The sequence below is a fragment of the Onychostruthus taczanowskii genome, unplaced genomic scaffold, assembly GCF_017590055.1.
Source record: "Onychostruthus taczanowskii isolate IOZ18803 unplaced genomic scaffold, ASM1759005v1 scaffold17, whole genome shotgun sequence".
Classification (NCBI taxonomy): domain Eukaryota; kingdom Metazoa; phylum Chordata; class Aves; order Passeriformes; family Passeridae; genus Onychostruthus; species Onychostruthus taczanowskii.
In genome coordinates, this window is record NW_024498906.1 from 796766 (window position 1) to 940944 (window position 144179).

Here is a 144179-nt window from a genome sequence, read left to right on the forward strand (position 1 = left end):
TTTTGGTGGAACTGAAGAGCTCTTTGCAGCATAAAGACCCAAATATTTTGGGACCTGATAATTCTGATTTTCTTGAGAAGAGATGCCCCTGCATTTCCAAGGAGGTGAGGTTCTCAATTGAGCAGCCTTTTATTTTTAAAAAGGAAGGAGGTGTTTTTATTAGAGTTTCCTGTTTTGGACTCTTAGAGGGTATGAAGTGGTCAGAGGAGGGAGACTTATCATTTAGATCAGGGTTGTCTCTTTGTATTTTCGTATACATACATAATACTCATATATAAATTATTTTCATGTATGCATATATATTATATATTTTGAATTTTGCAATTTTCTCCTGTTCTAGTTAAGGCTGCTACTTAAAGGAAATCTAAATAAGGTTTCCTGTCAAGAATGGTTTAGATTTAGCTGGCCCTGCCTGGGGCTGAGGGATGGGCTAGGACACTTCTCAAGGTCCATTTCAGGACCCTTTCCGTGATTCTAGGCAGTTACTCAACAAAACCGATTCATTGTAGGTTGTGCTGGTGATGCTGAAAGGGTTTTGCTGTAGCATTTAATGTGGTTATTTGTTTGAAAAGGAAATAATAGGTAATTGTAGCATAGTTACTGCTGCTGTACTGGACAAATGTTTCTTTAAATAGGAAAACAACTGATGTTACATTTTTAGACCAGCATCATGATATGGTGTGATTAATTTTTCCAGGAGCTTTGTGTTTTTTATATCTGCTTAAGTGTATTAACATTTTAAAAGGTCAAAGGTAAGCTTTAAAATGGATGCCAAATTAAGATGGATGGGAGGAAAATGACATTTACTTCTTATTACTGCACATTGTTTGAATTTGACCAAAGGCAAAAACAAAACAAAGAACAACCCTCCCCCCCATACACACGCACGCATGCATGCGTGCTTGCATGGACAGACAGCCATGCTCCCACCACCTGCCTTCCCTCCACCTGGTCTGGCAAAATCTTATTCATCAAGGCTGGTTAATCACAATAATCATCATTATTATCCTAAAAAAAATCAGTAGTTCAGTGTATTCACTTCCAGACAGCCTTTGTATTCTTTTGCAAAGTATATAATTTAACTAGTGTGAGTGGACTCTGTAAATAAAAGTAGCTAAAATGTAAATATTAGGAAAACATGGCTAATGAGAACCCTAACCACGTTATCATTTCCTGCCCTTGCTATGTTTGAGATGATGATTTCATCAGGGAAGGGACTGGACCCTCATCCCTATTCATGCAGTTCCTTGCACATTGTGTCCCTATGAAAGCAGAGGATAAAATACGGTGGGAATGATGCCTTTGCTTCCAGTGGGAATGGTGGCCAGTCCTGGCCAAAAGCAAGGCTTCAGCAGAGCTGCTCTGCGACCACACCAGCGTTCAACAGCTTTGGGTTTGAACAAAGCGCCGTAACTCCAGGGAAGGGCTGGATCTGGTTTATGTCCGTCACTTCCACTCTTGCCCTTGCAGGATGGTGGGTGGCTGTGCTGGTGATGTGCCCTGTGCCTCAGGAATCTCAGCCACTCTCTCGTGAGAGGGACCCAGCCTGTTTTTGTGGACGCTATTGAACAAGACAGATTCGCTCCTCTCACTTCATGACATCTGCCAATATAAGGAGGGTTTAAAATAAGGGTGAAAACCACTAAAATTTCTCCAAATCCTTCTTCCTACTGGTGGCTAGTGGCTCATCAGGGAGGCTTCAGACTGTGTCCTGTGTCAGCCTCTAGACACTCAGCCCCATGCTGTATCCCAGAGCACACCCCAGCCTCGTGTGGGCCACGAGGGCTGTGTCACTCTGGGAAGAGTCACCCACCCAGTGCCAGCTGTGCCTGAGCCCTTGGAGCCAAGAAAAGGCAGTGCTGCTGTTCCCATGCCCACCTCCACCTGCCTCCCTTGGGCTCCCTGGGCAGGGCAGCTGCCCAGAGCAGAGCGTGGGGAAGAGGAGGGCTGGCAGCAGCTTCCTCAAGGGAGAAGGATGCAGCACTCAGCCCTGCCCCTGCACAACAGCATGAGGTGTGTCCAAGGCTGGGATAAGGGGTAGGCAAATCTCCTCCCTCCCCAAGAAGCAGCAAGCTCTCCTAAGCATCCCTTCCTGGGTGCTGAAGATGTTTGTTTGACAAAAAAAAAAAAAAAAAAAAAAAGGAAGGAAAAATGACAATTGCTTTGTTCCAGTGTGAAAATGTATTTCTCATTTCAAACTGAATGGATTCTGAGTTGCATCTGAGTAGAACAGTTTCATTTTTTTCATTTTACCAAAATAGTTTTTAAATCACTCAACCCAAATATTTCTTTTTAATTTTTTACCCCAGCCTTGCCACTACAGAAAACAATTCCTTTATTTGCATAGCTCTAATTGTGGTGTTTGAACAAACACAGCAAACTCTGACCCTTTGCAGAGCCTCATCACAGCCCCACAGCCAGCTTAGTCTGTATTTTGTCAGCAGAGAGGGAGATGTGGCTTTGTGTAGACTGAAAATAAATTATGGACTTTCTGGTATTTTTTTTCCCCTCCAAACTGATACACTATCAGTTTGGAGAAAGAATGAATAATTTTGCCTGTTCTCTTGCTAGTGGGCTGAGAGATATCTCCCTGTTGTGAACCTGGTACAGTTTAAAAAGCATTTGAATTTTCAGTGCTTTGTTCACGTGTTACACTTAAGTTGCAACCTCTGTTGTGTTACTAGAATAACGCGTAGGGTTGCTGTTCTGTTAGTAATTCCCATATTAACATAAAGAGAGACAAATATCTACATCTGTTTGGAGATTTTTTCTGTGAAGGTGTTGGGTACCTGAAGACAGGGTTAAGGAAGATTTTATCTGACTACAGTTCCGTCAAATAGGAACAAACAATTTTTTGGACATTTTTTAATGACATTTATTTATAGCAGGTAGCGCACAGGCGGCTGCTATTTCTCAGCGTGCTGGAAGAATGTTCTCCAGATGGTGCTTGCTGTTTATGCTTTTATTCACTTCGCTTGAACACAGCAGCACTCTACACAAAACACGGAAAATTGGAAAATAAAAACAATTACGTTTTTACAAAGTGCCATGTGATTTGCTGAAATGTCTGAGCTGGCTGATGAGCCGTGCGTGGGGGCAGAGGGGGATCACGCCTGTCGCAGAAACCCCGCGCCCGAGCCCCACGTGGGTCACAGGCAGCGCCCTTCTCTCCAAAAGGTGGCTTGAGCAGAGCAGCTAATCCTACCCTGTGTGTCTGTGCCTCTTCTGCCTCCCTTTTCCTGCACGGGGATTTGGGTGAATGTAGGAAAGGATGTTATTTTAGCGGCGATATTTTTGTTGGGTTTTCTGTGACTGTGCAGCCCCAAGGTGGGAGAGAGGCGAGACAAAGCATTTCATAAACCTCGCCTGTGCCATCGTGTTCCTTCGGCTCCTAATCTCACTGAAAAGTATTAAGGCCTTTGGCTGGTCCACCTGAAAGCAGCAGCTAAAGCCAAGACGGATGCCCAAAGGGAGCAGCGTGCTCCATGATTTCTGTTGGTTGCGGTGGTGAAGACAGATAGGTATCCACATGGTTGGCACGCTCTTGCAGGCTTTTGTTGTGCAGCTTCTGCAGGACTACTCGCACAAAACATTCTCAGAGTGGAAGCTTTAAATAAAAGACTCTGGAATCTAAATTTTTTTTCATTAAAAACCCTTGGGAACATGGCTCAATTATTAAAATTTATGAAAAAAAAACCCAAACAAACTAGCCAAATAAAAAAGAACCCCAGGCAATCATAAAAATAGATATTCACAAGCAGGGAAAAGATATTTTTGTTATTTTTTTATAAATATATCTTAATGTATAGGTAAAAGAAATAAGTATTTCTCACTTCTACTGTAAAAGAACAAGAAAATGACAGACACACGGCACTTCAGGGCAGGTTTTCAAATACCAGAAAACATATACCAATTTTAAACTTTGGAACAGGACATGATTATTATTTCTTTGAGCCTTCAGATTTCTTTGAAATCTAGTTTGAAGCCAGCAATACCTTTAGTGAAATTAAATTTCAAGAAATTAATGTGTGAACAGCTCAACTGGTTTTGGGGTTTTCTCTGGTAAATGGGCGGTGCTGCACGGCGCTTCAATTCCTCTCCCTTGCCCGTTACCCAAGAGACAGCCCTTTCCCAAGCAGAATTCTTGCTACATCAGCTCCATGCTGTTTATCTTCTGTTGCTCCCTTGGCAGTTATTATTTCTTAATGTGTTAATTGTAGTTCCTGGACCCTTGTGTGTGAGGGTGTGTAATGCTCATGGTAATGATGCCGACACATTCTCTAGTTCCTGGAATCGCAGAGCGAGAAATATGGTTTGGGCATAGAGCATCCAGTAAGAGAAGTCAATTAGAGGAATTCAAATAGCATGACAAGAATAAAGTGGGTAATAGGGAAGAGTAGGTGTTGGGTTGGAGTGGGGGTTTTTTAGGCTTATTCAGTTATTATTCCTTCTATGGCTCCGGCTTCGTGTGATATATATATTTTTTAATTAAAATGTGAATTATGTCACTTGCTTTCCACCTTTTAACAGTATTTCACAGTAAATTTCGTTCCTAATAGCAAGTAGTCAGGGCTAAGGAATGACTTTGCTGAGTGATGGGGATTGTTAATTATTAAAAAGAAACCTGTGGATTTGAAACAAATTAGACCTCATTAAACCTAGGTCTGTTTCCACACAGACCAGCAGACGTGAAGAAGCCCATCTAGGAGCATGAAAAATCCCACTTTTCAGCTGACACATCCCTAGTAGCAATGCTCCTGGGCTGGCCTAGGGTGCATGTGCTTGTTTGATTTGTGTCCGAGATCCCTGGTCTCTGACCTCAGTTCAAAACCCGTGACTCTCGGATCTCTCCCATTTCCCTTCCACTTCTCCCATCACCCAAGCCACCCCAGCCCACCTTCACACAGGACTCCCACCTCACTCTGGAAGTGGCTGCTGGCCATCAGCAGCTGAGCCCACCTGGCTGGGGAAGCCAGTGCCCAGAAAATGTTGGAGTGCACCATATTGGCTGCTCTAGGTTTAGTGAAAGGAGAAACACAGAAAAACTCATTTTTTCTTCCTTGATTTTGGAGAGGAGGAGGATTTTTGGCTTGTACCATAGAGTTCTCTCCATGGCTAGGCTGGCAAACTCTGTAGGATACATTTATTTGTTCCCCTTTACAGAGGAAAGGGTTTATTTTTTGTTTGTCTGGATTAATTTTGTTATCCACACTCATCCGTGACTCTTAAGTTGTTTGTACTTAGAGTTTTTCCATGGGACTTCAGCAAAAATCCAAAGGGCTGAAGTGATTGATGGAGAGTACCCTCAAACATATGTGACCGTGCCATGTTTTGAGCTGCTTTTTTGAAACTTGTTGAAGGCGATGGGTGGGGTGCATCTGCAGGAGAATCCTAATAAGGAGAGTGAAAGGTGGCCTTAAGTGATCATTTTAATTGCATGTTCACAGGCATGCCATGTATGGGCTTTGCTGTCTGGCTGAGACATCCCCCAAGTCTTCTCTGGCATTACAGGCAGTGACACACTCATATCAGGAGAAGAAACGCCCATTCTGCTGGCTAGAAATCAGCAATAACATTTTGACATCTGTGCAACAGTTTAAAATGAATTATTCAGCACATAGATCGTGCTATTTGAGCAGCCAGCACATCTCTGCCCATTTACTACTGTCAGTCCACGGTGGAGATATCATTGATGCCAGTGGGATCTGAGCACATGGGCTGGGGGTAGGTTTTGGCCCATAGCCTGAAACAGCATTTGACAGCACCCCTGCAGAACATGATAGGAATAATCTGCTTTGCCACCAGCAAAAGACCGAAAGACAATGCCGGTCTGTTTCTTCTCTTAGAGTATTTTGAACACATGCAGATCTTAAGATCTTAAGAATTAAAGAAAAGATCTTAAGAATTAAAGCAATAATTAATTGTTTGCTGTTTGTGTTTTGCTTTAAAGAGTGAGACTGGCATGCAATTTTGATTAAATCAATGTATTGCATATGACTGTCCAGAAGCCTTGAGCATCTCTTGCCTACTGGGAGTAGAGCCCGAGCACAAACTGGCAGCAGGTCCAGGCCAGTCTCCAGCTTCTGCCAGTTTGGGGGGTTAAAGTGAAGCAGTATCTAATCCCTGTCAGCAAAGAAAATTCATAAGGTTCATGATGTCAGCAGCATCTGATTTGAAAAAACTAGCTGAAGTGCTGTCAGAACAGACTTTGGGGACCTGCAGATGGGGAACTGGGAGGAAACAGATAACTAAACACCAGCACAGCCCTTCCCTGCTCAAGGCAGGCAGTGAGGAGAGAAAGTGGACATTTATCTTGTGCTGAGCTTTCTAATTCAGCAAGGTCATCTGAATTATAGCGGTGAGATTCTAACATCTGTTATTTCACAGGATGTCTGTTCCCTGTAGCTGCATTTTTAAAAATAAAATGCAGAACACAGTATGGAAATGTTCTTTGCTGTGGGTTACTGTCCTTTTGTTGTCCTTCTTTAAGGACTATGTTGTAGCTGTTTACTGATGCTTATCTCACAGGTGAAAATTCAGGAGCACTCAGATAGCATTGCAGCGTGCAGCAAAATCATCTGCCTGTCATTGTCCATGTTTTTCAGGTAGCTAGCTAACAGTGCCTCAATTTCTACCTGCTATTCCATTTATGTGTAAGAAGTAATACCCTACTGTGGAAGGAGCTCTGTGCTGTACATGAAAAGGCAAGGCATTATCCAGGTAACTGTAAAACAAATGGCTGGTATAATGAAAGTTAAGCAAATCCTTATGTCCCCTGAAGTCAGTAGAATTTAAGCACATAGTTAAGTCTTGCTTGCAGTAAGGGTATATTCTCTGATAGGAGCACAGTAGTTGTAAGGTTTTTCAGTCTCTGTGTGTATAGCTTTATTTTCAGAATCCCCATGAGCTTTGCAATTAGCTGAAAGAAGTGAACCTGTGCTGCGTACCTTGCAGCAGTGCTGGCTGCTCAGGTGTGGTGCTGCAGCAGGAGGTGGGACCTGGCTCCCTCAGTCCTTGGCAGAGCGGTGCTGCTGCAGCTGGGTGCAAGCTGGGGTGGGCAGCCCCATGTGGGTTCATTTTTGTAGGGACTAAAGTCTGTTCTGGCTTTTGTAGGGCTGCCATCCCCAAAGTGTCCGAACCTTCTTGCTGTCTTTGATCTGTTCACCATTGCTGTGCGCCCCTGGGGCAGGAGGATGTTGTCCCCCTTGGGCAGGGAGTCGAAGAGGCACAGAGAGATGTCAAACCTGATGTTAATGGTTATTTTTGTGTCGGCATCTGTGAACACATCTCTGGGGGAGGGTTCCAAAGCTCCTGTCTGCGTAGTTTGAACCCCGTGTGCTGTTACAAACTTGGTCCAGTGGCACCATGTGGGAAGCTAATGAATGGGGCCATGGACCTTCATCTCCCCTGTATCAGAGCAGAATTCAAGGATGTGCCTTGCTGGTGTAGATGTGGGATAGTGAGAGAAGAGGGGAATGTGCAGTCCAGAAAAACAAGGAGTAGGGTAAATAGCTCAAGTAATGTATGTATGAGAGTGAAGAGGGCTACCTGGGTTTATTGCCACTTGATTGGAAGGATGTGTGTAGCCTGTGTGCATCCATTAATTAGTGATGCAGTTGCTCCATGCTGGTACCAATAAAACCTTAATAGTACATGATACCAGCCCGTGATTGCTTCCTTTTTTCCACATCCCCTTGTGAGGATGTGTGTATATCAGTGCAGCTGTGCACTGCATACGGTGTGGATGTGCTGTGGCTGCCTGCACAAGCAAAGGACAGTAAAATAATTCAGTGGGTTATTACCTCCCATGTGATTTCTCCAAGTGTTTTTATAAAAGGATCTTTGATATGCAGCACTCTCTAATGTGCACAAAATAACCAGCGTTGTTTTCTTTCCTTTTCCTGAGACATATTAATTCTTAAAATGGCTCCTGAGCAGGCTTTCCTAGGTACATGTAGCAACTGCAGCCTGATGGTTTAGAAACAACAACAAGGAAAAAGGCTGTCCCTAGTTTCCTTTATATGCACATTGTGCAGCTTTTCAAGCAGTGCATCAAACATTGCTGGCTGGAAATTTCCAGGCCAATTTCCTCCTGCCTGGTGCATGCTCATAAAGCAAGATTGTCTGTACGGTCTGTAGCTGCAGTACTGCAGAAAGTCAATAAAGAGCTGACCACCTCACCTCTATCAAAAGCAGTTGAGAAGCCCTGCCTCGTCTGCCTTATTAAAACTGCACTTGACTCACGCAGAGAAACCTAGTTGGAAACCTTGAAGAGGAGGGATAAAAGAGGAGTCTGAAATTGCAGTGAGTATTCTACAGCTAGGTCTTGCAGGAAGGTTAAAGAGTGCATATTGTGAAATAAACCAAAAATGCAGCTTCATTAAAAAAGGGAAATGCCTGAATTTAATGTAATGAACTTCTGACTTTTCCCACCTGCAGTACAGCACAGAGATATGATTAGTTATTGCAGCAATGAGCAGATGTAACTAGCTCCCTCATGGATTTATATTTTGAATTTAAATATGTATATGCCTACTATGCATGTGTGTTTGTGCTTATATATGCATTTGTGCAGGAAAAAGCATGATGTAGAAATAGATGCAAGAGGCAGAATTTGTAATGCAACATGTCTTTGAGTGTGTATTTGAAAGGATGTTTGGGGTTTTTCTCCTTTTCTTTATATAACAATAATTGATTAAACGTTTGCCAAGCTTTCACTAGTATCTACTGGGAATCATCACCCTCACCTTCCCCAGGCATGCCAGCTTTTTTTCACCTTAAAATGAAAAAAGAGAGAACTTTAACAGAAAGATCATTACTTTAGCTTAATATTGTAAGATTTCAGAGATTGAATTTTCTGATAGTAATGAAATGAACCCTGAGTTGTGCCATGAATTTGATTGCAGTTAATTTGATTTTTGAGATGCTCAACAAAGCTTGCCCATTAGCTTTAACCTCACATTCTTTGGATTTGTACAAACTGGTATTTTATGTAGGTATGGGTAGAGATAACATGGAAATCTTTCTCTGGTGGTTTGGTTATTTGTAACAATTACTGTATCTGAGTACTTACTAACTATGGGGTTATTGGAAATAGTATCCATTGAGTTGCTGACCAGTATTCCCACTATGTTTATTGCTTTCATGGTGCAGGGATAGTTTTCCTTTCACAAGGAAAAATACAGCTGAACATCTCAGCCAGGAGGCACACGCAGACTCCATCCTGCAGTTTTTTCCAGCTCTCACTCTTAATGAGCCTAGTCGCATGAGTAGCAGTGACTCTTGTCAGAAAGGAAATTTTTTGGCTGAAACTCACCATTTCTGTATATGTGATTTGCCTCCTCAGACTTCAGAGTGGATGTGTGCTTCTTGCTTGTGTTTGCCAAGAGGCAACAACTGTGGGCTGGGATATTCCCCAAGGTGGTCCCAAAGTCTGGCCTGTTCTCCTTGCATGATTTATTCTCAGTCAGCAGTCGATAAGATGGTGGAAGATGGCCTTTTATATATATGTGTATAAATAATACCAGACGCAGATAAGAAACTATTTGGTGATGTCAGAAAACGAAAGACATAAGGCTGCAGATAACTGGCATAGTATTATGGAGTTGATCGTGTGTGGGAAAAACAGGAGGGGAATTCTGCTGCTGGGAGAAGATTGGTCACTATAGAGAAAAAAATACAGAGACTGCAGCTTCCAGAACAGGGGAGAAACAAGATGGGGAGGAAAGAGATAAATGGCAGGGGCACGCAAGTTGGGAGTGTTGCCAAAAGTTCTCCAGGCAGTGGGCAAAGGGTTGAGCTGCCACGGAGATAACTGCCATGAGCTGCTCCTGGGAGGTCCTGTGAGCAGGGGGATGCAAAGTCTCAACAGAAGTCAGGGGATATATGACTTAGTGATGTGTGGAAGGGAAACTGCCCATAGATGGAAAAAGGGTTGGACACATGATTGGAAAGAAGGCTTTTTGTCTGGATCTGTGCCACCAAAGTACACGGCAAAGACTTGTGGAGCTCAGAACCAGGAACCAGGCTGTCTCCTTCCAGCTCCATCATCCTGAGCAAACCTGCTGGAGGTTCATTTCCTGGCCCCAGCACAGAGGGGCCTGGCACAGCCCTGCTCCTCACTTGGGTGCTTCTGTGTCCCGTGGAGGGCTCCTAGAGGTCATGCTGGCTGCTACAGGAGCAAGACCACGGCATGTGCCCGTCCCCTCCTGTCCACCTGAAATAATCTGGCCTTGGTGGAGTGGAGCAGTCACAGCAGGGCTGATCTGAGAGGCCCCCTGAGAGTTTGGCAGGGTGAGGGCCCAGGTAGCAGGGTGTGCCTTTGCAGGGAGCTGCCATCCTTCTGCAGCATGCTGGCATGCCCACACCTCTGCAGCATCTTCTTGGATCCTGCCAAGTCACAGTCCAGCAGTCTTCCTTGCTGACTACATAGCAAGGAGAGGTTTTTTTATTCATAGGTTGCTATTTTATTGAATTTGGGTTGTTTCTTAATTCTCTTCCCTCCATTCTACTTTTGGTAGCCCCATCTGAAGACAATGTGTGCAGTTATTTTGGTCAGAATTAGGCAGGCCCATTCAGCAGCAGAGGGAAGGAGAAAAAACATTAAACAGAAAGCACTGATGACTTCACCAGAGAGTCCCATAATACCAAATTCAGCACAGAAAACTGAGGCAGTGGGCAGAAACCTCCTTCTCTTCAGGGGGTGTTGAAACACGGTGCCCTGGAAATGCTCAGGCAAGAGAGACCATTGAAGCACCCTCTTGGCATGGAGCTGCCCGTTGATGCCAGCTGTTGTGCCTCACAGTTGACAGTGGTGTATCTTCCATGGGAATCTATATCCACAGGCTCCTTGCTACCGCCTGCACCTGATGCAGTGCAGGCGTGGGTCTGCACGTTCCCCAGGGGACAGCCTTTCCCCATGGCTGAGGCTGGGAGCAGCGTGAATCCTCACCAAAAAGGATGATCCAGCTTCCACACTGCCACAAAGTTAGACTGATTCAGAGGCAGCATGTCCGATGTCTCTCAGCCAATGCTAGCCAGAAAGGAAACAATTTTACACATCAGCAATTTTTTATGATTAATAATATTATCCTGCCTTAATTGAAAAATGGGCTGGTGCCCTCAAGAAGAAATTAAGCTGCAGGAATTAGTATCTAACCTCTTTATGATGAATGTGTATTTTTACACACTGCATATTACTGGCAGTGCTTTTAGAAAGAATCTTGCCGTGTATTGTAATAAAAAATTGTCCTGCATTGTTTGTAGTTGCGTGGCACCATTCTGTCTGGCTGACTTGGCTTTAAGAGCCTGAACGCTTGGGAAGAAGCAGTGTGAGGATGCTGAAATCCTTTTAAAGGGAATTTATGTACAAACAGGAGGATGATGTGTAGGCTCCGAGCTCTGCTATCAGTTGTTATTGCTGAGAGATATTCACAGGGAGTCGATGCCAGATGGAGCATTAGCCATTGCTGGCCTCAGTGCCTTCGTGGGAAGTCGGCCATAAAGTCAGTGAGGGCTCCTGTTTGTGGGATTTTTAAACACCAGTGAATCATTTTACGTAGTAAAGCAGTTGTCATTGGGTGAGTTTGTGTAAAGGTCTTTGTGAACTGCTTTCTACCAAAACAAAGCTTCAGAAGGAGAGAGAGGCGATGCTGAAGGACAGGGAGATTTGTTATGCCAAGAAGAGAGCTAGCAGTTCAGCTCTGCTGAGGTTTGCCAGGCACCCAGCAGGAGCAGGGAGCTGTCGCCTGTGTCTGCCAGTCTGCCTGCAGCCACGGGTGGTCCCGGGGACAGGGTGAGTCATGACTTCAAGGCATCATGCTCCTTCCATGTGTCCTGGGACTTTGTCTGGTGTGGAGCAGCCCAAAGAATCCAGGATTAAAGAAGATGAGATGGTCTAGGTCTCTCAGTTGGACAGCTGGGGACAGCTCAAAGTCAATAAAACTGCTTCCAACTATACTGCTGCCCTGGCACCATCCACGTCTCCTGCAGGTTTCTTGGAGGAGCATCCCTTCAGCAGGAGACTCACATATAATGTGATGTGTTTCAAATGCCTTGTTTGTTCGTCCACAAACGTAAAACACTTAAATCAGCTCTCATCAACTTTGCTTACCCAAACCTTTGAATGTTGTGTGTCAGATCTCCCTGGAAACACACAGCAAAACACAGATGTCTGTGGTGGAATCACTGGTGCTTTCCAGTGTCCCTGGACAGAGGGGTGTAAGGAGCCTCCTCCTCTTCTCCATCCTGGAATACAGGGAGGATCCTCATGGAGAAATATGTACTTGGGTGGTGCCATCTTTCCTGGAGGGAAACCTGCCCACAGTTTGGGGCTGTGTAGGGAGGAGGAGGGTCTGGGCAAGGAGGCAGGAGTATCTGTGGATAGAAGGGGTCACACTGGCTTTGCCGGCATGTGTGGGAGCACAGTGGGAGCAGCCTGGGCAAGGTTGTCCCTCCCTGCTCCTTCTCAGCCACAGCCCAGGACTGTACCTGCCATGGGGACCCCAGGATCCTCCCAGCCCTGCTGAGGGGCAGTGGTGGGTGGGCTGGGGCTGGCAGTGTTTCCCTGGAGCCACGCTGCTTCCCTGATCTGCTGTCACTGCCTGCGTAGGCTGGTCCTGGGACATCCTCACACCCACTCTCTGGCATCTCTACATTTGTAGCCAAGATCTTCTTACTTACCTCTTCCTTTGTATTTCAGCCAGGTCCCTATTAAAGCAGACAGTGAGGAAGTCTGCATTGAAATGCTTCCTTCCACCCGTCTGTCCTCCCCTCCTCCCAGCCCCATCCTCCTTGTCCCTGGAGGAAACACTCGTCTTTGCCAAGATCCTGCCTCGCAAAAGTAAACAATATGAAATTACAATAAAATGTTTTGATTTGCTGGGCCTGACATTCAGAAGCTGCACGAGAGAGACTTACAAAAAAGGATTTTCTATAGATAGCCAGTGTGAGAAAAAAATAAATCTCTCATATTGGGCATTGTTTAGATCCAAGCATCAGGGCAACGTGAATGGGAAACAGAGGATTTTGTTGCCAAACCTGAAGGTTCTTGGGAGGTTTATGCTGCAGCATCTGTCAGCAGCTTTCTGCCTGGCATCTGCGGGTGACTGGCCTATTGCACAGTAATGTCAATATTTGGGACTCTTGTCTCTGTGTGTGTATATGTGCTGTTGTTGCTTGATGCTTCAAGACTGGGTAGTGTACTGAAAGCCCTCAGAAGGAAATAGATGAGCTGAAACTTGTTTCCTCTGGGGCTCTTCCACACAACTCAGAAGAAGGCAAACAGACATGGAGGTGTAATCCCTGGGAGATGAGCTTCCTTGGGCACTTGTCAGTTTAGCAGGCTGGGTAATCTGCGCTGTCATCAAGATCTGCGGATTAGCTGCAGTGAAGCTAGTTGGCTTTGACATTTCATTAGGGAAGTTTTCCATAGTTTTTCATCCTCAGTCTTGGGGCTGTAAATTATGGCTGATGTAGCTTTGTTATGCTTACACCTTCTAACATTTATGCAAGTTGATGCTGGGGCTGCAAACATCTTATCTGACGAGGATTTTTTAAATCATTGCTTGTTTATGAAAGACTAACTGGGTCAAAGGCTAATTTTGGGAAGGATTTGCTTTCCCCAGTGCTAACCAATAAATTTTCATCTGGATATCATAAGTTACCCAACCTTTATCTCCTGAAATGGGGATAAAACCAAACATCATTTATCCTATAATCTGCAAATATTTTGAAAAGTGAACTGGAATATCAATAAAAGGGCTTATCATCAAGGTCTTGTGAGAACGCTTATGGACTTTTGTTTAGAAATCAAAATGTTAAATTTAGAGACAAGAACTGTGTAGATGAGGAGGGAATATGTACAAGTGACAGCATTGTAAATTGTCTCAAGGGTTCAAGGGACCGGGGAAGGACACTGTGTCCTGAAGTCACTCCTTCTCAGAGATGTCTCTGCTGATAAGTGCCAGTAGTTGTTCCTTGTGACAGTGATGGAGGGGGACAAGGCAAAGGATCACCCTGTGGACTCCTGCAATGGTGAGCAGAAATGGGGATGTGGCCTGATTTATTTATGAGGGCTGGACGTGCCCTCACTCTTCTGTTGCTGCGGAGGACAGATCCGTGTCCTTGGAGCTTCATTTGCTGTCCCCGTGTTCCTCTCCCTCTGGAGTCTCTTTTCAGATGCCCCCTCTGAAGGGTTGCTGCCCTGAGGGCAGTGCGAGCCTTGGCCAGAGGGCTCTGAGCCGTGGGCTGTGTGAGCCATGGCAGGGTGAGCTGTGTGAGCCATGGGCAGTGAGAGCTGTGTGAGCGATGGGCAGTGTGAGCTGTGTGAGCGATGGGCAGTGTGAGCCATGGCAGTGTGAGCTGTGTGAGCCATGGCAGTGTGAGCTGTGTGAGCCATGGCAGTGTGAGCTGTGTGAGCCATGGGCAGTGTGAGCTGTGTGAGCCATGGCAGTGTGAGCTGTGTGAGCCATGGTCTGTGTGAGCCATGGCAGTGTGAGCTGTGTGAGCCAAGGTCAGTGTGAGCCATGGGCGGTGTGAGCCAAGGTCAGTGTGAGCTGGCTGTGGAGAATGTGCTGCAGAGGCTCCGCTCTGGGGACAGCCAGGAGAGATGTGTGGCACAAGGCATTCAAGGCAGGGATCAGCGAGGGCACTAGGCTCCATTGTGTAGAGGGACTTCCTTGTCCCTCTCTGGCCACACTGCTTCCTCACTTTTGCCTCTCTCTCCTTCACTGGTGCTGTCTCACATCCTTTGCTTCTTTGTCAGTCTCGTGTCCCACAGAAACTGTCAACAATGGCATGTGGGCTCTGGTGCCTGAAATCCGCCTTAACGCACTGCTTTGTACTTCTGCTGCAAAACCATGAGTGAAACGCGAAGTTTAGTTAAAAATTATTTACCATGCTCTATTCCAGCTGAAAAATACAGAGTTAACCTAAGCGTTGGACTGTGTATCTTAGGGCTTCAGTGATTTATCCATCAATTATGTCATTGTAAACTGAAGGTGAAGTTACACCTTCCAAAGTCTGGGATAACAAATTATTCAGCTGAACTTCTGCTGGGTACATCTGTTTTAATTACTTTCAGTGGGAGAAAAGGGTACAACCAGTAAAAACATCCTGGACTGAGCACCTTGCAGCTGCATAGGTTGATTTGGGATAAATCAGCAGTTCCTGTAGCATGTACTCCTGTGATCCAGAAAATGGAGAAGTGTAAAAAATATAAGTTTGTGTGTGTGTATGTGCCCATGTGGACATATAGACACATGCTGTTCCTGTAAAAGGTAAATATCAGTTCTGATTATCTTAATATTGATGTAGCAATTTAGAAATAGCTTTCCAAGAGAAGGCATCTGCAGTGTTACATTTACCAACATAATGAAATCAGACAAGTTTTCAGTCCATGAATCACAGTACAGTATTTGCCATTACAATTTCTATGCTTGTATTGAGCCAGCAACACTATCCAAAGAACTTTATTAAATCAAAATGATTAAATTGAAAATCTGTATTGACTCTTCTTTGGGTCTTTCATGTTCTTTTGTGCTTTGACTTGGAAATATATTTTGTTTGATTTTCAGGCTTTATTCCCTGTTACTTTATTTCTCAGGTTGAAGGCTGTCTGTAAAATCTTACAATGTTGTGTCATAAATCTCAGGATGCTCTTTGTGGTGTTTACTGGCTGCAGCATAACACACATTTTCTAATAGTCTTCATTATTGTGGCTATTTGAGAATTTGAAGCATAAAGTGGGTCCAAACAGACCACAGGAATCTGTGGCTTCAAGGCAAGAAATTTCTTGATGGCTTAATAAGAGACAACATAAATTTAAAGTTGATTTTTGGTCATCACAAGAACTGCTATTGCTTAGGAATAGCTTCAGTGTAACATTCTTTCGTTCTAGAAGGCAAACTGCAAGGGGATTTGTGTATGGGATTGACTGCAGGCAGAAAGTAAAATATTTTTTAAAAGCCTAAACATTGTTTTCAATATATTTTCATTCCACACAAATGCAGCTCCTGCAATTTTAGCGAAGAAAACTTTTGCAGCTCACACTGTGGAGATGCCCTGGGACTCCACTGCTTGCCAGTCACTTCGTGTGAGCATTCGATCCACATCAAACCTTCACAGTTGGATTGTGGAGAGCCCTTGGAGGCCTGTAAAAGAGCATGGTCTGCCCAAGTACACCTGTTTACATGGTCTGGCTTTCTGTGGTGTGATCAAGACAAGCCTATTTTCCAGCTTTCAGAATTATGAAAATAGATCACTTCCTCCATTGTTTTCAGAAGGATTTTTCATCCATCTTTGTCAACTGTTTTAGAAATGCAGTAGACATCCCTCAAGGAGTCTAATTTCTGCAAGATAAAGGCACTGCCCAGCAACTTTTTATTTTTCCCTGCTTTCTGTATCTTCCCTGCAAATTCAGTTTTCCACCACCTCTACTTCTAGTGTTCTCTGCAGCTTCATTCATCTTTTCCCTTGGGTCAGCAACTCAAGGTTTTCTTCTTCCATTCACCTCTTCATCTTCCCTACATATTTTTGTCTGGGGGGCAGGAGAGGGGTTGTTCATTTGGGTTTTCTATTTGGTTGGGTTTTTAATACCCAGAATTCTGTCTTGTACCCTGCACCATCTCCACTTTTCACAGCAGCATCATGTGCATCCTCAGAATTGCATTCCCCAAACTCTCTGCTGATGCCACATTTCCGTGTGCTACCACTTCCTTCCATTGCAGCTAGTCCTAGGAATAAATCATGAAGGCCACTGTGTCAGCATAGTGGCCTTTCCTGGGAGGATGAGTGAAGTTTGAGATGAGTGGTGGTGTTCTGCTAGAAGGCGTTTGGTGACTGCTATCAAGTGGTCCTTTGATCTGGAGACAACTCAGAGGTCCCCACAGTTCTGTGGTACAGATGTCAGAACTCTGCATCCTTCCTTCTCTTTTTGCTCCTTGCTTCAGGTTTTTGGGGCATGCTCTGGTCTCCACAGGATTGGTGTCTGACATGCTTTCAAAGGTATATGCATCTCTGGGGTTGATCCAGTACAGCTCTCTGAAGCTGCTGCACCAAAATTCCACTGAGCTGAATGTAGGGCTTCACAGGACCTGATGTTAGAGCCAAATGTATTGTTCCATAAGGACCAGCAGCTGACTTCCAAGACACTTGTGGACAAAGTGGTTATGCCTACTTGTACAAACCCAGACAACTTTTAATTACTTCTTATAGCCCTGTTTTTAAGGAAAGGGGTTCCAGTGATCTGAGATCATCTGGAGAATGGTGTGGCAACCTGATCTGTTAAATATAAGAAACACATTCAGATGCTAGTGCTCATTCATCAGCACAGTGATTGTCTCTGGGTTAATAATAGCTCCCTTTTTTCTTCATTTATCCCCCAAATTTACCCTCTAATGGAAATCATGCCTTCACATGTTTAAAACAGATTTTCTTCACTGTGCGTATGGAGGAAGGTAAAGGAAGTGATAAATCTCTAAAAAACAATATGATAAAATAAATCCTCTCTTACTAGGGGGCTAGATATTAAGCTTTTTACTCCTTTGGAATCTTGATCGGTAGCTGGCCCTACTGACTGTGAGATGGCTTCTGCTGCAGCAGGACTTGAAGTGCCAGAAACAACCCTCTTGCAGTCACATGGGAACCCCAAAAACTGAAGCTGTAGATCACCATATCCAGTAAATAACAGGTGTGTTGTCTTGTCAACAAGGAATAGATTGAAGGAACTGAAAAAAAAACCAAACAAAAAGCAACACCCGGAAACCTGGTAAAAATTGGCCCTGTTTGAAAAAAACTAAATAAAAACTTTGGGGTTTTGAGAATTTATGTCTTTCCTTTTTTTGCCTTCAATAATCTGAAGAAAATCCATCACCCTTCCTACCAGCTTCTGACACAAGAAATATTTTATACTTAGTTATTTCCCTCTGTTAGCATCCTATCAATAACAGGATCAAACTGCTGACTACATGCTCGTTCCTTTCCTCGCTGTGTTGCTGCTGTTAGGATATGGGCAATAATTAACTGAGGATCAGAGTGATGCAGCTGCTGTGACATGATGTTTCTGTCACACCAGTACCCTACTGATGGATGGGCGCTTGTTCAGCTTTCTCTTGTGGAGACCATGGGGCAGGTTAAGCTGTTGCTGAACTTCTCATCCCACTCTGGTGCAGTGTCAGGCATCCTCTGGCTGCGGTTCAGCAGCAGCAGTGATGGCTATCTCCCAGCCTGCCCTCCTCCCTTGACCAGAAGAAATAGAAAAGAGGGGGAAGGCTTTTGTTCCTGCAGGATGAACCACTCCAGCAGCAGCCACAGGATGCGGGGTGGATGCTTTCTGCTTGCAGTCCTCCTTGTTCTGTGTCAGATGGGTTTCAGCTAAAATAAACCAGTATTCCATGAACCTTTGAAGTGCTCTTGTCTTCTGAGTCACTTCCATGTCACTGACGGGCGGTGTGATGCTGAGGGATGTTGCCTTGCATCGCACAGATGTGCTCAGCCATTCAGGCCGTTCAGCCTCCCGCTTCATTTCCTACGTGAGCGGCAGCTTTGCCTTTCCTGACCAACATCTTCCTTAGGGTATTTTCCAACACAGTGGAAAGCTAGGACCATTGGAAGTGCTTGGTGCCACTTCTGGCCTCTGAACGTCCCTCCCTGCTTTCTCTCTTTGCAGATTATTTGTCTTAGTAGAAGGATCTGGGAGCAATGCCTTCAAGACAGGTTGTCTTCTCTCCCGTCTTCTGTGACAGCCAGTGCAGACAGAAGTGTGGCCTCTCGGGGCGAGCTGGCACACACACCAGCAGTGCTCCAAGTGAGCCAGACAGACCGCCACAAATCAGGAATCACTTTGTTATTCTTGAATTTACATCATACAATTAAAGAAAATCCTAATGTTGTAATGCTGTGGGTTTTCTTTTCTCTACTTGAAATTGCCGGTTACATGAAATAATTTGTGATGAGTCCAGAAACCTCCAAAAGCCTAAGCACCTTTTGAATGAAATTGCCTATGGGTCTATTTTCTTCTTGAATCAGTGCAAAGACTTTAATTTGATAATGCTGAGATCTTTACCCTCCAAACAATATAATTCTTTCAGTTTTAATTAAAGATTTTTTTTCCTTTGCACTAGACTAATTCTAAACTGGCTTCACTAAATCTTCTTATGCTGTAAGTAGCAGTGACCCAGATAAACACATTTAAAAATGCAACTACTGAAACTACAGTATGTTGCCTTTGTAATTTGAAGCAAGAGAAAGATTAAAATAGTTCTATAGTTACAAGGGTAACAAGTAGCATTATATCTTTAATAGCAGATTCATAGACCAGTTTAAATTTTTCATATTACTTCTACAAATCTGTGTGAAATAAGAGTTGCTTATTTTGGAGTCAGAAACTTAAAAGTCACAAGGAGGCCTATGAAAAAAATTGTTTTTTCCATTTGTGGATGACCTTTTGCATGATGACAAGGCCTTTTGAAAAAAGAGGAGATAACTGTTTAAGAATGTATCATAATGCAGCCACACTGTCAGGACCATATAGGCAACCAGGATAAGGTTGCATTTCTGTTTTCCTCAGTGCCTGAGTCTGCAGCTTCAGTGGCTTTTTGATGTAAAGCTCTAGCTCCAGCCAAACCCACCCCGTGCCCACCAGCCGTGTAAAGCCAATGTCTGGAGAAGACAGCTGTACTTCACTGGCTGTATCAAGGATGTTGCCAAAGGGCTTTGTTTAATGTTATATGGGTAAGCCCTTTTTAGAGTCCTAAAAATTGGTTGATGAAATAAGGGGATGCTGCTCCTTGTTCCAGATGCACATTCTGTGTATCAGTCTGTGGCAAATGCTGTCCAGGATGCTCTGGTACCAACTTCACACTGCTGTAGGAGTGTGCTCCAGATATCTTGTTCAGATCTGATTGATTGTAAACACTGCTTCTCCAGGAGCAAATGTGACCAGAACTTCTCCTGGAAACTACTGCCCAAGCCATGAGCAGCACGGAAGAAGCTGATGGAACTCAGGAGTGTTCAGACTCAGCTCTGTGTGGTGGCAAGCACCCGTGCCTGTGGCTGCTGGACAGGGAGAGCCAGGCGCCAGCGGGGCAGCCTGTGGGGTGTCCTCACACCCCTTAACTTGGTAAAATGCAGACCTTTCCACCACTTTTGGTTTTGTGGGTTTTTTTAGACATTGGCGTTGGTTGTGTTTACACAAAGAAGAAATATACACTATCAGGAAAAATTGGATTATAAATAACCTTTAATTAGCATTGAAGACACACAGAGACCTAATCCCTCAGTGTCTGTTTAGACAGCTAAACCCAAACACGTGCTGGAGGCTGGGTCCTGGAGAAACCCTCACTCAGAGCAGGGGCTGAATTGTCCTTAATCACTGTAAGGACTGGGCAGGGTTTACTGGGTGTCAATTTTACTGGATATTTTGGGATCTTCAAAGACCCACATCTCTCCTTTAATTTATTTTTGGTAGCAGTGTGCTCTCCTGCTTACTCTGGTTAGCATTGAGCTGTAAAATTGCTATTGTCAGATAAAAAGTCAATGTATTTTATTGATTCTTCATGCTTTTGCAGCATTCTGGGCGAGCCTTTCCACTGGACATGGAGGATGCCTGGGGGGTGGCAAGATGAGTGTGCACAGGGATGCATTCACCATGTCTGCCTTCCATGTGAAGCGAAGGGTGCTGGCACTGACCTCAGCAGTGAGGTCCATCCAAGGGCTGCCATCCCTCGAGATCACTGGAGTTAGCCTGCACAACGTGTGTTCTGGGAAAGATGGCCCTTCCAGTTGCATCAGCCATGGAAATGCAAGTTGGTTGTTGCAGCCTGACTGTCCTCCCCATGGAGAGAACTGTGGATGCAGAGTTCAGGGTAGCTCTGGTGCCTTCCTGTTGTGGAGCACATCTTGGCAGAGTTTATGGTCGCTGTACGTGTCCTGGTGGCCGCCCTCCCCTGCGCAGCCATGGCCAGCAGCTGTCTGCTTGGCTTCTCGAGCTATGGACCATGATGACACATTTTCAAGGAGGATTCAGTTGAGGTCATAACGGGTTTGTGCTCACCAGGGGACAGCTGTCTCCTCTGGTTTGTGCTGCTGATGTTTACGCAGCTCGACCGACGGTTTGGCGCGTGAGCATGTCCACTGACAGGCAGTAAAAACGGTGGTTTTTCTTGGTGCCGCCTTGGCTCTCGGGGCTTCTCTTTCAACCCCTCTACTGGTGCAGCTTGTTCCTGCTGTGCATCTCATATTGCAGACGCCTCTGGTTTCCTCAGCCACCATCCTGGGCAAAGACAGGCCAGCAGCAGCCCCTGGGAGCGCAGTGGCCTGGCACACACTGCTTCAGTAGCTCACAGACCCCCCATCCCTGCATGTGGGGTGCCCAGCTGGAGCCATAGAGTGTGTTGGGGTGGTGTGGGGCAGACCCACATTTTCCGTGCAGAGGAGCTGAAAGGTGCAGCAGCCCTTCTGGTCAGCAATGGCCTCACCCCTTGAGCATGGGGCAAGTGCAGAGACCAGATGCTGACTGTCCCACTGAAAGGGATGAGGGAGAGCTTTTGAAGGTGGTATGTGCCCAGCCCCTTTGCCAAAAGCAGGCTCTTCAATGAACATAGTTGTTTTCTTTAACACCCCATGAAGAAAATAGAGAATATTTTGTACTTATTGGTGCTCTTGTTGTTTCTATCTGCAAGGGTGTCATATTCATAGCCAAGCTTGCTACCAACATAAGCATTTGCCTGAGGCAAGAGAAGCATGTGCCATTTCTCACAACTTACACAGGCTATAGGCAGTTTTTATTCCCTGAAGTTACTATATATTTAAGCTGCTGAATCCTTGTTTGCTAATCTCCCAGGCTCTGTTGTGCTTCTGTCAGGTACTTGGAGCTGCAGTAGCTCAAGCCCTCAGTGTCCATCCCTGTTCCCTTGGCCATACCCAGTGCACCCACAGAGACAGGGGAGGGGGTCACCTGGGGACAGGGAGGGCCCGACAGGCACAGGTGGCACCCCAAGGCTGTCCCCATTTTCAAGGGTATATTTGGTGGTGGCCCAATCCTAGTGGGAATAGACGTTGGCATTGGCTCCACCTCATTGTATACCCAGGCTGAGGAAGAAGGACCTGTGACATTGATCCAGTGTGGGGTGGGGTCAGTGGGAAAAGCTGGTGCCTTGGGGAAGAGAGGACCCAAAATGGTTAAGCCATTACAGCACAAGAAAACTCTTAGCTCCAGCTACATGAAAAATGTATCAGGAAAATGTATCACTGCCTGAAACAGAATATACACAAAACATGAGAGACAAAAGTGCCCTCAGACCCTTTGCTCAGAGCTGCTTCTCAAAAGGGCTTCTGTGGGGCTGACCTTCCCCCCAGCCTGCTCCTACACTGGGGCTGTATTTGCATTAGTGCAGGAGACAAGGGGAAGCAGTCTCAGGCCCTGTCCTCCTGTTATTACAAGGATAAGGTAGGACATGGTACAGCCATGGAGGTTTTTATTTGTGTGTTATTTGTTTGACTTTCCTAAAGGGAGAGCCTGTGAGTAGCATGTTCTTCCCTAATAGAGCATCACCTTACATTTTCATGGCAGACAGTCTGCTCTGTCTGCTGAGATGGCTTGACGAATCAAGGAGATTGACAGCAAAAGAAAAATTACTTCAGAACTGCACTAGCCTTCTGGCAGGTCTGTTTGGGGTTTTTTCACTGTTAGCTTTATTCTTCTTTATTTTTTGTTTCATTTTCTTTGTTGTTGGTGCTAAAGGAATGAAGCTACGCAGTCAACTTTCTTCCTCCACCATCTAAAATCCATGTATACGAAAATTCAGTTCTTAGAAGAACTGACTGTGTGAGGAATTATTGCCAGGCTGCAGCCCTGTGTGCCCTTACCTGCTGGAGTGCAGGACCTCTTACATCCAGAGCTTCATTGCCATAGAGTAACATCACCTCACCAGGAGAGCTGAGGCACAGTCATACTGTGGACTGCTGTGCTAGGCTGCTTCCTGAGGCTGAGCTGAACAGCCAAATATGAAATCTCCCAGTCAGATTTATTAGAGTGGTCTAGTGACGTTCCCCAGAGGACTCAGGATCTATGGTGATGGATGACGCCGATCCATTAATGTGGTAGTCTCATCTGGGAAAGATGTAATTGTCGTTATGCATCCTGCAGTTTCCCTAAGTTTTTCTGAACATGTAATAGCACACATTGCAGTGGAAATTACTGGTGAAAAATGCTGCAGTAAATATGTCAGGGGCTCTATATCCTACGGCAGTGTGCTTCTCTTCTGGAACCATGCAGCTGTCATTAAGGTGGGGGAGATGATAATAACAAAATTTGGTATAGTGCACTCATCATGATGTATGTTCTCTCCAAAGGTTTGATGGAAAAGTATGGGCAGGACTGACCTTGTTTCCTCTTGAAATAAGAATCTGCAAAATATGTTCATGTTGACTTGTTCACAGAATCAGGAAAATGCTATTTATTGCAATAGCAGTGCTGTTTTACAGCATTGGTTGCCCTGCCTGCATTTCCTGAAGTACAGCCCTTTTTCTCTGAGTATTCTGAGTCTGGACCCCTGATGACAAAGAGCATTATTACTTTTCTTTTGTGGTCTTGGCATAGTTTGGAATAGTCTCACCTCCATGCATTGAGAGCAGTGTGTAGGTTTGAGCTCCAATACCAAAACAGCTAGAGAAAACCATGTTGAACTGCTACAAGATCTTTGTTCATAGAGCATCAAATTAGTAAAATTCAGACAACATTAGGCTGGCTAGAAGTGCTCTGGCAGCAGAGAAACATGATGAAGAGAGAGGAGAAGGCACACTGGAGGAATGCACCCCCAAGGAGTGGCCAGCAGCTATTCTGAAAGGGAAGGCAGCCTGTGCCACCTTAGTGAGATGTGCATGGATGTGTGTCCACTCATCCTCTTGAGTGATTGCAGTGGTAACTGGAATCCAAGCTGAGGTCTGTGCTTTGTGCTAATCATGTGCCAAAATGACTGCTGCCCATGAGACCTCAGTCAAGTGGATGAGGGAAAAAGGCATGACAGAAGTGCTTGCTTGTATGTGTGTGTATGTGGGACATTTGTAGGCACTACAGGTAATGCAATTTATTGCAATCTGTAATTGCAGAGAGACCTCAAGAAATTAAGAGAGATTGGCAATCACCAACCATATGAAGTTTAACAAGAGCAGGTGCCAGATTCTGCAGCTGGAACAGGGCAACCCTGGCTCTGTGCATAGACTGGGGAACAAGAGGCTGGAGAGCAGTGCCATGGAAAGGGCCCTGGGGATCCTGGTTGATGCCAAGTTGAACATGAGCCAGCAGTGCCCTGGCAGCTAAGAGGGTCAGCTGTGTCTTGGGGGGCATCAAGCACAGCATGGCCAGCTGGGTAAGGGAGGGCATTATTGGGGTGTGTTCAAGAAGCATCTGGACAATGCTCTCAGGCACATGGTGTGGCTCTTAGGGTGTTCTGTGCAGGGCTGGGAGCTGGACCCAATGATCCTAATGGGCCCTCTTGAGCTCAGTATATTTTATGATTCTGTGATAACCTGGACTGGTTGATTGAACAGTGTCACTGAGATGCAACGTGACATATTTTCAGTATTTTCTATTATTTGCATACTACTTGTGGTCAGATCTGTCTGTCAGAGGCATATTTCCCAGTTCAGTCTAGAGGCTTCTAGGAGGACGAAACTGGTCATTGTTGAGAGGTTTTGAGGTTTTCTTGTTACATCCATCAGCTGCATCTCATGCTGGTGTTATTTCAAATTCAGTCAGAATTCATCTGACATCTCGTGCATCATAGCATGATGGAGAGAAGAGGTCAATTCTCTTCCCCTCAAAGTCAAACCAGGAAACACCTGGTACAAATGCTGTGAGGAAACCATGTGTAAAATTATGTGAGATTCAAAGAAAAAATGCGGCATTTTTTAATCACATCACAGGAGTCTTATATTTTTCTGTCTCTTATAAACAAAATTCTTGCAGTGGTTAAAAGTTTTGCAAGGATGAAAATAAGGGGCTTTTTTTTCTTGAAAGTTTTTTTCATCCATACATTACAAGATAGGGTGGTGCATGAGTGCTTGAAATCTGCTGTGTGCATACTTTCTGCTGAGGATTAGTGCCATTGTGTAGCTGATGAAATGTTAAGCTTGGCTTATAAAAGTGATGGGGAGGCAGAGAAGGAGAGTCAGTCTAATAAATCTGAAACTATGAGCGTAAACTTGATTTTGAAGTGGCAAGCTGATAGAGAATTTGGTTACTCATGCTAGTGGGGAAGGACAAAGCATTAAATAACCATATTTTGCACAGAGGGATGGAAGATTCCTCTATCCTTTGGCTCCCCAGGCAGCAGTCTAATACTCCTGGACCTTTTATCTGCCTGTGCTCCCAAGTGAGACCCTGTCCCACAAGAGAAGATAAGCTGATAAGTCTGTTGTTTATTGCCAGCTTGTCATCTCTACATCTTCTCATTTGGGACTACATCTGTGTCATAAGAGCCACCAGAGCTATGGGCAGCAGAAAGTGTTTATCTCTTTCAGCCCATGGTGGCAAGCTGGGTGGCACACACGTGTGTGGGTAATCACCTGCGTGTCCTTGCCTGTGTTCTTAGGCAAGAGCGTTCGTATGTCACCAGAAAGGATCTGTGAGCTGGAAGGTTCCGTTTTTCACTTGGTTTTGCTTTTCTTCTCATTATTTATTTTTTTAAGCCAGGCTATATAAGGACGATGAGAGGCTGTGTGAAAATGTGGCTTTCAGTTGATTTAAGATGGGTTACAGAAGTGTTGGAATTTGCTATTCTAACCCATGGCTCTATAATAAAGCTGAGGTTAACCCTATTCCGGCCGTATCTGCACCAAGAAAAAGTGGTTTTTAGCTGGAGCTGGCGTGCTGTAAGGAGTGGATGGGAAAGGGTTTGCAGTGAGTCTAAAGGGCTGGGTCTCTCAGGGCAGGTGTGGTGCTAGTGGCACCTCAGATAATTTCCTGGGTTTGAGCTGGTGAAGCTTGTTTACTCCTCGAGGGGTTAGTCTGGTGAGCTTCACTTTTGTGGCTAGCTGAGAGACAGACAAAGGGGTCAAAACCATGTCTGTATAACAGAGAAAAGTCAGATACTCTGCCTGCAAAAGTTGCATAGCAATTTAAGAACTTAATTCCAACTTTACCTCACTAACCTGTTGGCTGAGACCTGCTAACACATCCATGGTGGGGTCCCTATCCTTCTTACCAGGAGCAAGACAGTCACATCAGCAAGAAGAGATGAGCAGTGGATGGCAGCCTTTGCCACACTGTTGCTCATCCGATGCTGGAGAAGATCAAGTGAATGTGGTAAAAATATCTGTGCCTGGGGTTAGTGGAGAGAGTCAGGACAAAATAGGGAGCTGAGTGTCTCAGAGCAGTGAACAAACCTCCACTGAGGAACCAATGAGGCTTTGAAGCTGATATCAAACTTGGAAATCCTTTGTAAGAGCTGAGATGCTTTATGGGCTGTTTAATAAAGCACTTGACTGGGAAAGGAACAAATATTTTATTAGGCTGACACTGAGTGCTTTTAGTTTCAGGTTTTGGGGGAAGCAGGGCTGGCAATTATGTTTAATTGGTATCCTTTTCCTCTTGTTATCATTGGTGTATTGATTGCTGGGAAAACAAAATGCGTGGGTTTTAAAATTTACTGTAAAGTAAGGGCTCTCTTGTTTGTTTTGTTTAGCTCTGTGTACTCAAACCAGCTCATTTTTCTTTGCTTTGCTGGCGAATATAATGTTTTGATTGAAAATGATACTAGATAATCAGTTAAATGGGATATTTAATGACAAGAAAAATTCTTCAAAATATTTTTTTTCCCATAGGAAAATCATGCACTTCACTTCTTTAGCCTAAAAATGCTAGCATGGATCTGCATTCTTCCTATGATCCTACTACAAAAGTAAATACATGGGTGCACAGCATGTGTGAAAACCATGGAGGTTAAGGTATAGTAAATCTCAGGAACTCTGATGCAAGACAGATCCCTCGAGTAAGTTCAGTTTTTCCCTCATATAGTTTTAATTTAGACATTCTTAGACTTGCAGTCCACTGTCAGTTTTCCTTCCCTGTGGGAAGCTGACCTACTGTATGAGAAGAAAGCCTGGTAGATGAGAGCAGAGGGTTGATATTGAGGAAGGCCTTTGTCACCATGTCCCATAAGATCCTCACAGCTGATGCGGGGGCTGGATGAGCAGGCAGTGGATTGGAAACTGGTGGAACAGGCCCAGCAGCGCAAAGCCCAGTTGGGTTGGGGGACTGGGGCTGTACTCCAGAGGTCAGGGCTGGGTCCCTCCCTGCTCAGCCTCCTCATTAATGATCTGGATGATGGGCACAGTGTACCTGCAGAAGTTTGCAGATTACACAAAACTGGCAGGAGTGGCTGATACGTCAGAGGTTTGTCTGCCATCCAGAGGGACATCAACAGGTGGGAGAATTGGGCTCACAGGAGCCTCGTGAAGTTTGCCAAAGAGAAGTGCAAAGCTCTGCACCTGGGGAAAAGCATCAGTACATGCCAGGGGCCACACACCTGTAAAAAAGCTCAGCAAGAAAGGACCTGGATGTCCTGGTAGACACCAAGTTTACCACGAGCCACAAAAATGATGGGCTAGAGCATCTCTGCTGGAGGAAGTTTGGTTTTTGGGAAGGTGCTGGTGAGCCCCCCAGGGCTGTGCAGGCAGCACCTTCCCATGGTAGGTGCTCAGAGCTGCGCACTGACGCATCTGTCCCAGCACAGCGCTGAAGCTGCTGATGTCCCCATCCCAAGGGACTGCCTCATGCTTTGAAGGAGACATTTGCACACAGCCAGCTGTGTAGGGGGAAAGCTGATTTAAACAGTACTTCTACAGTCACAAAAACAGTAACTTGTCTTGCCAGTTTGAACAGACATTGGGAGCACAAAAGCTGCACGGAGTCAGAAGCCCCAGCTGGATTGAAGGGACATCACTTAACATGTGACTCAGCAGTAATTATGGCTGGCAAATTTATGTTTGTCCTCCACATGTCAGATTTCATACATCAGATTTCCCTGTACTGTCTCCACCTCAGACTGTGTGTTCCACTCACTGGAATCTAAGCTAGTTGATGCTGTGCACAATACCAAGGATAAAAAATAAACTACAACTGTAAAGGTTTTATTTTCAGAAACTGGTGAAAGGTTCCTCCAAGCATGATGTTTAGAGACCCCAGGAACAGGCCTATGCTGCAGATATGAGAAATACTGAGGATTTGGGAATAGCAAGATCAATCTGAAATAATTTCAAGGTAGCCCTGTTTTTATAGTGCTGGCTTACATGTAATAGTGTATATGGGGTAAGCAGTGGTTCTTTTGGAAGCAGAGCCCATCAGTTAAGTGTTACAACCAGTCAGTGAAATAGTTTGTGAATGGAGTGAAAAAAAAAAAAGGGAAAAGGCATCCAGGAGTACAGCAGCAAGTGCCATCTCCCTTATGCTTAGGGTATGTCACAGTTTCCACTGCAAATGTAGGGGGTTTTGTGAGGCTTTCAAATTGGGTATAAAAATTCAGTACAGGTTGAAATTTGTGAGGAAAATGTTCTGTTCCTTTCACAGTGTTTATTGTCTGTCTTGTATATATTGCCCTTGGGAGTGAAGGCACTGGTTTCAGGCCCATGATAGGATGTTTTTTTCAATTGCTCTGATTTGTTTTTAAACGAGGAAAAAGTGAGCTCTTCTCCCCGGAATGGATTGCTAACTACAAATTGTTGACAACAGCAATATAGTTAGCAAATCTATGACTCTAACGTGCTCTTTGCAGGCGATTAGCCTGTGCAATAGGCAGACAGCCATGGTATTTTTTCAACTGAACTATTTAAAAGACCAGAGTACCATCAGCTAGTCAGGCTGCTGCATTTGAAAATGATCATGCTGTGTGCTGAAGCAGTGTATACATATTGTCCATGTCCCATCTATAACGTGCCATTTTGCACTGCTGCAATGATTTCGTTTCTCTCTTGTTTCCCCAGGGCTTAACAGCTTGGATGGGAACCTTGACACAAATAGCTTTGCTTCTTGAAAGGCTCCACAAATGCAGCAGTGCAAAGTAAACCTGTTGCATGCTTTGCATTGGAGTGTTATTTCTCTAGTATCTTTTGAAGTTGTCTGATGAGGTGCTTATTTTAACCGCTCCTTGGCAGCATTCAGCTTATCCTCCACGGTGTAACTTCCACAGAGTAAGAAGTACCATGAGTACCATGAGGCAGTGCATACGTGCATGGTGAGCAGGAGATGTGCAGAGGGATGGGCAGCAAAGGCTGTGGGTGTAACTTCCATTCTGGCAGTGCTACCCTGGTGTAGTCCTCCCTTCTCTGTCAGGCTGGTGTCAGAGTGAATCCTGCCCATCTTTCCAATGCCTTTCTCTCCTTGCCCTCAATTGATTTTGAATGGTACCTCCTAAATCCTACCAGGGAGTTAGTTGCTGGGTGCTTGAGTCAAGGGACTGAGGCAGAAGGGAGCAGAGCTAAACTGGGATGTTCCCTTGATGCCCCTTAGAGGAGACGGGGAAGTGCATGCCCACTGACTCCCTTTTTGTGATGACCAAGCAGTGGTCACTGAGCCCCTTTTTCAGAGGCAGTGGGACCGTGTCAGGGGTCCAGCTGTGAGCTGGCAAGAGGATGAAGGCCAGCTCGCCTTAAGAAATATCTTGTGGGTCTCCTCTGCTCTGCCTGCCCCATACCTTGGAGGCATTCACCATCAGCCCACCTGAAAGCAGAAGGGGAACAGGACCCACTGGCCCTCATGGTGCCTCTGCACCCAACTGATATGTGTGGTGTATCAAAAACAACATCACAAATGGTGCAGCACAGAGGGGAAGACAAGCTCCCTACTAGCTGTGACTTGATCACTCCTTTGCCCTTTGATGCTGGAGGATTACACTACTAAAATACACAGGGTAGCCAGGATTCTCAGTCCCAGGTGCCTGGATGAATAGGTGAATCAGAGGGAAATGTGAGAGGCAAACACTGCTGAAATCATTTATGGGTTCCACATGTGGGAGAGCCCACCTGTGTGTTATTTGTGTAGTAATAGTTCCATGTATTTGGTATATGGAAGCTCACTTTATTCAAATACGTTTATTCTATTCCAGCAACAAAACACCAGTAATAATATGGTAAAGCCTTTGTGTATGGCTAAAACTATAGAGACCAAAATTTGTAGCATGGAAGATGATTTGTAGTTGGTTGGATCAGTGACATCAAGCAGCGAGTTTTGGGAAAACACTGAAGTCCATATCCAGCCATAATTTTGTCCCCAAGCAGCTCCATTAAGTCAAGATTTTTAATTTTCTGTTTGTTACTGTGTTTATACTCAAGGGAAGGCCTATTTTTCCAGGAGATACTGAGCCAGGCATCCCACAAAGGGAGCATCTAATCCTTTCCCATGGTGTGCACAGTATAATTTGAGTTCTGTGTGGACATGAGGTACAAGCCATGGTACAGATGAGCAGGCAGAGCGCAGGGAGAGCTGTGCTGCAGCCCACAGGAAGGCACACGGCAGCCCTGAGAAAAGTCTTGCACAGCCATCAGCAGGAGATAAAAAAAAATAAGCTGGAGTTATCACTACCCTTCCAAAGCATTTGTGTATAGCTAAGATATCATTTCCTGTACAGTCACACACATCATTGCACAGTGCCATGAACTTGGCTCTTATCAGCACCCTGATGGGAAAGCTCGGGTTATTTACAGTAGGGCTTGTTCCAGTGTTCCAAGCTTCTTTTCAGTTAAACAGCAAATTAAATATAAAATAGATAAGTAGGGAAAGTGAAATTGATTGTCCAGGACTGAGGTGTGATAGGCAGAGGAAATTTAAGGCACTTCCTCTAGATTACATTACCTTCTTTTATGTATAGATACATGAAACTAATTTTAAAAACTAACTGAATGATTTACGTGTAGTGAAGCAACAATTTAAAAAACCCAAAAACCCCCCAAACCCCAGCACATGCTTCAGGTTGATTTTTTATTACAGAAATGTAATATAGCTATCACTGTTGGTACCAATACTGAAAATTTTACTTTTGTTTCAGTCACTTCCATGAGAATTTAGGGGTTTGTATGGTGTACGCTATGTGCATAGTATATAAAAAAGGAGTTGGACAACATCAGTCTGTCTCTTGATCTCAAATCTTCAAAGTTTCCTCATTTGAGGCTTGGGGACTTGGATCCTTTTCTCTCTGCCTGGTTACTGACCTTGATAAAAGATTTTTAGTCTAACACGTGTTTAGCAGCCCTGGGATTCCCTCCCAAATGAAACTAAAAATAGCTTTACAGGGAGCAGGATCAAGTTGTGCTGGACTGCACTGTACCTGGCAGCCAGCTACTGCTGAATTGCAGGCTGTGGGCAGGATCAGGAAATATTTTTAAGTATGTATATATATTTTTATATATGTTAATTTTTTTCTGTAGTGATGACATGCTCAAGAAGCAGGTGTACTGAAAGTACAGAAAGGTACACTTCTACATAGGAAAAGTAAGGGGGGGGAACCCACCCCAAACCCATAAATCTGGGTCAAGGGCTGCACCTCACCTCTCTTGTGTCCTTCCCCTCACAGAGTGGAGCCCTCCCAGAGGTAGTGGCCTGGCTTCCAACAATGTATGTTTACAGATCCCAGGCACATACAGGATTCCGTGTGGAAAACAATATTTGACTGTGTTTTGAAAAAAAACAGCCAAGCTTACAGGCTTTTCTCCATGGTTTCTGAGGGTGATAGATGAGCTCTTCTTCCCCTCATCTCGGTATTTCCTCTGCCTCCAGCCCTGTCGCCTTTTAAAGCAGCAATGGGGGAATTTTATTATGTTTTATACTTTCATCTTCAGCGGTGATCTGTCTCTTTCTCCATGGGTCCCTACAGCATGCTAATCCCTCACGTCTCTTACACAGCATAATTTTCATCTTAATTTTTCTGTTTCTCAGTGTTTAATGGGTTTGCCAGGGGAACAGGGGGTCATTTCCTGTCCCCACCAGATCATTAATTCTCTATGAAAGCACTGCATCCCACACTTCTCAAACAAACAGAAACATTGGGAAGAGGCAATGTCATGTGCAGAACACTCAGCTGTGCAGCAGCAGCTGGAGGAGCAAAGATGCTGGTGTGCACTGCAGACACCAAAATGGTCATTCTAAAGACAGGGAGGGAGAGATTATGTAAGAGCAGTAGAAAATGGCTTTTTAATTCTGTAACAGAAATGAAGATGTCTAGTTTTTTCAGCTTAATCTGCTGAGCTGTCTCCTCATAGTCTTTATTTTTATAAACAATTACTTTTCTTTTTTTCTTTTTTTTTTTCAAAACAATACTGGCCCAATGGTTTTCTTACTGATATTTGTCACTTTCTGAATAAGAAATTTGATTTTTGCTCCTGTTTTCAGCGCTTGGCTGTCTCTGCCTTCCTGTAATCTGTCTCAGCCAAAGCTGGAAAAATGGAAACAAACAAACAAACAAACCCCCCCCCAGCCCTATATTTGTGAATCTTTTCTGCAGAACATTTCATGAGATGGGAAAAAATCCATAATTATTCTCCTTAAGCCAGCAGCAGGAGGGGGAAATAAATGACTCGTGTGTTTACTTTTAAAAATCCTTTTTAAGCACTCAGATGTGCCTGATCAATTATTAGCATTTCCCCCAACCAGCTTCAGCTATCATTTCCTGGCATTTCTGTAGGTAGTCCTGTGCTCACTGTAGTATCTCACTGCCAAATCCAAGGACTCATAGGTGTCAGGAGAGATTTAGTAGATTTCCCACTTCCTTGCCTTGGACATTTTTTATCCTCTGTTTGTGGGTTTTTGTTTTTTTCCCCTTTTCCTTGACCTCTGCAGGTTTGTTGGCCTTACAAAACATCTGTGCCAGCAAATGATTTCTGTAAGCACCAGAACCAAGGAGTTCTTTACGTGCTTTTAGGCACATCCCCAAGTTGGGACCCTTCACCCAGACAGTTTCAATTCCAGATGCTGCTGCCCTCCCTGTCATCTCCTGGCATCCCAGTACCAGTGTGCCTGCAGAACGTGGGCAAGTGCCTTGCTCCCATGGGCCTGGGTACTGGGCAGTGGTGTTGGCACATCTTTGCTCATAGGGAGCAGTATTCAGCTGTGTGCTGGTGAAAAATGTACATTTGGGGTGTGCTGGTGCTTCCCCATGGTAACAGAGTTGAAACTGGACAAGTTTCCATGGTGATTATTACTACAGCAGGATTCTCTTCACACTTCGGGAGAGGCATGGGCAGCACCAGGCAAAGAAGCCTGGCAGCAGCTCACGGGGCAGAAATGTTTTTCCTTCTAAATAAATGGATGCATAGTGCCATTAATTTGCTGCTTCCCCCCCACCCCCTCAAAGGGAGGGAAGTGTTGATATTTAGGGGAAACAGGCTGCATATTTCACCACAATCATGAACAGAAACCATCCCTGCCCTTTTTTAATTGCTATTTCCTTGGTTGATATAAAGAGTTGGGCTGTCAAACTGGATTTTAAGTTGTTTTCATTTTTTTTCCTTCCAAGTCTTTAATGAATCAGGTGCCTGGTTCACATTACTGTCTCTGTCTAGCACTGTGGCAGGGTGAATGTGGGAGTTTTGGTTGGTTTTGCTTTGCCATTGCATGGCCGTGCTCCTTTCTGATCCTGCACACAGCAGTTGTGGGAGGAAAATGGAACAAGTATTGAAGGGGAATGAAGTACACTTCATGAGTGGCTGAATATTTCTTGGCTGCAATATTTTTAGAAATGTTTGTTTTGGGGGTTCTGTTGAGTTAAAACAACATGCTGTCACTCAGCTCTGATGTGCATTGTCATTATGTGAAGCTGTGTTTACAAATGTGGAAAGGGCATCCTGAGTCCTTGTTTCAGGCTGTGTACTGAGAGGGTTTTTTGGCTGCAGGCAGTCCTTAAGGCCATGTTTATGGCTAAATATAAGTTCCCCAAAATGTTTTGCACAACACTCAGGGCTGTATGTATATCCTGCATCTCTGTATATACCGTACGCTGTATTATGGAGCTGTTAGCTTGAAGTGTGGAAACGTTTAACAGCCTTTCTTTGGTGACGGGTTCTTTAAAGGCAGTTGCAAATATTATTTTAGGGAAGAGATTTATGTGGTGCCTAAAATATGCTTCTGGCTTGCAGGCTAAATTATGTCGGTGCTGATGCTCCTGGCAGCGTGGAGCCGCCGCGGGTCCCACTGACAGCGATGTAGAGGTGGTGCTGGCAGAGCCCAAGAAGCCCTGCGACATGGAGGAGCTGTACAAGGATGCCCCCAACCTGCCTATGGATGTCACCAACTCACCCTCGGCGATGGCCAACAACAAGCTGGAAAATGGGGTGGCTCAGCTGATCACAGCAGAGGCTTGGAACATCAACTCGGCCGACCTGATGAAGAAAGCCCTTTCCCCGCTGGTGACAGTCCCTGCACCCTCCATCCTGACGCCACCGGCCGAGTCGCAGAGCGGGGTGGCCCTGAAGGTGGCGGCCACCGTGCTGCAGCCCATCTGCCTGGGGGACAGCCCCGTGGTCCTGCCCATCCACCTGCAGGTCGCCGGCAGCGCAGCCCCACAGATGCCAGCCACCAATGCTGCCACCCCCTACGTGATGACAACCCAGGGCCCCGTCCCGCTGCCCGTCCTCCTGGAGCAGCATGTCTTCCAGCACCTGAACTCGCCCCTGGTGCTGCCCCCGGGGGCTGCCTGCCCCGCCAGCCCCCTGCACGCCGGCCTCTTCCCCGGCACCGCCACCCCCGTTGGGCAGCCCCAGCTCCTGGACCCCAAGCCCTCCGGCCAGGCGCAGGAGCCCGTCCTGCCCCCGGTCTTTCAGACGCCGGGATTCGCCGCCGTCCTTCAGGACCTGTTTCCCTCACAGGGCGCCCTGGGCTCAGCCCCCTGTCAGCCGCCCCCGGACTACGCCACCCTCCCACCGCAGGCCTTCAGCTCGCCCCTGTCCCCGCTGGTGCCCCCTGCTACGCTGCTGGTGCCCTACCCCGTCATCGTGCCCCTTCCCGTGCCCATCCCTATCCCCATCCCTGTCCCCATCCCTGTGCCCCACGGCGCCGAGGCCAAGGCGGCCCCTGACCCACCCAAGCCGCCGCTCTTCACCCCCCACTCCTGCAAGGGCACCCAGACACCCCTGGAGAAGGAGGAGACGAAGCCCTTCGAGCTCCTTCACCCACGGGAATTTCCCCAGCTGAGCCGTCACACTGTCATCAAGATGGGCGGTGAGAACGAGGCGTTGGACCTCTCCATGAAAGGGCCGCCCGCGCTTCGCGCCAGCGAGGCGGTGCCGCCTCCGCCGCCGCCGCCCGAGGACGGGGCGCTGGACCTGTCCCTCGCCTCCTGTCGCAAGCCGGGGGTGCCGCACGGGGAGGCGGCCGCTTCTGGCCCTGCCACCACCGCCGAGGTCGGTGCCCACCCCGCACCGGACAAGCTCCCCGGGCCAGCCGCCCCCTTCGGCCCCTGCAAGCCCCCGGAGGCGGCGGGCAAGGCGGAGGGCAGGGGCGCGGGCGGCGGCGCGGCCGAGCTGCTGCGGCAGCCGCAGAAGTGGCTGGTGGAACAGGCGGGCAGGGCGGGCTGCGAGCCCAAGGCCGGCAACAACATCGAGATCGTCAGCACCTCGCAGACAGCCAAAGTCATCGTCTCCGTCAAGGACGCCGTGCCCACCATCTTCTGCGGCAAGATCAAGGGCTTGTCGGGGGTCTCCACCAAAAACTTTTCCTTCAAAAGGGACCTGCCCCAGGACTCGGTGCTGCAGTGCTACGATGTGAAGAGCCCGCCCGAGCCCCGGGACAGCGCCGAGGCCCTCAGGAAACCCGTCAAAAACAGGAGCGTAAAGCTAAAGAAAATGAACTCGCCGGAGATACATATTCTTCCAATCAAGAAGCAACGGCTGGCTGCCTTTTTTCCAAGAAAGTAAATTATGGGTTTTTAGAATTTTAAGATTATTATGAGAAGAAGAAGAAGAAATAATTAAAAAAAAAAAAAGATGCACTCGGTTTTAAACTCATTTAAAACTTTAAACTATCTTTGTAAGTTATTTTTGGGGGAAGAGGGAGAGGATTGGATGTAGAGGTCCTATAAGCTGGGTTGGTTTGGTTTTTTCTTTTGTTTTTGTTTTTTGGGTTTTTTTTTTTTTGTTACCAAATTTTGACTTTTCATGGGAAACTGAATAAAAAGCAACCTATTTTTCAAGCAGATTGCACATTTTGCAGCTTTAATGGAGTAATGGATGAGTCAGAGGGGTAAGAGCTATTTTCACTGCCATAAAGTGCTTTGATGATGTAACTCTTCATAACAGTTGGAATGGAAATTTCAAAATAAATGTTTGTACGTGCTAATTGGTTGCAGCATTCTTTTCTCATTTCCGAATCGCTTTCAGTCTACAGAGGAGGTCGTGCAAAATATCTGTAAGTTGTAAAGCGCTGCAACTGACTTGTGATGAGCATAAAATGTTTAAAAGAATAGCAGGCTAAGAAAAATTATCTTGTCCCGCAGCAGTGTCGAGGAGCATGTCACAGCAGCTGCTAACAGTGCACCCAGTGAGCTACCAGAGGAGTGAGAGTGAGCGCTACAGCCTAATGCACCCCTAAGACAGGTTCACTGTGAGACACCCGTAGCAAACCATCTTCAGTAATGCTATCAGTCATTTAAAATAGAAAAGCCTAAAAGTCAAGGGAATTCAGTTGCCAGGGGGCAGGAGGGGAAAAAAAGAATCGCATAATTTTTCCCAGCCTGACTACAGCTATACGGAAAAGTTGTTGTTAGTTTTCTGCGTTTCTTTGATGGCTGAAATCAATGCACATAAAAGAGCAGAGATGTGTAACTTTTATCACTCAGCAGTGTACAAAGCCACTCACATCAATGGAGAAATGTGAATTTACAATTAAAATAAAGTTCTGCTAGGTTACAGTTTTGCACTTGTCTGTGGAAATGAGCTGGAGGTGAATTACTGTCTGTTGGCTTCGAAGTTCACACAGCTCACTGGTGAATACAGATCCTGACAGAAGGACAAATGCGAGAGCAGGAGGACAGATTTTGGAGGGCGCTGCGTTTTTTGTGGCTATACCTGTAGAAAACTTTTGTTGCAATTTCATATGACACGTTCCTGGCAGGGCACCAGGACTACCTAAGTAAAAAAAGCCATTATAAAGCCATCAGCTGGATGCCGTCACACGCTAACTGTGCCTGCCTTTGCCTAGCTGCCACCAGCCTATTTCTAAAACTCCCCTTGGACAGCTTTGAGAAGGTTTTTGCAGTTGTTCATACAATGAGAAGTTGTTCAAAGGAGCAGTTTCAGTGTCTCAAGTCTACTCACACCCATAGGCACCAGTGTCATGCCAAAATCTGCTGCAAGTTTTGATAGCAGCAGACACCAGTTCATTATTTGGAAAATGAATCTGCACTATGAGGTTAGGAAAGGCATTATGTTTCTCTTTTCCTTGGCTGAAGGATCACTGCCTTCTTGCTTAATGCAAAAATGGAAGACTTTCACATGGGCATAGCATCAGTTCTGTCAAACACTTGCTTCTTAAGTATTTTAAAGCCTTTATTTTTCCCTGGGGTGGCAGAACTGACAATGTTCAGAAGAGTGTAAAGTGTTGATGGATTCATTAATGTTTAGTCATCTGACTGTATTTTTTTTAAATATCTTTTTTTCTAATTGAAAATACTCAGCTACTTCGTTTTTCTCCTTCCAAGAAACTGCTAATGAAATATGCCATCTGTTTATTGCAGTGCAGAGGCTGAGGATTTCAACATCCCTTGGGATGGCCATCCCAGTTGTCACTGTCCGCTTCTATTTCAGCTTGCCCATTCTGGAGTGTCAAAAAACCTTCTGGTAATGTGAATTTTCCCCAGGGCTATACCACAGTAAAATAAGGCGGTCACTGAATTGGCTACTGTCATTTTTATTTTGCAGTTGACAGAAGCAAGTTCAAAAGAAGTTTAATTTCTTTTTTTTAAAGAAGTGTTTCACACTGGTGGTGGCATCTGCTGCACCAACTGCCCCAATCCTTGCTGTCCTTGTTTGAGTCATTCCCTGCAGCATCCTCAGCAGGCAGAGATGGCATCCATCCACTGCTGCCCCTCCTGCTGGCCACAGGATAGCTGGGATGGGCAGAGCTTGTTGGTTCCACTGGCTGCAGGTGCTCAGCTTTTCCCTCCTCTCCTTCAGAGGCATTTACAGGGAGCATCAATGCTGAGGGTACCTCCCAGCCCACTCTGCACACAGAGAGGTCTGGTTTAACTGAATTTAGACCACAGGCTCCAGAAACCCTGACAACAAATTAGGCTAAATCAGCTTTATGACATTATAAACCCATACAAGCACTGTCAAAACACCCAATGCCTGAGGACAACAAATTGAGTTTAAAGCCAGCTGGTGCTGGGTGTAACAGTAGACCAGACCAGCAGCCATGTGGCTAAATCTTGCCGCTTGGAGGAGTAACTGCAACCTCCTCCTTCTGAAGCAGGGTGGAGGAAAACCAGGGCAGGCTCCAATTATCCCAGCATCCCTCTGCCACTTCAGGACAGCCTGCCTGACTTTACAGGGCCAGGATGGGCAGGCTCCCTGGCACTGCCAGTTGCCACCAACATCCCCAGAGCCTGTGACACAGGCTGGAGCCACTCCCCTAGAAATGGGTAAGCAGAGCAGAGCAGAGCCAGCTCACTGCCTGGCTTTTTCCATTGCTTAAACTGCAGGAGCAGGGGGAATATTCTCAACAGCCCAGGAAGGCTTAGGACAGCTAGCACTCCCTTACCCTGCTGCCATTTCATGCAACCCCAAGCTTCAAGGCTGTGCCATGGGAAGAGGAGCCACACACTGGCACCTCTCCTGCTGCTGAGCTCGTTGGGCAAATGATGCTAAGTAGGGACCACTTTCCTCCCACCACCCTCGTGTGTGAAGCACAAGTCCTACATCCCATCAGCACAGGGGAGAAGCAGCCGTAGGACAAAGTACTTAATTACACCAAGATTGAGCACTTTCACCTCCTCCTCCTCGCCTCTAGCAGCAATTACAGATTTTGTGTATTGGCCCATTAATTTTCTACAGGGCTACATTTTAACTGCTTCTGAAACTTCTGTATGAAGAGAAGGATGTGGAGCTGCACTCATGATATATGGAGCTTCCATTTCTGGTGGCTGTTAATGGAGACATTAATACCTCTAGTGAAGTTGAAGGGAAAGTCATTAAGCTGTAATGGTAGGAGGAAGACAATGTTACAATGATGAGCATATGGAAGATGTAAAGGAGGGAGAGAGAAGCCCTGCCCTCAGGGGCATGCCTTGTTAGCTCCAGTCTCCATGTGACTTGGACTTTGGGTGTGGGGTCTTAGGGAGTGAGTGAGAGGGTAGAAGGTTGTGGGGTCATGTTACCTTTCCCTCTGCTCTCTTCCCTTTGTCAGGCAGGGGCTTTACAGGAATCCAGAAACTAAATCCAAGGCAGGCAGAAGGGCTGCACATCTCAGATGAAGGCCATGGGACAGAGCAGCCTCGGGGGCAGGAGTGCTCAGATGTACCAACTTTCCTACACAGGGAAAGCCTTTCTCCAGTGCTGCCCAAAGCACGGCTGCAGGACCAGGGGTGGACACCTAAGGCTTCCACACATGGAGTTAGCTGTTAGCAAAATAAATTAATCCAAAAGAAGAATGAGCAGCCTCTCAGACAGAAAACTTACCTGGACTGGGCAGCTTCTAGGTTGGGAGGACACCAAACAGGTAAGGCACAGACAGCCATAAGTGCAAGGAAAAGGTGGAGAACAGGGGCAGGAAAGCAGGCAATGGAAGCTGAGACAACATCCAAGCCTGTACTGTACCTTTATTGAAGTTATCAAGCAGTCAGACAGAGAATGAAATGGAGAAGCAAAAGCCTTTGGCTGTGAGCTGCTGACAGAGAGAAAAGAAGGGCATCAGCTTCAAAGACACAGCTCAGGCCACTGGGTGAGAGCAGGGAGAAAGGCAGGCACCGAGCCCAGAGAGGGCGATGCTTTCTTGGGCTGAAGGCAGCCAAAAAGTGAGGGCTGGGGGAGACCATATATCAAACAACACATGCAGAGCACACCAAGCAGTGCAACCTCCTGCTCCTCCTGCCCTGACAGCAGGGGACAAGGGGCAGAAACCATCCCAGCGGAAATGCAAAGGGAAGCAGAAGAGCAAAGGTAGCTGGTTTTGCCTTTCCCATGCCTGAGGGAACATATGTGACCTATATTCTCCTACCACCCACATTCCTATCTGCTATAAAATTGATATGCCACGATGTCTCACGATCAGTGCTCACTTTTTTAACCACTTCTACCCATTTTCTGCTCAGGCCTCCCAGAGCTCTGGGATGATTACATTACCTTGCACATCCCTGCAGAGGTTTGACCCATAGGGGCTCAAGAATCAGCTTCACACACATGCACATGAAAGGTTTCAGGGGAAACCGTTTGGCAGAGAAATGGCCACTGAGCATGGAAGGGAATGAATCAGAGAAGTCTGTGCCCCTTCACTTGCACAGAGGCAACTTGGGACTGTGATCCGACAACAGTAAGTGACTTGTTAACAGTTCTCATGAAGAATATTAAAACAATGAAAGCAGCAAAAAACAACATTGCATAATATCCTGGTGCCAGATGTTTTAGTTTGTTTTTGTGTTCAAGTTTATAAAAACATGTTGAAGGGCTCAGTCAAGGACCTTGTTTTCCTCTGGGGTCTGTTCCTGCCTTCCCAAAGGCAGACAGCCTGACACAGTGACATTAATAATGTTAATTTGTACACTTTCCTTTTTTCAGTCACCTTTCACTTTTTTTCCCAATGCTTCCTCCTCCTCCTATTTAAAGTTGCATTTCTCTTAGACTGCACTACATACCCCTAATGCTGAAGTTTTCAATTCAGAGTACTCTGGGGCAGTCTGACACACACAAGCAAATCCCCTAATTTTAGTGTGGAAAACCTATTTTCCACAGTTGTTAAAATCATGGTATTGCAATCCTGTTAGGAAAATCTGTTTTGTTGTTGAACCATCTGAAACATTTCTTCATGTTTGAGTAGAAATATTACTAATCGCTAAAATATTTAGTACTGCTTTGTGCCCATTTACCCCAAGCTCTCTTAGAATAATACTATAATATCCCAGTACTGAAATTGTTAGGATTCTTCCAAACTAAGATATGAAAATTAAAAGAGCAAACAGCAGAGTACAATCTAATCAAATATCTGGAAGGAAGGACTATTTCTACTTTTTTTCCAAGTGGAGCATCATTTTTTCACTGTTTGGAAGTGTGTTTCCAGTGAAACGCTGGTTACAGACACACTGCATCCCTGCATCACCCTGTGTCCCCCCCGCTTGCTCCTGGGATTACTAATGTTCCTTAGGCTACAGCTGTTTCAAAACGGTCACATTTTTTGCATTGTTTCAATATCATCCTTCCCACCACATCCTCATCAACAGTTCCCATCTTTCTTCGCTTAGGAACGAAGTTAGGCAATTATTTGTCCCAGACTGGCATCTCACAGAGCAAGGGCAGGCCACTGGACACAAAACAAGGAGGTGCTTCTTTGTGGAGTTTATGTACCCAAAGAAAACCCCTAGAAGTACCACCAGTAAGCATGGGAAAGCTATTGATTTTTGAGGTGTCTGATACACAAGTAATTTCTCACTTGTGGAGGAAAAAAACCCCAAACCCAACCTTACCTGCATTCAAAGTTATAAAGGTAACAATCAGATTTTTTTTTTTAAACAAATGTTTCAAAATAAGTATTTTGAAAGCTTGGCTCACAGAGCACAATCCAGTGTAAGACAGCATGTACCTACCCTTCAGAGACCCTCCACAGCTCAGCCATGATGGCACAAAGCCACCACACTCAATCTTACAGCCCAATGATGCATATGCCACACTCACCTAGAACCACCTGCATTTGTGTACACAGGGGTCAGAGTGGGGTTAAAAGACACCAACAGAATATTTCAGTGCTCGCTGTCTGCTTTTTGTCACAGCATTCTGTGCAACAACAAAGATCTAAGAAAGCACAAATATTCTCTATGGATAGAAGTTTGGCTAGGTATTTTGAACAACTGGACTTTAAAGCCAGACCTCTTGTGTGGTAGAACATGGCACCTGGCCAACATTGCTTGGTCACTGTAATGTGCACCTGAACATTTGCTTCTCAATGCCAACTAGGTCTTCCAATGAAGGACTCAAGTAAGAGGGTTGTTCCAGCTTACTTGCAATGAAGAGCACTTTAGGTGGGGAATTAGGTCATGTGCTGAAGTTGAAATGAGTATTGAGTCTCCCATGATAGAAACTGGCTAATAAAACCAGTAGAGTCAAGAAGTCTCTGTAAAGCAGACGTTGGTATTTTGTCAGATCACTCATACCCTCAAACTCCCATGGACTAAATTCAGGAAGAGTCTGGACAACTATGATACCAAGAAATGAAGTTACATTAAGTGAAACCCAAGCCTATGTTTCCCAGGTTTTGGCTCCTCAACTGGTCTGGCTTTAAAAGAAGTCATACGAAGAGCGAGTTGTTAGCAGCATCTAAGAAACAGTTTAAGGAGAGAGAGTGCATGTCCCAAAAACTGGGTTGGGAATTACAAGGATTTATCCCTTGTTTTCAGATAAAAGTATGTCAAGATAAGATTTCACATCCCTGATATGGTTCAAAATGTTTATTCTTAACTTTCCCATTAAAAATCCCAGCTTAACATGAACGGTCAAAGACACGAGTCATCTGTGAATCTGAAACAGTTTATCTTGACATATCCACCTGGTTTTCTCCTTCCTAATTTTCCATTACTTCATTCTTCATGTATTTTCCTTCCCATGTTTAGTGCAAGCAAACCCTATCAGTCATCCCAGCCTTGCATTTCTGTTTTCTTTCAAAACATTTAAACTTTCCCCAACCTGTTCATTTCCTGTAGCCAAACACCACCCAGACAATTACAATTAATATATTACAGTGAATACAAAGATGTATGAAAGTAATATGCTTCCTTTTGCTGAGCTGTCTTCTTGAAAACAAATGAACAGCTGATAGCAGTCAGGTTAAAAAAAAAAAAAAAAAAAAAAAAAAAAAAAAAAAAAAAAAAAAAAAGCCCCCAAACTAAAACCAACCAACCAACAAAACCTGCCCCCTGTCCCATTACCCACTCAACCTAATAAGAAATTATGTTCCAATATAACAATTATTAGCAATTATATTCCACCTCACCCCTAAAGTACAAGCATAAACCAAGGGTAGACTAAAACTGAGCATTTATTTATTAATTTCTCCCACCCCACAATTTTGCTCATATAAGCACAGGGACTTAAATAGAAAAACACTTTGTAGACCACACCTTGAATAACATTGTGCAGGTGAGAGGCATCTGTTCATAACAGAGTATCATGTACATCCCCAGGCAAGGGCTGAAATCAGTAGCAATCACTGCTTTATCAGAGATAAAGCAAGAAAAAGCTGCAGACTCCTTCCCTTACTTTTCATAACATGCAGGATTAAAAAGCACATGGGAAGAGCCTTCCTTCAAAAGGGTTTTCAATAAGAGGAAACGTGTTCTGCAGCACTAATTTGGAGAGATGGAAGTTGTGGAAGAGTTCAGACCTGTTTGAAAACCTCACTCTTGGAAATCTAGACAGCATTAGCCCAGTTGCTTAGGGAAACAGTGCCTCCATAACTATTAAAAAAAACTAAATATGAGAAAGGGAAAATATTCAGTAAAATCATGACCTCTTGCATTTGAACACCAGAGTTTCTAAGGTGTACAACCATTCATTACGTTTTTTTCCCACTGCCAATTCCCTCAGAATCTGCGTGGAAGGGTAGATGAGTCTGTCTTTCCAGATCTGGATCTCAGAGCTGGGACAGGCAACACTGGGTAATGGCAATTGTCATGGTAGTTTTGTGGCATATTCATCCAGCTGTCACAACTAGAAAGGAAGCATTGGCAGAGAGGGTTTCTGCCAGCTTCAAGCTGTACATCTGTTCACGCTTGTCTGTTCAGACAACACGGGATGCAATCTCCCCTTCCCCTTGTGCTGGCATCTGTTTGCTTGTGCTGTTTGTCCTCAAAGGCCTTAGATTTCAGAAGCTGGAAATTGAATCTCTGTGGATGAAAATGCCTTCGTGTATTTTATAAAGAAAAGAAGTAGAGGTGTGCAGCCTTCGCTATTAGCACTAAACAATTCCCCTGCAGTTAATGAAAGCTGAAATAAAACTAGCAGTGGTCCATAAAGCTATGAGGAGAAGCAGCTTGTGGTACTCCTCAGCATGTACAGCAGGACTGGGATATTCTAGAGCTGATAGAAGCTAATTCTGATTCAAATGGGACAAATTACAGCTAATCAAAATTATCTGCTAGGACAGGGATGGATGATTATGTAAGTGAGGAATTTAAAAGCCCGCTGGATCACTGTAATGGCATATTTTAAGTACTCATAGGACTCTCATCATCTACCACAGCCACAATAATGAGGATTTATTTAGAACAAACCATCAGAGAACAAAGTAGCAAAATACTTCACCATTAAATAACCCCTCAACTCTATCTCTGCAGTTTTCACACTAAAAAAACTAAAAATATATATAAAATGTTATGTATACAGTTGCAGACTCAGAGTTTACAACAGACTCTTCAGATTTTAACAAGTCTCAAAATGGCTCTGCATGACCTTTGAAATAACAGGAACACTGACAGTTGGGGAACACAATCCCAGGATTATGGGCTAGTTAGTAAGTTTTACAGAGTGAAAGATTATAATCAAGGCTTGAAAAAAAAACCAGCAATCACTTCACCACTAAAATGGACATGAAATCAGCTTTTGCCTCCCTGCATTACTCTTAGGCAGCTCCAAATGAGCACTTTTTACTCACTCCCACGGTTTTACATGTAATAAAGGTAGAGAGGAGGAATATATGACCTTTGAAATGGATCTCAAGGAGGTCTCTCTTTTTTTTCTTTTTTCCTCTTCAAGCCAAGCCAGTGTAACTCTACACAGCCTCAACTCGGCAGAAAGAGCGACAAAAAGATGAAGAAGCTCATTGCTTAGAAGAGGTTCACACCTCTTCATTCATTTTACTCTATTATGTAACTAGCTGGCCAATCAAAGAAAAAATACTGCTATCATTCCCTTTTAAAATGTGTTTCTCTCCATGATCCTGCATTAAAATAGACAACATTCTATAGCTAACAAAAGAAGACTGGGGAAAACTTGGGCCCGCTGCTGAATGAGGTGGGGGACCTCATTACATAGAACATGAAAAAGGCTGAATTACTGAATACCAGCTTTGCCTCAGTGTACCCATATTTCAATTCTCTGAATTTCAGCTTAATTTAAATTAAAGACAAGCACAAAGAAACTTTTATCTGATCAGGTTAAAAGTTCAAGATTTTAGTCGTCCCCACCCAGGGCTCATTTTTCCCCTACAAAAATACTTGAGATACTCAAATTTAGAATTTTTGTATCATGTTCAGGGCTTACATAATCACATCCAAAGACTCACATAAAACTGTCAGAGTTACAGAGAAGGTTAACACCACTTTTTGCAAATTCTATCCCTGACTGCAGAGGAAGAAGAGTTTCTACCAATATAATGAGTAATAAGATTAACATCATTGTGCCTGTGTCTACCACCTGAAATAAAAAATGGTGTGTCTTTATCCAAAGCAACAAAAAAAGGGAAAATGCTCCATCCTTCAAGCCAACATTGACAACATGATATTGTTGTCTTTCACTGTCATTCCTACCTATGTGTGGAAAAGTTCTACAGTATCTATACTGCCACACCCTACCCTACAGACTTCTTCAATTCCACTGCTGCATAGGTGTTCTGCAAAAATAATTTTTAGAGCTGCTAGTCCTCCCAGGCAGCAGTATTTTAACTTCCAAGAGTCCCACGATGCACTGAGGAGTTATGGCACTGTCTTCCAAGATGACCAAAAGTTACAGAACCAGATAAACAGATGAATCCATGTTGATAGAAAAGCAACTTGGAGAAACAAAGAGACTAAATCATATTGTCTTGTATATCAAATAAACACCAAAAAGATACTAAGTATGTTCTGAGAGAGATCAGACGCAAAATGCCTCTGGACTACTGGCACTGCCAACTTCCAATGCTCATCAGCTGCCAGTGACAGTTGTGAGGTTACCATTAACCCAATCCAAGCTCCTTCTCAGGCACTGGCTGATTGCTGGTAACAGATTGCTGGAACAAGAGACTTCTGTATCACAGAAATAAGAAAGCTTGAAGTCTGCGAAGTTCAAACTTACTGCCATTAACTGCTTGCATACTTCATATCTTTATCTGAACACAGCACAAACAGTTTTTATCAGCCTCTTTTCCTCTTTGGTTATATGAGAGTTCTATAAGCTCTAAGTTGCAAAATGAGATATACAAAACAAAATAGTTAAATAACTAGATAAGTTCTTACTTTGAAAGCACAGAACAACCCAAATTCAAACATTAATTGCTTCAGATGAACAAGGTTGTAATGATCTTACCCTTTTCATTAAAACCTCCTTATATCAGATGTTTCCACAAACTGTCAAAAACTGCCAAATGCCAGATCAGACAGCCACCCTTGCCTATGCAGAGAGCACTCACATCCACACAGCATCAAACAGAACAGACAGCTACAACAATGAACAAACTATTTTATTTTTCTTGCTAGGTAAGAACATCCCACTGAAAATAAAGAATAAAAAATATATTCTGTTGTAAGACTCTGAATGCTTGAAACTCACGCAACAGCACACGAAGAAATTCTGGTACAACAACATCACAGTTATCTTTGTGCACATGGGTACACAGAAAGCCTTGAACAAATATTTATACCCATAATAGTGCCATGTACAAAAGACCAAACATAAAATTCAAACACCTTTGTTTTTCTTATGCCAAGGGCAATGTAAAAAATAAAAACTGCTTTCAGTTAATTACTTCCATTTAAATTGTATGGGATCTTTTTATGCTGAAGAACCCAAATTCAGCATAATAAAGCACAGAAGAAGTAGTATACAATTATATATATGTATAAACAATATACTAAACACATGGGGCATGATGTTTTCATTACTATATAATTTCTGGTGTAACCATATGAAAGTGAAGCCAGTATTTTTCTAACACCAAGAGAAAATTCTCTGTTTCTTCGATCAATGCTCTGACATTTTCTCACTATAAAGAGCATGCCTGTATTGTATCATCTAAGCATACATGCACCACAAAAGATATGCAAAACAAATTGATACAGATAAACTTTAGTGTCAAATGTCTAATGATGTAATAACAAAAACAATTCTCAGGGCCCAAATGACTTTCTGAATTGAAATTGCATTGCCGTCACTTAAAATAACAAAATACTTGGACTTGTGAGTCACAAAATTCACTGTTCTCTAGCAGTACCTCTGCTGAAATTTGATGAGTATCAGTCTATGGGTAAAGAAAGCCATTTTCAAAAAAGGAATTTGTAAAAAATACATTTATACTATATGCTTTCATATAAAAAGGCATTAAGAAATATAATAAATCCTACCATTTTAGGACTACACCTTCCCTAACAAACAGTTTTATCACTTGACTATTACATACAGTACATTCAGTTTCCTAAACAGAAAGTATATTTTCTTGTCCCTGATGTATTTTACAACTGGCAGTGACAACAAACTGTTTTATTATCACCACTCATTCTTGCAGCTTATACAAACAGCACCAATTTTACCCAAAAAAAGGTTTATCAGTTACATAGTAGCACTTCCTCACAGGAAATATAAACCCAAAACATTGGAACCAAATGTGTCTTTCCAAATATATAACAGAATATATGGCTCAGAGTTAAGGGATGAGTAACCAGGAGTATTGCATAGTACAGGGATCTTGCCTGTATGAATAAAAACACCTTTTGATTGTTTGTCACCTTCTGACTCCAAGAACAAATTAAACAGGTGCTAATGAAAGTAATACACAACCAAATTTAATGGTAAAAAAAACAACAAGAAATTGTACAGTTCTCTCTGGCACAGTGCAAAGTACACATTAAAAAACTGAAAATATATGTACAGTGTGTATGTATATTTTTATATAGTATGTATTTCCCTGACACATACACGTGTACATATAAAAAGCATGAACACATCCATGCCAAACTTAGCAAAAAGATGGAATGTTTAATATGTGGGTGCATTGTTCCAGTGAAATCAGTCTGTCTCAGAAATGGCTGTTTATACAGCCAATATGACCTTCCATGAAACAGAAATATTTACTGCCTGCCTAAACTGACAATATATGATACATTTGTCCTCATAACTTCCCAAAGGACTGATAATCACACTTTATAAAAGCTTATATTTGTATTAAGCCCTCTCTTCCGTTACCCTTCCTCTCTTCTGAAAGACCAGAATATTCACTAGAGAGAGGAAATCTTCTATTTTAAGATTTTCTTGCAATATAAAAGTTTACAGCTGCTCCTGTAAAAATTAGTAACACCTGATGCTGGTTTAATTTCTTATTTCCCTTTGGGATTCAGCTGTTTTGGTTCTGGATATGAACACGTTGGCTGAAGCCTGTAACACAGAACACAGGTTCCAGGATTTGAAGAGCATTGTTACCAGACCTGCCCACACCCAGTATGATCAATTGTCCTTCCCTGCCAACTTGCTGTGAAAGAGTTTGCAAAAATACTAGAATGTAATACACATCCCTCCCCCCCCTTATCCTGAATGTCTCTTTTACAATTCAAGGCCACTTTCAAAAAATAAAGGTTTCTATCAGCAGAAGCGTTTCGAATCCAGGCGATGGCTGTGAACCTGAGAGCTTGGTGTGATCCCAACTCGTGTTTGTGGTATCCTCACTGGCTAGAACTTTCCTTGTTTAAGTCGTTCAATGTGGTAGCACAACTTTAGGGCAGGCCCCAGCTTCAGTCCCATATATTTCATTATCATATCACTCCTCAGTAAAAGTAGTGCCTTCCCATCAATTTCCTGCAGAAGGAAGAGAATAAAGACAACAGACAACTACTTTAATAAGCTGCATGGTAAAATGGAAAAGTACACTACAGTTGTTTATACTGTAGTAAAAATATATCTACTATATATAAAACAGTAACTGTAAGTTTGAATTTACAGACCACTGAAATTTAATTTGTTTTAGTATTTTTAAATGTGTGATTAAGTATTTGAGATGTTAAAGAAAGAAAATTGTAGTAAATAAAAGAAACTGACCAAAGAGCCCTCAGAATTCGGGTTTCCAACCAGGAAAAAAAGTGAATGGGTCAAGGGAAAAAATAAAAAGAAGTTGCAAAGGAAGGTCTGTGCAGTTAGAGATTAAATGATCCAAGCACTGAGGCCTTGCACTGAACCTTGAAAACAGCTGTGGGAGGATTTTGGCATGCATGTGCAAATGGTCATATGGAGGAAAGGGCTAGAGACCATCTAAATATGGGAAATGAGACAGATCTACTTCCATGTTGAACCAAGGAGACTGTCAGGATCAAGACCAAGGACAACCTAGTCAGATTTCAACTGTCTGACTGAGAAGCTGCTGAAATATGACAGTCCTAAGCTCTTAGTATCATTACATACCACAGACAGGCAATTAGTTCCATAAAGCACCATAAAGAGAAACACTCTCTCTTACCTTTTTAAACAGAAACCTGACAAAACAAGTGACACTTACTGTTGTTATACAACTAAGAATAAAATATAAGACGAGAATCTGTACTGGAAGTTATTTTGATTTTTCCTTCCAATCCAGCTTACTCAGAGATTAAACTGTTAGGAGGAGCTGGAGTAGAACATGGGTGAAATACTACTAAAGAGAAAGCCAATCCCTTTTTGGAGGGTCATATATGCAATAAAATAAGAAAGCAGCTCTTTACTGAGCAACCTACCATAGAAAGGTACAGCAAGAAGAAATAGGGGAGATCAAACCTACCACAAACTGATACAGCTCCTGTCTCTAAAGATAACATCTAGTCAGACCTATAAAACTCTAGACATTGTTTTCTCAAACAGATTAATTAAATATTTCAGTTCTCTGAATTTTAGTATCAATGACCAAGTGCCTAGCTAATGATGGGTGACATCATCTCTGCTCTAGAAGATTAAATCTCCAAAACAGGGGGACCGAATGCTCCACACTGTACCTGAGAATGCCATTGTCTCTAAAGCACCAGGGAGGACAGGGGTATCGTGGATGTTGGCCATTAGAACTTGTGCACTTCCAGGCTGGCATTATTCCACATACAATGGAAAGAGGTGGCTATTTATGTTAGTCTAGCAAGACTGAAAGACAGAAAAAATATACTGCAGGAGGGGTGTCAGGTAGAAAAGTAACTTTCTACCTCTCTCTAATGTATCAGGAGAGTCTGCTCCATCTCCGGCTGTGAACAGACTGATAGACATGAAAGTTGTATTTTAAGAGATTAATATGATACAATCTACTAGAACAGAATGGACAAGCATCATACATGTCTCCTGAAGAGTTCTGCATGTGGAGCCAGTGCCCGTGGATCAGCTTCTTTCACAAAACGCACTACTTCCTCTATTGACCAAGTGGAAGGATCCTTATTCAATATTCTTGAAGGTTCCCTTTTTAGTGAATTCAAATCCGGTCCAGTTGTGGAACTTGCAGCTTTTAATACAAAAATATTGTGAAAGGAAGAAGTGTCACTAGTTTGTACAGGGATAACACATTTCATTTCACATAAGACACTTTAATATTACCTTATGGCATTTATTATGCATTGTTTGCAATATATTAAAATGAAAATATGCTTTATTTTCCTTCTAATAATACTGAAATGTTCCTTTTGTCATTAAATGACTTCTATAACTGCAAGTATTACAGCAGCACAAATTAGCACTGTGACACACCTAGAGGGATTAGTTTTACTTTTACTTGGCTCCCAGGTCCCAAGATGCTATTATCTGGGAATGAGGCAAAGGCAAGTGAAGCTGTGCAGACAGTGGGAGAGACAGTAGGAAACCCTATCCCTGTATTTCAGCACCATGGCAATATTTGATAAGATGCTCAGGAAGTGAGCTGCATATAGCTATCTGTGTCTGCTCTGGCTTGCTGCAGGGTCCATCACAGCAGCAAGAAGAAGCTGCAGCAGCAAAGACCTTCCCTGGCTTGCACTACACTATTAACACTAACAGGCTTAAGTTCTGTATTTCCAGTTACACTAGCAAGCCTGACACGCTTGGCAACAGCACATTTCACTCCGTAAGCAAAATCTCCAATGGCAAAGACCTTCTTTATTCATAACTTTGCATGTTAATTGAAGCAGTTACATATTCTGGAAGGTTTTGTGTAACAGCATACCTTCAATCCGCCTCTGTATGCGATTCCTACTGACTTCATAGTAGCCGCTGCTCCCAGCCGAGCTCAGGGACAGCCTGCGCAGGACTGGGGCTGAATTTGAGGTAGCAGTTGCTGGCTGATGGGAATTTCTGTAATATGCAGCATTTCCCGAAGCGCGGTACTCCGTGGAATTGCGACAGGCCGGCTTTGACGGATTTACAGAATTAAGTGCAGAATCCATAGAATCCTCAGAAAATCGGTGTTCTTTGGAAATGCTGTTTTCCTCTACAGGCAATGTTTCTGCTACACAAACAAAAGGCAAGCAACAATATGTTCAAAGTGATGGACATTACACCTTTGTTACTTAAGGCCTTGCTATGTTCTCTTGAAGGTACTGACATATTGTAATCCTTTTAACAAATCTCTTGTGAGACAATCACTGAGACTGAATGTTTGTCCCTTTTCCTCAACTCATCACTGGGCTCTTATTGTATTTTCAAACATTATTTTTGTAGCAAAAGATTTAATATGTCAAGTTTGAGACATTCTTCCATTAATCATTTCAATTGTACTTACTGAAAGCTATGAGCAAGGAAATGATAGAGGAATTTTTTTTTTTTGTGAAACTGTCTGCTGTAAATATTGATACATCAAATAATTTTAGTCAAGAATTTTACTGCTTTTTAAACACATCATTAAAAAGCCAACCATTATGTAGCATTTATTCTTCAAGACATTTTTAATACAAAAAAACCACTCATGTTAACTAACAATTGTTTAGTAAGTTCTAAACAACAGAGTTACCAACTTCATAAAGAAAACAAGTGGACAATTACAATCTATGAACCCCAACAGGTTCAGACAGAAGAGCCATTATTACAAAGGGAAGAGGTTACAGACAAAGCCACAGAAGGCTGAGTGCCTAGTATGGCACACTAATATAACAATGTTTTGACCACCCTGCTTTATCTACACACAGTTCTTTTTTCAAGGTCTCTAACTGCAGACTCTGGAAAGCTAAAAATACAGGTAAATTACTGGGCCTACAAGCAAGTTAAAAAAAAAAAAAAGTGAAGTCTCAGGAGAGGAGTAAAACAATATTCTAGTTCTTAAGTCTTTTTAGCAAATTTATATTCTACAAAAGAAAAACAACATGCACTCAGAAGACTTGTGAACTTTTAAAGTCTGTCAATACTGATTCAAAGCCACGTGAGTGGAGTTCAGCATGTCCCTTTCACTGGGCCATGAGACAGGTTTGCTTGATTACTGAAAATTCCACTACCATTCAGCCCAATTCAAGTCTGTTTGAGAGAAGCATGCCATGAGGAAAAAAAAGCCAAATCAACAGGAACACTAATCTATTCTCTAGCAAACACAGACATTCCCCTCCGTTTGCATCAGACCAGTATCTAGCACAAGGAAGAAGTTGGAAGCTTGATGCACAAATCTGTATGAAACAAATGCTGCTTTGGCAGTAGAGTTAAGAGCTGGAAAAATATAGCTAACAAGTTCACAGAAGTGTAAGCCCCACACTACCATCTTGAAAATAACACTACTGAAGTTATAAAACATATGCTATTGAGGCAGCATATTCTTTGGAATAAGAACTGGTATGTTCTGCAAACCAAGTTCCTGAAACAAGCTTTTTACTACCCTTCTTATATGAAAACTTGCAAGAATTTATTGGGCAAATGCCCAATTAAAACCAAAGGAAGAGTATTTTCCTAAAAAACCTAGTGACCTTCTCAAACCTGCTTTCAACTTGCTTGAGGTTCTCTTCTGAACCTCTTGCTTGAGGTTCTTCTCTCAGGATCTCTTTCTTAATCCTGTTTAAAGTGTAGTACAGTGAAGAACTGTTAACGTGTATTTTGACCTTGAAACAGCATAACCCTGAAAGGGAGTTAAAGGCTCTCAGAGAGCCAGCTCCCTACTGAGTGAATTCAGTAAGGCAAGACCACAGAATCACAGAATGGAACCACAGAATCCTTTCAGCTGGAAAAAGCCACGATGACCATTGTTAACCCAGTACCACTGTGTTCACCACTGAGCCACATCTACATGTATTTTGAATACTCCAGGGATGGTGACTCAACCCTGGGCAGCCTGTTCCAATGCATGACAAGACTTTAGCAAAGAAACTTTTCCCAATACCCAATTTGAACTTCTTCATGTGCAACTTGTGGCCATTTCCTCTTGTCCTAACACTTGGGAGAAGATATGAATTCCCACCTCCCAATAACCTTTCACATAACTGTAGAGCACAGCAAGGTGAAAGGAGGTGAGCACTTCCACCAGCTCCCTCAGTACTCCTGGGCAGATTCTGTATGGTCCTAGAGACTTGTGCACATTGACTATATGGTCCTAGAGACTTGTGCACATTGTGCACAGGTGGTGACCATTTTCCCTTGGATTGTTGGGGATTCAATCTGCTTCCCGTCCCTACCATCCAGTTCAGGATGCTGGGTACATGGAGAACAACTGATCTTAGTACTGAAGACAGAGGAAAAGGAGGCATAAAGTACTTCAAACAGCCTTCCTAAAACTTCATCACTTTGTTTCCCCCCACATGCAATAAAGGCTTGAGATTCTCCTTAGCCCTCCCCTGACTGCTGAGAAAAATGAAACAAAAATTTTCTTGTCTTTTATGGCAGTAGCTAGATTAAGTTCTATTTGGCCTTTGACCTTTACAAATTTTGCCCCAAATAACCTAATAGCATTCTTGTAGTCCTTCTGATTTTCCTGCCCCTTCTTCCAAAGTCCTTTTTTTCCCTGAGTTCCAGCCAAACTTTTCTGTTCACCCAGGACAGTCTTCTTCCAGGCAGGCTTGTCTTTCAGCATGTGAGGACAGCCTGCTCCTGCATCTTTATGTCCAGCCTTCCTGGACTCCTTATCTTTTACTAAATTTGATGGTCATGGAATAAAGAAGCTTTTATGGATACAACTCCTTCTCTTTCATACAAATAACTTTCAAAATAACCGCTGCAAAACTTTCTAGTTTGTCAGACCTGAGTCACAAAAACAAAGAAGCTACTGAGGTATTTGAAGAAAAGAAAGAGGAAAATAAAAGTCTTTCTATTTCTCAGAAGTACTTACAGCAACTTACCGAGATTAAAAACAGAAGGTATCATTCCACAGAATTTCAGAGAGACTTTAAGAGATTAAGACAATGATGCACACTATAAAATTAAAAAGTAGCCAACCAAGGGAAAATCAGAGCTGTGGAGAATGAAACCACATCTCAGTCCAAGGCTGAAAGGCAGAGGTGATACCTTAAATTGTTACAGCAAAGCTGTATGAAGGAGCATAAGGTTTAACTGACTGAACCTGTACATTCAGATTTCAGAAGTCTTAAAAGGTAGGATGGAACAATGGAGACAACACTCCCCAGCAGACAGTTTCAACTGGAGTATTATAGCATATATCAGCCATGTAACATAATAAGAAAAAACATTTTTAAAAGTTTTATGGTAAACTAGCAGGAACCTGGTAGTATGTTGTTTTTGTTTGTTTGTTTTTTAATAATTGGTTTACATTATCTTTGTCAGGATTTCTGTGGGAAAAATGTTAAAAAATTACTGCATTGCAAAAGAACTTAATTGTATTCATTCCAATTATATCCCAGGTTTCTCTCTGATGTTAAATATCCTGAAGGAAATAGTAGGTTTGGGAAAGATCGACTCTGCTTTTTTTTCTCCAAGATATCAGCATTTGAATTCATCTTTCTGTAAATTCTAAACTCATATACACAAGATGGAAAAGCTGGCATATTTCCCCTCATTTTTTTTAGGTAAGACTTTCTGTTCAGTAGCTACAGTATCCAATCCACTTTCCAATCCATCCATCCAGCTTCTCCACAAACAAAATGCAGCAAAATTGGCATCTAGGAAATGGAGCATTGCAATCCATGGAGCGACACAGTTCCCCTACCTTGGCATTTTGAGCAGCTGTGAATAACAGAGGTATGGAAGGAGATGGGAGGCTCCACTGCAGAATGCCTGACCACTGGGTAGATTAATGAAAGGCCAGTAAGAGGCCTTAAGTTTCAAATGTAGGGATGAGAGCTGACTGTTTAGGCACTGAAGCCTTAGCAGGAACTGGATGTTTTGTTTTCTTGAGGCTCTTCTGGGAATTAGAAGCCAGTTGTTCTGTCTCATACATAACAAAATGATGTAATTGGACACAGTAGTAGGAACACTCTGTTTTCAGGGGAAGGGAGTCTGAGTTATTCCCCACTCCCTCCTTCTTCATCTTTCATAACTTTAAGAAGAAACTGTTACTGAGCAAGAAAGGCAGCAAAACCTGCAAAGCATATCCCTGAGCAGATCAGAAGGAAAACGAGCCGTTTGAAAGACTTTCCCACAATTACTCCATTTTTTCTTCAAATGATATTTCAAAACAACTATTTTAAGACAACTGTGACTGTGTCTCAGTGGAACCAGAACTTTTTGGGGGCAGATCTTTCTTGTTAACCAACCCATGACTGACCGCTACAAAATTGCCTCCAGATTTTCAGCAGAGGACATTGTCCTAATGGGAAACACACAATGCTAGAGAACACTTTGCCTGTTAAAATACACAGAGTACAAATTCAAACCTCTGAAACTATGGAAAAACACTTACTTTAATTACTTTTTATTCAAGTAACTGCATTTTACAATGAACTAGTGATCTTAAAAAGTACTTTAAAGGGTACCCTAACTCCATCTGTAGAAGATCCACTAGCAAACAAGGAATAAAAAGCAGTATGTGCACTCATGTTTACTTGAGTAAGATTTCTTACAACATACTGCAGATCTACTTAAACATTTGTTTTGCTCCAAATGAAACAACTTCATTTGAGTGTTAAGTGCTCCACACTTATTATGTTAGTACCAGAAATGTAACTGAGATATCTAATGTATCTCTAGAATTAAACCAGAACTTCTTTTGTGAAGACACAGAAGTCAATAATCAATGCAGAACTGTATACAATAACAGCTACTGGAAATATAAAGATGTGAATTTGTTATATATACACAAAATAATAAGACATATAATTTTAAGTAAGTTATTGTTTGGAACATTTTAATTTTACATCCTTTTCTGCTTTAACTGTAGTCTTTTGGCTTTTTAATATGCACAGAAGAGATATCCTGCCTCCACTCATGGTAATAGATACAAAATCATTTCAAGGTCCCAAACAAAAAGAAAGAAAAAAAGGAGGAAAAAAATACTAATCCCCACTATACTTCAAAAAAGCCCTTGGAAATGATGTGCACCATATCTTGCTGCAAGAGAAAGTATGTATCAGATGGGATAAGTCAGTATCATCAACTTACCATGTCTTAACAAGTTAAATAGCAAATACTCAACCATTCTGCTGTGTCTCTCTCACTGACATTTAAACCTAGATGCTTTACTTCACATCTGAGGCAGACTAAGACTAGACATGTGCTCAGTTACTGCAGCTGAGCTGCAGCACAGGAAGAAGTGTTATTTTATCTGTGAACTACACCAGCCTAAGAGTGAGCTGTCACTCAGGGGGCAAACTGCCCCCTGGCCATGGCTGCTTTCCACTCAGCCCTTCCCTGTGCTCATCCAAGTCCACAGAGAGTCACTCCAGAGAAGTAAAACAAGACTCTTCACCAGAATTTTTTCTGTGATTTTGTTCAGTGCTTCAGCTCACTACCCAGCCAGGGAAAGGGAGGAGGGAGTGGGCTAGGACACAGTGCAGGGATAAGGAGGCAATAAAAGCAGGAGCAGCACAACTTCCACTGGCAGCTAGCTAGCCATAAACTCAGCTGAATTGTTTTACAAGAGTGCACCCTTACTCACTTAATGAACCCAGCCTGGAGTAAAGAGTTGCCTCCAATTATCTCCTAACCCATTTCAAGGCAATTGGTTTTCTGCTCAGCAGCCCTACATGGAGCAGGAGGCTTCATCTGTCACCTGAGTGCCTGAGCCCCTTCACAGAAAAGGCTGTGGGTTTAGGTAAAGCACTGCTGGAACTTGCAGTAGATCTTCCTTAAGTGCAAAATCTGTGCCAGTGATCATTAATGAACATACTTCCACCCTGACCTGTCAAAGGCTAGAGACAAACCAGATACATATGTTGTACTCAGTCCTTTTTGACTGGAAATACTGAAACCATAAATAATCCTCATATATAATTCTGACATAATGTAATTACCTTCAGATGGATGAGCATCGTTTCTGGGAAGCTTAGGGGAAAGAGGAGCAGTGTATGGTGGAGAGTCCTGAGGGTATCGTTTAGCACTCCTGTTTTCAGGTATTTCTTCTTTGGCTGTGAAGAGGAAAAGTCACTACCTGTTACTCTAGCATAAAGCTGCTCATGGATTAAGTCCAGAGACAGAAGCAAAGACAGACATCAGCCATTCACCAGGTTAGAGTTCCATTTCTTGCGTCACACAGACTCAGTCACTTCAATACAAAATTTCAAAGCTGAATAACCTCGACCCTGTCTACCTTCCTGAACAGTTAAACAAAGAACTTTCATACAATAGATAGAATTATAAACATAATTTCTGCATTGGAAAGAGGAAAAACATTTTCTACAGCAGCACCCAGGATACAGACTCAGCTATCAAAGAGCTCTGAGTAAGTTTCACTGCCAATACAAAACTTGTGAAATTGTCTTGATAACAAAGGTATCTCAGCTGTGACTCCTGGCTTTATCTGGGACTTTTAATACCAGGTCCTACAAAAACCTGTTGGGAGATCTTGGGCAAGTAATTGCATCTCCCCTTCACTCTACATTCCTGGTGCAGTAAATATACTGGACTCACACAAAATTTCACAAGCAGCCAATTTCACAAGTTTTTCTACTAGATCATTGGACTGTACATAGTAGAATGTAAAAATTTTTGAGCCACCCCTAAGTAAGGTAAAAAGAGAATAAAAACCTTCATACTTGTGTTGAACTCCCTTTCAGGGGAAGTGCCTTCTCACAGGGAGCAAGCATCTTTTGGTAAATTTAGTTTATGAGCCGAACATAAATTTAACAAATGAAACGTGAAGTTTAAAGCTTGTCTTTTTAGCAGTATCACTGTGATTAAGTACATATGTTTTCTGACTTGCCTACAAGGAGAAGTTTGCTGAAGAAAATTATTTCTGCACATGTGGTATGACCTATCCATTACTGTCAAAGCACTTCCACACTGGAACCAATTCACTAAGAACTGAAGTGTATTAATTTCAAGCAATTCTTGTCACAGAAAGACTAAAAAGTTGCATCTCCTAAAGCCCCCACATTTCTCAGAAATATCAGCATTTGAAAGTAACAAGTGAGTAACAGTACCTGGCTTACTCCTATCGTACTCCATAGGACTGTGTGCACATCCCATGTAAGGGCTGAAAGGCTGGCTACTGAAGAGATTATCACATTGCAGACTGTGGCAGAGTTTCTCCAAGAAGCGCAGCACAAATGATGCACTGTTTACAGAAGGAAGATTGATGGCATGCTTTTCCCCATCAAAGGAAGCTGTGAATAAGAAGATTATGTCAAACACCCCCCAAGCATCAGGAAGTATAGTAAAACACCATCATTAACTTAAAGAAGAAGACATCCAGATTTGATTTAAACCATGCAAGACATGAGAGGAGTAAACAATCATGCTGATAGTTCAAAAAATTTATATCCAAAGGACTGATTTCACCTTCCATGGGATCCATGTCAATTTAAATTTGCTCTATGGGAACTTATTTTAATAAAATAATTTTGGATTCACACCAGTATAACAAAATTTACAACTCCCTCGCCACTGAAACTTTATGTGGAATTTCCATCCCTTACAAAGCAGCAAACTCTCCACCACCTATTTATAGGAGATAGCACAAGAAAAACCCTTTACAATACTTGCTAAAAAAATACCCCACAATCCTCCAAAAAATCAACAAAAAGCCCAAACAGTTATTTTAAAAAAACCAAACAACCAAAAGCCAAAAAAAACCCTAAAGAAATTAAACAAAAAATTTAGTATTTGTTTTTCTCAGTTTCTAACTGAATGGAGAATACTTGTGGTAAGGTGCTGGCATCCATTACCATTGAAATTCTGACTTAGAAATTGTTTTGTCATTTGCTATTTTATCCCTAGAGAAATCTATCCTGCTGTCAACACTACAGTGGTCAAGCACCCATTTATTTCAACAGGAGTTAGGTGGCAGAGATACCACAGCAGCCACAAATGGATCTGCTGTCTTTTAAACTGAGTGATTACAAAAAGCCTGGATATATGCCTATGTCTTTTCCTTGTTGATCTCTTTCCTTGCCCTCAAACAGTGTGGCAGCTGAGGATATTTTTCTTTTTGTGAAAATTAGAAAGGTTTGGAAAAGAATCAATACTACAGATACATGGATAAATAATTACATCAGCTGAAACTTTTAGTTACTTGTGATTAGGAAGGCTTTAGAACAAAGCAGGAACAAACTTGCAACTTAAGCTTAGGGCTGAAAAGAAGCGGCATAAACACCAGGTTTATGCATCAATTTGTCTTTTTTGTTTTCAGCCTGTCATGCAGCTTTCTGTTGTTAACATAAGTTTCCAAATGATAAGCAGAGCTTTAAAGGATCACATTTTGTTGGTAGCAGATGCTTAAAAAAAAAAAAAAAAAAAGGCCAGAAATTACAAGAAAGCCTTTACTCACAGATCTGAATTCAGGAATATTTCCATATTGTGTTACAAAAGAGACAGATAATATACACAAAACCAAAGAAAATGCCTAAGTCTAGCATATTTTAGGCTTCCTTATGAAATCTGAAGTGTCAATTACTTACACTGCTGATGTAAGGAAGCTTCTGATTAATGTGAATTATCCAGCCAGCATCAACAACAATGAGCTGCCTCTTCCATCTGCTTTCATGACAGACCGACCAGTGCAAGTGCTTGAAGTCTAAGAGTCAGTACTACAACACTGAAGTGTTCCCATGGCCTATTAAGTTTATTCCAGGCTCCAATGTCCAAATGAAATGCTAATGATTAACAGTCCCACATGTAGCTCAGACACAAGGTCCTCTACATCCTGTTTGGAGAAGGAGTCTCCAAAGGCAAATTTTTGCTTGGAACTTAACCAGTTCTGGAGAGCAAATGGGCTGTGAGACCTACCATAGCTTGACCCCCTGACAAATTAACTGCAAGGTAGTAGTCAGCTACAGCAGAAATTCAAAATGCTCTGTAATACACTTGTGGATCTTCCTATACAGCCTTTGGGAAAACATCTTATTCTATACCCCTTAATTTCTCATTTGGAAAAGAAAGCATTGAAAAGAACAATGTTAGTCAGGAGTTGTCAAGAGGATAAAGCAAGAAACAGCTGAGGTGTTGGTGACTGCCCCAGCAAAACATGTGAGAAAAATCCACAAATAAAGAGCCAGTGCAAACACAGCTCCCCCAGACTCTTTAACACCTGAGGGCACCCATACAAACTCCAACCAAGGGTGTGGGATCCAGATCCACAGGCTCAACTGTCTCCTCTGCTTGGGAAAAACATAAGCATCTTACTTCCCAGATAAATGCTAGGGGAAAAAATAAAAAGGAGTACCTCTGAGGTGCAATAATCTCAATTTTAATGATACATTAACAGGGACTGGAGCTTGTATGTGCAACCCTAGCCCTCAGGATGAAGAGTCATACTCATTTCTTCACCTTCCATTCTTTAAGTATGTTTTACATACCAGGTTCAAGCTGAGAAAAAGACTGAGAACGAAACAATCAGAGAAATGTGTTTTTCTGATACTGATGACACTCATCCTAGAGTCTGATTTTAATTCACTGCTTGAGAGAATTTATCTGAGCCTCAATCTTTTTCATTCCATCAAACACCATAGTCTCTGTGCTACAAAGAGAAAAAAAGGGGCTGACACCACCACCATTAGTGGGCTTGCTAATCAAGCCTTTAATTTCCTTTCTGTTTTATTTGCCTGAATTGAAAGCTTATGCGTTAAGCAAAAATAAAACAGTTTGAAAGAAAAGATTGTAAAATCCTAAATTTAATGTTATTCAAAACAATTATTTTCTTTGGTAGCTGAACCAAAAGAATCCATTAATTATTCCATGTATTCCAGCAAGATTATTTTATCCATGTCCTCATCAGCACACCATTTAATCCTATAGCAGGTATAATACTTTCTATAAAAGCATCAGTTCACAAATGACGTAAGATTTCTTTGCTTATTCTCTGCCACAGCATTTTTTTTTCTTGACAGGCTAAAAAAACCCCCAATCAAAACAACAAGCCACCCTCCAAACTTTAAAACAAAAGGGCTACAATTGTATTTCCTTATTTTATTCTACTGTTGCTTCCCTCTTCTTCCTTACTACTCATGTGCACAGCTAGATGTAATGTGCTACATTAGTCTAAATCTTATTTTATGCTTCACAAAATTTATCACCCACAAATTTTTGATAAAATGACAGGGAGTGTTTGCTCAACCACTTCTCAGCTACCTGTTTGACAAGCCAAGGAGAAGCAAGAGCTCAAGAACACTAGAAACCCACTGGGGCCTTGTGGTTTACTATCAGCCAGACCAGAACTCTTGCTTCCAGAGCAGTCCACATCGCCAGATTCCTCAAATCCAGAATACAGGCCCTGGGGTGAAGCCAGGTGCACAGCAGTAAATCCTTTTGTACAGAATTTTTGAATGCAAACAAGCCACAACTACATAAGGAATCTGAAATTTCTGTCTCCTGTTTGAAATTATTATTTTCAATTACTCAGTCACAGCTCAGAGATGCCACTGGCCTGTGATTTAGCCCGTGATGATAAACAATCACAAACAGAATATTGGCAGTGAACATCTCAGGGCATTTTGCTCCACAAAATTGACTTGTCTGAAATAGGTACAGCAAGGTATTAATAATATAACAAATGTTCATATATATTGAAAAAATAAGGCAGTACCAGTTTCAAAACCACATATATATGATGCCATTAAACCTCTACTACACAGCAGAGAAGCAGCACCCATTTTGTGCACAAACTCAGGGGGATGCCTGAGCAAGGCTCACTGTAGTTCTGCCACACACAGGTTGGGATGCTGCTCTTTAAATACAGTTAGACAGCAACATCTTTATGAGTACTTAATTGAACCTCTATTCCACTAATCATCTTTCACATCTGGTGTTAATGTAAAGAGATTAAAGTAATGCCAGGTCTTTTACCACCACTGATGGAATTATGAATTGATGTGCTAACTGTTGTAGATAGAATACTTCCTAGCCTAGAAGGAAAAGATGTCAAGCAGCAGCTATTCAGATTGAGACATAGAGATAATTTATCTACAGACCTGCCATCAATATGTAATAGAAATAAACCTATTCCATAATAGGTGACTTTGGTGGATGAAGAGTGACCTAAGATACTGCTGCAGTTCTGGGGAATGGTGCAAGGGAAGCAGCAGCAACTTTGACGTGTGGAATCTCTTGCCTGGAAGCTAAACAGATTAGTTTGAGACTTGTCACCCACTTGGTTAATGCTTTAAGAACACAAACACTGTGCATGGATAAGATTATGCGAATGACTTGAACTAATAAAGCTGATTATTTCACTTGTAGTGAGTTTATTTCACAAATGTTTGGCTACAGCTGCTAAATGAGATACACAAGCTCTACTTAGTGTAAGAAACTAACTGCATTGTGCATTTGTAAATCAAACACTGCTATTGCTATATTTTAATTTAAATTGCTCAAATCACTCTGAACTCAGAGTAAGATAAGTCATACATCATCAATGTTCACACAGCTACAAAAGTGACATAAATTCATTGCAGCTACTTTAGTTCTTCTGCCCTACCTCAAGTTCAATAAGAAACAAAAGAAACAGAGCATCTTCACATACCAGTTATCATTTCCCCTCCATGATGGCCAGATTTCAGAAATCCAAAGACTGTTTTGGCTTGATAGGCACAATCCACACAAGCCTGTACAGCCTGCTGAAGTACCACATTTACAGGACCTGGTCCAAAATGGTCTGGAAGCTGCTGAACCTTCTTCTTATCCAGGTGAGGCCCAGAATTTCCATGCTTGTTCACATAAACACACACTGAAAAGGTACAAGCCATATTTACTGCCAAGGAACCAAGACACAATTCCAAGTTAGAACTGCAAATTGTCACTTTAGTTTTAATCCTGCAGAAAAGTTATACTGGTCAACTCAAGAAGCTGAGCATGCACACCTACTTTCAGAGCATGCAGAAAGTGCTCTTCTACCAACGTTCTCCTGACTGAATCCTAAACTCACTTTTCGTCCTGCTTTCTGAAGCCCTTTTCTATCTCACTAATGTAACAAAGCTGACGGGATCTGTGCTTGTGTTTTGACTAATCTCTGCTCATACACTAGTTCCAGTAAAGTACAAATTACTGGCAGGTACTCCAAACCACCAAGTCACAATTCTACAAAGCAGGCATTACCAAGTTACTGCCTAATATTTTTCCTACTTGAGAAGCTGCAACAAAGAGAACCCTATGTTATATACCTGCCACTGATGCTCATTCTGAAGCTCCCATATGGCACTAACATATACATCACACAGAGTGGCTACCAAAGGCCTGCAGCTTCACAAGACCTGAACCATTCACAGGATTTCCACATTGCAATGTGGCTTGTCTGCTAAATAAACACTTCTTTACAAACACTGTAAGGTGGTTTAAGGTGTAGCACAAAACAATCATATAGGACTTTTGTAACTACTTTTTAAAGAGACAATGTGAAACTATCTTCCAAAACAACTGCCAAGGCAGAAGGACATGGGAAACATGTAAATGATGATTTTTTTTTTCTCTTGTTCATCCTGGCTGCCACATGACCATGAATGCACCCAAGACATTATTACAGCTTAATGAAAATATGTGCCTCTGTGGTGATTGAGCAATCTAAACATTCTGTTACACAAAGGACTTACATATTTTCTGAACTGTAGTTTGATTTTAGATAAAAACTCTGAGCATTTAAAAATAAAATATTTCTACAAGAGTTTTAATGATGTAATGTCTTTGTGCATATCTGCTTACTCTCTGATTTCTGTAAATTGAAGGAAATCTATTTGTACAAGTAATCAAAGACACATCAACAACAATAGCATGGCATTTTCTACCTGGGCTCAGCAACAACTTGCAAAAGATTTATTTTCCTAGGAAAAAGGTACTTGTTTTCCCCTCATCCATGATGGAAACTGGGCGTGAGAAGAGCCTGACAACTTCTATTGTAAAAACAGATTTTGAATGTAAAAAAGCACCCCAAGCAAAATTATGGTAATTTATGGAGTTTTTAGAAAGTTCTGAGATTTTGGCTGACAATATATGAATCGTTTCACTATAGGGTTACCAGTTCCTCAATGGGTTAGTTAATATACTGGCTTCTTTCTTTTCTGCCAATCCTTTTCAAGACACATTTTGTTATATTTAGAGGCAAAAAAAACCCCCAAAAAACAAACATGAGGAAAGAGGAATGTATTACCTCTGATTGCCACGACTGGGTTTTAACAGAGTTGTTTCTTTTAATGTAAGGCTATATAGAGATAAAATCTCCATTTTGTAACATTACAGTACAGCTTGCATGGGATCAGAATATCATATGGGCTTTTAGCTACATCTATTCCCATTTCATACATTAAGGAGTAGGACAGACATGAAAGAACTGTACAGCTTCCTTCTTCACACAGGAACAAACTGCCAGGTCTAGCAGATCTATCAAAAGTCCCAGTGCCCCAGTGTCGTCGGGGTCACCATTTTGTCGAAGAAGGGAGAGGCGACACCAGATGGTCATCAGCAAACTCTCAGTTTAATGATAGTCATACACTTGGTTAAATACAATACTTAATTAGCTCATGCATAGTGCAAAACTATAGCTCATCATTGGTTAATGTGTTATTTGCGTCATTACATCATCTGAAGGTCTCTTCTGCATTTTTGTGATTTTAGAGCTAACTCTCAGTCCCTAATTCTGCAACTTATTGATACAGTCTTACCGAGACTTTCCCTCCTGAAGGACACCCTGTCCTTCAAGATATCATTAGCCTCCTTTCCCATCTAGTTTTATCAGGCCAGTTTGACTGTGTCCTTTCTCATCAAGCCATTCCTGCACAAAACTCTCTACATTTCTGTGTCCTTTCTTATCAAGCCATTCCTGCACAAAACTCTCCACACCCCAGAACTTATTGCTATAATGTGGGCATCAAAATACCAGTTCTGAAAAGTAACTCTGGCTCCTACAAATATCTTTCAAAAATAAGGCAGCTGGATGATTTACAGTAATAAGTTTGCAGCACATTCTTCATAAAAATGAAACTGCTTGACATGGAAGCCATTTCATACACTTCTTTGTTTTTTACCTGTGGATATAACTGCTGCAGTTGCACCAGACAAACTGATTCCATCTTTAAGTACCTGTGCAGTGCCGTTTTCCCCCTCAGGAGATGACTGAGGAGAAAGAGATGTAGGAGTCAGTTGTTCTGGCAAGACTTTTTTCTGTTAAGAGAGAAAAAAAAAAAGTCAAAATGTTTAATGTTTTTTAAGGAGTCTGCACAACCTTCCTGCTATCATTACCATCTTAATGAATGTGCGTGATTCTTTATTAGAAAAGTACCATACCCAGCAGAGAAGAGAAAGTTCAGGAAAGGAAGACCAGAAACACTCAGTTCGCAGTTACAGCTACTTTAGTAATGCAGTGGAATACAAATAACTTAGAGCGCACCTTTGCCTAAAAAGTGGGAAAAGAAAGAGCTTTATATACTACTTCATGACTCTTCTAAAAATCTTAGAAAGAAGTATTCCAGGGTATTTTCCTGCCCATGCCCTTCCAGCTGGGTTTATCACGGCTCAAGTAAGTTAGCTGAGCTGTGTATGTACTGGATAAAAACCCTAAGTCACATCTAGGTGTCAACATTACAGTGCACCTGTATTTTTCCTCAGCTTATTTCAAAGGGGTTGAAATTCTCAAGTAATCACTTCAAGGAATTTTCAGGTGCTTCATGCAAGATATCAAACAAGCCTGTAGCTACAATCCAGTCATGCTGGTTGCCAAAACATTTTCCTTTCCCAAAGCAAACTTATTTGCAGCTTATCATATGACAGATAACCAGAGTTCAGAGCACAGCAATTCAGAGATTGGTCCATGTGCATTATCTTCTCCACCTGAAGAAAAGAGAATCCTGTAATTTGGTTTGGACTGGGGTTTAGAAAAGAAATGTGCACATGTAAGACATTTCACAGAATCACAGAATGTCCTGAGTTGGAAGGGACACACAAGGATCATTGAGTCCAACTCCTGGCCCTGTACAGGACACGCTGAGAGTCAGACTTTGTGCCTGAGAGCGTCCAAACTCTTCTCAAGCTCTGTCAGACTTGGTGCTGCAACCATTTCCCTGGGGGGCTGTTCCAGTGCCCAATCACCCTCTGGGTGAAGAACCTTTTCCTGCTATCCCACCTAAACCTTCTCTGACATAGCTTCGGGCCATTCCCTTGTGTCCTGTCTCTGGTCATCAGAGATGTGTTTTGACATACTATGAAAATACATCGAAATAAAAGAAATAATAAATTGGAGTTCATCACTTTTTCCTTCACCACTTATTCTTGCATGAGAACAGATTACTTTTTCACTCTTTTACCTAGCAAAAATTAGGAATGTAAGAGATTACCCACGGTAATCTCTGCTGAACACAGCAGAGACTTGTGGTAATGTGATAAGGATTTACCATTAAAACTGATATATAGTGAAGTAAAACTTCAGTCAATTTGCTAAGGAAGGCTAAGCCCTCTTCCATTTAGCAGTATTCATCCTCTGCACTTCTAGAATCAGCCTATTTTCCAAGTAATGTATTGAAAACCATGTAGAGAGCAATCAGAATATATACCTTCCTAAAAGAAGCAGCGTTTAACTTCACAACACCTAGAAAGAAGAAATTAACTTTCTTCTGAAATCCAGGGCACTTAAAAAAAATTCTGTGCCACTTACATTTCGGAGAAGATGGGTTTGGCTGGGGAAAGTACTTAACAATATGGCACTGGGGGGAATCACCACGAACGTAAGGAACAGAATGCCAAGGCTTGGCACTGCATTGTGAATGAGATGAGGTGGCACAGAACCAAGTAGTGATGTACTTGTCAGGAACTGACCATTTATCTTAACACTGGGTGACAGAAAGGTCTCCATCCTAAATACAGATTAAAAAAATGCACTTGGGAAGATTGAGGTTTTGATCTGAAGTCCAACATTCCTGAAGGCCCCCTGTAGCAGGGATTCTTGGGGGTGGGGGGACAGTTTTCTTTTACCACACTACCAAAAATGGGTGGTCATATTGAGGGAAAAGATGAGGAAATGGGGGAAAATGTAGGAATGAAAACAAAATACAAACACTAAACTAAGAGGAACCATCCCTCTCCACACCAATGCACATGAGTGGTGAGACTCACTGGCTGTTTCCTATCTTCTCCCTCAGAAGGGAATATAGCACGTTATGCTTGCTCAGCTGAGGCTCTCATTTTGCACCCCCCATGATGGGCACAGTGCCTTATCTGGCTGGCCTCTGCCAGCTGGGAGGGCACACCAGCTCTGCCTTCAGAGGGCTCACAGATTGTACCACCAGGACAACTTCAGCAGCTTCACCCTCACGCTTAAAAACTCTTTTTGTGGGGTTGAATTTAGGGTTGGTACTCACACTCAGACCAAGGGGTTTCCTTAAGAAATTCGGAAAGGAATTCTTTGCACTGTTATGTAAAGTGTACTTTTAAAATATAACGAAAGAGATGTATAGAGGTTCCTTCTTTATTATGGAAGAGTAAAAACATACAGTGCAAGCTGTGAGAAACAAATGAAAAACAAAATCCAACATGCATCTCATACTTACAGAGCTCAGAAAAAATTTAAATAAAGGAGAAAAATGATGCAACAGCTCAACATTTCTAGCTGTATAATAAAAGTTAGTATCTGCAAAATGATAAATAATGCAGCATAACAAACCTAAAGGGGCAAAGAAATTCAAACAACTCTACAGAGAGACAGTCAGATACCAATGTCCCTAAATACACCAAACAGCCAGCTCACACTTGAAGCACAACCATTTAGTGCAACATCTGGAGAGGGGTTTTTTTGCATCAGTCTGGGGGGGTGGATGGAAGAAAAAAAGCACTTTCAAGCCTCTTGGCACATACCAATTGCATATTTGCATACACACTGTGAGGTGTACAGGCTGTATGGCTGCACTTCATGTCAGACACACCCTGTCTGCAGAACTCCCACAAAGCCCCATTTCCTCTCCTTACTCTTATGCTAACAGGTGTAATAGTCCAAAGAAAAGTTTGCACATATGTATAACATCTTAGCAATTTAATCACTTACCAAAGCAATAACAGCCTTCTGCAAATTCTCAAGAGAAGCTAATTTTTCAAGTTAATGCTAAAGTTAACAAAATAAAAATCCCAAATTAGATGCATTAAACCTAGATTTTGCAAAACCCCTCTGTTGCCTGGTCCCGCAGAGGAAATCAGGAGTGCATAGAGGAACCTCAGATTTGCTGCCCCAGGACAGGGTATGTCAGCACTAACACCCATTCCCCAAACAGTACCTCCAAGCACTTCACACAAACCAGGTGTCATATGCTCCAAGCAGACACCTTCAGACACCCAGGGCCCAGAAGCCTCTTCTAATGGCAAGGTGCCTCCAATTACTGTATCAAAACATAGATAAAGCCTCTCAATTTCTTTTTAATGAGAGCGATAGGAAAAAATTCTTACATGCAAGTGCACATCCTGCCACACCTGAATAACACCTTAAGATATGACAGTCCTGTGTTCAGTGCTGTCCTTTAAAGCCCTGTCCAGACTTACAAAGAACACCCCACCCACCAGCTAAGCCTGGATAGGAGCACCTTTCTCCTCTTTAATCTCTGTCACTGTGCATTTTTATACACCAAGTAAGAGAGAAACAAAACTGGAGACCAATTCCATCAGTAGCCTACCAGTTTGGATGTCTGACTGCAAGGGGCAGGCAGCAGAGAAGAGTGCTCAGCTTTCAATTTATGGTGCCCAAAATTATTTCTTATCTTATGATCATCATCATGAAGTGCTGCTTCCAGTTTCATACAAGAGCTTCCACCTATGCTCTAGCAATGTTACTTCACTAGCACTGATCAGCACCATCACCAGAAGGGAGAATCCCCACCTTGCCATTACTCCACCTGTTCCCATAGATCCCACAGCCCACACTGATGCAGACTGGAGGAGAAAAGCCCCTAAACTTCTACTTTTTGATTCTTGTTTGGAGGAAAGAGGAATGAACACAAAAAAAAAACCAAACCAAAAAACACCAGGAAAAAGCACTGCCCCCCACCTCCTCACTAGTGCTAATGCAAAGCAGGAAGGAGCACAAGGACAGACTCAAATTGCCTGAGGAAAGACATTGCAGGATTGCTACTTTTCTTGGACAGCCTGCTGTGCATGAGCAAGCCGCAGAAAATAGACTGTACTTCCATGGCAATTCAAATTGCCCTAAGTCTGCCCTGCTGTGATCCTATTCTTCCTTGCAGCAGCTGTAGAATTTGTGCTTTTTTGGGGTGGAGCAGACAAAGAAGAAAGTAGAAGGGATAGATGCTGTGCTAGCTGTCTACCAGTTGAGCTCCCTGAAATGGCTCACTTGGGGATTTTTCATGTGCCAGTGCTGCTGTCAGTGGCAGCAGGAAGTGGGGTGAAGGGACAGTGTGCACCTGAGAAAAGGGCTCCGGTGTGCACCTGAGCAAAGTGCTCCAGTGCATACATGACCAAAGAGCTGCAGTGTGCACCTGAGCAAAGAGCTCCGGTGTGCACCTGAGCAAAGAGCTCCAGTGTGCACTTGACCAAAGAGCTCTACCAGAGCTGAAGATGGAGACAGCTGCCAGCACTGCTGGTCTGACTCAGCTGGGCAGGGAGAAAGGCATCGTGCCTTTCAAACCAGGGCAGAATTAGGCCTGCATCTAGAGAAAAAGAAGCTTCCTGCTTCATGCTAGTAGAAGCTCCAGGATTAGGGAGTATCCACAAGATTCATTTGGCAAATCCAGCTGTATGCTTAAGAAGCCTAAATTATACAATAAAGTCCTCACTGTTTTTAATTCTTTGTTTCTAAACCTGAAAAAAAATCCCAAAAATGAAAGATATATATATATATATATATATATATATATATACACGGTTCAGTAACAAACTAACCCAAACTAAAAAGCTTAAATGCTTCCCTGTCTCTCTACTTCAGAATAACATTTTTCAACACCAATTACTCACCCATTAATAAAACAGTAATCTTTTTTGGGAATAAAATAATCCACAGGATCTTATACTAAAATATTCCAGAAGAGCTATTCTAAACTTTTTCTTGTAATCACTTGCTGAAAACAGTAAAGCCCTGAAGGCTGAAGAGAAGATAGAAAATTAAGTAATAATAATTAAAAATCTCACTACAAAATTTTGCAATATAAAGTAAAGTAGTAGATAAGGACTAACCTTTTTTCCAGGTTTTAAACTTTTTTTCCTTGTTTTAAGATTTTCAGTATGAGAGGTGCTTTTTGTCAGGGGAATATTTTTAGGAGACCTGCCCTTCTTGGGAACTGCAGACTGTCCAGGGGGTTTGCCCCGACCTGGTTTCCTGCCCCGTTGCGCTGGTACTGGAGCAGATTTCTGTGGAGACTGCATTGAACGCCGGGTCACTTTGGAAGGGGAAGATTGGATTTTTGCACTGCTCTTTGTAATGGAAACTGAGGAAAAACAAAAACAAAAGGGAAGGGGGGGAAAACCTCAAAATGAACAATGGAAAGCAACTTTTCTAACAAAGGCTTAAAAAAATAAAAGTGTACTGCACAATTTACATTGTAAAATGAATATACTTTGAACTTAAGTAGCTGGCATGAAACTACAGAACTTCATTGACGCCAAAGAGAGAACTCTTTGTACCCATTCTTTTACAGGGACTTTCCTAAGAGAAAAACATTCAAATAAAAACTGGGGAAAAAACCCAAGAATTAATCCACTCACCTTATAAATGCTTCCCATAATTTAATTACAATATTTATAAAGTGCCTTTCATAAAGAAGGCCTTCAAAAATACTTCAAAAATTATATAACTTATAATACATCCCTTTTCCACTAAGAGCAGTTTCCACAACTACAAGACATGCAAACTTCTTCTAGGGAGCTACAAAACAACTTTGAGCAGCAAAGAAAATCATCCCAGTTACAAGGAGAAACTGATGACAAGCAAAATGTCTTTAATGAGTATTTGTCTGAGATGCTGGTTTAGAAAGTTAAGCTCACATAACCATACCCAGATTTTTCTACCTGGTGCCATTTTGAAGAAGGGGTTCCAAAAATCAAACACAAAGTATGATTTTTCTTTATTCTTAAGAGTGTAGTGATTTTCTCCCATGAGATGGCTTAATCTCCCATTCCAATTCAATATGGGATACCAACAGATATCCATTTGGATATGTTCCAATATGCATATGCTGTGATAGCATTATAATCTGGTGTGAGGCTCTAAGATGTAACCAGATTTCATTAAATTAAAACTTCCTAGTGAACAGGTCTCTTCCACCCAACTCGCTCTTCTCTGAAATAATGACAATTTCATTTTAACAATTCCCTTCCCAATGGACAGATTAGAACACCAAAAGGATGCCAAACAGAACATGAGGACATACCCTCAATGAACCTGCTACAGCAGCACCTGTGGCCAACAAAAAGCAAATATTAAGTCCCTGTGGCTGACAAATATTCCATTCTGTTGGCCCAGCTGCTGGCAGGCAGACACATGCAGAAACTGCAGGACAGGTAAGTAGAAGATGAAATAGGGAAATTTTTTGACATCAAACCACCTTTGTTGAGATATATGGGAAAGAAACACACAACATATTTGAAATAATTTGAAACCTTTACACTAAAATTAGACAGCTTTCTAGTGTCACACTGCCCCTATCACAGCCTTTTGCATCTTGCTGATCGTGAAATTCACGTGATTCACCCCAACCTTAAATATGATAAACTTAATGCGACATAACTTAGAGAAGTATTGCAAGTAAGAGTTAAAGCAGGCTTTGACTGTGTTGCTCATCAGTGCCTGACTCAAAGCACTAATTCATACTGGAAATGGAGCATAGGGGGCTGTTAATTCTGGATTTTTGGAATCTCTCTTCTCTGAAATTATTAGTATGTTGAAGCTTTCTGGTAAGCAAGTAAAACAAAAAATAAAACACAAATATACTTTTGAAATCAGAGATTGAGAAAATAAAATATTTAAAGATTGAGTAACGATTTTAATGTCTAGCTCTATGAATTATATTCAACTTAACAGTCCAGCACCTTGCTTTGCAACTGTTCCTTTAACCTTGTATCTTTATTCAGGAGTTAACTGTTATTAAGCATTTGAAATAGAGAATGTCACTATTTTCAAATTCACCAAGATTAAATACACACTGCACACAAGACTTCTTATAAAATACAACTACTACTGACACACATTTCTAAAGCAGTAGGAGCATTTACATACATTGCTATTTGCCTGATTCAGTTACTAATCTAATATTCCTTAATGGCAGTTCAGAAGAAATCTCTTCATTATGGCTGGTTGCAATTCTAATACATCAAATGCAGACTGGATATCCCAAGGTACCTGAGAAGGACCACCTTCTGGATGTACAAAGTGATCACTTTCCTTTTATTTATGTATGCCAAAACATCTTTTCACATGCAATGACAAAATAAGATGAACAGAATTTTAACAAAATGCTGGCACAGCATTACTCTTATGTTCCTGAATTGCTGAACAACAACTCACGTTAAGTTGTGTATCTGGAAAGCAAAACAATATCAACTGTATGCTGTACAATGCAATACTACATACTGTATTATACTTACAACAATATAAAATGCAGCTATTTTTATTTATTTGTGCCACACAAGTATGCATAGAACAAAACAATCATGATCGTGTAAAGAAATGTTGTTTTAACAAATTCTTTGTGCTTCTGCCTGTGCTGAAATCTAGCAAATGCATTTCTATTCTCACACACTAAAGACATAGCTGTTGTTAAATACACACTACTTTCAAGTCAACAGGTTCTAGGAGCACAGGTATGAGTTTTGGACACTGGGCAATCCTTATTCCCTTCCAGAAGGACATTTACCAGACAAAGAGTAACAATGCAAACAGCTCCAGCCACTTCCCGCTGTTCTCTTGAACCACACACATCAAGCACTACCTTATCTCAGCATCTTCCTACCTGTATCTGCCAGAGAACCAAATATGAGCAGCATTAACCATTAAGGGGGCGGGGGGAATCACATCCCACTTGGTATTTTTCCTTCTGCCTAGGGCTGAAGTTGCTTTTTTTAATAGGCAGGACTGCAACAAAGCCCATGCTGCCTGGGCAGCATCCCAGAGATAGCAGCAAATGAGGAAGCTGCTATTTGCATTTGTTGATTTAAGAGAGGATGGGGGGAGCACAAGGAGAGGGAGACTGCTGAAGTAATTCCCATATTGTCTGCAGGCTGTATTGACAGTGATCATCAGTCACCTGGTCATACTTCCCTCACCCCGGCCTTCAGAGGGAGACCAAAGGTTACACTGGGTCACAGGATCTGGAGGGAAATGAAAAGACATGCAAAATCAAGCTGCCAACCCACTGCATCTGTAGACAGAGTTATCCCCACTAGGCCACATGTTCCAAAAACTAAGACATTTTAATAGTCTCATGAGAACTTGTTAAAATATAACGATGAAGAGAATAGAGAGGAAAAATGCCAAGCTCTGCTTGCAATTACTGCAGTATTTAGCTGGGATATTTACAACCAAAAAAGCACATTTGCCTTTTGAGGATGCTGCTTTGCATCACAAAGGCCCTCTGATTTGCACAAACAAAATCAAGCATTTGTGTCATGTTGCTCATCTACAGAAATATCCGCCACTCCAGTTTCAGGAATGGGATGCATTGCATGGCTTTCCTTTTCAAATATCTTGTTTAGAGCCAAAACCTGTACAAGCACCCTTAATAACTGAAGAACAGAGGTCACACTACACAGATATATTTTACCACAGAAATGTTAGCAACAAAGCAGTGCTTTCAGACTTCACAGAGCTCAAGTCACACTGCCACATTTCTGTGGGCTATAGGTATACAGCCCTTCATGCAACTCACAGCTTTCATACTTTCAAATACTTCTCTTTCAAAACATTCTTTCTTTCCCCCCTGTCCCCCTCAAATGGTTCTGTGAGAATCCCAACACCTGTGAACTTTGCATTTAATATAAGAGAAACCCCAAATCCTGTATTTTGGAACGCACAACCTGGAGATGCACAGCCACAACTCAGTCCCTCGCTGAAACAAGCAGAGCCACTGCAATCAACTGAGCCCATTTGCATGAAAAGGACCCAAAAAGTTACACCTCACATGAGGGCCAAATTCTGCTTGCAGAAGCAGAAAAACTTCCCAGACACAGGTAGAACTGCAAAATTGACCCCAGAATGTTATCTCTGAGATCTCTTGCCAGAATAAGTAACATATTTAAGACAACTGTGAAATCTGAAGCTACTGAAACCTCCAGTACTTGGGAAGGGGATGGAACAGATGACAGCTCAGAAGCCTGAATTCTCATGCAATTCTAATTAGTAAAATTCCCTCAAATAATCAGCAGTGACAGTTTCACTCCATGTTTTTATGGAAAGCAGGGGGAAAAAAAGGTTCAGATTTGTAATATTTAAACATCATAAATCTCCCATTCAGTTAGTGCCACAGAACAGCAATTACAAGACAAGACTTAAAACAACTGATGGGAAATTATACAAAGCAAGGTAGGGGCTCACTGCCATGCATTCTGTGAACACAGAATTGCTACCTGAGGCGAAGGTGCCAAATTAGGCCAGTAAAAAAGTTCACTTTTAGAAACAGATTTTTTTTTTCAAGAGATAAATTATTCTATTTGTACTGTAGTATTGTTCCTATGCCCAATGTTCTTCTGAGAATATAAAAGCCTGGTCCTTCTGTTATGTACATGCAAAAAAAAAAAAAAGGTGAAGAGTTTTAGCAACTTACCCTAAATCCACGTGAGCATTCCACAGGAGAAGTAATGGAAACATATCTGCTGAGTTCTAGCCTGGAGTTTTAACTACAAAACTAACCTTCTTTAATACAGTCAGTTATTATCATGATAGTTTTGACAACTGGCAAAGGAAGTGGAAAAGATTAGCAATTTTTTCAAAACAGCTTACTGACAAGGATTATAAAAATTTATGTCCTTATGTCTCAATTGAACAACAGAGCCATACAAAAGCGTAACTATCTGTAATACATTCTACCTCTCCATATCTGTGTTTGGATCACTTCTGGTTATGAGGTAGCTGTGAGATAGTAATTGATATGTTGCTATGATACAAATCAGGTATAAGTCATTATTCTAGTATCTAAAAAGCAACATCATACTGGGAAACTTCAACATCCACCTTGGCAAGACTTGGACACTACAGCTTGAACCTTTTTTCTAGATTTTAGTTTCTGTTACCAATATAATAAAAGAAATAAAAAGTCTCTGTCTTCCGTGAAAATTTTTAGCCTACCTTACACAGGACTGAAAGGCAAAATGGAGGCTACCAAGCAATGTAAGACAGAAATGGATGAAAGAAAAAAAAAAAACATTCCTCTCCCAGTGACCTCCCCAGGCAGCACCATAGCTCCACTCCTTCAGTCCCTCAGTCCTTCACCCCAGTCTGCCACATTTTCAAGAGGTAGGCAAGCCAGCCCCTACAGAATCAACTGCTGAAAATACAATTTAAGATCCATCAAAACCCGCTGCTAACCAAACTAACTCATCACTTCCAAAAAACCCAACTTCTATGAGCTAAAATGGGGCAGAGAATATGTGGGATTTGGGGGGGTTACAGGCAAAACAGAAGAAAGGATCTTCCAGGAGTCTTTCAGTTAGTCCCCAGAAACCAAGAACTGTGAAAAGCCAGCTTCTAGTCTCATCCTTGAACAAGCATTGCCATTGCAACCACATTAGCAAAAAACCTAAAGCAGACAAACCTCCCAAAAAACACCTATACTTTGTTGATAATCTGGAAGGAAGGAAGACAAGGAAGAGAGCAAGCAAATAACTCAAACTATCAAAACAGCATCAACTCGAGTTACCTGAAGTAAACTCAGATGTGCTGCTGATGAATCTGTCAATAAGCTCAGCAAGACCCAGCTCTACACATTGGGTACAAATTTAACAACCTGACTCTTCATCCAATCATTACTGATTCTGCCCTGGATTTGCCATTATTTTTTCCCAAATAGCATAGACAAAATGGAAGGTGGGCCCAAAATGACACAATACAATGCAACAAGCTTCCAGGGAAGAAAAAAGACACACATGCATGAATAGTACAATGCAACAATTTGTTTTGTCTCAGCATGTGAATGACAGCACTCTGTAAATCGGTTATAGCTACTAACACAGATTCGGAAAATATCTACTCAATCCCATCCACTAGTAGGGCACCACAACCATTTGCTGTGGCTTGGCACACCTAGGTTAGTAACCCTTGACTGCTTAGTCTCCACAGGAGTAGCATCTTTTATTACTCAAGCTGCAGATGGGAGGTCTGTACAGTAGTACAACTTTCTGTTTAGACTATACTGAAATACCTGCAGTGTCCATAAGACCCAAACAAAAGCACATTTAAAAAAAAATAAAAGAGTCCATGTAGCAGTCAAAAATACATGTGTTGGAGTACTTCCAATTTACAAGAAAATTACAATTGCCTTATAAATAAACATGTTAACATGACAGGGAATCCAGACTTACAATAAGGTCACATCTCTGGGAAAGGCAAAACCTTTATTCTTCCTTAACCGATTACTGCCCTGTAGCAGCACTATCCAAGCCTTGCTGCAAGATGTCAAGAAACATCAATACCAAATAAAAAAAGCTTAACATTTGAGAGAATGTGGCAAATCAGGTTTTAGCCTGAAGCGCTGAGGAGTTTTTATGCACAATTCTGAAGACAGCATAAATCTGCTTACTGTGTGTGCCTGATTTAACTACTGTGATCTGCTCATGAAGAGAAGCTGGCTGCATTGACAGAAAAATAAAACCTCCAGCAGCATGAAATTGTACCACTTCACTTTTTTTTCTTTAATGAAACTTAATTATCATGCTTATCTCATTTTTTGGCTACTCTAAACATCACAGAATCTTCACAGATCTAATTGTAGCTCTGTCTCAAGTTTCAACACTTCTTTTGTTTCATCTGCAAACAGGGCAAATACTTAGGTTTGTACTGATGCTCCACATTTCTGCCAAATTTAGCTGAAAACGTAAGACAGCTATTTTCACATAATTTCATCAACAACAGAGAAGACCATCTCTAGTATCTAGTTTGGTAAAATCTGCACAAAGTAAACATTGAGAACATGTCTGAAAATTAAATAAAGCTAAGAAAAATAGACAAATAAGATACTTTTAAATCTCTGCTTGAGCCTGTACTGCTCTTATTGCTGCAGACAGTTTTAGAAGGAGACCTTTAACATCAACACTCTGATTAGCATAACGAAAGAAGATTGCTCTCACTGCCAATAAATGCACTAAATTAGGAGAAAAGCAAAGATGGGACACAGGGTGTGGAAGAGGGGGAGACAGAGGAAGAAAGAATATGAGTAATGGTAGAAACTACAGTGTATCATGGTTTTGGTTGGTTTTTTAAAATTATTTTATCATCTTCCTTTGGCCTCCCAAATTTTTAGAGCACAGAGCGCAGTTGCAACTTTTTAAGTTATTTGCATCACCTTTATCCTTCAAAAATCCAGCTTCATAATGCTGGGGGGATCATGGATATGTAGAAACGGATCCCCCTCTTTCCAGATGCTGTTCATATCTAAATGATAGATACCACTTAACAATGAAATCAAACTTTGCAGGGGAAACTGCTTATTGCTTCCCACATGGCTTTTCCCCAGTTGTTCTTTTGTTTTCTCTCTTTTATGAAAAAGGTTTTACTTCCATCATAAATAAAAAGGTGGGTTGCCTAAGTAACTGCCATTTACATGTAATAATGAAACAGTAAAATGAATTTATACAGAAGCAGCAAATAGAAATTGTTCTGACAATCTCCAGTCACCTGCTGCTTACTTCAATCATAAGCCTCAAAACACAACAAGCAACATGAATACCAAGAATATTCTTGGGTATAGTAATAGATTTCTATTATTCAACAGAGTAAAGTAAAAATTACAATCTATTGTGGTTAAATAGAAGAGTACAATACATTTGGCCTAGAAAAAGAGTGAATAAAAAAAACATGCAGAGGACATAAAACTTTAAAAGCCTTCTTAAAGTATATCAAAAGCGTAAGTTACATGGACCCAAGAGACTACCAGATTTTAGAATGAGCAGATGCAGAAGGTAACATTAAAATAACAAGACTGAATTTATTTTGCATTCTTACTCACTCCAAGGAAGCACACAATATCAGTGTAAGTCCAAAAATCCCAAATACCAATTAATGAATAATCATGGAAGGAACAGAAAACATAACAGAAGGCACCACTATGTCACTAAGTTTCCATATACTGTGCACTTCTGGATCCAGTGCTTCAAAAATGCTGTAAGTGGAAAGGAAACAGTACAGAAGAACAAGGGTGACCAGAGGAATAAAACTGATCCCTGAACAACAAAACCAAAATCTTCCTGTAAAAGTACTGAGAATAAGAAAAGAACCTGTTTCAGTACAAGAAACCAAGGACAACAAATGAAACTACCAGCAAGGAAAAGGAATATCCCCTTTTCCAAAAAAATATACTCAAGTAGAGAATGCCTTATTTTGTAGGTGCAACAAAGGATGTTGTAGGTGCTAAAAGTTCAGATGGCTCCAGTATATAATATAACAGGTTAGATCAAGTTCCTCCCGTTTTATACTGAGTACCTGAGAAGGCAATCAGCATGAAAGCATTATTCTGGGCTGGGAAGGAGCTGGGATGCAGATGGACAGATACTAGGAGCACTTGTGCAAACCTGTCTCCTATGTGCTTATGATTTTCTTCAGACATCTGCTTTCTGCCAGTGCTGGAGAAAGCCTTCAAGAACAGATCATCCTTCAGACTGGTCCAGCACAGACATTACCACGTCAATCTCTTTTGTTAGTTTATGTGTTTTTTAGTCATCTCTAAAAGCATTTAAATGACCAAGAGACACAGAGAAAACAATCTATTGCATCCTTAAAATATCAACCTTGAGGCAGCGGGCCAAGCCAACATCAAGCACTGAAGTCAAATCACACGCAACCAATTAGTACTATGGGAGATATTTCTAATGACACAAACTACAATATTAGCTAAGCACAGCTTCTGATAGTATGAATATTGAATGTTACATTTCATACCACTGTGCACATATCCTGACATTCAGTCAGGTCCACTGAAGTCACACTTTCTGATAAGGACCAAAGACAAAACATAAACACAAATATTAGGGTCTGAAGGCTAATGGTTGGTCCAAACAACTTTTCACCTAACATCTGTGTATTATCTTTTATCTTCGTCCATGAGCTGTCTAATACCAATGAGAGGTACAGAAGATACAGTTTTAAAGAGTAAAAATAACACATAATCTGGCCTGAATAACCCAGATCCTAGAAGACTGTTCTTAAACATCTCACATGGCAGAGGTCCTACATTCTCTCTGGGTGTCCTAAAAGGCTAAGACAGTAGACAGTTGAAATACAGTCTTCCCTGATTTGCATACTGTCTCCCTTACTGCATTTAATCTCTCTTTCAAAAGGTTAAATTAGACCCCAAAATACATCTCATGGCAGGAAATTGTTGTCCTAGCTATGAGTGAAATTTAAAGCATCGTTTATCACTTTCATACTTAGATTGCAGGATATTGGCTTTGCATGTTCACTAAAATATCAGGCTTTTTTTTTTCAGCCCTCTAAGTACTGATTTAACACATTTAAATACCTTTCAGCTTTAGAAAAATCAAGAATACTTTTCATATTCACTCTGGAACTCAAACCACTCTTAAGTCAATTATTTTCATTTTCTATTGCAGAAATTCAAGCCAGAAATACTGAGGTAACCAGTAGGAAAAAGGTCCAGAGCAGAATAACACTTCAGTACTCCAAGGAAATTCCTACAATGCAGTACCTGTAATATTTTCTCCCTCAACAGGAGTAGTCAATGTTAGTGTGACGTAATGAAGAATCCTGACAGCATCATGATATTTCTGAATTCAAGTGGCTTGATTATACTCTTCTTGAAGCTATTATTTAAATCTTAATAAAGGATTGTCATTGCATCTCTTTAATGGCTCAACAGCAATCGAATAACAGTGAAAAACCTAACCTGAGAGCAAAAAATATTTCATCCAGATATGTAAATTCAACAAGTGTGTATAACACATACAAACATAAAACATAAAAAAAAAAAAACCACAAAGGAAAATAGAAATAACAAATTATTTATGCTCAGAATGGGGAAAAAATGAATACACAATTTCAATAAAACTGCAGTTAACTTTGGCCTCACTTTTGGAAACAAAAATAAACACCACTCCAGCCTGCACCTCTTTGCACTCAGTTTCTACTACATGTCCAAAATTCTCAATTTTAACTATAAGTCTGTAAGAACTTTGGTTCAGATTTTATTAATGCCTGGAGTGTTTTTGTTTCTCATTTCAAAGCAACAGTATCCTCACTGGATAGGTATTTCAAGTCTGAATTTTGTTTGGTTTATTACCTGAAGAACTGGATTACATAACCAGCTTTACTCATTGTCAAACAACCTTGAGCTCTATCAAGCACTAGTCAGGCAAAAAAAAAATCTGGATGTCTTACCTCAAAATATCGCTGGCTTTCCAGCAGTGAAATTGGAGTAGACTAAACAATTTAATAATATTCTTTCCAGAAGATGAAATTGGACTCAGTAATCTAAACTGTCACAAAAAACATGTTTTAAAAATTCTATGCCACTTATTTACACAGCCCCTCTTGTATATCACAGAATGGGTCAGGTGGGAAGGGACCACAGTGCGTCATCTGGTCCAATCTCCCTGCTCAAGCAAGGTCATCCCAGAGCACATGGCACAGGATTGTGTTCAGACAGCTCTGGAATACCTCCAGTGAGGGAGACTGCAACTTCTCTGGGCAATCTGCTCCAGTGCACAGTCACCCCCACAGTAAAGAAATAGTTAGCTTAAGTGTAATAACACATCTGTCTCATTCATGATCTCCCAAGACAAGGCCAACCTTCTGAAGAAGCTGAGAAAGACACTTCAGAGATTGGGAGCACAGAAACAATAAGACTAAGGTCAGTGTGGTCCCAGTGTGATCCAGTGTCCATCATCCTCACCTGACTCTCCCCTTCCCTCTCACTGCAGATCATTTTGGACAGTACAGCTACACACAGAGTTACTCCTTTGCTGAAATCTGCCAGAATGGGCTAAACACGATTCCAGGTACTATGACCCCTGGCAGCAACTTCACACAGGCAGGTGAGAACAAGGTTGCAGAGGTACCCTTAGCTAATTCCAGTTAGATTTTCCTACTTCCAAGAACTATAGAGTTCTTGATCTGCTAGCAAAAGACTGAAAAAAATAATGGGGATGGAAAGGCCAGGAAACGTTACTGATTTCTTGCCCTCTTGCTTCTGTTCCCTTCCTACTTCCAAGTGAGTGTTCTGTGACACCAATCTATTTGTCCCTTACTCACCTAACACCAGCTATGAAAATTCTCACTGAGAACAAATCATTCTGGTTAATAAAGAAATTAATTAAAATATTATTCCCCTCCTTCAAAACCTCTCTTCCTGACATTTTTTAATGGGATGAGGACAGAAAAGCTCAAACAGTTTGACAGAAAAGCCTTACACTACAGAAACCTGACAAGGAGTTCCAGAGGAGCCAAGGGATTACACTGAGGGATATCCCTCTTCATGTTATTTCCCTTCTTTCTAAGGTTGAGAGTTATTCATTATAAAGCAGCCATTAGTTAAAGAGACACTATCACCTGATCAACAAACATCCCTAAAGGCAAGAGGATGACACAGCTTTCAGAATAGGCAGTTGCAAGACAGAATTTTGCTGAGTATGAAAGAAGAAACATTAAATATATAGTTTAGACCTACAATCATCACAGAAGCAAAGACTACTTTACTTAGCAGTTAGCATGACATAAAGTGCTGCAGCAGCCAATATATTAGTATCACTAAACAGGAGCATGTTTCTATCAATAGTACAAATCTAGTTCAAGATTCTTTACAAGCACACAAAAATTAGAGGTCATCAGAAGTCCTGCTAACATTATTAAATAAATAATGTTCCTAGAGATACTATGAGCAGGGTAAAATTGTTTCCCAGCAATTTCTATTAGCTTTAAGCTACATAAAGAAAACTCAACGACATTTCATCCTTGTCCGCTACTCACAAATCAAATCTTCAGTCTTATCTGCATACAGCCAGCTGGTTTTTAAAATTCTGCTGTAATTGAGGAGAAAAACAATTAAGCAATATTATTAGTCATCTTACCATTGTTCCCTGGTGGTTGTAATGCATCTCCTGTCAAGCTACACCATCCGACTGGGAAAATATCTCGAGAATCACACCTGCACCAATAGTCAAATGCTCCTCTCCAACCATCAAATGTAACAAAAACTTCATCTCCTTTAACATCTCCAATGGTTGCTGGGCAAATCAGGTATGGGTTCTTTCTATCTATAGCTTCAAGTTTCATTCCAACTTTAAAGCAGTTTGGCACAGGTTTTGGTGGTTCCTACAAAAATAAGCATGGTAAAATATTTGTATTTCTATGACCTCTTGAAAAAAAAGCAAAACTAAGTAACAGCCCTTTTTCCTTAACATTCTTACTACTCATAGTCACTACTCTCAGGAAGTTATAGAAACACATTCAAGAAAACTTAGTCATGTTTCAAATTAGCCTTTGCTCTTCTGCACTAGAAAAATCTTAATTCTATTCCCACAAAACACAGCTGGGATAATTAGCAAAATTCTCCATGACAGAAAGACCCTGATAAAAGTATTTACATAAGCAATAGGTTGCAACCAATACATTATGTCTGGGCAGCAAGACAGCCAAGACACTAAAATGAAATTATTATATGCTAATAAAGAAGAGGTTTGCAGAGCATGGATATTTCTGGGGACTGATAACTGTCTGGTAAAAGCTTTACCTCTCAATTAATCCATGAAAAATTCATTAGCATTGGACATTATTTATAGGCCACTGTTAACTCACTTGCCTTAGACCAATTCCAAGTGGACACAAGAAAAACAAAAATCAAGTGAATGTGACTGGTATCCATGTACTTCCACAGCAGGAGTTGTGATCTGACAGAACACAAATTACCACCTCAGCCTCAAGAACCTTATTATCCAAGCCCATCTCAGATGTGCTGCAGGCTAGCACAGAGAAGCATGGCTCGTCATGCCTCAGAAAATTTATATTATCTTATCTAAAAAAATTATAATTACATGAAGTTAACACCAAGTGATGTGATTGCAGGCCTAAACCCAACTGTTTGATTTGCTGACATACTTCTCAGTATCACTCTCAGTATCCAAAAAAGAACACACACTCAGTATGAAAACAGGGTTTTATCACCTCAACAAAAAACTGAACCAAGTAATTTTAATATTACTGTTGTTTTTATATAATTTTCCATATTTCACAGTAACTTACTCAAGAGTCATGTTTAAAAAACTGAAAGGCTTTTTCTGCTATTTTTAACTACTTCCTAACATTTTAAATAATGAGTGTGTGCCCAATGACAATGTTTAACAAAACCCTTCCAAGCACTACTGTATTCCAATGGGTCTCATTCCCCATTAAATTTTTTCACTCCTGTGCACATTCACATGACTACAGTGCTGTTAAGAAACATGATATGCATTTTATCTAAAATCCATAAGACAAAAAAGGAGCAAACACAATTTTTCTAAGTAACACACTACACTTTGAAGTCTCAGTTCAGGAAAAGAAACAGCCCTCCCTACGGACTAGAAGCAGATTCCTTTCTGTCTGCTTCCTTAGCATGTCAATTCAGTTCAAAGTAATTTTAAATAATAGTCTTGTCTTCCCCATCTTTGCTGCAGACAACAGAGTAATATCTTAGCATCCTCATTAAAAAATGTAACCATGGACCAATTGACAGGAAGTTGTTTACTACAAAAGCCTTTCTTCTTACCTTCTTAAAGAATGCTGCAGGTGCCATTTCAGCTCCATTGAGAGTTCTTAAGAGAAACATTGGCCAAGAGGATGCATTCATCTGGAACCCTGAGGACAAACAAAAAAACCAAACAAACAGCCCTACTTTCAGTTTGTAAAATACAATAGGAGAAAAAGTCTATTTGACTAATGCCTCATTCCCTCTATTTCAGACTTGGCCAAAATAGAAGCAGCTAAGAAGAAATGAACACGTCGCTGTCGCTGCAGAAAGCTGTGCAATTCCTTTCCATTCTGAGTGCAAAATCACTCATCATAACGTCAGGTATTACAGATTAATTTCTAGGATTTAATGACACGCAAGTCCTAGTACAGGAGACCATTAGTTTGTCCCACACAATCTCTGGTCCAGTGGAACTTCCCTGGCACAAGCACCTAGCTTTCTCTTCAGGTTCTAGCTCATTTATTGAGCAGATACTTTTTTTATTTTTGAGAGTCTTGTTATTCTTTCAGCAAACCACAGACAAAAAGACAGTGCAACTGGTTTTTCTCCCTGGTTTTTCTCCCTCTCTCATTAAAAGAAATAGTAACCATAAAAACAAAGCGTACCTAAGAGTGACCAAAAAAATTTTAATAAATCATGTATCATATTGAAAAGCATAAACCAGATGGTGTTTTTATTTCATTATTCTTCATTAACAAGTGAATAAAAATCATAAACAACAATCAAATTGTTTAGATGAACTACCTTATTCAAACAGAACAAAGGTTTGGCTGAAAACCTTCTTAATCCAGATAATCTTCCCTCACAATCAACCACTTTCCAGTAAAAAGATAAAACAAAACAAACAAAAAATACTTCTGCTTTCTTTGCTTTTCAAATTAATGTTTTAAAGTAATGAGTAAGATAACAGACATACTGGACATTTTTTTCTGCTTCTTTAGCAGTTAGCTGTCTGGAACAGTTCTGCAGAGAAACAGACATAATACAGCAAATTGGAATTTTTTCCACAAAGCAAATAGTATATAATCTGCCAAGAGCTCATGAGTTCCCTCATAACTGATATTTAAGAATTGTCTTAAAAATCTGTAACTAGAAAGGTGGACCGTATCTGCAATTCTTCATCAGTTAAATAATTCACTTAAAATTTGATTATATGCTATAATGGCTCTTGAGCTCATAACTTTAAGCTGTCTTCAGTAGAATAAACAGTTTTCAAGCCAGAACCACCTATTCAACACCTAAATTAATGCAGAGCTCCTATATGATAAATGGTGTCATAATTCAGGGACCACTGAGCTGACTGTCAGGCCTGCATTCATGCCAGAGTCTTCATAAAACCTGAACATGTGTGGTTACTGAAACACAATATTCCCAATTTGGTAGCTCAGCAAATATATACAAGCAAGACAGAGGGGTGACAACTAAACAACAGTTTCAAGTCACTTCATTTGGCCTTTAAGTTGTCCTGGTAAAACAGAAAATGCTATGTGTAACATAATTTGCTCAGAAGATTAAGCTCTCAACAACAAAAAGCTATGGAAAAGCTATGGAAAACAAAGGCTGGAACAGGAACACTGCTGCAATAATTACTTTCTCAAAACCCTTATGTAACATGCATAATTAAAGCCATGTAAAAATCAGGTAGGAGGGACTATTTTAGTTAGTTATTATGATAGAAGTGGAACATTAGGTATCCAGAAGGTTCCTACTACTCAGGAAAAAAAAAACTCGTTGGTTAAATGTCTAACAGGAGGTAATTATACACCCAATTAGCTCCCAGCTTTACGCAGGAACAGGATATTGTAAAACTGCCAAAAAGGCTTTTCTAAAATTTATCTAGGTATGCCAGAATGTTTGATTGCTGGAATTCAGCCTATCTCTAGAAAAATCTAGGGCAGGAGGGCCAAAATAGTGGCACTCACATTCTTTTCTGAATAATCAGCAATTGTTCAGAGGGCAGGTAAACTTACATGCCTGAGTGCATGGAAACAGCTGCCTGTGAGGTGCTGCACTGCAGGCAGCCCGACCACGTAAGAGTAAGAAATAGTATCTGAGCAGAAGGCATCAGCCTTTCTACTGATGATCATGGGAAGTTTCTCCTCTTAGCGAATCGACTGCCCCTATCATACATACACAGAGCTGTTTCCTTCATCACTCTGGCTTAGAAACACATTTTAAAAAACTGTTGTGTTCCTGAAGACGTATCTTTTTAACACTGTACATGTGTACAGCTGAAGGAACCTCCATACTCTTCCATTTTTTATAATGGTATCACTTCATTCATTCTAGAAGGTTATATCAAGAACTTCAGAGAGGTTAAACTGAGAAACTTCTTCAAAAAAAAAATTAAAAAAAAACAACTTTTTCCCTGATGTCAGGAATTTCTATTGTATTCAACCAAAGCTTCTATATATCCATTGAAAGAAGGGGAAAAAAAGCCCTTCTGGGCTCAAACTGTATCTATCATAAGCAATATTTTTCTAGACTGGCACCCTGGTTGCATTAATTTTCTTGTGCTTTTGAAGGACTACAATAGGACACAAATCTGCCCTTATAATCTATGTGAAGTGTCTTAAACTGTTCCTGTCTCTCTACAAGCAAATCAAGATTCATACTGTAGTGAAATTATATTTTTTACTTCATCTTTCAAACAGAAAATCTGGAAGTTGCTTCCAAAGCAGGATGACAAGCTTTTTGAGAGGCTACTGAGAGAAAGAATACCTATCCTTGCTAAACCTCCAATTAGAATTCTCTACAAATTACTGATGGCACCAAAGTAGGTTCACAAGCATAAGACAGAAAAGCAGCAGCAACCAATTTCTGTATACAAGTAATTTTTTTATTATTTTAGAGTTTATTACTTCTATTATTTCTTGCATCTTAAAATTACAGAAGATGAGAAGACAAAAGGGGAGAGAGTGTTCAGGTAAATTTTGGTCATTATTCCTCCTCTTTTTTAAAAGCAAAACTATTTGTAGATCATTGTGAAATCTTTAAATATTTCCATACATAGAAGTTTAAGCTATTGACAAATACAATATAAGAATGCAGATCTAAATATACAAGTTAATCACAGCAAAGAAAGGCAATGTCACATTTTATTACCTCTAGCACTTTAGTCAAAGTTACCTCTGACCACTCACCAGGTAACAAGGAATTGCTTTGTAGAATTCCCTGTTTAATAAACTTCCTCAGTAAGTCTAAACTCAAGTACTATTTCTCAGTTTGGGGAGACACAATGTTGTCACTCATATTGCTCATGGAAGGCAAAAGAAGTTCTTATGGTATTTCTAAGCCTAAGAAAGCTATACCTTGTTCACAAGCATTTGTTGGGCTCACAACCAGCCATGACAAACTGATCTGACATTCCTGAACATGTTGATTTGAAACACTAAGAGTATCATGCAGCCTAAGCCTGCAGTTTGCTAGAGCTCTGGAGTGCTGCTTTTACTACCTCAGAGTAAAAATTCAGAGCAGAATGCTGCAATTCTGCACTAACCCACCTTATGCTGCCTGTCCTAGAACACAATCAATTTGCTTGGTGCCCAAGGAAACATCCTGACTGCCCTGCAGGGGCGTGCTTTCAGCAGCCCTGCTGAAGCTTCCCAGGCCTGCAGCAGCCAGTGCCCTCTTGTGAGCTGCTTGGATGCACTGATGAAGAGTAAAGGTGCAATTTGGCTTTCTCCAGTTCTTTCCAAGGGCTCCCAAAAGGAGCATGCATGGCATCACGCAACAAAACACTGTATACACACACATAAGGCAGGCTGTGTGTGGGGGAACATTTACAGAATGAGCACATTTAATATTAAGGGCCTATTAAGAAAAACCAACAACAAACAAAACTGCTCATTCTTATGCCAGAAGAATGAAAAAATAAGAAAAAGCCACAATTCACTTAGTCAGAATTCGTTTACTTACCTTTTTTCAGTTAAATAATGGTTTGGTGAGCTATTCATACCATTGAATTTGCCAAGACGAAAAGGTGAATTTGACTTTCTGAAAGCAATACTCCACACACATTTGTTCAGCAGCTTTGGTACTTACCAAGTGGAGGCTGGAGCATGCCCCCTTTCTTTTCACAGGTCCCGATGGGCTGTATGTCTGAGGAATCCACAAGCCTCCAGAAATCATTTTTGTTGTCACTTCCATCGAGCCGCAACCTTAGCCTGGCACCAGTGATCCCAATGACTGTAGCAATACAAACTGAGGTAACATTGCGAGGATCGTGGGCTTCCAGTTTCATACCAACTTTGAAATCATTCGTAGGTGGAATTCTAGACTACAATAAAAGGCAAAAGACTTTTTCTTGTAGTTGTTAATACTGATGAATTTACTAGCCAGTTCAATAAACAGCTTTATTTTCTCCAAACTCAGCATAAAAACGACAAATATGAAAAAGCTTTTAAACTTTTCAGTGTCTAGCAGCAAGTCAGAAAAGGCAACTGGATAACCTACCAACTGCATAAGCATAATTGATTTCTAAAAAGATAAGGATGCTAAGTAGGGTAACAACGGAACCTTCAGGAAGACATGAACACAAGAGTGAAGTGAATGGAATACAAGGACATTAGGAAACATGACATTCAACAAAAAAAAAAAAAAAAACAAAAAACCAAAACACAAACCAACACACATATTAAAAAAAAAAAATCCCAACCACAAGGTTTATTAGCTTCCAATTCAAAAGAAATAATTATCCTCATTGCAATAACATTTTGGAAATCTAAACAAAATTTGGAGCCTTCTGTATCAAAAAAAAAGCTTACATTACAAAAAAAAAGACAGAAAAAGGAGTTAGCATTAACATTTTTAAGAAAGAAAACAGTCCTAAAGACGCATAAAACTTCCGTGCTAAGACGAAATCTGTAGCCTGTACTTATTCACAGAGAACTGAATATAATCACAAACATACATACAATGCCAATTTAATTAGCACAGGGAAAAGAAATGTGACAAATGCAATTTGGTTGTTAGGAAGAACTTTTTGTCACATGCTGAAGTTGAACAAAAGACAGTATTTTTTACTCATGTATCAACACACTACAGGAAGAGATTGACTGGATTGCAGTCTGATTACTTGCCTTCTGTTATATTGTAGGCAAATGACATGTAATGATGTTTAAAACTTTGTATTAACACTAACTGGGATGGAATGCCTCTCACTATTCTCTTTACTTGTCTCCTCATTTCCAGCCTAAATTTTATTGTTTTATTGGTGGAATTTTTGGCCATCAGTTAATCTTTTTTTTTTTTTTTTTTTTTTTTTTTTTTTTTTTTTTTTTTTTTTTTTTTTTTTTTTTTTTTCTTTTCTTTTCTTTTCTTTTCTTTTAGCAAATAAAACCAAAAGCTACAACTGACCCTTTCTCGGTACCTTTTCAACAATGTAAATTAGTCAAGCACTGAAATTTCTCTTAGCAGATGATGACTATTCTCCTATCATCCTGGAAACTCTTTTCTGCAACTTTTCAGTACAAAGTTGTTTTTGAATACAGACACCTTCCCCATGACATTTAAACCCAGTAGCTACCCCATCCAGACTAACACAGTCTGACTTCTAATACAGGAGGAATGTTAGAATACCCAAAACCATAGGCATTCACACTCACAGGACTCCTATGTCCCCTCGTGTCTGCCTGACCAGGTCAGGTGGGGATCCCACAGCAGGCAGGCAAATGCACCTACCTGTCTGAGGACACAGGAAAAGACAGGAGAAATCTGCTCCTGCAACACGTGTTAGTGATATTTTTTCTCCATCACATTTAAATGTCTAAATTACATCTTGCTCTACTTGCTATATTGTGCAGGTGCACTATTTACAACACACCCTAGATCCACAGTGGAAGCCCTGGAGGAGCCTGAGCCCTAAAGTCAGAGGTGAGCAAAATTCAGTGAGCATCTGCCAGTGCTGAACTCGGGCAGCAGGCTGGCTGAAAGGAGAACCCAAGCATATTAAATTTAAAGGGCAATTCAATTTCAGGATATTGCTTGTCAAGCTGTTATTTTGTACAACCAGGAAAAGCAACAGAAATTGAGAAAGTGGGGAGTTTGTTTCTTTGCTTGTGGAAAAGGTGAGCTTGTTTAAATACCAACAACTCAAGACAACAACTCATTCTACTAAAAAGGTAAGTCCTGCATGATAGTTTGTCTTTAAATAAAATAAAAAAACCTCACTCAGTAATAGCTTTGCTTTAAGTTCTGCTCAAACCACAAGGGACTGAGCTTTTACATTTAAATTTTTCAACTGCTTGGGAAAAAGTTTAAGGCAAGAAAAAGGAACATGAAGTGCATTGAAATTTTAAGTAGTTATTAAAAACAACTTAAAGCAACATATAAAATACCTTCTAAATTAAGATAAATACTTTAATCAATTTCCATTATCTGTCTGTCCTAATTTATGGTAGAGGCTTTAATTTATTGTTCCCCAGGTAATTTTTAATTACTACAAAATTTAAACTTTTAAAATTCCCACAGGTCACAAATTCTGGATGTAATTGTCAAATTAATTTTCTAGCTGCACTTTATTTTCTGGCTGGCCACAGCAGTGTATTTCTTTGCATTACACAGAGTAATAATGACATGTAGAATTCATGTGTAACCCAATAAAATTCAAATTAGTCCTTGGCAAAGCACAAGCACTTTAGTTTCTGAAATCTACAAATATTATGTAGTGAGAGGATCTAGTTCTGCACCTATCACCATTGCATGTCACTTTCCACCTAAAGATTGACTCTTAGAAAAAATGAAAATCTGCATAAGCAAATTGTTTTGAAATTTGCTGTGCACATAAATTAAAGCTCTTCTTTTCAACTCACACACTCCTTAAGCAATCTAGGTCACATGGATTTATCTCTGTCAATGCATGTCACCTAAGCACCTCTATGCAAGGCATTATTTGGTTGCTCAGTTCAGACTTCTTGAGCATTACTAGGGACAGCAAGATGCAAGAAAGGCACATGGAAAGGCTTTTGAGCAGCTTTCTACAGTAGTTACATTTCTTGGGAACATACTCTGGTCATGGTGGTTTATGGTGTCCGAGTATGGCATTAACCTCAGAAAGATCCAGGTACAACACACCACCCTCTGCCTCTACCCAGGAGGAGTTTGAGGTGTCTGCCTTGTGAAAAACACATACTGTGAAATTAATTTCTGCAGCTCCACTCAGAGCTATGAACACCAGTGTTTTTAGCCCCCTCTCACTGAGAGCAGCATGCAAGGGGCTCTTTGCCCTTTATCCTCATCTGCAAAGAGCAAGCTGAGATTCAAGATCTAGCACGAGGAAATGCTACCACTTGTGTTTCTCTCTCCTAATTCTCCATTCCTGCAACTGCTTCAGACTCATCTAGTGATGGTTCCTCTCTCTCTCAGACTCTTCAATTTGTGCTGCTTTTTATTTGGGCCCCCACTGGTGGTCAGTATCATTTACAGTACCACCAAAAAGACCCTAGAAAACAATTTCAGAACATGCCCAAGCCACTAAACTAGACATGCACTGCTTGTCACACCTATTACACTTCTATGAACCTGAACAATCCAATTCCTTAGCAACTATCTTCCTAACACAGTGAAGGCACACAGACCAAAATGAATCCTATTTAACTTTACACAGACAAGATACACCTCAGCTTGGGAAAACAGAGAGAAAGATGCCAAAAGAGATCAACTCAGTCTCCAGAGGGCTGAACAACTGGAGGTCATTAGCTTACACAAGATGGTAGATTTAAACTGCATCTGCAAATACGTACTAAACCACTAGGTAGGGGGGATCAAACTTGTAGGGTATAGAGTAATACAAAACAGTACATTAAACACCCTTCATCATAAATCCAGTATTTTCTTTGTATTCCTATATATTCCACTTGATTTTTTTTTTTAAATTTTAGTATCTGTTACCCCTAAGTAGAAAGCACTTTGCTCAGAAAGACAAAATTAAACATATTAGATACCCAGGAACAAAGTGGTGGCTCAACTCTACTACACACACATCTTATAGCTAGACAGAATTGAAAGAAATCTTTCAAAAATGGGGCAAAGACTCCTCTGACAATCAGCCAAATTTTTAATTCTCACTAAAACCATGGTAGCGCTAAGATTATTGAAAAAAATATAAAACATTTCTGAACACTGACAAGGCTATCTGTTTTCATTAGCTAGTCTTTTTTTTTAAAGGAAAACAGAGTTCAAAGAAACAATTTTAATGAAACCCTCAAAATTTGGCTTGAGGCAGAAACCAAGAATGAAAAAACTTCCGTAGCTAGTAACTGCCAAAACTGTAAGCTACTGATAACTACAGATCAAAAGAAGTCAAATGGGAAGTTTGCAAGCAGTCTACATGTGAAAGTTTTTCTAGGATCACCCTGTAACAGGCATACAATACACACACACGTAAAATAGTATCTGGCATACCTGTCTGAAACAATGCAGAGGGGCAGCTACTGATTCAGTCTCTTTCAGATAATCATCCCAATTAAACTGTTCTGGAAGACAGAAGATAAATAAATACATATACACACTTATAAAAAAAGGAATTGACATTAAATGAAAATTTGAGGAAAGAAAGGGACAGAAAACCCAACTATCTTGCAGAATATGTTTTTTCAAGAGCAGAATCATTCTCAAATGAAAACTCCACCTTTGAAATACATACAGACCTTGAAGGAGCTTCAAAAGTAATGTTAATTTACAGGGTTGAACACACAATAGGCAAAATTAATACAAAATTTCCTTCAATTTTTTTTTGTGCTCCACATGCAAAATGATCTAGGTCAGAGTATCTAGATTCAATTCTCTGCATAAGGATCTCCCAAGTACTCTTATATAAATCACATTAGCCTTACTATATTATAGTTCCCCTAACAGCAGGGTTGGTATGATAACCTCATATGAGTACTGAGATGATACACATTGAAAAACACAGACACATGGATACTGTTGAAATATATGCTATGAACACTATCCACTTGAAATCAAGAAGATTAGCACAGCCTTCCAACTGCATCTTGATCTCTTTTTATCTGAAGTCACATAAAGGTTTCTTTTTGTAGAATATCATGTAATATGGCATAGATAGGCAAACATTATGGCAATATTAAGTAACAAAATAATGGTATTTTTTCCACTGTTAATACTGTCATTGTTTATGTGTACAGGCAGGTGGATTCTGCACTTGATTTAACTAGTGTTACCAGTTGTGCATGAATGGAAAAATATGAAGTACCAACATCAAAGATACAAGCAAGCATATTAATTATTTTAATATAAAGTGTAAGAAAAAAGCTAGAATGGCACAGCTAATATTTTTGTTACTATATTATCTGAGTGAGCTCTCTTGCTTATTTGTCTTGTTTGGGCAGCTGGCATCTTTCTGATGTTCCTGAAAATGAAGCACTGATGAACCCAAAACGATGCAGCGATGCCACCCAGTGGCTCAACAACAGCCACTCACAAGGCCTAATGCAAAATCCTTGGAGATGATGGAGAACTTGCTCCAGGTGTGCCAGTAGTTCTTGCAAAAACACCACTGGGCACAGACACTTAAACACATCTCTGCAGTTTTCAGGAGAGAGGAGAAACAAAGAAACAATCAGAAAATGGCAGCACTTTCCAGCACTTGCACACAGCTTCCCTGAAGGATGTGTGGTGGCTCAAACCCAGTCTTCCTGCAGTAGGACAGCATTCAGCTGACAATATCAAGTGCTTCAAGCAAAAGGGAGCCATCCCTTCAGCCTGCTGAGGTCCGGGTTTTGGGTGAAACATACTCAAAAGTGTACAAGTCGGTTTCCTTGCCACTGCAGAAGGCATGTGCTTGTTAGGAATGTGAGAAGTCAGAAAAATGTCAAAAGCTGTTAATTTGGTGATCTGGAATATATGAAGGTAACAAAGATACTTTTATACAACATCTTGGAATTCCACCTATTTTGGAATGAAAATTTTATTCACACATTGATATAGTAAAACTGATTTTGTATTACTTACAAAAGGCAGGATACATTAACTTAAGCATATATTTGTATTTCAGGAAGGCAGAAATAGCTCTTCAGAGCTTTCCCCAGAAAGTAGCCTCCAGATTTGTTGCTCTTTTCATTAACAAGCCAAGGAGCAAAAATTAAATATTATAACCTGATAGCAAGGTTTTATCTTATAAAAATTCTTCTTGGACTCCAATAATAAACTGCCACTTCAGGTTGCCTTCTGATTTTAAAAAAAATTAATCAGTGTTTACCTTAGTAAAGTACCTAATTCTACATAATTAAATCTAGTCAAAAGAAAACATTAGTGCGTCCCAACTGTCTCAGCTCTAACATGATCTAAAAGCTGTAGTCATGCATAGCCTCATTGTGTTACGGACTGTACAAATAGTGATACTTCAGTGACACCGCATTTACCAGGACAAACTGTCATTCACCTCCTCCAAAAAAATTATATAGTAACATTTCCCAAATGATCAGAATTTTAATAACAGAACAGTAAATTTCATGGAGTGACCAAAAATACAGAGAGAAAGAAAGAGTTTTGTTTTTTCAAGGGAACATTTACTAGAAAGACACAGAAGGTAACAGAACATTTACTAGAAAGACAGAGAAGGTAAGCAGCCAGCTACAGATAAAGCCAAGAGGAAAACACTGCCTAGCTCTTTGCTTTAAATCCTCGCTATCAAAAGCTCTTGCATCAAGCAGAAATGTCCTGGAGTTAAAATTAGAAGCTCTCCACCTGTGAAGACTGTATTAAATTAGAGCCAAGCTCTCAGAGATGGGGCTAATTATCATTTAATTACTGCAGTTATAGAAATAGGAGACACATGTATGTTTGCAACATGTAAGATGCATCTCTAGAAAGATAAGCACATTGAAAAAATAGCTACACGAAAGCTTCTCTGTATTCTCAGTGTGCACAGGTAAAGAAGCAATTGTGTTATACATATTTCTAATTCTAAAGACCCTGAAAATATGCAGCTTCTGACACTAGAAATCCTTACTAAAATTAGCTCATACTAAATAATTTAATGTGCATTTCTCTTCACACTCAAATCTGCAGGCTGAATAAAACAGCTTAAGAAAAGACCATTATGCAACAACCACAACTTTATAATCCACCAGGAGAGTGAAAACTGGAGAGGCAAAGAAGATTTTATGCTGAAGAGCAAACCAGCATATACTGGAAATGGAACAAAAAACCCAAACCAGAAGGTAACTAGAGCCTTTTGTAAATTAAAAAAAAATTAGTTTAAAACCCACATAGGAGTGAGGCTCTTTAATAGTGATTCAAAACAAGCAGCAATGGAGGGACTGAGTTCATGTCACAGCTGCTTGCATTACTGGCACTACCCATGGGTCAATGACCCTTGCTGCTCTCTTCAATGCTGTATCAATACCCTATCACTTCTTGTCAAACCTGCCAATCCCAAAGTAACTCAAGCTAGAAGGGACCTCAGGAGGTCTCTAGTTCAGCCTCCTGCTCCTCCAGGGTTCCATCAGACTCAATGTGAAGATGTCCTCATCAAGGAGGAATTTCTTATGCTCCAGCCAGTATCTGTCACTTCTCCTTCCACACTGGCTCTGAGAGGAGCCTGGCTCTGTCCCCTTTCCATCCACCTGACAGGTAGTTGAAGACAGCATGATCATCTCCCACAAGCTTTCTTTTCTTTTAGCTGAAAAATAAACATTTCCTTTGGTTTCAGTACCAGTTTTTCCCGTTCTGGCTCCTTCAATTTTTTTGCAGGACTTCAAGCCAGCTACTCCAACACTGCAGAGCCTTCCTTGTACCGCGCAGCTCAACACTGAATGCAGCTCTCCAGACACAGCGGCCCACATTCCCCAAGGCCGGGAACGCCCCCTCCCACGCCTTTGCAGTGGGGCTCTTTGGCCACCAGAGCTCGCTGCTGGCCCGCGCTGCGGCCGGCCGGGCTCAGGCCGCTCGTGCCGAGCTCCGCCCGGCAGCCGCCTCCAGCCCGGCTGCCGCAGGGCTCCGCTCTGCCCGCGGCCGAGGAGGGAGCTCCAGTCACCGCCCAGTCTCACCGCGGTCCTGCCTTTCCATTTCCCCAGCATGGCAAGTCCATCTGAAGAGCAGTGCTGCCTTCCAGCCATTAGATGTTGCCCACAAACTGCTCTGGCAGTGTGTTCTGTAAAATCCTCCCCATTTGCCAGTAAGGCCTTAAAGAGCACCAGCCCTAATACTGACCTCTAAGAAATGCCACTAGCTACCATTGGACAGGTGGTCCTCGCACAGCTTGACAGTCCAGTTAATTTTTCATCCACCTATCCAAACCACATCTCACCAGTTTGGCTGAAAGGATGCTACAGAAACTGTGCAGAAAGCTTTGCTAAAGTTGACATGAACAACATCCATTGCTCTCCCTTGTTTCCAGAGTAACTAAGCACAAAAGGCAACATCAGTCATGCACAGTTCACACACTTGGCAAATCTATCTCCACTGCTCCTAACATCATTGTTGTCTTTATTTGCTTGGAAATGGTTTCCAGAAATATTTTCTTTATAGTCTTCCTGAAGACTTAGATTGGGCGGGCCAGCCTGTAATTCCCCAGGTGCTCCCATCTCGTCCTTCTTGACAGTGCGTACTATTTGACCTTCTCCAGCCATGGTGAAACTTCCTCAAACACTACAAGTTCTCCAAAAGAAGCGAGAAGCCTCCTTGTGACATCAGTCCCCTGCCTCAGGACCCCTGGAGGTGCTACATCTGCTGCCATGAATAAGTGAATGCCTGGTTTGTTGAAGTGCTCCCTATCTTTTTTCACCATATGTAGTTCTCCAGTTTAGTGAAAGTCAAAAGTTTTACAAAATTTTAACTGAAGATTTAAACCACAAATTGTCACTTGCAGATTGGTAAAATTTAAGGTCCTGGTTTATTCAGGTTAATATAATACAGTATCACCATAGCCTAAACACTGTTTGGGCAGATGGAACATGTCATATCTTCTCAGATCACCTCTAGGTTCCTTTGGCACCCATCTGAGACTTTGGACATGGAGATGCCTCTTTTCTAGTCTTCATCCCATAATCTTTCTTCTTCAAAGATGAGATTTCCTTATAATTTTTGTTCATACAGTCTTGCAAATCCAGTAATTTAGGTGTAAGGTATTTCATACTCCGCTTGTACCTCTTTCTACATGTGATGATCCTTCAATTAAAATCTTTCTCCTCCTCATGTCTTTCTCTACTTGCTTCAGTCTATTTTTTTAACCCATTCCTCTCACACCTCTTCAACTATTCCTATCACACATTCCCCTGGAAACTCTGGAGACTTCCTAGTTGCTAGCCCAAAGCATTGTATGGCGTCTTCATCTAGCATCAAGGGGCTCCTTCTGCTCCTTTGCCACCAACAAGCAACAACACAGAATAAAAATTATTTCATCTGTAGAAAATCAGAGATCTTGCAAGAAACTCCTCTCTGTCTGACAAAGCTGAGCCTAGATTTCCTGGGGATGTTCAGTTCCCAGACACTAGGTTAACAGCACAGACCAAGTCAAGAACATGGAACACAGAATAAGGCTTGCCTGCTTAGCACTGCTTCTCCACAAAGCTTTTTCAACACCTTGCTCTCAACTGCTGGAGGAAGCAGGGATATTTTCCAGTGACTCATGAAATATGGTTATCTTATCCACTTATGAAGAGCACTTTGCTGGTGGGGAGGTGTCTTACAGCACTCTGTCTGTCGTGTCAGACAACATTATTTAAAACAGACATGCTGAGTCCAGTTTGACTGGAGCTCCTTTTACACTGCAGAAGAGGGAAAAAAAAGACAAATATGCTTCCTTTTGTGGCTCAAAGTAACAGGGACAAATAAAGATGACAGGTTGCCTGCACAGGTTGTAGATTCTCCTCCTCTGGAGACACCTGTAAGTTTTCTGGACACAATCCTGAGTAATGTGCTCTAGGGGATCCTGCTTGAGCAGCAAGTTGGACCAAGATAACCTCCAGTGGTTGCTTCCAACCTATTCTGTGATGGCCAGAATCCTAATAAATGAAAAAATTAGCTCTGGCAAATGTAACAGCTGAAGGCTGCACTATGACTGATATCTTTTATGCAAAGTCATTACCTCAATTACCCAGCTAATGTTTCAGTATCCTGGCATGCTTGATCAGTTACTATGCTACTTGTCTCCACTGGTACCCAGGAAGAACCAGACCATCTATCAGGAGTCAGAGGGCACAGAAAAGTGAGCAGAGTGAGAGTTTAAATAATTCAGTGTAATTTTTTCATGAACTCCTGAAGAGATTTTGTACTTTAGTCAATACCGCTCATTACATTTCTTACTGTCCAAATTCAAACAAACAACATGAACATGCAAAGCATATCTAAGGATGCTGCTGCTGTCTCACTGCAGCCCACCATAGAAGCTACCCTGACAGGAATCTCATGTATACACTGCCTTATGGCACCCGCTGTGCATAGTAGAGGCTAAGTTAGCCAAGAACCTGGATCATTTCTGCTAAGTGTGCACTTTTCCTCAGTTTACTAAAAAAACCACGAATTCTGCTTTCAAATCAATTATTTAAAGTAAAATTAGAAACCCAGGCAATTTAACCCAGTTAGCAATCCTAAAAACTCAAGACTGTTAAACTGAAAATCCTTCTTTTGGCACCAGGAAACACATTAAGGAAACAGAAGGTAACTGCAGCAGAAAAGGCATGAGACTGAAAAATACATGAGGAAAAAAAGAGACAAATCAGTAATGGTTTAAAAATAATAAAGTTTACACAGGATCTTTGATTATACATACAAAGAGTACTTATTTGGCTAGTTAAACTAGCAGGTTCAACTCAAGCAGTTTCAACCATCACTTTCTATAACAAAACATACTTTCATAAAAGCTAGACAAAAGCAAAGGTATGTTTTTAACTGCCCACCATAATAACCCAAGAGATTCCAACAAGAAAAAGAAGTCAGAAAACAGTACAATCCAAACACACACTTTTTCTTTTAGAGTACCTTAACTAAGAACCTGACAGCTGCAATACCTACCACTTTTTAAAGATGGGTTGTTTGCCTGCTGATTCTTTCCATCTTTTTCTTTTTTAATATTCTTTGAATCTAAAAGACAAGATTCCATTACATAATAAATGTAATATTCACATCATAACAATGTCTAGCATAACACAGAATGCTTTCAAACAATATAGAATATCTTGTTCACTTTATTTCATTCATTTCAGTACATAATCAAAAAGGTATGTAAATTTAATCACCACGCTATTTTCCCTTCAAAATATATTGAAAAGTACAGCATGAAAAAGCAGAGCTTTTGACTACTTTATATAAATAATTAGAATGAATCTAGTTGCAGAACACAGAACATCAGCTCCACAGATAGCAATCCTGTCCCATTTTTAAACAGTTTTACTTCAACCTACACAAAATTTGAGATCCCAAAGATCACTGGATATCTTTGTACATCTGGTTATACACATATCACTGTGAACTGAGAAACAAGGAAAAAAACAAACCCATCCTAAAACCGTATTTCTGAATTAAAGAGTTCATTCCATATTGAGATTCTTTAATAATCAATAGTCTCAATATAAAATTCTCAAATATTCAAAGCAGCTATCTCAGCACACATGAATTATTTAAAATAATTACTCAGAAGAATCTACCTTTTCTATCATTAATCTTGGCACACACTTAGAAAGGGGTCTGCCATATTTCATTTTTGATGGATTTCAGCATGTATGAGAGATGCAGAACTGGGCAGCTATAATGGAAAAGACTGAGAGAGACAGTTCCACTCACTCCTTTTAAAATACATTGTTTGGTGACCTGCCTTTGACAATCATGGACTTGAGTGCAATTCAAATACGATATTGACCTCACAACAAAAATGCAAGTACATTTTCAGATCTAAAAAGCTTTTCTGTTTTTACCAAGATCTGCATAGGAGACAAACTGTCTTGGTCTGCAAATGCCTCATTACTGGGAAATGTGGCTGCTCCTCTAGTTAGGCTTGTGCCTAGCTCACACTTTGGGTTACCCCACTTAGCCTGAACTGGTACAGGTGAAGGGAAGGCTCACTTTTACTGCAAGATTGCATTAGTAGCTGTATTCACTCGCTTTTAAGTCTACACCTACTGATTGGCTTGCTCTTGAAATGAAAGCACTCTTGACCTAGAATGTGAAGCATTTGGTGACAGAAACACTTGAAATACAATGAATTGTTCTGCAGAAAAGACTAAGCCCTAACAGTGTTTCTTTTCTGTAAGTAAAGCATTTTGTGAAACATACTGACAAGCAACGTGTGCTGTTCAGCACTTCCATCTCACATCCTTCATTATCAGGAAATTGCCACATAATGCAAGTCCTCTGTCACCAGTCTCAAAATCCTCCCCTAACACTCAGTGAGGAAAGGATAAGCCATCCACATGGCTCTGTGCTTGGCAGGATGAGACGCTCCTTTGGTCGGAGCACAGTAATGGCACCCTCGGGGGTGGCCAAGCAGGGCCTCGCCATCCAGAGCCACCCCATCACTCTGTCCAGGAGCTACTGGGGGGTGGCACTGGGGGCAGCACCAGCACTGGGGGCTATCCCAAGATAGGCTGGGGCTGGGATGGACAGGGGGCCAGGGCTGTGGTGATCTGGAGACTGGCCCTGCTGCAGCACCACTGGGGCAGGGGCTGACATGGGGTCCTGGGCAGGGCAGGTGGAGGCTCCAGGTGAGTCAGGGTCATTAAAGCCTATTGGTGTAATCAGGACCACGACACCTTCCAAGAATAATCCAGACCTCACAGTCCTACAAAATCAGTGGACAGCTTACATAACTGCTCAAAATATCCTGCAAAAATACCACCCCTTACTCCTAAAGCAGACACAGGCAGAACTCCAAGTCCTTTGAAAAAGAAAAAAAATGCTGTGTTTACTCCTTGACTTAATCTTCCTTCTTGACTTACATGTTCTTTCTTTTGGAAGAAGTTTGCTTTGGAAAATTTTCTATTATACAGGTTCCTGAAAAAAAATGCTTATGAAGATCAACTTCAGACAGAACTGCTGAAATTATTTGGGACAGTGCCTACAGAACTATAACCCCAGTACCTCCTCGTAAAGCAGTAGGGCTTTACGCCATACAAGTAGATACCCTACAACTACCTGTGGGAATCTCAGAAGGGATAATGCTAAAACTAGTTCAGTAACACTGAAAAGATGCAAGGCTAAGGTTCACCTTCTCCACCCTACATCCTATGAAAATATATTTCATCCAGCCTTTTTGGGATTGAGCTGAATCCAGCTAATTTTCTGCTGGGAGGTAGCAATCAATGGCAGGACCTTTTGCCACATTCTACAACCTGAGTCAGTATTTCCCACAAACAGTCAGGGTACTAAGGCTGACACAAGGCTGTCAGCTTACAAAACAAGTAACTTTCCAATCTGACTATGTCCAAAAAGGAAATCAATAAGTTTCTTATGTGGAACTCCACTGAAAGAAGAGAACTAATAACTGCTTCCTGCAAACACCCAAAGCTTGAAAGGACAGAGTCATGAAAGAGTATCTACCAAACAGCGTTAGATTAAAAACAAGATGACAGCTTTTCATGATGAGAGACATCAAGAACAGGTGAAAGAATGGGAAAAACTGCAGCCTGGACACCACATGTGTTCTTGCTGACAATCACAATCATGGATTATTTATTCCCTGTACCAGCTAGCTTTAGTGCCTCTTTCAAAAATATCACAGCAAATATGAAAGTTGAAACAAAACACTCTTGGCAACTTATTTTTCGTATCAGCCATTAGACAACTACAGGAAAAGAAGAGATGATTAATGAGAAATGGCTTTCTCAATAGCATTTTAAACAATTATTTCATATGAGGTGGAGGCATTTTCATTCACAGTAAACACAAAGCACTGTCACTATCTTGTTTTTGATGGTAGGAAATCTCCTCTTTAAAAGGCACAAATAAATCTCACCCAGCATATGCAGAAGCATCCAAGAATAAGTCTGAATAAAACCAAGATTGCTTTCAAAGGATCCCCTTGCTTTTATGCATTCCAATCATCATCAGTGGGAAGCTGGGAACACCATTACCAAGCTGGTGTGTTTTGATGCAAAGCTACTAGCAGGAATAACTGCCAACTAACCTGTTTCCACATCAGACACCCTGCATCTATCTACTGCCACCTCAGAAACCTTTCCTCCAGTCTGTATTTCACAGTCACTACTTCACTGTCTAGACTTCCCAGCCTCGTTCAGGAGTGCTTTTTCCAGTGTTGGCAGTTAGGCTGGATAAAAAACTATGGTTTATTTAAAAAAAAAAAAAACTATAAAGAAAGATTTTATTAAAAACCAATTTTATAAATATTAATATTTCATAAACACAGAGTTTTTTAATGCATGCCAATCTATATTTGAAATTTTGATATTCTATATTTTAACAAATTTAGTTTCCAAAGATCACAGAAAAAAAATTAGACAGAAGACTATTATTCAAATCACTGGGCTGAACAAGATGACTCTCTCTGCACATGATCCTCAGCTTAGTCAAGCTTTGAGGTCAAACCTCAAAAAACGAGGTAAGACATAATATGAAATTATGAAAATTAAAGACATAATATGTACCTGTAAATAATTGTACAGGTACAAAGAGTATTTTCTTTTAATCTCATTGCACATTCAGCTCCTAGCCACATTCAATGGCTAATTCCCTGAAACCCAAAAAATTGACTTAAAAATAGGAACTCTATTTATATACTGGAGACAGAAGGACAAAAGAAGTCCTACAGTCTTGAAGCTCATGGTAACAAAAAAAAATAGGACATCTTAATTCATCATCTATCTTCCCCTGTCCATTTTTAAAGAGAAAAGTTTCAGCTTATTTCTCAATGTAAAACACAGTACGTGTTAGATCATTTGCCAAAACAAGAGTTAAAATGAAATTTTACTTAACCAAATGGACTTAATCAAATGCTACTCAACTCTCTAAGAAAGCAATGAAGAACAGGATAGCTATTTCAAAACAAGTTTTGAAAATAAAGTAATACATATAAGTACATAGCATTTATATATTTGCTATGTATTTATACATATTTTGCCTATACCACGTAGAAGCTAAATACCCTATGAAAGATTTCTTTCTTCTAGGGCAGCATATACTAAAATTTTAAAAGCAACATATTCTATTGTTCACCAACAATTTATTTTCTAGAGTGCACTTCATAAGCTAAAGCTTTAGATACAAGCCAAGATTAGAGTAAGATTATTTAACATAGTACTTTCTGCTTACTGATTCAAAACTCCTTGTGTTTATATTACTCCCACCCTATCTGTAACCACAGAATTTTGCTGATAAGATTACTCAACAGAAGACAGGCAAAAGCAACCACATCTATCACTTAAGAAATTAGAGACAAAGGGAAAAAAAAGGACTAAGCTATCCTGACTGACTTGTGACTACCAAATAAAAAAAATAATCAGAGAAGGCAGTGGTAAAACTCTAGGCAAAGATAATCCTGGTGATCAATGTGTATTTCCTCTTACAAGCTCCCATACTGAACTCCAGTTTCTTGCCTGATAAGCTTTAAAATTTTGCAACTTCTTTCTAGAAGAATTAACCTTTCAGCAAACTAGATGACTGTTTTGTCTAGGTGATGGCAAATATCATGTCTTTTAACAGCAATAGTTTTCATCCCAGAATAGTGTGCTTCATGTAGGGAAGGCATCTATGTGCTGTCTTCTAAGACTTGTTATTTGCTCATTGTCCTCTGTGGGGAAAATGAAGTTCATAGCCATGCTTTCAAGACTTCTGTAGCTATTCCTTAGCCACCTTGATGTCTTCAATTCTTCTGGGTCTTCAAAACATGGCAGGACACCACTCTTCTCAAAGGCACACCTTGTCTTTTCCTGATGTATGTGAAATACCTTTGGGTGACAAAAACTTTTGCTCTTCCCATGTCACACAGTTACTCACTCTCAAATGAAGTTTACTAAAACAAGCCCAAGACTTACCATTGCTCAGGAAGGGGCCTTCTTCTCACTGCCTACTACACAGGGTTGTGAGCACCTTTCACCAAGCCTCAGTGCACACAGATGGGGATATCCAGACAGAGTAAAAATGAAATTTCTCCTTTCCTTTCTTTTTGTGCTTCCCTAGCAGGATTTTTATCTTATCTGCTGGGAGCAGCCAGTCTCTTTGACTATATTTAGACAACAGCCATGCAGAAAACCTACAAGAGAAGGGGTCAGACTTCCTCCATAAACTCCTGGTGCAACAATTAAATGGATGACTCCTGCCATTACAGAAAATCTATTCTAGCAGAAGACAATTATTTACCAAGGGAACACACAAGCACATAAAGCAGCTTGGGTTGAAGGTGGTAAGCTGAAGTAAAGTACAGAGTGCTAGTAGTCTTTTATGGAGGAGGACTACTAATGTGAAAACTTCCAAAGCAGCAACAAAATGGTTTCAGAGAGTGGATCTTTTGCTCTTCATATTTTTTTTGTATCACCAGCCCAAACACTTTTGCTTCTTCCTAAGTCTCACTCTCTATTTTCGTTCTGAACTCACAATAAACATCTGCAGACATGACACAGCAGAAATCACACCTCTGCGGTACACCATGTACTTGTGGATGAATTTCTTTTAAATTGTTCATTTTATCTTCAAAAGACAGTTGCTAATGCCATTCATTGTAATAAAATTTGGTTCTTTGTACTACTTAGTTATTTATCCTGTTAAATTACAGGTGACTCCAGAATAAAGGCCTACATTTTATTTTATAGCACATCTAGACACATTCCTCAATTTCAGAGTGCAGTAATGATTTCAAGGCTGTCACAGGACAGAATTCTTTTCATTAAACTTGTAGAACTCAAGACAGCCAAATTTAGCATATGTATTCTAAAACAATGTGAAGTTTGAACTTACCTGTATTCAGAACATATCACAAACTGTCTTCTTAATCTAACAGAATGGCAAATTGTCATGTTGTATCCCCCCAGCTCCAAAAAGAGAATTTAGCAGGTTCCCCACTTTCTTTCCTCTTGAATTAAAGCTACCAGGCCTTACCTTTCGCTGTTGTTCTCCCCATGGTAACACTTCTGTGATCTCCCCTCTCACAATAAAAAGGCTGAAGTTGAAAGACCAGTTAATTCTTCCTTTCAGCACAACAGTTTCCTGTGGAGCAGTAATACAACAAGTTAAGGGGGGAGGTTGTTGTTGGCATTTGGGTTTTCTTTTTTTGGAAAGGATGATTTTTTTGTATTGGTCTATAATTATCTTGCTGGTTTTAAATTGCAAGTGTTTAACAAACTACTTGTAGGAGAGTAGCATGAAAAAAACAGTTAAATAAAAGCAAAAATACCAAATGTAAACTTTCATTTCCTTGTTTCAGACAGTTCATTCTCTAATGATTTGTATTTTCTGTGGATTTCTAAAACAAAGAAAGATATAAAATGTGCTTTATTCTTTTTTCCCCCAAGAAATATTACTGAAAAATGGAAGACTCTTTATACATAACCTACTCACCCTGCCTCACTTGCACAGAGTTAAACAATCATCAACTTCAATACCTCTGGGCAAAACACATTATCTTGCACAACTACAGTTGAAGAGGGAACAAAACACTAATGTAAAAAATCTGTACAAGGCCCAAGTGCTCACTGATACTCCTGCCCCATGATTTGTAACAGACTTGTAACAGCACACAGGAAAGTGTTAGGGAAATGCTAACTGCAGATAAAAGCAATGAGCCACATTCTTGTAGGGTTTAGAAACTAGAAGGGACAGATTGGTTAAACTAGTGTAAAACAGCAAAAACAAGCTTTCTTTTTTGTGTGTGTTACTGTGATTTTCTACTCCAGCATCTAGTATTTTGAACTTTGTGTTCAAGTTAAACTCATTTTAAGCATCTAGCCTTGAAGCAACAAAGCCAGCAAGTTTATTGTCCTTCTCCATTAACTTTTCAAGTAACAATGGGTAAATACATTCAAATTTGTGAATTATGTTCTTGGATAATTTCCTTTCAAGCAACTTCCATGAGGTTTAAAGCTGACATCACCAAAAACTTGAGTAGTTTTTTTTTTTTTTTAATTTATATATGTGCATACTCTTTCCATGATTAATTTTGTCAAAGGTAACATTTTTAGAAGCTACATCTTTCCACTGTGACATAAAAGAAGTAACAGCTGAAAAGCAGGTTATCTACTTGGAATTTCTTGACTCTTCTACTCACATGCAAAAAAAAAAAAAATTAAAATGCACATATATATCACATACAAAAAGAAAAGTATCATACAGCTGAGTATTTTCCTGAAACTGTGATCCCATACTGAAACTTCAAGAAAACTTCAAAGCACTATGATGATGGACTGGATGATGAAAACTTTATACAGTGCAAGACCATGGCTAAAGCTAATTAAAAGGTTTTTTAAATGTCAGTGATTGATGAATTTATTTCATGTGTGTGTTGTCTGTGAACATGCTGGACAGTTATTACAAAAACTCAAGACGGAGACTTGAAAGGAGTTATAAATAAAACTGAATACTACCATAAAATAAGCAGGTTTTGCTACACAATAGCATTCATAGTATAAGTGATCATCAAGATTAAGAATAGAAATCCTTTTAAGCCATCAAATAAATTTGAAATACTTTATACTTTCACAGACTCCCCCAAAAATTCAAAGCTTTTCCACTGCAAGTAATAAATCATGGAAGGTGATGCAGAGTCAAAGTAACTGTTTTTACAGATTACTTTAGAACAGCGAATGGTTTTTATCTTTTTGTTCCAAGTACCAGATTGCACTTGGTGCAGTAATAAAGATTCCAACCCTGCAGTGATAGTCATCAAGTTTAGCACAACCGGAGCGTCTGTGAGAACATAAAAAGGATTCCAGCTTTTCATTAGCTTGTGTTGTACCAGATAGGCTGTTTTACAGCATGCCCACCAGCCTGTTAAAAATATAAGACAACTGAAAGTTCTGAAAGAGCTGTTTGAAATGAGGGAAATCCAACTGCAGGAGCACAATATATTACTGTTTCGAAGAGGTGCTACTTAGAACTCAGTTACACCTAAGTATTCAATTTAAAGCTGCTATTAAATTAACTCATCGATTGTACTGTTTGTCACAGCAAACTTAAAACCAGTTACTCAAAGACAGGGCAGGGTCAACCTGAAACAAAGTGCAACTTCTGCAGGGGCAGATCTAGGAACTATTTTCCATCACTACACATACTTAAGTGGCAAACCCTAAGCAAGGCAGTTGTGTCCTTTGCCAGCCAAGACAGAGTCCCTTATGTCGCACTCACCATCCCCAGTCTGGCTCAACCCACAGCGCACCCAACACAGAAAAGAAGAAAACCACCAGCAAACACAGGGAAAACACCTCCTGGCACATTCTGGTAAAATTACATAGCAAGGACAAATCTCAAGTCATTCTTGTACGTGTGTCTTGGCAAGCAGGTTGACTGAGAAAGATGGGGTTAAGGAATTAATCAAGCAGCTTCTAGAAATTAAGGGAAAGATTAAACAAAACAAGGTCAGGAATATATGAGCAAACAAAGAAATGCAATGGCAAGGCTGAAGGGCAATGGCATTAGAGTACACAAAACAGCAGAATGAAAACCAAAGTTACAAAGACTGAGATAAACACAGAGGTTTTCAGTCACAGACAGAAAATCACCAAAGCATTTAAGAGACTGTCAGTACAGAATCCAGTAAGAAACCATTTGCTGCAAATTAAGGAAAATGCAAGGGGGAAAAAGCCCCACAAACCTAGGATAATATTGGATTAATCATCAAAATGTCTTCAATCCAAAGAGCACTCAAAGGATATCTACACTCCTGAAGTGTATTATTTGCATCACTTATGTCTCAAATCATTCTGTAAACTGAGTTTTAGTCTTTCTCTGATTTCCACCCCTTACATGAATTCCTTTTTAAAAAATCTGATGGAAAGCATTTATCTGCCTTTTATGCCTTACTGAAGTTTTTATTGTTAATCCCCAAATCACTTCTACTAGCCACCACCCACTGTGCAAGCCCTTAGTCAGAAAGCATTATATTAGAAGACAAGGCTAAGTCTTTACCTTCTCTGCATTGCTAGTACATAATACTAGGTGTCAAAAAACAGGATGGAAAACATTTTTCCTGCCTAACTGCCTAAGTTTTCTCTTTCTATTTTGAAAGAATTATTCAAAGGGCATGCATTGCTGCATTTCCAAGAAGGCAGCATTCTACAGAAACTGTCAAAATCGCTCCTTCTTTTGCCTGCCGTACATCTCCATTATCCTCACTGTTAGCCAGGCATTCAAGTAAGCCAAATGTCCTAAAAAAAAATATGCATGCATATCTTGGGCTTCCCAGTGCAAGTTTATCTTGACAGCATGCCTGCTCATAAAAACACACAACAGAACTATGGAGATAAACATAACATTTAAAAGAAGCTTAAGCAAAGAGGAGATCATGGGTTCAGTCCCCACAAAAAAGATTCAGGTTTTTCTCTCAATGACTCTGCATCTAAGGCACGACAAGAGCCAGCGATTTTAGAGCCCATTAGCTTTTTTGACCTACCAGTAGTACAAATGCAGTAACTCAGACCTCACCATTGGCATCTTCATGGGTGGGACAGTTGTCAATGGGCAATCTCTGCTGGATAAGGACTGAGACTATTCTTTTACACAGATTCACTGCACTGAGGAGGAATCTAACAGAACAGCCACTTGGAAGCATCAATGAAGTTCTCAGTTTTAGCTTGAAATAAAGGCAAAATTTTTCAGGCTTAACGTGAACAAGGAGTTGTATTTGCCCCTTTCTTTCTTCTACAAATGTTTCAAGATTAAAATCCCATATGCAAGGGTGAAAAAGAATTACACATAGTTTAAACAGCAAAACCAGTTATAGACAGAAAATAGGAACAGTGTAAACTAAGAAATACTTCCCCCTGCCAATGCTGTTCTTTGTACGAGTCTTACATTTGCTTTCCCCAGCAGCATTCATGCACTATTACATTTAGAAACACATGAGACATCAGCTACAACTGCTGGCCACGCTCCCTGCTCCTCTCCTCCCTGCTGTTTGCCACTGCCAGTGCTGCAGAGCCCTTCAAGGAAAGGCCCTGTGCAGCCTCCTCCATGGACACACAGTCCAGCAGCCGCTGCTCCCACTCCAGACTCCACATGGGGAACGTGCACCTACAGGCACCAGGCACTTCCCAAACCAGTGTGACCTAACTGCATTACTTCAAAGCCATCCTTCATGAATCTGCAACACCTTTTCCTTAAACTGAATCACCCATCTACTCATCTGCTGTCTCTTAAATAAAACCCTACTTCCTACCATTTTTAAAAGTCTTTGAGGGGCTGAAAAGAGGTAAACAAGGAGAGTAAAACTTAAAAATAATATACAGTATTAAATAAAATTTGCAATACTTAAAAATAATTTCCAGCAAACTACATACAGACTCATCCAGTATACTTGAAGACACAACAACATACTTCCTTATTTCCATAATAGAGATAGTCAGTTTACCTCTCAGTGCATACTGTAGCATCATTATGGAAAAGTAAGGTCTCAAAGGCTAAAGGAAGAAAAAATTACATTAATGTATCAGAACTTTAGAAAATGTAACAAAAACCTCCTATTTATAAACTCAGTATTATTTAGCAATACGCATATATGACTTTGAACCAAACATTAAAAATCAGGTCTTCTGTCTTCATTTATGCACACAAATACATAATCTGTCGGTGTTCTGACAAGAAATTTGATCTGAGATGGAATCCCTTTTAGTTCACATTCTTTGTATTAAAAAAAAACAACCAAAAAAGTTAAATTCTTTCAAGGAAAGGAAATTAAACTTCTACATTTTCATAGAGCTCAACTTTCAATAAATTGATATATCTGAAACCTCCTCTAGTCACTAAAAGCAAAGCTAGACAGATAGACTTTAATCAAATTCACAGGCTTTCAAAGCAGCAAATATTAACTAGCCATATATATCATTACAACAACTAAACTTGAGTTGTTAAAGAGAGCGGGTACTTAGTGCTTTACAAATATATTTTTGTAAAGTCATTTTCTTTAACATCAAGCAGAAATTTTTTGCACTTGCAAAACTGCTCGGTAAGTCACCAGTGGTGTACTGCTCACTATTTATGAAGTGATTAACATAAACAAACTTTTAAGCTGTCAGCAGTAAAATATTGCCTGTAAATGTTCTGCTCTCTCTCCAGGTAAGTTTACGACCTGCTTTAGAATATGAGCAACTGTAATTACAGTAAGTCATACATTTCAAGAATGCAAAACTCTCTCTAAACTCTCAAACCCTATTAAGTGTGTTATTCAGTACAGTAAGGCATTGCATATTAAAAAAAAAAAAGAAACACTAACAGAGTTTAGACCAAAGATTAGTCCCAAAAAAATCCTGAAGCAAGAAATAGTACTTATACGTGAGAACATCAGAGAAGTAAGGTCTCAAAATTAAACAGCATATCTTGTATTAATGCACAACAGAAACAATTAATGTCATGCAGATTTAACATTTACTAAATTGACTGTAATTTTTAAAATTGGAGTTTAAAGCTGCTCTATGGCTACCAACAAAAAATGAAAAAGCTTTCCTCCTCCTTCCCTCCCTCCCCATCCTGCTTTAAAAGTCAGAAGATATGGGGTTGTAAAAACCTGAAAAAGGAAATGGTATGTGTGAAGTCAGCAGTTCAGCAAACCGGCTGGCCATTAACAGCTCTAGATATTCTTAAAATGCCAATCTTCCCACATGAAAGGGTATTTTAATGTTATATTAAAATAAATTTTAAAATAATTTATTAAAATAAGTTTAAAAACACAGCTTACATTTCTATCTTGAACAAAACTGCCAGTTTTAGTAGTTTACTAGTACATATTTACAGTAGCACAAGATTTTGACAATTTGTTTAAACATTTTGGTGAATTCAGCACACTGAAACCTCTGTGCTGTTTTCTACTTCCCCTTCAAGACTGGAGTACTCTTCCTGAAAACATTCATCATCATTATTCAACCTGGCTTTGTCCAAATACCTAACTCAATTTTTTTCATAAAGCAAACTATTGTGAAATAGTTTGAAAAAAATTGTGAAAAAAACCCCCCTTTGCGATTAGCACTAAGAGCTACATACCTGCATGGAATTGTCTCTACACTCAGATACATCTCCTCTGTCTTCAGCTCAGCTTCCCTTGACACAGAAGAGAGGTCCCAAACTATTCATTCTGCAAGGCACTGAGCTTACTTTTAGCACCATGCAAATACAGCAAGCAAATGAGAAAAGAAATTGTTGTCACAAACACAGCAAGTGCTAAAGAACCCTATACAGCTTTTCTGCACTTGTCTGCAGCAGCACCAGCAGCAGTCAGAGTGTGTAACACATAAGGGAACAAGGGGGGAAAAGACAAACAAAGGCACAATGGCAGAAAGGAAATTTTTCACCCTCTTAGGCAACCTTGGCTTCCTCCCTTCTACATTGCCTTCACACTGGAAAAGGACTGTAAAAGCTTGGTTCAGATATGATCCAACAGAACTCTATCCACACAGGGCACAGTCAGCAAATTCATCCCCGAAGTCCAGATTTTTTATTCACAACGGAGTATCCAGAGAAACACACCTACTTTTAGTCTGATGAAGAAATATACAGAAGTCAAATAGCATGCACAATTTTTTTTCACTGAAGGCATGGAGAACAGCCTTGGGACATTTCTGCACACAATCCAACCACTGTCAGCACCCCAGATGAACCTTCAGAACAACATGTTTGTCTCCCCTCGCCTCTACTCAACACCAGCAGCAACATACTTCTGCTACCATTCTCTTCCAGTGCACAAAATACCTGTTTTTCTCTCCCACTTGATAATCCAAACAACATAATGCTAACTGGGACTCCCTGCCACTATATATTACCAAAGACACAATTTGCCTCAACTCATTTTTCTGCTGCGGCAACACTCCATGGTGTAGCCTGGCTTATATAATGGAATAACTACACAGATCCCACGTACTGGTGTCCGGTCAGGGAACAAAACCAAACCAACCAGAACTAAACAGCCCTTAAGCAATTTCCTGATAACTCCGCAGCTGAGACAATGTTTCTGAAAAAAAAGAAGCCCCAGAGAGCTGCTTGCAGTTTCCAGGCATGCACACTGGACTCACCTGTTGCTGGCGCTGATAGCTGTGCTATTTCCCCAACTCAAGAAGTCCCCTTACACAAGGGAACTTCGTGCAAATGTCACCAAAAATATTTGTCCATCTATTGGACAAACATTATAATTGAATCACAGAATACTGTGAGTTGGAATCACAAGGATCATCAAGGTCCAACTCCTGTCCCTGGACAGGACAACCCCAAGAATCACACCAAATGCCATTCCAAAGGCCCATTCAGTGCTGCTAGACATTTCTGCAGCTAACAAAGCACTAACAGGTCATAAAAGACATAACAACTCCTAAATGCTCAAAGAACTAGACAGCTGCAACTACTCGCTGTGCTATTTGCTTCACTCTTCAAAAACAGAAGATGACTAAAGACTCAAAGCATCATGAAAATTTGCAGCAAATCTGTATCTCTCTTCCCACTTTCTATGACAACTTCCCAATTGTATTAAAAAAAACAACACAGAGGTGAAGTAAGAAATAACAGGGCAATCTCCTCTTCCACCTCTTCCTCAGCATGACAGCACATCTGCGACTGGTTGTATGTGGCTCAGGCCCAGGACAGTGGCAGAGTATCTCCCTTTCTGCTATTTCTGGAGACACCCTTTCTGAAGGCAAGCCCCACTCTTTCCTCCACTCAGTGCTTACACCACTGAGCACTAGAAATAGTCAAACTAGGTAGTGTTTTCTACAACAAGCTGAAAAATAATTACAAACCATATTCAGAGTTTTCCATCTAACCATAACACTGTTTATTTTGGGATTAAAACCAATTCATATCAAAAAACCACTGTCTGCCTCATTACAGCCCTCCAGTGCAGGGTACACATACAAGAGATTTGGTAGAGGAAGTGCCATCAAACGTGCAGCAGCTCTTTTAATCTCTGAGCCCCTGACAGAAGTTAGTGACAATAAAGAGTTCCACCACATTTAGCAGCTCTGATACCCTTTCACATTCCTCCATGCACAAGACTCAGTTTTACAAACTGCCCTTTTTAAGTGGGCTTTTAAAAGTGCCCCACGAACTGCACTCCTTCCACTGAACCTGCCTGCATTAATCCCTGATAGATTCCACACAGTACATAAATAATGGTACATGTTTCATTTTAGGTATGCACCTCATTAAAATGGTGCTACTCTCTTACAGGTTTTATAAACTTCAGCTGCTCCCTGCACTAATGTATGGTAGAGGATGAAAGGCTCAACCTCGGCTTCGCCCTACACTAAAAGGAGTCTCCTATTACCTTGAGAAGACAACTGACTGAGATTTCCATCAAGGAAGTTCATCCCTTTTATGAAAATTGATGGAAAGGAAAATGACGGAATTCCCTTGGTATCTTAAATAGAATTTGACCTGATTTGTGAAGCTGAAGGCCGAGAATAAAATTATCTGAACACCACATCTACCTTTAATACAATGTTTTACTTGGGTTTAGATGACAACATACAAATATTAAGAATATAAACCACTTATGGGTTAAAAAAACCCAAAACAGTAATCAGTCCAAAACACTGCTCATGCTTAAACTGGATACAGCATTATTCTTACAAAGCCAAAAAAGAAAATGTACTTTAGGATTAGTGTGGACATAGGATATCTAGACAGTATCCTACCTGTGAAGCAAACAGACGACTATCATCCTGCTAAAACACATGAAAGAGCACTAAAATTCTGCTAAAGGTGTAGTGTTTCAGAAACACTTTGATATTAGGCTCTGCAAGTAATTCAGAAGAGCAGAAAGAGAGCACCACATAAGAACCACAATAAGCATCAATTTTGCACCAGCTTGGATCCAAACTGATCAACCACTACCCAGAAAGCAGGTGCCTTAGTACGAACCAGTCTTGAAACAAGACTGCTGAAACAAAGAGACATGGAATTTAACATCTCAAAGAAGAAATCCGTACTTCATTTAGATGCAAGATAAGAGAATAATGAATTTTTGGTCCTATCCAAAAGGCATAGAAACTAAAGCTGTTATTTTATCTGACAGGGATCTTGGGCTCAACTCTCTAGCTGTTAAGGGCACGTACACAGCACATCCCTGCAGACACACAGTGCTAAGGGTGTAACACATTATGTACCCGCTACTACAAATGGTTTAGTTGTGTGCACTTATGCCAAATGTCCATTGTATATAAAAGAAACAATCAGAGCAAGCCCAAATAAATAGAAGTTATAACTTTGGTAACAGAGACAGCTGCTGCTTTCTGAATGGTTATAAGGCAGCTCCTGACTTTCCTCCAGACCTACACCATTGTTGACCGAGCAGAAAGACTAACAAGGATGAGATAAAAGTACCTCTGACAGTCATCAGCACCATTTATGCACCAGCTACTCTTTGTGTATAGATCTGCCACAGATAAAAGGGGAGCCCGCTCACTGTTGGCTCAGGTACCTGAAGCCACCCTTCCCATCCCAAAAGATAGTAATCTACTTGAAGAGATCACAGATACAGAACACAGAGTTTTCAGTAATGCGCTGAGTTTACACAAACACACCAGGACTGAGCAGGTGAGTCACCAAATCACCTCCTGCTGCTCCCAGGAGCGAGGCAGCATTGCTGCTCCGCGGCCAGCACTGCAGCAGCAGCTGGGTGCACACCCTCAGCCCTCACTGCCCACTCACATCAAGTCAGCCAGCAGGTGCATGAAGGTACAAAAATAGTACTTGCACAGAAGCATACTCTCAAAAAGCCCTGCAGTTCACTGAAGTACTTAACTGCCTCACTTTTCAGCAACTTTACCTCAAACAAATTAATTGCCTCTGCACTTAGACATCGTAAGGAAAGCTGCTCACACACACATTATCAGTCATCACTACAATGCAAAAATGAACTTAACTGCATATAACTAATATTCAAGCTTCCTAACACTTAATTATAGAGCAGCTGCACCTTACAAGAAATCTCCAAAGATGTACAAATTTTCTAGGAAAAGCACCCTCATATACCAAAAGCACAAATCACAGTAAAAAAGAATTATTCGTCAAATTGTATTAAAATGTTAACAAATATTCTGGAACTTTAAATTTAACATTTCCATTGCTTCTTATTTACCCACTGCTCTATTACACTTTGACAATTTTATATGGGCTTTTCTGGCTCTTCCCACATGCTAGAAAAATCTCATTCTGAGCAATTTATGTTGCATGTGTTACACTTTCAAGAATACAAACGGTACAGTCCTTTACATTAAAGATTTTAATCTCTGAAAAAAGCAATCACCACTAAGGCTGGGTGCCTAAGGCTATTTCTTTCAAATGGGAATGAACAGAACTTTAAATGCCCTGCAGATGTGGAGCTCACAAAATTGGTTAACAACCTCCCTTGTCCAGGCTCCTTGAAGCAGTGTCCTGGTCCCTACCTGTAATTTGTTCTATATTTATGCTTAAAAAATATTACAACAGACTGTCAAACGATATTTCTAAAGATTTCCTTAAAACATGAAAAGAATAACTATGTATTTCACTCATCCTTGTTTGAGGCAGATGTACCCAGACAAGTAAGAAAGCCAGCTGCAGGGTCCTGAACAGTTAATGACAAATGTCATTTCCTGTTAGTGACACTTTTTAGTGGCAGTGGATAATTGCTGAAGACTTCATTTGTCCCTGTACATTCACTCAGCAAAGGGAGTAAACAGGACTCACTCACAGCTCACGACCCCACTGGAATATCAAGAAAACAAAAACAGACACCTATGTGCAATAGGCACAAGCAGCTATCTATGTTTGCTTAGAGTTTCACATTCTCTCAAGTAAAGCTGCATTTTAGCACAAATTTTAGACAGATAATACAATCAATACTTTCTCAGTATTACAAATTTCACACTAGCAAACTGCCTCTTTTGAACTCAAGCAGCTACTCCAGAAAACAATGCCTCTGCCTTAAGAGCACACTATCTGATCACAGCAAGGGCAGTCACAGCAAAGGGGGAAAAAACATCTGTACATTCAATGTAGGAACACACAAAGTCAAAAGAAAAATATTTTAAAGTACTGGCATTGCTTGTTTTCTAAAATTCCTACATCAAGGCTTATATATGTCTGAATGTTAAGGACAATCTAGTTATGTTATGTTCTCACATCTACATGGACTCTAATTGTTGTGAAAGTAGTTTATACTTTTACTGTAGTACATCATGAAAAGCCAACATTCGTTTTTGCTGAATCTGAACATTACTACAAAAATATAAAATACCAAGCAACCTGAAAGATATCACACAAATACTGCTACCTATTTACATCAAACAGAAAAATAGAGCATCAACTCCATCAACTGAGTTTCAAACAAAATTAGTAAACTCTATTTTCATATTCAAGACCAGACCATGTTAAAGTTAAAAGCCATATGAATACTTCCCGGTCTCAACCTCAGTTTCACCATACACTGTTTCCTGCAGCTTCCCACTTGCATTACTGTGCAACTCCCCATAAATAAAATACTAACAGAAGGGTCTCAAACGCACTTCTTCTTTACGTCATATCAAGTAATATCACCCTTAAGTAGTACTCACATTTTATGGTACCTTAAGGGAGAAAATCAGCCCCCCTGCCCCCCAAAGCACAGCCTGGCTGCACACAGAGTGTCTGTGGACACACTGTAAGTGCAACCGCTCACGCGGGCTGTGGGCTGCTGTGGCCTGAGCAGCACTCGATGGTGGCCCGTGCAGAGCCGGCACAGCACAATGCATTCGCTCCCCCATTTACTCTGCAACGTTAACGTGACAGCCCAAAACCCAAGGGTAACACAGAGAACACCTCCCTGCACTACTGCTCCATCTGCACCAGGGCTGCGGTTGTTACAGACCCTGCATGACTGCCTCACCAACTGCTCTGCTCTGCCGCTTCCAAAGGGTAACGGGGCAGGAATGATCTTAAAATCCAAAGGTTTAAGACTGTTACTTCATATTACAAAAAATTCATAACCAGTCAAACTTGGAGATCTGTTTACAAGTCAGACACAGCATGCTCTGAAAACCTACTGTCATATCTACAGAGTCTACGTTTTTAAGTTTAAATCACCTTGTCTACATTAGTTAGGATATGCATGAGTCACAAGCAAAGTTTACATTAGCAGAACCCAATAACATATCAGTATTTCCCGTTTTCATTAAACCTTTTAGGTCTTAGAATTATTTTTTGCTATCTCTTATAATCTAACTCATCAGAGAGAAACAGCAAATTACTATAGGGAAAGACTTCAACTTTAAATTGTATTAACACTTAAAGCATGCCTTCACTCCTAAAGAATAATTAAGCACAAAATTTAACTTGAATATTGATACACTACAGCACTACAACGTGTCTGTAGGTTAGCCTAGCAGCTAACGACAACAATGACACGCAACACGGCAAAGAACTTTCCATACTTAAACTACTTTCTTTGGATCATCCAACCCGTGCAAGATACCCCCTTTAATTCAACAATCAATATATGCCACATACGCAGTTTACTGTAAAGAAAACGGGAACAGTGCCGCAGTGCATCGCAACCCGACAAGTGGCCCACAACAGGCCACGTCTGGCACCGCGCTGTCCTCAAGCGGCACCCCCAGCCCCCTTACCCAACACAAGCGAGCGCTCGGAATTAAATGATTCTTAACAGGCATGCGGCTTTCCTGGTCGACGCCCGTTTCCCAGTACCTCGCCAGCCTCGGCGGTCGGCGGGCAGGGACGATCAGGCGCAGCCCCGGCGGGACGACGGGGAGCCAGCACCGCCGCCGCGGGGGAGGCAGCGGGGCCGCCCCGGCGAGGGGAGGCGTGTCCTGCTCGCGCTCCTGTCAAACGCCGCCGGCCCCGCCGCTCGGCCCGGAGGCACCGGCGGCTCAGGGACCTCCCGTGCCGCCCTTGCCCACCGGAGCTCCTGCTATCCGGGAGTCGCGGCCACCCCAGGACAGAGAGAGGCACGCTGTTAGCGCCGGCAGACAGAGCCGCCCCGCTCTCCTCTCACCCTCGCAGCTGCGCTCGGACTTGGCCACCCGCGGGTCCCCGCGGGACCCGCTGCACTGTTGTTCAGCCCGCAGAGGAAGGGAGCGGCGCTGGAGCATGGGGCAACCCCGCCAGACCCGGTGCCGCCTCCAGCGCAATGGTGTTGCCGAGGAGGGGAACCCAGGACCGGGGCGCCCGGCGGCCACGGCGGGCGGAGGCTGCGATGCGAGCCGTAGCAGGGGGCGCGACGTCCGCCTCGCCTCCCTTTCTCTCTCCGCTCCTCCCTCCCCCTGCCCGCCACCGCGGGGAGCGGGAAACGCCGCCGCCGCCACTCACCGGGCGGGCGGGACGCGGGTCCGCGGCGTCCTGTCAAGCAGCTCCTGCCGCCGCCCGCCTCACGCCGCCGCCATGTTCCGGGGGCACCGCGCATGCCCGGCAGCGGCACCGGGGGCGCGGGGCCTCTCCCCCTGCCGTCCCCCTTCCGCCCGCCGCGGCGGGGGCGGCACCGCTCGGGGCTGCGCTGCCCCCGGGCATCCCCCGGCATCCCCTCAGGGCCGGAATCCCCGCCATCCCCGCGCCCCGCCTGCATCCCCTCATGGCCGCCATCCCCGCAACCCCCCGCCATCCCCGCGCCTCGCCGGCATCCCCGCACGCCCGGCACCCCCGCGCCGTCGGTGTCCCCGCGCTGTACCCGGACCTGCGGCGGGAGGGAGGTCGGGGTTGGCGGGGGCTGCTGCGCCCGGGGAGCGGGACCGCCGTGCGAAGGGGGAAATGAGCCCTTGGCAGGTGTTCTTGTAGGACACTTCGGTGCGAGCAGTGAGCGCCTGGAAAAGGCGTGAGGGACCGACGGCAGGGCTTCCGAGGGGAAGCCTGAGGCGGCCGGTGCCCGCACCGGCAGCGTACACGTGGGGAACAGTGCCCGCATTGAACTGCGCGAGTGGTCACGGAATGTGCGTGTAATCACACATCACCGCTTACAACGGGTAATAATGCCCGTTATCGTCGGTGCATGTCCGCTTGGGAAATACCACACAATTATTTCACAGACATCTAAGCTTCTAAGTACTGTATAATAGGAAAAGCTCTTCCTTGGTTTTTTGGGAGGATGCATTCCGATTTTATAGGCTTTGGGCGTTTTAATTCAGACCCCAAGAGGCGAGTAAGCATAAGCATAACTGATAAAAAATAATACTTAAAATGCTGCCAGCATTCAGAGGAGTTTGTGCCCAATTTTCATCTTCAGTGTTTAACATCACTTGGAAGTGAAATTTTAAATGCGAAATTATACAAAAGTCACGAGAGTGAGATTCGATGAGTTCTTTTAATGGGGAAAAAAAAACCCCAAACCACAGAAAAGAAACACCAAATATCTACCAAACCCCCCTCACACTCTTCTGTATGACAGTGAAATTCATAATGTCCTGCATATACTTCAAGTTACTACTAACAATTTATTTTAAGCACTCTCATAAGCAGTAAGTGGATTTTTAGAAACAATGAAAATGAGTCCTTGACATAACCACAAATATTTAATATTAAGACAACATGAAAGAAACAAGTAAAAATATGCTAATCCAAGTAATTAAAATACACAAGAGGAAGAGAAAGAAAGAAATACTGAAATATGCTTACAGAAAGCCTTCACAGTGAAATGTGTTATGCTCATCATCAATGCAGATGAATGCTGCTTTTAATTTGAAATATTTTCCCCTTTCTGTAATATTGAGCTTTTGCAGGAAAACGAGAGATTATGTTCATTGTAATGATGGATACAAAAACATGCCAAGTGTCACAGACTAAATCCCTGTGAGATGCAGAGGAAATGAAAACATATTTTAAAGCTATTCTTTAAACCCAAGCCAGTGCTAGATACAACATCTGAGGGATCTGTTCCCTGGGAGGCAGTGGGACACCGTATCTCGCTTTCTACAGCTGTTGTTCAGAATAACATGAACCGGTGCAGTCCTATACCTGCTCATAATTTTCCCTGAAGGCTGAAATCAGGAAGTCCAGCCAACAATAATCCTGCTTCTTAGATCCCTGATGTGATGAAGCAGAATAAACAATAGTCATAAGAATAAATGTCTACAAGATACATCACCCATAAAAAGAGCGGAATAGAAGAAAACTTTTAATGCCTTCTTCTAATCCAGGAATGGATTTATAATGCCTTCACATGTGTCCTTCACCTCCAAGCTGTAGCTGATGTAAAACAAAAAAAATTCTTTACAGGATTATTAGAAAAGAAAGAAGAAAGAAATCCTGACTGCTTCTATTTTCCAGTAGAATGATGAGCTTGTTTTCTGGTGACTTGCCCATCATTTTTCATTTTCTTTTGTAGGTACTTAACTGAAATACCTGGGTCAGAAAAACCAGGCATTTTTTTTAGTTCTCAGTGTTCTTCACAAAGAGGGAGATAGACACATGCTTCTGCATGTATATATAGTATGTATGTATACATATATTTGTATATGTATACATATATAAATGTATGGTTTTGCAGGTTTTTTGCAGGGAGATTCTGTGATCTCCCTGAAAAAAAAAAATAAAAGCAAAAACATCAAAACACACCAAAAAATACATTTTATGGAGGTAGATTCCCATTAATTCCTACAAGTGGCCAACATGATGTTCCGGGAAGTTGATGCAGACAAAAAAAAAATGTTTAAGTGCTGTTACTTCCCCAAAGAAACAACACTAAGAGTATAAGTAAATGGATTCTCCATGCAGAAAGTGCAACAGGCAGAGTAAAAGATCTTGTGATGCTGTCACAAGTGTCTCCTAAGCTTCAGATAGGAATGAAGCATCCAGAAAAGAGAAGTTGGGTCAGGTTACTTGGAGGAGCTACAAAAGCATAGCCTGATCATGCAGGGAAAAAGCAAGAAAAGGCAGCAGAAAAGGCGACACAACTAGTAAGGGATATTTGGGGTAACATGAAGTAATTTTAAGTACGTTACCAGGCATGGAAAAGAATCAAGCGAATGATTATGCCCCTATCAAGCAGAACTGGTAAGTTTTTAATAGACAACACTGGGAAAGTCAAGCTTTTTAATATTTTTGTATGTAATTTTTACTATATATATATATATATATATATATATATACACACACACACCAGGCATTATTGATAATTGGGAAAAAAGACATTTCAAATTTGACAATCCAAGAATCAAGTGAAAAATTATTCAAACACAATTTGCTGCTTTTCTATCACCTGAATTTAAAGGACTGCATGTTGAAAACTAATGGTTATCATTGATAATTTACAGTGAACGTATATTACAGGACAGAAGGGGAGAAACTGTATTGTTGAAAAAGAATTAATCAAAGAGGATATTACATACCAATCTGTTTGACCTCAGTACACAGAAAAAATACTGGAGCAAGTAAACAAGCTATCTTTAAGCAGTTGTAACACAACAAGTAACAACCAACACAGCTTTGTCAAGAACAAAAGATGTCAAATCTCATCTCTCCTGCAACAAAGTAGGAGGAATCATCAGCGGAGGAGAAACATCGAAGGTCATGTTGGATGTCACTTCAGTAAGATTTTTGACATGGTTTCATATGATATTCTTTCAGCAAACAAGGAAAACAATGTAGAAGAAGTTATTTAGGGAGCTCATACAAGCGGCTCGTTGTCAGAAGGATCTTAATGAACTCAGTGATGGTTCAGAAAACATGTTTACATTACTGGAGATTATACCAAACTGAGAGTCTTTAGAATGCTGGAGGACAGATGTTGGGTTTAGAAGGATTTTCGCACACTAGTGGTTTGGGTTGGAAAAAGGAGGGTTCTATTCAACAGGGATAAGTGCCTGCTACTGGGTGGCGGCAGATGCGATCAGCTATACAAACAGGAAAGGGGGAACTACTCGGTGTTCTGCAGGGAAAAAAGCTGCAGTAATGTGACCAAAAAAGAAAAAAACGTTCTGTTTTTATGTGAATCACAATCTATACAGAGGGGATAATGTCACAGAGCTGCAATGAGAAAGTTAAACCACATAAAACAATACAGAAAAAGGATGGACTCCTTGTGAAACAGCTGTATTTACATGGCCCTAGGAAAACTTAGTAGCCATGGTCTGTTTGGCTTCAATAAATATGTGGCCGATGGAAAGAGCAAAAAAGAACAATCTGAATGATCAGGTATCTATGAAACATGACTTAGAAGAAAATTTTTTAAAAATCCCACAACGTGGAATTTAGGTTGAAGGGAGAAAGTAAAAGAAGGAGAAACATACGTATCTATGCAGTACTGATATGAATGTATAGCAGGTATATGCAAGTGCTGTAAAGATAAAAGGATTAATTCGCTCTCCAGTTCCAGAGAGGATGGATCAAGGTTTAAAACAAAGCAAGAAGATTAGAAAATAGAAATTATAAGGATAGGGAGAAGATTGGCTGGGTGTTCGTGTAGCGATATCCTCAGACTCTACAAGAAGAGCTTGTGCCACAGTTCAGAACTGGCACAGGTAGATTGGCCCTCAGGCAGAGAGTGGCTCAGCCACCTTCCATGGTCCCGAATAACAACATGATTCAATGAATGTAAGCTTTCTTGAAGGCCATTGGAAAATATCAGCTTCCTCAGGGAAAGGATTTTATTGTTTCTGCAAAATGCATGCCACTGTCTTCCAAAAATAAATTGTTTCAATAAGAATTTTAAACTGCTTTTCTATTTTCTGAGTCCTCCTCCTTTCAAGCTGTCACAATATGATTATGTGACTAAGTATATCAAAGATATCTGATAGGATGTGCAGTTTCACTAGCTGAAGAAAGCTGCAATTTAGACCTAAAGAGGTCTGCCTTAGCGTTCAGTTATGTGAATTCAACCAATACTGTAGATTTTTATCCTACAGCAAATTAACATTTTGTTTTTCTCAAGAATGAAGTTTGCCATTTCCAGAACAGCCTCCGAAGTCCTTCAGGGCCTGAGTGTGACAATGACATCTGCTTTTAATAACATTTTCTTTAATGTTTCTTTTCCTTTTCTGCTGGCTTATAAAAAATGCCATCACCTCCTTCACAATTTTTAAACTGTGTAGATTAAGAGCAGGAATAATTTCAGATGACAAGTGTAAAGAACACTCACTGTGACTAGAGTAAGTAAAAACATTCAGGCCTTCTAAAGCAGTTTCATTTAATGCTATAATATTACAGTATATACATGAGGTGTTTAGACATGCATGTAGGAACTGGTAGCCCTGAAAGAAAAGGAGTTAAGTTACTTTCATTTGCATAGCTGCAAACCTGAAAATAACTTCTCTGAGGTACAAGAAGCTCACAGAAATAACTGGGAACAGAATATTCACCACACAACTTGTTAAAATATTTGGCTGTGTTAGTTAAAAATTGATTTTTAAAGGAAAAGCAGTGAGAAACCAATTTCCTGTGACATAGACTTAAGCTATGGCTAATCTTTTGCCACTGGATGAATAGTGATTAAAATTGCCCCAGCAAGGGAAAACAGATTTTTTTTAATATTATTTTAAGTGAGTGCTTCCTGCACAATGACAAACAACAAGAAAAAAATGTTTAGTCCCAAAATCTTGTGGGCAAAAACATGTAATAGATTTGTAATACCAAAAAAGACAAAATTTTAAACAGTAGTTTTTTCTATAGCTGAAGTATAAGAATCCTGAACATGTTCATAAACTGACAAAGTAAAACTTAGTCACATAATAACTTTTATATAGAGATTATTTGTTTCAGTATTTCTGAATACCTCATTTGAATCTTTCTTTGCTTTGACATAAGTTGCATTGTGTTTGAATTCAAATTATGCAAATCCAATGTTTTCAGTACTTCTAGTTCTATCTCATTTTGAGAGTTAAAATACCAACCTTGTTTTGAGGTTTGGTTTTGTTTTTTTTAATCCAGGAAAGGCAGAAAAATAATCCCTCTACTGGAGACAATTTCAGTGAATCCAAACTACTTGTGTAAAATCTTTCCAGCTAGGCTAAAAGAAATTAATAAAATAGGAGAAAGCATTTTATTAAATGGATTTAAACATAGGATTTCAAATAAAGCAACAGGAGCAGGGAACAAAACTGTTACTTCTGGGTCATAATAACCCAGGTCAGTGATTTGTATTAGAGGTCCAAATGCAAAAGCTTTAATAAACATCCTGCCACCAATCCTGATATGTCAACAAATATTTTAGCAAGGCATTTGACTCAAATTCCAATTTATTTTGTAATAGTAAAAATTAATGATTAATTATTGTCATTCAGTTGGCACACTCCACAAAACAGGATAGAAGGTGGCATTACTTATCTTTTCTCTTAATGCCATTGGTTTCTCTGCATGTCTAGGTGAGAATTAATTTCTCCAAGGTGTACTACAAGTGTCATCCAACAGGAGAGTAATAAATGTTTGAGCTTTTATAATTACCAGAAAGGAACTATTCTGGCTCCAGGTTCATATTTTGGCAAACAAAAGCAAAGTCTCCTTTAATGTGCTGACATTTCTCCTTTGGATGCTCTTTGAAAGTGGAAAGGAAATTCAATTAAAATAGAGCACCCTCATCACTAAGAGTGAGAGCAAACAAGATGAAGTGCTAATAATCCCTACCCTTGAATTCAGCAGCACGCTGCAAAGCCTGCCATCTCCCTGCTGCTGGGGCTTATCCAGATGTCTGGGGGCATCACTGCCCCACTCAGTCCCACGTGAAAAAAAAAAACAAAACCAAAAAAACTCCAGCTCTTCTGGCTGTGAGAAAGCTTTGAGAAAATGAAAAATTTAAGCAAAAGCACTGTTGTCTCCCAGTATTTTTAGGTAAGCTGGCAGAATTATACACATAAGGGGGGGATTTTCTCTGAAATGTAGCCTTTGGACCTCATGGTCCCACAGCCTCCAAATCCAGTCCAGTTTGTGTGATGCCACTGAACTTCTGCCATGGGATTTGCCAGTTCCTGCTGACAGCTCCCTGCCAGCCCACGCTCCCAGGCAGCCTTCTGTGGCCCCTTGGCTCTGCAGATGGCGGGGCAGGCCGAAGGAGGCCAGGAGCAAGCGAGGCAGCAAGGTGGAGCCCAGCTGGCAAGTGAGGGGAGGGAATGGGCCAGCAGCTGGGTTTGGCACAGGCTGGCCACCCTTGGGCTGCCTTTGGGGCAGGGGTGGCAGCTGTGACCTGCTGGAGCCGCTGAAAGGACCTGCCCTGGTTGGAACGGGATCTCAAATCCACAATCAAATGAATCAGGTCTCTGAGTGATGGGTGTGTAAATCCTGCTTGGGCTGCACCCTGTGCTGGGCATGCCCTGGGAGAAGTGGAGGTGATAGGGAGTGGGCAAAGGGCTAACAGCTAAATGAATGTGCTGCGTAAGAATCAAACCAAAAAGGTGCTTTCTTTGAAGCCAAGGGTATCAGGATGTTTGAGCCAGGTTGCTATCTCTTTCAGTTAGTACCTTAAAACCAAAAGAAGAATTAACTAATAAAAACACCATTAAAGCACTCTTGAAAGTTTAATTTCAAGTCATGCATTGTTTGGCTTGATGTGACCAACCATGTACACCCTGAGAGGCCACCACAGGCATGAATAATATGACAAATGCCATTCTTTGTGTGAACTGCACTTATTTCCATTTCAGTGCAATGAAACCTGAGATGCCAGAGTGGTTAATCCTGTTTAGTGCTACTGCCAAGTCAGAGATCTGTCAGCATTATGTTTTCAAATGATGACAGAAGCAGTTTGCTTGCAGCTCAGCTTGCAAGCTCACAAATGCCAGTGACTTCTGCTTTCCTTAAAGCACTATTCCTTGTGAACAGAACACCTTGGTATAAATAGGGTACTTAAATTGCTGTTTCAATTTATTCAGCTTCTAATAATTTATTTCTTCATTTATTTATGGCTTAGTGTGCTTGGCTTTATTAAGAATAGATGCTTCTGCCCCTCAACAGCCACCTTCAGAGCAACATGGGCACTGGTAGTGTGCAGGGGTCTCTGCCAAGCACAGCTTTTCTCAGCTTTCCACCAAGTGCAGAAGACCCCAGGGGGAGCCTTGCTGCTGGGGAGTGTGAAAGGAGAGGCAGGTGGACAGGGAAAGGGGGTCGGACAAAGGCCACAAGCACAAGCAGCAGCTGCTAACACCTCTGTCTTTCCCTTTCTGCAAGGAAAGAGTGCTCATCTCCTGTCACCCATCCCTGTCCTAATAATAGATGACTCCAAGTCAGCACTAAATAGAGCTAATGGGATTTTATTTTATCTGTGTCAAAACATTACTATTAATTACTTATTACAAATACATAGGTTTTTAGTCTAATAAATGATGTTGTGGCAGTTGAAGTATTTTATACAAAGATACAAAAATAATGTACTTTTCCTTTCTCGTAGAAATACCACTTACCTTCAGCTTTCAGTCTTTGGGTGAAAAAAATGAAGCATTTCAACTAACTGTTAGCTTTCAATTTTAACAGCATTTTTGTATATGTTACTTTTTTGGAAAAGTATATAAATGTTCTTTGTTAAAAATATGAAGATACAAGAAGGAGGTAGAAACAGTAAGAAAATGCCAGAATTGCCCTATACACCATTTCTGTTCTACCTCCAGACTGGAGGTTGAGCAATCAGAGGGAGACTTGTTAAAATAACAGGATGGGGTGAAGGACAAGTCCTCAGGTTAAACAGTATATTCAGAGGGTTTTAAAATAAATCATGGAACTGCTAAAATAATACACACTCTTAGGCAGACAAAGTGATACTTATCAGGAACTTGTTAGGAATACTTTCTCTGCCTCCACCCCAGCAAAGGGTCAAAGATGCTCATGGTCCCTAAGGCAAATCCTAAGGCCACACTTAGGAAGCCGCTGCATAAAAGGATCTTTATCAAGAAAGGTGTCTATAAGCAACACTGAAAATAACTCTCAAAATATCCAAGCACTATTTAAATCTGAGTTATATTTTCTATTGTGTTTTATTTTGTTCTCTCCATCTCAAAAAAAAAATGCAAAGAATTATTTCAAAAACAGATGATGAAACAAATTAGAAATTCTCTTGAGACTTTTATGCAAGGAGACACTGTATATGTGGGGCTGTTTAATGTAGAGATGAGTGAGGGGCAAGAAATAAAGACTTTCAAAAAAGAAAAATACAAATAATGTAAACTCACAGACAAACATAAGAATGTACACTTAACTTAAATGTCAGAAAATGTGATGAGCTAAAATAGAAAAACCTGTGAAACTCCTTAACACAATATAACATTGCTGTTACCAACAGCTAACAGGATATCACAAAGATAGACCTGTAAAAGTTAAAGTAGTTCTGACTGTCTTATGATGATAATAATAGATATCATTTTAAATAGAGAGCATCCCTTTGGGTTTTTCTTTTGTAGCTGACAGATGCTGAGGGTAAGAAAGAAAACTCTTTTTTTGCCTGTCATAATTGCTTGTACTTTTTATAGAACAATTTATGTTGTCATTTTCAGAGAAAAGTAGTGGGACTTCATAAATCTCTGTTTCCTTTCCAAAAATTCCTTTGTTCTTAAAAATGAAAACTGTTCTTAAAAATGACCAAAATACCAGCTGAGCAGGACACAGGGAAGGAGAATCATATTTCTAATGGAAACACCAGAGATGTAAAGAAAATGCATTGCATAAGAAGTAGGACATCAAATATGGGAATTATCAGAACATAATGTTTTTTCATTCTAGTAGTAGTTTTTTGGGTTTTTTTTTTTTTTTGCCAGGGATGTAAGTTCTTACACACTTGGCATTAACACTTTTGGCATTAACAGCTTTTTCTTTATTCCAACGTTTATATATTGATTGTTGTTCAGTTTCTTGTGAGGTTATTTCCAAAATAACTCCACAAAGTAAGCTCTAATGGAAAAATTCTCATGCCTTCAAAGAGAGCTCACATGAGAGGATGTGAGCACAGAGACAGAGTCAAAACCCTCTCATGTTTGCACCCAGTCACTGCTACAGAGATTGATGTTCCCATCACAAATGCATTGTTTCTACACATGCAATAAGAATGCTTGAGCTGCTGACTTAAGTGCATTCTCCTCTCCCTGAGAGAATTCTTTACAGCAGGCTACTGCTGCTGCCTGGGACAGCAGCAGTGCTGTATAGATATGTACATATCAGATATATATACACACAATATAACACATGTAGTATTTTACATATGTGAAGTACATATAAAACTGGAGGGAGCTGCGAAAGATCTGAATTAGGAATGGCTGGAAGGTACAATGGAAACTGAGAAATGGAGAAAGTATGGCATGAGTGCATTGTGTAAACTGGTATGAAATAAGGTAGTAGTTTCTGCAGTGCTAAATCTGCTCCACTCCTGGTGATGTTACCTGATGAGTGCAGCCTGTTGGAGGCTGCTGGCCACTCTTGCCTGTTGTGCAAATCTGTGTGAGCTGTACAAGTAGTCAAAGCACCCCTCAACTGTAACTACCACCTGGTCAGCCCTTTCCTCTCCAGATGGAACTTCCAAGTATGATTTGGGCCCACTGATATGGCAGTTCTTTGTGTGTACAAGTGGAGTTTTGCCCATTACCTGTTTAAAGGACCCCAACCCCTTAGAAGGAATGTGAAGCATTAGCCCCTTGGCCACAGGCTGGCCAGAAATGCATCAGCCTCATCAGTCTTGCTAGCAATCTGTGTGAAACAGTCTGAGCAGGAGCTGAGCATGTCTGAACACAGTTTGGAGATTTTTGTGCTAGGAATTGTCTAATCCAGGGAAGAGGCAGAGTAATGGAGGGGTTCCTGCTAAGTGAAGTGGCAGGTGTGATCCTATACCTATTATAGGTCTTTTCCTACCTCTGTGGAACACACAGAGTTAATTTCTGGACATCTTCTTTCTCAGATTAAAGATGTCAGAAGCTAAGGAAAGAAAAGTGATTTACCTTCAAATAGTTCAGCTGACCTTACACATTTATCACTTTACAGGATTTCATTTTTTCAATGGAGCCTATTGTTTCAACGCCATTACCTCCACTTTTAGCAAAGACAATTACAGGGCATTTATTTATACACCACAGACACATTGCTAAGATTTTAACATTCTTTTCACCCAAAATAGGTCTGTCGTGAAGCAGTTGTTTGTCTTAAGCAAATATTTTTTTCTCTCAGAGTTTTCCTTAGAAATGCTCAAATGTCTTTTTATTTGCACAAGACAAAGACCTTTTTTACTACCTGTGACAAGTGAAGAACAGGTTGAGGTAATGGACTGGCAGGACATGGATTATTTAGCTAATGTCATACCATTGTATGGACAGACTGTTTAAGGATTGGTTTTGGGAGATTTTTATAGTCTCTTAGTTGAGCTAGTTATCTTTCTATGAGACTACTATTATAAACAAACAGTAAGTTACTAATGTCCTAGTTACAATTACTTAGCAATAAGGAAAAAGCTTTGTTTTTTTAAAATAATTATTTAACACAAAGATTCTTTTTATTATTTAAAAGACAGATGATTATTTTAAAATATTGTTACTTTAAAAACTGTCTACTTCATCCTAGTGCCCTGCCACCAGTCATGTGATAATTAGTGAATGCATATGATTACCTAAATAATTGGAAGATTAGAAAATCACCACTTTTTTATTTGTTTTTAATTTACAAAGTGGCCTGGTTCCATGTGCAGAATAGGGCCTTCTATGCCCCTGACCTGTGCTCATCACTGCAGTTCATGGCAGCGTTGCTGTATTCATTCCATCTGCCTCTCTTGGCTGCGGCCAGCTGGCTGTGGTGATGTTCTGTTCAGACACAGCATGGCAGCAGAGAAGTTACAGGACCCTCTTACTTCATAACTTTGGCTGAAAGCTGTTCCTTAAATACATTTGTAAAATCCCACACATGCTGGAATTGTGCCAGGATATTAAGCCCTAGAAACCATGGGGGCTATGACCAATTTTTCTTGTTGGCCTGAGCCATGAACACTTTGAGGTATTTTACTCATCCAGTTCAAAAGTGCTCACCATGGAATGGTGTGATTGGTTGTGATTTGTCTGGTTGACTTTTCTGATCCAATGTAGATACTTGAAGGAGGGATGTTGAAGGACAAGGAGAGAGCTGTAACACCCAAACTGTGCTTCTGAGGTCATGGGATGGGAAAACAGAAATGCCATTGCACTATCCCCATCCATGTATCACTACTCTATCCAGTCCTGATCATAGGAAACTCCTTCTGAAAATAGGAAATTTTCATGACTGAAGAACTTATAAATTCAGTTTCTTTTAATACACAAAGTTGGGAACCTTTACATTTTATGATTCTTGATGCCAAGTCACTAATAAAACATAGTGTGCAAAATACCACCCTGGAATTCTTTGTTGAGTCAGCTTTAACAAACTGACATTCCAAGATGCCCAAGGCATTTGGAGAAATGACTGTTGCATAGAGATGACAAAAGAGGGGTCAATTTCTCTTATTTTATTTACAATTAAACCCATGTACTGGCCTTTAATGAAATCTGTCCTTGTGGGCATTTTCTGTGCTTCAGTAACTTTAGGAAACAATGATCTAAAGAAAATGCTGCAATAGGACATAAAACTGCCTTACTCCAAAAAGGCAAAGTAGTTATGGAGGAAACAGGAAGGTAAATATCAAATCCAAAGATTGGGCTACAAGCTCTTGTGAGATGGTCAATGCTCCAGCAGATAGAAAAAGAAGCAGACTGAACAGAAACAAAAGGAACAGTTGTTTTTGTTTTGCAACTTCGGAAAGCCCCCAAGCTTTAGCTTAGCCTCTCCAAAGCCTGAGTTTTGCTAAAAATAGGAGGCAAACTAGGACTGCAAATCTGTAAATCTGACTGTACAGTAGCACCTGAAAATCCGATACTGAATTTGATTAAAAAAAAACTATTTCAACTAAGATAGAATCTCAGAGAGAAGAATGAGATCCATACCAAATTAATTTTCTCTCTCTTGTGAATCAGGACTATGTTAACATTGCCTAAAATAACACTGAATCTGAATTACATTGCTCTGAACAATTTCCACATAATATTAGTCCTGGCATGCATGATGCTGCAGGTCTGGATGACACCACCTTTAGTCTGCCTTCAGCCTAAGCCTATAAAGAAAAAGATACCTTTATATGTGGTTTCACTTTTTTTCCCTTTTTATTTATCTTTAGCTGCATTTGAAGTTTATGTGCTACAGTAGATTGTTGTACATATTGCTACTTTTATTATATTTATCAAGACACTTCATGGCTTCCTTGGAACTTATTTTCACTGGTAAGAAATCTAATTACACAGTCATTGATTACAGAAGTATTTCTGTCTTTTCTGGTTTTCAGAGGCTCTTTGCACATCCCTGTTGCCATGAACATATCACCATATGCAGCATAATCAACTAAATCTCCAAACCCCAGAAAAGATATTCCTGTTCAGAGCTCTTAATATCCTTTGTAACCCAGAATTCTTAACCATGCCTTTAAATCCAGCACTGTGAGGATTAAAAGGGACATTTATTACTACAGGCTGACTGACCCTTATGTATCCAGCACCTCCTGAATACTTATGTGCTCAGCTCCTTTCTTTCCTCTGTTTGCATAGCAATATATTACAGAATAAAAATGCTTATTATTTTAGTATATACTGGATTTGGCTACTTAAGTTCTCACAGGACTAAAAAATTAGAAAATGCTTCAAAAATTAATTTTAAAAAATTATTTTCGACAATCTTTCTTTAAAGGCTTCTAGGCTATTTTTCTACATCACTACAAAATCCCTCCAAAGTACAAAAGCTAATGTGAAATTAATGTTCCATTGAATGCCCAAGCAGTATTACTAAAAATAAGGCATGAAAGAGAGCATCAGAAACATCAATTTGTATATGACTAAGTAAAACAGAAAGATATCTTCGTGTTACAATGTGGGAAAACATGTCAGACCAAAAATGAAAATTTCTCCATATTGATTGTGCTAAACAGAAAAGAAAGCCCAAGAACTGTAGTAATACTTATATTGTTAAATAATACTAGGGACTTAAGGTGCTGAAAAGGGCTTAGTAAACATACATCATTATCTAGAAGCACTTCAACCTCATGAAAGTTAGCAGGAGCAAAGAATGTAATTGAAACAATCATGATATAGCTGTGGCAGTAATTTTTGCTTTTTTTTTTCAGATAAATAAAAGTAGTTCAGTGAACTAAAGAAGACATATTTCAGAGGAAAGTTCTTTATGAATGGCCACTATGGCAGAAATGTCAATAGCCAGTGCCTTTAGGCACAGGTAAAAAAGTCCAAAATACAAGACAATCTGTAGTGCAGAATCCTGTTAAAGAAATGCTCAAGAAGGAGGTTTTAGATCTGACTTAATTCAAATCTTTCCTAGCTGTGTATGCTGAGGGAGAGTGAAGTTGGACCTTCAATGAAATGAGCACACAGTATAAGGAATTTGAATCAGGCTGATTTTGTTTGCAAGATTACTAAGAATTTTCAATGTGCTGTATGCAGTGAATCAGCAAAACAATGCAAACCCAGAAAACCCAGGAAAATGTGTATGGTATTGGTAGGCGGTAACTATAAAATAAATAAAGCGGAATCTATGGAAACTGCACAGTTAAAAGCTATATCTAACTTATGGTTTTCCATGAGAAGGGCATCATCAAATGAGTATACCATTTTTTAGATGGTGTTTAGCTGGTCCATACAAAGAAAAACAAAACAAAGAGAGGATAACCTTAAAAAAAGTCCTGATCGAACATTTCTGTCTTCCTGCAGTCAAGGACATGATGGCTCAGAAGCATTCATCTACCAGCATTGCTTTGGCATTTCTCCCAGAACTTTCAGGGTCTACTTGGCAGAAAATATGTAGCTGAATAATTTTAGTGTACTGAACATCTTTCATCCCAAGAATCAGAGTCACCTTCATGGAAACTCTGCTTAAGCTGCAGGGGTACAAGCAGGAGCAACCTCTGTATTTCAGCTGCCTCAGTGACAGGAAGGAATCACTGACAGCCTCTGGGCTATTGTTTTACACAGCAGCCTCCATCATGCTTGTGTGGGAGCAGAGAAGAAGGGATACCCATATGTCAGAGCAGAGGCAGCAATCCTCATCACCTGGCATTGTTAATCAGTTCTAGAAAGGGTTATTGTCAATACAAACACTACCAAGAATGAAGTAGTAGGACCTCCTGTTCCTGAACTAGCAGGTCAGTATCAGCAATATTAGTATGGCAAAGTCCATCATACCCAAAATGAATGTACTGATCTTAGAGCAGCCCACAACCAGTACTCAGGACCAGCATGATCTTGGTTCTGTAGCAAAGACAAAGCTGAGTATACCTCACCTGTAGCTGTTTTCTTTCCCTCACAGAAGATTTCTTCCTTTACTTCTCTTTGCCTGAAAGGATATCCCCACCTTGTTGGTGCTGAGGGGAAACCGTCACTCCAGCTCAGGTGATGTGCACTTCCCACCATGAGATCCTCAGCAGGAACAAAACTGAGCTTGCATCAGGCCTTCCCCCTGCACACCTCAGCCAAGGTTTAGAAAATGACATCTCAGCAGCATTATTTCTCTGAATGCTAATTTCCTCATCTTTCCATATAGCCTGCTTAGGGGCTAAGTGATTTAACCTGCTCAATTTAGAAACTCTTCTTTCTCAAAATCAAACATACTTGTAGTGCAGAAGGTCATTGTCTGACTCCTGGGGCATGTGTCAGACAATCATATTATGGCCAGTGCCTGCAGCACATCCAAACCAGCTGCAGAACTAGCCTACAGGAAAGTCAAGTGGCTGCTATCTCAGAAGATGTCCATGTGATAACTGGAGTACTGAGCTTATTACCATTGTGCAATCTCTTGTGATTAAATACTGCAATTTAAAAATAAGATAACAGTCACAAAAAGAAAATACCAAATTCTGGAAGAGAGGAAACTGAGCAAAAAAAAGACTAAAAAGGGGAAAGGAGAACCTAAAGGAAATGTTCTCAGAAAGTCAAAGGCTTCCATGGTTAAACAACAACTTCAAAGCTGAAAAAAAAATCCTTCACAGACTTTATCAGTGGATAAATAAAATGTCAGTCCTCCTCTTTTGCATAGAAGTTTGGAAGATCTAATCAACATTTTTTGTTATTATTTAATATACACAAATTATGTGAAGGACTGATGGATCATTACATGTATTGGGTGTAATCCTCAAGCCAGAGAGCAGTTATGGTTTATTGATTGACAAGATTTATTTCCACATTTCAGACAGTTCAGACAGTTACAGAGGGTTTGCATGTTTTTATTGCTTTCCACACCTTTCCACCCCCTCACTGCTAATTTAGGAGCTGTTAGTCTCAGTTCATAGTAATTGTGAGAAAATAAAATTCCATCTGTTTCTGTCAGGAAAAAGAAAGATAGGGAAGGGAATGAGAGAATCAACAGAAAATTCCACTTGCTAGACATGCTTTGCTGCTAGCTATTACTTTTCTAAGGGATGCCTTACACAAAGGACCTAGAACTGAGCACATAAACTGTATTTTAGTTTTATGTATGACCTTAAGTTAAGCACTTCCAAGAATATTGTGCAAAGCACTATTCTTTGACTGTTCAGCTAAATCCATAAATATGACTCCCATGTGCAAATAGTGCTATACAGAACTGTTTAACTAATAAGCAGCCTAGAGCTCATTTTTTCCCTCACTGGGTTTTCAGTTCCAGAAATATTTCTGATAGGAATGTGCAGGAACTTATGCCAGAGTTGTAGAGCATAATAGCAAAATTCAGGCTTCTGTCTTTGCAATCTGTCTTTCCAATAGCTTTGGAATGGCTTAAAGGTGAACAAATAATGAGGGAGAGAGACAGAGAGATGAGGAGGGAAGCTCAGAGAGAAGCAGAGATAGATTTAGGATGAAAAGCCATTCAGAGTTAAATGATCTGCAAAGAGTAAAACCTTGAAATTAAATTTCACTCAATATCAAATAGGAGATTTAAGAGAGGTATGTTAGAAGAGTCTCCTTTCATGAAAATGCAAATAGCAGCAAGCTGGTTTAATTATAGGCTGTAAGTGTTGCATGATGGAAGACCAGAAAAAAACTGCAGAAGGGAGCAGAACCATAAACCCTTCCCGCTGGTATTTCAGGTCTTTTTTAAACTACAGTAATCTCAATCAAAAAATATTTTGCATTGCTACATTATGTTTTTTTTTTAAATAGTTCATTGATAGCTTGTCACATGCATACAGTGGTGGGATTTCTTCTGCTTGGCGGTATCCCTTCAAGGAGGATCTTGCAACTAAAATGACAAGATGTTGTCTGCTTCTGAGGGATGGGAGTGCAGGCATGAATCCCATCTCTCTCCTTATCCAGAGACCTGCATACACTGCTGCCAATGGCAAGATTAGATCCCATAATCCAGTTCCCTGGAAGAAAGAGATGGAAGTATCTGGATGAGGCAGCTACAGACCACAAAGCTTTGCCAGCAAATGAGGCAGATCTCCCCTACAAGCAGCTGTACATAATGCAATCCATTAGTCTTCTGCAATTCATTAGTTCATTTCCAGTATAAAACACTGCTTGATGGCAAAAGGATAGTATAAAGAAAGCACATATTCAAATATTCTCCACCTAAAGGTAATAGAACCACAAGCAATTCACCTTAGTAGCAGAAGCGACAATTCTCTTGTCCTTTCCACCCGCTGTGGCACACAGCAGCCAGCTCTGTCTGAACAATATTTATGTTTGCCAGGCCCCTAAATTGTAATCTCTCCCCTCCTTCAGTGAGAAATAAAAGTCCCTTTACTTCCATTCTCAAACGGAGAATGAACTAAAACTCAACCACAATCTTTCAGGAGTTAAGTATTTGCATACAAAGCAGGTCACAGAATACATTAGTTATATGTTTGAAGTCTAGAAACATAGTGGCAATGGGTGCTTCCTAAAAAACACAATAGCTCCGAAATTGACAAAGGGAAAAATATTAACCCTCTCAATGTTTAATAATATATTAAATCCCTGATTATTATTATGTATTATGTTTTAGAGAGGCAAAGACTGCTGTTCCAAGACTTTTTTTCCTTTCCTTCAGTAGATGTCACTGCAGTACAGGATAACTAGTTCCAACACAGTTTTGGAGAAAAAGATCTTAGTTTCACCAGGGAGTGGTCCACAATGGAGAGCTGCAGCCTTATGTTTTCAGATTTGCAACAGTGAGTATCAGGATGCACAACCAGATTTTTTCTTAGACTTTTTTCCTGGTTGGGGACTAAACACAAGAAACTATTCACTCTCATGGTTGGATGCTGTTAAAATGATACCAGGGAAGCTAATCTGGGACAACCATCATTCTGATCTAAAACCAGCTCCTGTGTAATTCACTCATTTTGCATCTGAGGATTCAAATCACCACCTTTTTTCTGATGCAGCTTCCAACCAAGTCATTAATCCCACATCCCATTATTCTGATCAAGACATGAATTTTTTTTCTCTGCATTCTTTGCTATAACTTGAAAGCAAAATCTCCACCATACTAGTTCTTAATTTTTCTGATTTAATATATTTCACTTTTAAGATGCTTATATAGTAAAACAAAATATTGGTTTTAACCAGGGTCAAGGGGTTTTACTCAAAACAAGAAATCTTCAGACATTAGTCAGCAATGAAAATGTATGAAAGTAATTGGTTTACTAAGTTGAGAAAATCCATTTGAAAATATTTCTGGAAAATCCTGTATGCCAAACACAGAAGGATTGAAACTAAAAATGGAAAATAACATAATGTATGTGAGAAGCGACATCAGAAACCGAGGAGGGTTTTGCAAGATTAAAAACATACTTTCAGCATGCTCATGTACAGTTAAAAGAAATGTGGTTGCTAACAGAGTCATCAGAATTTAGTCAGAGCATACAAACTCCTCCTCTCTTAGTCATTCCTAGAAAACAAATCAGAACCACAGTCTGCTGCAGCTCCGCAGGCTTAACAACCAAATCCCTCCTCAAAAACAGGAAGGAGAAATCTTCTCTTGGAAACAGGCTTTTTTGTGGGCATGATGACTGAAATAGAAATACTGGTGGAGAGCACCGTGGTGAGCATGCAGGACACGAGAGCAGCAGAGCTTTGCCCAGGACAGGTGAGAGCAGAAGCCCCTCACCAAAGAGCCCCAGCTGCTGAGCCATTCCAGGCACTGAGCGGTGTATTCCAGCAAGATGGATCCCGTCCCAAGGCTTTGCATGTAAAAACACACACTTTGAATTTCACAGGAGCCAAAGCTGCCTGCCAGGAGCATTAGGAGGAACTCACTCAGCCAGTGGGTGTTCTGTGCTCACATGGGGAAACTCCCTTTTGATCTCTGGGCATGGTCTTATGGACTGCTCTCTGCAGAAACCCAAGCTCCAGGTGACAGAAGCATGGCAAGGCCCACGTCCAGGAAAACAAAAGTCCACTTTCAAACAAAGCAGAGGCAGCTGCAGAAACAGGAAAGCCCCTAAGACACGAGCCAACACTATCATCAAGCAGCAGGGCCCTCCAGTGCAGACTGCTGAAATAAACCTGGTCGCAGCCATTTAGGTGGCATTCAGGCTGAAGTCTGTATTAGGCATCATCCAAACAGACCTGCCAAATGTGGTAAAACAGAAAGATCTAAACTTGTTTAGGAATGGCACTATTAACATCTATTCCTTCTCTCAGCTAAATGATACTGATACTTTATTAAATACCTGATACTTTATTAAATATAGTTTCCACCACCACCTAATAAACACACTGAAGATGACAGAGTAGGAATCCATAGTTCATTTCCCACTGCTCTCTCCAGAGAAAAGTCCACACATCTGAGTAACTATTTGCAGATGATGTCTGGAAAGAAAAAAGAAAAATATTTTGAGGGACTCTGCTTTAAAGCCACCTTCTACTAAGATGGCTAAAGAGAATTTAAGATCATTATTTTTACCATCCATGTTTGAAAGTTTTGTCTTTATGCTACACCTTCCTTTCTTACTTCTTCTACCTGTCTTCTTTTGCAGCTTCAAATTTCACACCTACACCCTTCTTTCCTCCCACTCTCTTTGTCTCTGTAAAAAACCCCTGCCATCCATGACTTTTTCATATGTCGTTTCTTTCACCCTCACCAAGTCTTTTTTTATCTTCCCTCTCTTTCAGAAGTTTCTCTTTTCCATTCATTTCTATCCCCCCAGATACATTTCATTGCAGTCACACTGGACTTTTGCTCTTTCCCTGTCCATAGTCCTCCCAGGCTACATCCCTTTTACTCTTTCTCCATTATTAGCAGCATTAAATATGACCCTACTCACTTCCCATTATTTTCTTTCTGTCTGCTCTCCATCTTCAGCCTTGTCCTTTTATTTCAGCACAAGGCATAATTTTATTTTCACTGTATCCCATGTAAATCTTTACCAATTCACCTGAGCCCTTGGCTGAAGAGTCCCATGTCTCCCTTCTGTGTTCATTCCTCCTTCAGTTCAGCCTATACCAAGGCTTACAGCCTTGCACTGATTTTAATCAGTCATATTCTTGAATCTCTCATGCTGTGTTCCTCCCTTTTAACAATGATCATATACCTTGTGCCCTCATACTTGAGGTCATCTTCTCCCTCAAGCCTTGTCAGTCAATCCTTCCACAATTTTCAGATGATCAGTAATTCTCAGTATTTGTCTTCCTTCTCTTTTTCCCGCATTTCTTCATTTTCTCCTTTCTCTTTTTATCCCAAGGATTGTTGTTAATTTTCTACATCTTTCACTTCACCCCTTTTCACCACTGCAAGCTTTTTTTATCCTTCTATATTTCTTCCTGTTTCCTAGTTAGGTAATTCTCCATTCTCCAGTTGGGGAACATCTGTCATCTCAAGTAAGATTTTAGCTACCCTGAATCATCCTCCCTTTTACTCCACTCCTCTCTACTCTGCATCTCCTTCACTCTCCACATTGGGATCTCACCAATGTCCTCTACATGAAGACATGTGCTTTCCATCGCTTCCCTTTCTGTAACTCCTTTCCTTCTTCCATGTCACATCTTAAGAATTTCTCTTTTCCAACTCCTCCATTTGCCTCAGTTCTTCCATCCTGAGCAAACAGTTGTTCACTCCTCCTTCAGTTCTCATGCTTCCACCAAAAACATTCTTTTTCTGATCCCCTTTTCTCACCAGCTACAAACTGCTCTGCTCCTCATTCCCATCTCCAAGCTCATTAAATTTACCTCTTCTCCAGTTTCATTCCAGAACTTCTGTAAACTAAGTTTCTCCCCTTAGACAGAACATAATCTGCTTTTACCTTTAACTCTTACTGGTTTTGAACTGAGCTAAAGTTGAAAAACAATAATCCATTACTGAAACCTTGTCCTCCTTAAGTTTCCATGGGTTTTTTTTTGTTGTTTTCTCTCTGTGTATCTATCCATTACCACTTCATGTCCCTTGGCATTCTTTCAAGACCCACCTCCAGTATTTATGACAATGTGACCCTATGATGAATTAGTTATTAATTTGAATATTCATCTCTTTACTGAAGATGTGACTGGTTTTATTCAAAGGAAAGCCTCAGAAAATTTGGCTCAGTTTTGTTCTCCAGGGACATGACCCCCAAGAATGATGTGTTTAAAACAGCAGTTTCAGTTGCATCTCCTTTGCAGTCACCATGACAAATCATATCTAGCCTGCTACTTGTCTGTACTTTCCACCTCCATCTTTTTTTCATAGCCAAATTATGCTGAAATCCTAACAAGACTTTCCTTTAACATTTCCAATAGGAGGGTTTTTGCATTTATATGCCTACTTAAAACTCATGCAAATTTTCATTATGCCACACATTTATTGCTGCAACATCTGTTTTCTTACCCTTGCCACCAATTACCTTAATAATTCATCATCACTATGAGAAATGGCAAATTCTATATCTTCCATTCCTACAACCGTCTCTTTGTTCCCTCCATCTTTACAGCACTAGGATACACTGTCTTCATTTTGAAGCCCATTTACAGTTTGTCCCCACTACACCATCTCCCAAGCTCTCACATCCACCCTACCCAGGATGGTAGGTATTATCTGCTTGTTAAAAACTCAGGAATGCACATCCATGTTATCTCCTGTGTGCTCCTATGTGTTCTTGCTGAGTTCCTCGTAAACATCAGGAAAGCCACTTCAGTGTTTTCCTCAAAAGCCTCTGTTTGAGGTTCACCTCTGCCACGATGCTACAAATTTGGATACATTTAGCCAACTGTCTATCATGTGTGTGAACGACTTCATCCTTTCCCGATGGTCTCTCACTATGAACCCTTGAATTATAAGGTGGGGGGAAGCAAGGATGATTCTATTATTTTGTGTTTGTATGAAACCTGATCCATCTCTATAACAATTCTGTCCAAGAGTAAGACTCTATTTAAGAAAAATTGTGATGATAATACATGTTACAATAAATAAAAATTGAAACATTTCAATTGCATTGATACTGTTGTCCAACCCCTTTTTCTCTGCTATATTTAAATTCAGATTTCAGAACATAACCTTTTGTATGTCAGGCTACAAAAACACATACACATCTTTCTCCTTACTAAAAATACATTTAAACAAGTTATATTTTTGATTTAATTGGAGATTACATTTAGTGGCACATCAACCTAGGTGCAGTATTTCATATAATACATGAAGTTTTTCGACTGTGTATACAGACACTAAATGTAGAAGCATGGACTCTCCATGAGGCTTGGCTTAGAAAGACAATTAACAAATTATATTTCTTATAGAAGGAAGGGTGATTCTTCTTTTATATGGAAACATTGTCTCTTAAAAGTTAGGTCAAAAGAGCTCCCAAATGAGGGATACTGCTGGTATGGTTGAAAACAATAGTAACTACATAGTTTAAATGCAATCAAGAGAGAAAGGAGTAAGAAGGAGAAGTCAGACAGTGAAGGAAAGTATAGTATTTAAATATAATGAAAGGGACATGCTTTGGGAAACTGTTTATGTAAAGATGCAAATGTTTTGAAAATGGGACTGAGTTTAAGAAAATAATCACTACAAAAATATGTGAGTTATCCTGTCTAATCAGTTGTCATTGCTAGGGACACCATAGGGACACTCATTCTGATATCATTGCTAGGGACAGCAGAGCTCCATGGGGGAAAAATAGGTGGAAAACAAAGTGATGTGCTAGTCTGTAATGATATATGTCAGTACCATTGTTCTGAGATGAAGGTGAGGACTGCAGCATTGAAGGGTCTAGACACCCAGGAATTGCCCTCAAGAGCTTCACACACAGACTAGCACAGCAGAAAGCCGCCCTGCAATCATGTCATCTTACCCCGGTCTTGTTCCAACCAAACGCTGACACAGAACTATAAATTATGCTCAAGGATGAAATACATCATGGGCAAAGCTACCTATGTACACACTGAAGGTAGCTATTACACACAGTAAGAGATATTAGGATGAATTAAATCCATTAACCACAACTGGTCATTATTATTGAAATCAAGATGTACAGCTCTTGAAATGTCCAATTGTCTAAATTACTGTAGTCTTGTAAAAATATTTTTTAACTTTATTCTGTCTACTATTTTCTTGTCATAGATAAATATCAAAAACACACTGATTTTAGATTTACAAAAGAACAACAAAAGTGCTTTTACTTTGCTAAAAGTCAGTTTACTTCATTGGAAAATACAATGCAAATGATCACTTGCACATATAGGTAATTTTCTTCAGGTATTAGCACTGTCATAAGCACAATAAATTACAGTAAAAAGAGGACTGAGTTCAGAATATCTAAAATTAAATGCCAACAACTCAATTATTCATCTTTGCTTCTGCAAGTCAAAACAGTCACATTCTGATCTTGCAGGTTATAATTAGGCTGAGTCCTGCCTCTGTAAAAGCAGAATGTGTATCTTGCGATCTACCCACGTATGTTGAGGAAGCCAGCAGAAAGGGCAGTGCTAATGCATAGGGGGAGAATACAGCAGGTGGTTAAGCAGCACAGAAAACCTATTTTTAAACTAAGAGGCAGAGAATAGGTGAGCTCTAGATCACTGGTACTTTTCATGGCCTAAACAAATCTCGTTGAAGAAGACAGTAAGACTATTTCTTAAGGACCAAGTACTATTTCTTCTGTTACTTTCCTGCTCCTTCATCTAGCTTAGAAGTGCTGGGTAGAGCTGCTTGTATTTCTGTCTCAGGGATGTGCAGAAAACCCTCATCCCTACCAGCACACACACCCCACCCACACCAGGAAAATCTTGTGGAGTGAACCACTTGCCATTTTTATTGCATTGCCCACCAAATGAAGGAAGAAATAATTGATTTGTATCCTTGCACAGAAATTATTGTACAGGAAAGAATAAAGCCATAGCTCTTTGATCATGAGCCTAATCTTCAAAATGAAATGATCAAGAGCAATACTTGCAAATTACACATTTTAAAATATACATTTTAGGAAAAGTTTTGTGAAAGGATGTCAGTGCAGACTCTGCCACCTGAGAATTGTGACTATTGCATGTATTTAATGTGCAACACCATACAGGAAATTCACCATAAAATTATTTTAAAAGCACTGATTGCTCAACTGAGAGCTTGGTTCCCAGGAAAGCAACAGCCAGTTTGTTGAGAACAATAATAAAACCAGCATCACTCCCTTTTGTTACACTGTTTTCCCTTAAGACCTTAGGAAAGAAACAATATCTATTGACTATTTCATGGTTTTTCTTTCTTCTGTGTGTAATGAAATGTCATCGCAAGAAAGAAGAAATGAATATTCTGCTACTATCCAAGTGCCAATTTCTGCACTTTTCAGCTAAGAAAAACTCCCATTGATTTTTGCCCTTTTAAAGGATCTTCTAATGCCAGGATAGTATCTTGGCCCATTTATATACATTCACACCTCACTAAACTAATGCTCATTATTCAATGTCCTCTTGTCTCTCACTTCCATTTATGTTTACATCAAACTTATTCCTACTTGGCTCTTATTATCAGTGAAAATACGGATGCAGTGGGTAAGCAGGCCTCTCCTTCCAGGCTGCATGACATTGGTTGGCCACCAAACCAGGAGCTGCCTTTGCACCCCGCTGAAGTGGTGACTCACAGGTGCTCCAGAGAAGCAGGACACGTGTAGGACTTGGCACTTTCACCATTTCCAGCAGAACAGATCAGACTGCTCTGATCTCCAGGGAGGGCCAGCCTGACACTGAGCCAGATAGTGCCTGGGACCAAAAAGGGAAGTCAAGACAACCTGGCTGCTGCCTTCAGGTGTTTGCCTCTGGCCTTCATCACTCCACAATCCCTTTAGGAGCTCCTGGAGAAAAACTTAGGTGGCTCTTTGGAAATGTGGGTGTTTCCCCTTTTTTTAACAGGAAGTTGGTCTAAAAAAAGATATCTTGTTATGCATGAGACCTGCTTATTTGTGTTGAGTCATATGTGATTGCTTCACCTGGTAAAACACATTTTTCCTATATTTTGTTTTAGCGACTTTGTGAAATGTAGTCTAGCTTGCCAAAAAAAACCCTCTATAATAGATGTAAGTGCCAGTAAAAAATGATTTGGCCTCCACATCATGCCTGATTTGAAGGGTTCACATTAGAAAATTCCATCTTTATAACTGAGTTAAATTACCCTTATACTTTTGGAGACAGTAAACAAAGACCTGTTGGAGACAGTAAACAAATGTATTCTAACATTTCTGTTACAACCACAAGATGAGGGCAAAAAATATGATGATGAATATGGAAGTAGCCTAGAAGACAAGTGAGCTATGATGTTTGATTTCAGACATGTAAAATTATGGACTGCTCTCTGTAGTCAAGCTCCTCAAGA

The 144179-nt window shown here is 40.8% G+C and overlaps 2 protein-coding genes across 4 annotated transcripts in view; one reads left to right on the forward strand and one right to left on the reverse strand.

Moving 5' to 3' along the window:
- RAI2 (retinoic acid induced 2) overlaps window positions 1-36316 on the forward strand; it is a 43641-nt gene extending 7325 nt beyond the window's left edge. For both annotated transcript variants that reach the window (XM_041399898.1, XM_041399899.1), the window contains exon 2: window positions 34123-36316. In XM_041399898.1, the coding sequence (XP_041255832.1) occupies window positions 34228-35898 (1671 nt within the window). In that variant the 5' untranslated portion in view covers window positions 34123-34227 and the 3' untranslated portion in view covers window positions 35899-36316. The remainder of the gene's footprint in view (window positions 1-34122) is intronic.
- Window positions 36317-46642: 10326 nt separating this feature from the next.
- SCML2 (Scm polycomb group protein like 2) lies at window positions 46643-118880 on the reverse strand. Of its 2 annotated transcripts, none has more exons than XM_041399991.1 (15): window positions 118815-118880; window positions 105438-105545; window positions 99408-99476; window positions 92835-92905; window positions 88476-88710; window positions 84450-84538; window positions 82774-83017; window positions 70726-70976; window positions 65589-65724; window positions 63098-63301; window positions 58563-58745; window positions 57435-57548; window positions 51287-51568; window positions 50430-50593; window positions 46643-48942 (listed from the first exon to the last, which is right to left on the reverse strand). In XM_041399991.1, exons 2-15 carry the CDS (start codon window positions 105457-105459, stop codon window positions 48817-48819), a joined length of 2190 nt encoding a protein of 729 aa, XP_041255925.1. In that variant the 5' UTR covers window positions 105460-105545; window positions 118815-118880; the 3' UTR covers window positions 46643-48816. The 2 variants fall into 2 exon arrangements, with proteins under 2 accessions (XP_041255925.1, XP_041255924.1); XM_041399990.1 differs by having other exon boundaries at window positions 63098-63325.
- Between the last annotated feature and the right edge of the window lie 25299 nt (window positions 118881-144179).

Coding starts and splice junctions, on each gene's coding strand:
- SCML2 (XM_041399990.1), bottom strand. CDS start 105,459: ATGGGGAGAACAACAGCGAAAG. Junction 57,549..58,562: donor GTACGATAGGAGTAAGCCAG/GTACTGTTACTC, acceptor TCCTCTTCACAG/CCAAAGAAGAAATACCTGAA. Junction 48,943..50,429: donor CAGAACTCTTCAGGAGACAT/GTATGATGCTTG, acceptor TTCCTTCTGCAG/GAAATTGATGGGAAGGCACT.